This window comes from Gallinula chloropus (genome assembly GCF_964237585.1).
Source record: "Gallinula chloropus genome assembly, chromosome: 2".
NCBI lineage: Eukaryota > Metazoa > Chordata > Aves > Gruiformes > Rallidae > Gallinula > Gallinula chloropus.
Genome location: NC_140086.1, coordinates 90,224,693 through 90,340,239, shown reverse-complemented (window position 1 = coordinate 90,340,239; position 115,547 = coordinate 90,224,693). Strand labels below are relative to the sequence as shown.

The window sequence follows — 115,547 nt, the reverse complement described above, 5'->3', positions numbered from 1 at the left end:
TGGCCCTTTGGCAGGTTTTCAACCTGGATCTGGGGTATTTTTCATGGAGATTTTGGATACATTCAGATCCACAATGGAGCAAGGCTCTAGGACAGGGACTGCAGATTACAGTTGAAAAGGCTTGGCGTGACTACCTGTGCGTTGATCTTGATGCCCAACCCGGTACAAATGAGAGCCATGTTGCTTTGTAATGGATCTACATAGAACTATATCTCATTATATTGTTTGTTCGCTTCTTATTTTATCTAGCTGAAGAGGAGAGCATAATATTCAGTGAAAGATTAAATTTGCACCCAAGTTTCTCCAAGTAACAGTGATGTGAGTAAAGTCATGTCCAGTCTCTAACTGAAATTAATTTTACAGGTTTATTGTCTTTAAAAAAGACCAAACAAGTTTATTAGTACAAAATCACCAAATAACCAGCATTTTTTCCTTCTGGGATTTTTGGTTACATGATTGATTAAAGTTCATTTTTTTTCTCTTTGTTAATGAAGCCACCATTAAATGTGAATGCAAAAAAGAGAATATTAGAGTTGAGATTCCTGGTTGTCTCATTTTTAATTTCTTCCATTTTCATATTCTTCACATAAAAGTCAGTCCCTGATTTAGATTATGACAAGATATATTGACAGACACCCACAGCAAACTATTAATACAGATTTTTTTTCGCTTGTGGCTCTTTCTCACTCGTGCTTTCTTAAAATAGGGGGAGAAAGTAATAACTTAGCATGAATTAGTATCTGTGGCATAAGGATCTAGTAGAAGATTTTTATCTCTAGACGCTGTGTAGAGACAAGGAAGGAAGTGGGATATCAAGTGAGAAGCTCCAGAATCGTATCCATTTACAAGTCTAAATATGAATTTCAGTGTTTGTCTGAATCTTTCTTTCATCACTAACATGAGATAAAAGGCGGAACTGGAATTATGGGTGAAAGAATTCATATTGTGTAATGTGCATCCCATGAATTGCAGCTACGACATTTGCCCTTCAGAACCATGATCCAAAGAAAAGAATATTGGTTGCACTACTTCAGTGTAAACAAAAGATGTCACTATCAGACCCAAAAAGCATTGAGCTAATTAAAGATTGTTCTGAAACTATTCAGACCATACCATTATGATATAACAGTGATTATTTTTAGTTTCTCTCTTTCTGCAAAGGGAAATCACTGAATACACTCTGTGAAACTACTTCATCTGGAAAAACAAAAATCAAAAAAACAAACAAAAAAAACCCAAACAAAAAACCCAACCCAAATTCTGATTTAGGATAGGAATGTTTATAGAAATGCTTCCAGGTTCCTGTAAATGCCCCCATGCTTCACACATCCTATCATGTGAAGCTGTTCTCGACCCTAAAGAAGATGTGGGTGAATCATTAAGCCAAAATGAAAGAAGAAGAATCTGGAGAATAGAAAGTTTGTGAATTGTCAAGACAGAACATTGCTTAGAGTGGAACAAAAGAGGAAGTTTTGAAGATATTGGAAAATCACACCTAAGAAAGAGATTATCTCCTGCCGTCATCCATGTTTTGGTGGGGTTAAACTGAATGCACTAGAGCAGCATGGATCTCCATTTTCCTGATCTCATTGAGGTCAAACTCCTATTCCTTTGGACAGGAGAGAAGACAATGGGAAAAGGCACAAAGCTGCACCAGGGCACATTCAGATTAGATGTTAGGAAAGAATTTTTCACTGAAAGAGCTGTTGGGGCCTGGAACAGGCTGCCCAGGGAGGGGATTGAGTCACTGACCCTGGATGTGTTTAAAAAAAAGGTAGATATGGTTTAGCACAGGACAGGAACGGTTGGACATGATGATCTTAAAGGTCTTTTCCAACCTTGTGATTCTTCTAGAAGTAGGACTTGATTCATGTGTTGCAGTCAGGCTAAGCAGCATGGCAGCATTTTCACAAAAGGAGCATCATATGAGGAACGTGATCCTCAGGTTTTCTTCAGTCTTTCTTTTTTTGTGGTCAAGCTCCCAGAAGCTTGGACTATTTTCTCAAAACAAGTATTTGGAAGAAATGCCCTATGTGCACACATGATACTCGTTATCCCTGCTTCCACTTCTGTCGAGGCATTCTCTGCTGTCATGATTCTTGTACATATTTCATTTTGCACTTTTTTCTTTTCCTCTGAGGTATGAACACAAGGTTCAGAGAGGAGGTAGTTCAAGGGCCAAAATTAATTGTCTCTCAGTTAGTCCCTTGGAGAATCTTTTAAATGCTCAGTACAACTGGAGACTTACATTCATTTCTCCGTGAGTTCTGTTTGCTCTGGGGAACTTCCCCATTTAGGGGGAAATCCATGTTGAGCCACAACAGGGGGAGTCCCAGGCAGCTGGACAAGAGGAGAGAGGGGTGTAAAGGACCTAGAAATTGCTTCAGAGAAACAAAGGCATTTGTGTAGCAATCTCTAGGGCACACCAGTATATACAACCGAAGTTGTAAGACCTGTAGTCTTGAAAACTAAGCCTACTAGTTGTTCCGTGATGAAACAAGCTGGTGACTGGTGCCACTGCCTGGAAATAGTGAGTTTGGGAAGTTGGTGAAAGCCAGTTGTGGGAACCCAATCTTTCAATACTTATTTTCAGGTCAGATTTTGATTACTGGCATTATGCATTGATCTAACACATCACTAGGTCAACTTAACTGTGGAAGTCATCCTATGCTGCGTTTAAGTAGCTTGTTCTGTGAGAACAAGTCAGAAGAAGAAGCCTTTTTGAACCTCAGTTCTGAACCTATCGAAACCAATGGAAGTTTTTCTATTTCTTACACAGGATCTTTAGACCAGAATATAATCTGAATGATAGTGGGAGTGTGAGTGGTTTGATCTTAATATAGATGAAGGATTAGAAAGAGTACAGTGCTGGTTTTCTCCCTTCTTATGAAAAACTCTAAGACAGGGGACAGCAGAAGATGTATTTAAAAATATTCGAATGTTGATAAAAGTGTCGATCCATTTTGGATCCCCTAAGAACTTCCCTGGAAGGGGAAAAGCACAGGATTCTTTTGTTTTCCTTAACGTTGCATCTCCTCAAACAAATCGAGTATGTCACTCTGTGAGAGAGTGTAGTGTTACATTAATTATAGCATGCCACACAGCATTTAATGAGAGCAAACTCATTCATTTGAATTCAGAAAAAAAAATCTAAAAGTCAAATGACTTCTGCTTCTTTAGAAGTTTGTATAATATGTAGAATTTTTATTTCTTAAGCTATTTCTATCATTGGCACCTTCTCCTACATTTTTTGCGCGTGTCTCTGTATAGTAAGTGGTTACACAGTGTATTTATAGATGCTATGGGTTGCCAATTCAAAATTTATTTTCTAGCAGTTTTGGGATATTGCTCTGTGGCTGTACTTCCCAGTTACAGTGTTGTAAATCTTATATGTAGATCAATAATCTGCACTGGCTAAGTAAATCTCTGTATGTAAAAAGCCTTTATTTGGGGTCATGCAGCAGCATAATCCCCTCACCTGGCACTGACATATTGTAGTAGTGGCTTATGTAGCTGTACCTCTGTGATGCACTGGATGATGATTTACAAATAAACTTTTTTTTTTTTTTTAAAACCTGCTCAGTTATAAGTGTTAGGGAGTTCATCAGGTCTTTTCTTTTGTACTGTCTTTATTTATTGATTTCCAAGGCTGTCCAAGACTGAAAAAATATGTTGTATGGTGGTGTGCCTGGAAATCAGAGTAAAGCTCATTTGCAGTAGGCTTTGTGCAACACCTTGCCACTGTAGCAGACTCTTCAGAGTATACTTGTTCTACTGATGCATCTAATCTAGCAGATGAGCGTGGTTAAACAGTAACATTTGGTGTTCAGTCGTCTGAGTTACAGAGGCATTTACAAACCTCACCCACAATATTTTAGAAGCAAATTTTATTTGGAAAGTGTGCAATTTACAGGACTGTTATAGTGCTTGGGATTACTTTAGGGCACCATAGCATTAATACAAGGACTACATATTAATTATTATTTTTTAAATTAATTTGCATATATTCCCATTGAAATTAATTTTTTACTCAGGTATTGCAAAACCCATTGCTGTCAAGATTGTTCTCTCCTTGTAGATATATTCCCATTGATATTAATTTTTTACTCAGGTATTGCAAAACCCATTGCTGTCAAGATTGTTCTCTCCTTGTAGAGTTTATAATCTAAGAGTAACTCAAAAAAGTAGAAGAACACAGTCTGGTAAGGAGAATGGAACTTACATTGATCTCACTACAGGATAAGTTTTTAGGACTTGTGGTGAAAGTGCATTTTAAAGGGAAATGTGAAGGTGCACATCAGTAGGATAGAAGAAAATACAAAGGTGCAGATCTCAAAATTTGATAGGTGTCCGTATCACAAGCTGTTTGGAAGGACCCTCTCATACTCAAGATTTAAATTGCAAGCAACACAGAAAGCAGATTAGACAGTCTAGACTGTGACAGGTCCTACAAGCAGATAGCTAGTGGGGTTACACTTAATATGATAGAAAAGTGAGAACAAGAGGTGTCTCAAGAAAGGGGATTAGATCAAAGTGCCAAGGTAGAACAATCACCTTTGCTGAAGCGTTTGCATGGTGCAAGACTGTGTTGCCAAAGCTAGGAAAAGAAACTACTAGGGGGAGAGTGATTAACTGTATTAAGCTTACACTGATAATTACACATCTACAGTGAGCTGTCAGAAAGACAGACTGAGTTGTTAGCTTTGCTGAAATGATTCATGCCTAGAATGGAAATGTGGATTTGTAAGTGATGAGCGTGAAGCTGTTAAGCGCGCTGGGGGAGTGGCTATTTAGACATAAGGGGCAGAAGAAAAGAAAGGAACCCAAACCCAGAGTTTGACAGAATACCCCATCCCCCTTGGAGAGCCAGAGTGGAATGAAGGTAACGCCAAACAGCTTTGTGAGCTGTTATGGAGGGTGTAGGAGAATTAGGAGAGAATGGAAACCCTGAAGCCAATGAACATCAAAATCTTCAGAAATTATGTTGTAGTTGTGTAAAGAACAACTAGCAGACCAACAACGAGTGGCCTGCAGCACTAGAACTGCCAACTTCAGTTAAAGAGTCACTAGAGACTATGGTCAAAATAGTTCAGTTGAATTCAACTGCAAGGAACCAAACTGGAGGAGGCCTAAGATGTAATTAAAAAAAGAACTCTAGACAGTGCTTGTAGGTACCATGTTCAACAACCCTGGAGTACCTGAAATCATTAGTTTGGTTTACTTGCTAAGTGAGACTACATGGTTCAGAATCTTAAAGTGAAGAGCTCTTCCATGTTGGAAGTACAAAGCCTGCAGGAAAGAGGTGTAGCTAGCTGAGGGAGACCCTGGTGGTACAGGATTAATTAGTCGAAAGAAATGAAAATGAGTGTAAAGAATAAAAACCTGAGTAACTGGTTTGGTTGAAAAAAACCCCAGAAACCCCACCAGTGCAAGGCAAATTAGTCAACAAAATCCCAAAACCAATAAATATAAATGGGTACAAAAGGAATAAAGTAACACAGATATTGGAAATTAACAACTAGAAATAATTGTTAGAGTTCAGAAAAATATACTTTAAAATCAACAGGAAGAGCTGTGTCAACATTGCTCTGATTTTGAGGAGACGAATTTGCGGCTTATATTTGTATTGATTTCTACTACATGAATATTAGTCATAATTTTAGGTATTTTGCCTCATTAATAAAGAAGATATTTACCTGCTCCCTAATGAATCTTATTCAACAAAGGTGAGAGAGAAAAGAGCTGTAGAAGTATCAGACATAAGGATAAAATCTAAGCAAGGTTATTTGTATTGGGAGGAGAAACAGATGGACAGGAAAAAAAGGTTAAGAAAAAGGGATAGGGAGTGATGCAGAAAAGTGCAAAATAGACCAGAAGATGGAGTAGGGAAGGATCGTGATGGCAGGAGAAGGTGTTAAATGAGGAGAGCAGATAAAAACTTCTACTTGTGAGGTGGAAAGAAGGAGGAAGCTAAAGGAAAGGCATGAGCAACAGAAAGCAAGCTAAAATGAGGAGGAAAATCACAGCATACATAATCAGTTATCACTTGAAAGAAATTGATGGCTTCTGGTATGATTTAGCACATGTTCTGTAAAATCCTTGGAGTCCTCAACCAGAAAGGAGATCCATTCTTTCAGACACTAGATAGCTTAGATAGCTGTAAGGACTCAACGCTTCTGCCCTGCTGGGCTTTTTTGAATGAAAACAACCTCTTTCCACAAGTACCTTCTTTTTGATCATAAATTCTAGCTCTAAGTTTACATTATATTTTTAATCTTTTAATGAAGACTAATTTTTTTTTTTTGCTTGAGAAAGACAGTTTAAATTTAGAGTTTACTTTGTTCTGGATTATTTGCTCACTCTCCAACATCTCACTTTATGGACCCACCCTCTTATATTAAAACATTCTGCTGATCATTACTGGCATGAGTGATTGTTGTACATGGAGACACAGGAAAGCTATCTTTCCTCTTTTCCTTCTAAATAGACAAGAAACTGCTGTCAGTACGGATTCAGTCTGCTTCAGTCCTTTAAATTTTGTCTCTGTTGCCTGTGGTAGAAGATCTTATTTTTTTCTTCCTTATTCAGACTACAAGTCTTTTGGAAATCACCAGAAGATTTGCTTGAATGTGGTCTGTCTTAGATACAGAGGTAAAATTTTAGAGCTAACTTCAGGATGGAAGACTAAAGGCATAGATCTGAATGATGAAATGAAATGTGGAAGTATTTGGAACACCACAAGACAGCAAACCATAATAAAATATTTGAAGTTCTAATTGGAATGCACCCAAAACGAGCAAAATGTTTCAGTCAGGAGCAAAGGGTGAGAAAACCTTTGGGAAGTTCCAGTAAAAGCTGAGATTTGATTAAGGCTAATCTTGAAGTTCCCCCACCCACACATGTCACCTGATATTCAAAACTACGCGCAGAAAACAGAAACTGTATGGAAGAATTTAGTTTCGGCTGCATTTCCAGGCCTTACTTGCAGGACCAAGACGAAATGACAAAAGTTAATCTCTTAGAAAGTAGGAACCTTTACTGAAAGGCTGCAGCATAAAGAAAAATGCCTTTCTTAAGAGACCTCCTTTTAAAGGGGAAGCAATAAAATAAGAGGTGTTGGTGTGTTTCTTAATTTCTGTTTAAAACCCTACAGTCATTGGAAGGAGTGGATGTGCAGCTCCGCTTTGCAAAGCTATGTTCCTGGTTGCAAAGATCTCAATGTCAGCATAAGCACGTGAAGAAGGTAAGAGGGAGAAAATAGCATGATGCCCATTTTCCTGAGGTGAAGTTCTTAGCAGAGCCTTCGGATGTGTTTGCCCTTTAGACTTCAACAGGTAAATAGATACCAAAGGTAGCTCGAAATAAAGGATCCTACTCTCACAGTATAAATTAGACATTTCAAAGACTTCAGCTGAACTACTGCTGTCTGAACTAATTCATATGAAGCTCTGCACTTACTGACATGCGGGAAACAGTTTTCTGAATCTGAAATCCAGTACCTTTGCTACCACCCTTCCTGTCATCCAATAATAAAGACACGAGGGAGAACTGGGAGGAAAGCTAGGATCATGGAAGTAGTCTGAATTTTTAGCTTATTTGGCTTAGCAGAAATTTTTTTTTTTTAATTAACTGAGGAGATGAGTTCTTTGAACAAAAGAAAAAATAAGGTTAAGGAAAAAGCTGCAATATTCTAGAATATCTTAAGTGAGTCAACAAGGACTGCAGAAAAAAAAATACAGAAATTGATGTATAGAAGTATATATAACACCAAATATCAAACTCAGGTCTATGGATCCCAACCTTAGGTCCCCGGTGACTGAAAGGAAGGGATGAGTGTAATAGATCTGATGTACAAAGAGAGCGCAATGTTTAGATACAGCTGGAGAGTGTGGGTTTACAGAGCCAGGTGAGTAAATGACGGCACAAAGCAGTTAGGCTGAGCTGAAGATGTTTGTGTTGTCATAATGACTGAGATTATGGAGAAGGTTTTTAGGAGGAAGGGTTAAAGTTCTGTCTGTGTTGTCTTTAAAGCTGATGTCTAGGCAGGAGGAGAACACAACCACCAAAACAAGGTATTTGTTAGGAGGCCAGGGACAAAACTGAGAAAGGCCAAGGCCAGCGGCCTAAGCTACAATAGCTGCACTTTTATGGGAGATCCCTTCACAGCAAGTGATATAAGCAGAATCATTGAGTCCAAGACTAATTCATATTGGAAGGGATCTCTGGAGGTCACTTAGTCCAATCTCCTGCTCAAAACAGGGGGCATGTCAGAGTCAGATCAGGTTGCTCAGGCCTTGCCCAGTTGGGTTTTGTTACACACGGTCTCTCTGGGCACCTGTTCGAGTACTTAACCACCCTCCCTGTGACCAAGCATGAAACTTTAGAGGACCGTGTTGGATGTTGGAGAATGGTACAATCATTTTATTTTATAAGGATGATTTCAGCACTAGGGTGGAGTGCCAGAAGTGCTTGGTGAATGAGGTTTCAGGGCTGGCAGGTCAAGACCAATTTTATATAAGCCCTTGAAGTATGGCACAGAAAGAATCGAGACTTCTATAAAAAAACCCTGTGAAGTCTAGAGATACAAGAACTAATATTTGATTTACATCAGTAGATAGACTCTTAATTCTTATGTGATTCTGCAGATGTTATCTCTTACAGTGGCTGACCTGCCCATATTTCTAACCCAGGTTTATGTCCCCCACATCTGAAATGTTCATGGTCAGATACCTTCTCTAACGTTTACAATATTCTGGGGAATGAGAGCCAGAATTAAAAAGGATTTAATTCATTCAGAATGCCTTCAAGAGTGGATCTTCTGTTTAGAGGTTCTTTTTGGCTTTCAAAATACAAGGGGGATGCCTCCTACTGTGCAAGCATCACCTAAACGAAAGCCAATAAAAATGCTGTTGATTTTGGTGGAAGCAGTTTGATACTTTGCGGTTTTGAAAATTCTACCTATAGATGACAATTGAAACTACTCATAATACTAGCTGTGATGGAAAAAAATGCATCTCATATTTGGGACTGTGAGTTCCATTTCACAACCTAGTAATGCGGTGTACTTGTGTAGGTGCCACACCAGCTCCGTTTTCTCAGCTCTGTGCCACACGCAGAGTGACACCCTGCCTGAGGCAAGGCAGAACCACTTTGTTATCAAAGAGTGTCTCAGGGGGGCACGAAATAATGAAACAATAGCCTGAATCTCACAAGCATGCAATGCACACAGCAAATTTCCGGCTAAACAGCAACCTGGATCTTTATTCAGCTGGTAAGTAAAATTTATACTAGGCATAGTACATCTCAGGTTCTAGGGAGAGACTTGTACCTTGTGGAAGTTCTAGATTATTTGCTGGAATGCGCTGCAGTTGCCCACAGGTTTGTGCATCTAGGCTTCACTGCTGGTGTGAGATAGGAGTAGCTCTGTTTTGAGGCCAACCTCTAGCCAAGCTAGTGTTAGGATGCAGCTAAGGTGGATAGTTCCTGGTCTCAGGAACTGGATAGTTTTCTTCTGTTTCTTAATAGAGAGGTAGCTTCAAGGTCTAAATCCCCTTTACACGAAGGGTCATGCTTGTGACTTTGCTGCTGCCAACAGAAATGTCACCATTTCTCTTGCTTTTTTGCCATGATACTAACATCAGGATAGGGCGACTGAAGGCTTACTAAAGAGAGATCTACATCTTAAAGCCAAGAAGAGCTAAAGGCCACATTAAACGTGACTGTTCTCAAGTCCTCACCATGGAAGAATTCTACTTTCTATAGGAACTGCTGACATCATGTACATTGGTAACCAGTAAAGGGGGTTTCCCCTAATTTTCTCTCTATCCATCTTGTAGTGATGACTCGCTGAAGGAGGTGATTCAGTTTCATTGTGAAAAAGTTCAGTCTTTTGCAGCATGGGCTTCCACAGCTTGACTCAATGTATACAGGAGCACTTCCTTCGTTTCACTTTATACTCCAGTCACCCTGAAACCAGTGAGTGTTCATGGAAAATATTAAGGGATATAATATGATGTTCTGGAGGAAAAAAAAATATCAAGATGGAAAGAAGGCATCATGAGCTCTAAGGATCAGGTTGGTTTTACGCTATCACGTTATACATGTAAATAAGGACATTTATGATGGGAAAAACTGAAGACAGAGCAGAACTGCCCTTGAGATGTTAAATCTGGTTGAATTCATAAAACCCAACAATGCCATTGGTGACCTCAGGGAGCAGTAGATACTGCTGTATATAAAAGATCCTTATTTTGAGCCGAAGTTGAAGAACAAAAGACCAGTTGTGCCTAGTCAGACAGAAGGTCCTTTTAGTCCTTTTCCAGTGGTGTCTGATACCAGATGCCTGGGGGGGGAATTAAAATGTCAGGTGAGGATGGAGTGAAATTTTTCTAGAATCTTCTTCTGGCCTTCAATGACGCATAGCTCATGGACTTCCATTGCCAAGGGCTTTCCTATTCAGTGATCCTTTATGGATTTTCCCAGTCGCTTAGTGAGCTCATAGGGCATCTTTGTGCACGCAGGCTCTTGCAGCAGGGATTTCCGCAGTTGCGCTCAATGTATAGAGGACCACTTCCTTGGCTCCAGCCTGCTCTGTGCAAGTCGTATCTGATGCCCCTTAGATCCTGTTCACTTTCCTTATGGCACCTACTTTAATAGATGTCTAAATACATCCTTCATCAGTCACCACTTTTCCAGGACGGAGTCTTCTGAGCCTGTATCTTACAGAGCAGCATATTCCAACTTGTGCAGGTAACACATATATCTGTGAGTTAGCCTCAAGTTCCAAAGCTTCCAGATGAACAGGTAGTTTGGAAGGAAGGCTTGCTGACTTGAGATGTGTTTTACCCATAGGAAATTTTGACTAATTTAAAATAATATGTTATTTTCATGAAAATTACTGATTTAGTGATAAAAGCATGAAAGTTTTGGCCATACTCATTCTCATCTCTCTTCATCTCATTTCTTCCCATAAGATGGTTTAGAAAGTAGGTATTTTGGTTTACTTGAAAGCCCAGTTTTACTTTTATACTGGAAACCAGTTTAGCCAGAAAAATCCAGCCATTTCTCTGGAAAAAAAGGTCCCAAATCAAACTCCTCTGCATGGTTGTTTTCATTCTCAGTGGCTGAAGCCCACATTTTTGGAGGGCAGAAGGGAAGGTAAAAGGCAGACTCTCTTAAAAAGGGAGGCAAGCAGTCAGTTATAACTAGTGTTTGACCGATTTACCTTTCAGGTATTATTCTTCTACATTTGGGTCTCTAGAGAATGATAGCGAAGCTTGGACCTGTGATTTGGGAGCAAGAAGGTTACTTGGAGGATCGGTGAGGTAAATAATGGACAAAGATTGTGGGGCAGGATAAAAGGAGAGTTGGGAAAAATGTACTGCAGAAACAGTGCGATCTTTCTTCCACACATGCAGAAAACCTGTGCTTTGGCTTTTAGATTGAGTAATGATCCATCACTGCAACAGAACAAAGAAAACAAATGTATGTTTTCTTCCTCATTCTGAATTTGCCACATGGAGAGAGGGAAACAGCTTCTTGATTTTAATATTTAGCATCAAAGTTTTCAGTAGAGAACTGAGTATGCATTGAAGGTGCCAGACTAATAGCACAGAGACTGAAATCCTGTGTAACCACAGAAAGGCTCGCAGAGGGAGCAGCAATGTAGACTTCTCAAATATCACAGAATAATAGAATTACAGAATCTCCTGGGTTGGAAGGGACCCATAAGGATCGTCGAGTCCAACTCCTGGCTCCACACAGGACTAGCCAAGTCTGAGCATGTGACCGAGTGCATTCTCCAGATGTTTCTTGAACTCAGCCAAGCTCAGGGCTGTGACCACTTCCCTGGGGAGCCAGTTCCAGTGCCCAACCACCCTCTCAGTGAAGAACCTCTTCCTAATATCCAACATAAACCTCCCCTGGCTCAGCTTCATGCCGTTCCCTTGGGATCAATCACTGGTCACCGAAGAGAGGAGATCGGCACCTGCTCCTTCGCTACCCCTTGTCAGGAAGCCATAGATTGGGATGAGGTCTCCTCTCAGCTTCCTTTTGTCCAGGCTGAACAAACCAAGGGACTTCAGCCTCTCCTCTATGACTTTCCCTCCAGACCCGTCACCATCCTTGCTGCCCTCCTCTGGACACTCTCCAATAGTTTTGTGTCCCTCCTATACTGTGGCACCCAAACCTGCACACAGGACTTGAGGTGAGGCTGCACCAGCACTGTGTAGAGTGGGAAAATCACCTCCCTGGACTGGCTTGCAATGTGGCACTTGATGAACCCCAGGATGTGGTTGGCCTTCCTGGCTGCCTGGGCACACTGCTGGCTCATGTTTAACTTGCAGTTGACCAAGACCCCCAAATCCCTCTCAGTGTGGCTGGCGGCCAGTGTCTGACTGGGAGTCTGTATGTGTAGCCAAGGTTGTCCCTTCCCAGGTGCAGAATCTGGCACTTGCCCTTGTTAAACTTCATGCTCTCCAATCTGTCCAAGTCTCTGTGCAAGGCTTCTCCGCCCTCAATGGAGTCAACAGATCCTCCCAATTTGGTGTGACCTGCAAAATTACTTAAGATGCCTTCTTGTCTTGAGTCCAGGTTGTTCATGAAAATGTTCAAAAAAACTGAGCCTAAAATGGAGTCCTGGGGAACCCCATTAGTGACTGGCTGCCAGCCAGATGTAACCCCATTTACTATCACCCTCTGGGCCTGACCCTTCAGGCAACTGCCCACCCAACACGTTATGGCTTTGTCTAGTTGTATGCTGGACATTGTGTACAACAAGATACATAATCAACATACAGAGATCTTATTTTGAGGGAAGAACTTCTTTCCTTCCCTTCTTCCTTTTCCCTTTCTCTTTCCCTTTCCTTTCATGCTAGAGATGGATGTCTGACCTCTTTGATGCCAGCAACTTGACAGAAAACTTTCACTCTTAGGGACAAGGGATACAGCTCTCTTGACTTTGGGGAACGTTGCACTTGATGGACTGGACTTCCTGGATGTCACATTTTGGTTTCCAACAGAAGATAAACTACGATGGGAAGTTTTGAAGACACAGACATTCAGTAGTTTGATTTGACTCAGCAAAACCAACCCCTTTCAAAAGGTCTATTTCAAACATTTTTAGGGGCAGGGAGGCACCGAATGTGCTGTATGGACAGGATGTCACGGCTCCCGTCCTTGAGAGTCGGTGCTTTGCCATGTTCTGTTTCCTGACTGAGCTGCAGAAAACATTATTTCCTGTCACTTCTGTTCAAAAATAATCTCCAATGTCAGGGTAAATAAACCAAAAGAGGTCTGCATGTCTCACACTGCATTCTGCTGCTACATAGATTGTTCACTAAAACATCAAATGAAAATACTTCTCTTCTATATGATCACTTCTATGGTGTTTATGTATCATCAGCTACATCTAAATGGAGGAGGCTTCAGCAAGGAGAGGACATAGCTGCTATCTCTGTTTGCTGTGTGAACCTTTTTTCCCCTGGCAGCTTCTTGAGATTGGTATTTCAACCAGCATAAGCTATTGCCACCTGGACTAGCACCAGCCCCGCTGCTCAGCTGTGAGCTGTGGCAACAGACGTAGCAGCAACATGTCTTGGGAAAGCCACAGCAGCAACTACCCACCCTGGGGATCGTATCCCAGTGCCTGCAACTTCCAGTAGCCCTCCTTCTTCCTACCTACTTACTACTGAAGGTTCTTCTTTCAGGAAAGACAGTATGTAAACATTGATTTACTGATCTCTTTATGTTGCTTCTCTGTTTCTTGTATCGAAGGGGCCAACATATTTGATTAATATGGGTGCTAGACCTTTGCAAATACATCTGTCCTAACCCTGCTCAGCCCCAGGTGTGCAATGAAGGTGAATCTGGTTAAGGTGTTTAAATTCATGCATTGGGTTCATGAAGTTCTTCAGGTCTATCAAATCTGCAGTTGTTTTTTAGCTCTGCCTTTTTTATGCACGTTTTGGGGCACTGAATCTCTGGAACCACCTCCAGGAAAAGGGATCTTGTCACCTAGCTTCCCCAGCTGATCTTTGAAAGCAGTTTTGTTCTAGTAGCTTTTGTTATCTCTTTCCTACTGTGATATTTTATGTTCAGCCCTGCAGACAACCTGGTGCCATTAAGCCACATCCATCCTATTGTTTTGTGGTGCTTCCAATTTGCATGGAAAACTATTCATGTTAATAACTCTCCATTGTTCATGCCTTATCTTCCTAAGTCATGTCAGAGAGCTACACAATACAAGTCCTGCTGTCAAAAGGCTTCAGTACACTTTAAGGCATGCAGTGATTTGCCTTCAGTGAATTCAAATGAATTCAAGGCTTTTAGGGACTTGTGTAAAATCAGGCAGAATTCTGAAGATTCTCTTAAATTCCTCTCAGGTCACGTTGTCCACCTTTGCCTCTGATAGCAGTCTGTGACCCAAATACTTCAGTGCTACTGCTGAGCTGTGTGTTTCAGAGGAAGGCTGCTTGTCATCCTGCGTGGTGACCAAGGCATTCAGCTTGCAGTGCAAGGGAAAGGTGCTTTCTCAGCTGAGCTCGAGTTAGGAGATTGATTTGGGTTATCACCTGAATCCAGCAAACTCTGTTTGGCCCACCCTTACCCTGGCTGCAAAGGGGTTTGTCTGTTCCTGCAAACTGACGGGCTAATTGCTGGTCGTGTGAAGATACTGAGGCTTTTAGGTTCGCTGCCATTTTCCCCCATTTGTACAGGTAAGATAATGCTCTTGGAAAAAAGAAACAAAGGTGAGTCCATGAATATGCGTTCATAGACTTCAAAAACTGCTGACCAGCTCATATTACCAGAAAAAAAAGTTACTATTTGATGGGTATGATCCGAACTACAGAAGTAGCACTAATAGAAGATGCGGTGTCTTGTAATGTTTTTTTCAGAGTGTAAGGGAGTGCTTTAAAAAACATCAAAGCACCTTTTCAGTTGCTGTTTAAAACCACTCGTGTTTCTCAGTTTTTAAGCACTATCACTCAGCACTGGTTTTGCTTCCTAATGTTGATTTGCTTTCAGCTGAGCTTTTGTTTCACAAACTTTGTGAAACACACCTGCTTAAACACTTTGGCAATATGGAGCAAATCTGAAAATGGCTCAGTATCTATTATTTCATAACTGAAACCCAGTCAGGTTTCTTTTGTATTTTAGTATTATATTGTAAGCCGCAAAGGAAACCTACCTTCATTTCTATAGTGACTTATTTTCGAATATTTGGTCAGATATTATCAACTATATAATATATTAAAATTACTCAGTGTTGGCACCACTCCTAAATGCAAGCCTGTCTACTTGCATTATAGCTCTATTTGGATATTAAAAGAGTATAAAATGAGTTTCATTTTCTGCCAGACAACAAATAAAGTCACCATCACAGAAGGTGAAATAATAATCGAATGAAAAAACACACTGAAATTTCCTGAAATGTCTTCTTTCTTCATTTGCTGAAAGATTAGGTCAAGTGAATCTTTTATGACAAATGAAATCAATCACAACATCACTGGCAGCATAAGCTGTTCCTGTTAGGCAGTAAAAAATACAAGCCCTGACTGTGCCTTCCTCGACTTCAGCGTAAATCTGCATTAACCCTACTCAAGTCTAAGTACAGTTTGACCACAGCATTCCCTCCAGGTGGCTGTACTCCTTCTGAACAGGGTCCTGCTGTTCACTATGAAGAGGCCAAGTATTCCTGTGTACAGAGCCAGGTTCAAAGACATGAGTTTATGAAACAAAACTTAGTAAGTCTGCTGATAAGCAGAACACTCAGCCTGTCTTGTCAGCATTGCCACATGGATTTAAGTGGAAATATACTGCTTTTTCACAGGCAGTGCTCTGGCAGACTACACAGTTTTCTCAGGTTAAGGCAAAGTTTAGACATAAGGAAAACTAAAATTTTTCTCGTCTCAAAGACAAATACATCTCCTTGCTCCCCACCCTTTTCCCCACTCCAATTTCCCCAGCATTTGTATAATGGTATTTTTCAGAAAACTTCTCACAGGATTCCCCAAACCCCAAAAGGCTCATTAAAAACCCTGAGTTTGAAGGACGGTCCTTTTGTGGGTTAGTAACTGGTTAGAGGATGAAAAGCAAAGGTGGGAGCTACTGATCATCTTTCACAATTAAAGGAAGTTGCAAGAGGAAGGCAGTGGAAGGAGCCCGTGCCAGGCCCTGCATTGTTCGACACATTCACAAACGGCCTGGAAGAGATGGTGGATAGCCAAGGTGGCTGATGATACAAAGCTGTTTCCAACAGCCAAAAGCAAGAGCTGCCTGAGAAAGGAGCACAGGGATCTTGCATTATCAACTGACTGGGTAATAAAATGGCAGAGAAAATACAATACTGGTAGACACAAAACAGAGCATATTGGAAAATACAGCCCTGATGAAATTCAGAGAGTTCTGAATGAGCAGTTGTCACTTGAGAAAGAGATCTTGGAGTCACTGTAAATATTAACATAAAAACACCAGCTTAACATTCAGACCAGGGACTGGGTGTGCCCTTGGCTCAAAAAACTGACCTGCCGTTTGCCAGAAACTGGAAGATAGAAAAGGGGAAGGAACCCTCTGTACTCACCCTGTTTCTCATAGGCGTCCACTGCTTGTCACTGCTGAGAGAAGATGCGGAGCTATATGGATCTTTGCTCTGACCTGGAACAGCTGCTCTTATATCCTTCTGTAAAATGAACCATTCAAGAGAGTAGATCTGACCTGGAGTCACAAAGGAAAGTGAAACTACAGAGAAATATACAACTTAAGAACCAGCGTCTCAAGTTGTGCGTGTAATCAAGTCCCAGATGAAAGACCAAAGGATCAGAACAAACAAAAAAGCCTCAGAAAAGACCACAAGCAGACCCTGACTTAATCCTCAACAGGTTAGAAGCTTGCTGGGTGTTGCTGTTACTTTAGCACAGGGGATGACCGAGACTCCAAAATACCACAATAAAAGATCGCAGAAATGCTTTGAAGAGCTCAGAGGCAGATGTGAGCAATACATCCTGGAACTGCAAGGTATCCGGTAGATGCAGAGACAGGCACCAGCTTACCCAACAGAGTGTACACGGCAAAGGCAGTTCCAGTAGTTCTTCCCTTGGAAGTAGACACTGGTTGGAAAGAAGACCAGTGAGCCATCAACCCGAAAGCAAAAGGAACCCATGCTAGACTAGCAGTTCTCATCTTCTGTGACATAACTTTACTGATGACTGTGCATGTTGTGCTGAACAAGGCATATGGGATACTGTAATGTCTGAAAGTGTCTTTAGTTTAATGACCCTGAATTTACACCCTGTAGAGGGGAGTACAGGTATAGGTATCAACATTGGATGTTAACCTGTACTTAACTGGGCCATATCAGTGGGATACAGTTCGTCAGCAGTTGATACTTTGCTCAGCAGACACTGCAGTGCTCAGCGGGAGGTGATGTTGGAAGAATGTAGGATTTGCAGAAGTACAGGGAGACAGCTACAGAGGCAAATGGCAGAATTTGAAGGCCTGGCATTGTTACTGCTTCCTGAGCTTGATGTAATTCACATCCCCAAAGGTACTAAACAGTTGCTGAGAGTGGTTGCAATCATATTGATCCAGAGTGTTATCAAGCTGTGTTTCAGGTGGCCACACACTTAGGGAGAAAACATTTCTTTTAGTAATTTACAGAAAGGAGGCAGGCAAAGGGCAGTGAGCCTGATGAGAACATCTCTGAGGTTTACTCTTACCCACCCAAAGAGGCGTGCTTCTTGGCTGTGAGCGTGCTCTGTGCTCTGCCTCCCACTCACCTCCTGTTCCCAGCTGCCCACAGGCCACTCACAAAGTGTTCCCGACATGCAGTCCCGGGTACGCTGCAGACACACTGCCAGACTTTCCAGGTAACCAGGTAGCCTGGAGGCAGCTCTATAGGGCCTCTGCTGTCATGGTCCGATAGGTAATTACAGCAGGCCAAAATAACCTGGGAAAACTCTGCATGGAAAATCAAGTAACTGACTCCTGACCTCTTTCTACTCTGAAGAGTTCCCACGGATGGAAGTCCAATGAGTCCTTTCCATGAGGGAAGTCCAATGGATATCATGGCCTACTGGCTTCCTGCAGAGAGGTGTCGTGAAGGCCGAGTTCCCCTAGGACTACCTGCACATTGACTGGAAGCAGAGATTAGGTTATTACTAAGGTTATTTTGCTGTGAGGATACTTTTGACACGTGCCCAGAGAAACAAATACATACCTGTCTTATCAAGGGAACACATTTGGATACTTTCCTTCTCACTCAGCAGTGGGCTATTCTTAGTAACTAATAAGGCACACGTGCTTTGCAGTATGCTTTTTGATAGCCTTGTTTCTATCCTTTAGGGATCTAATACTTTACTGTATCTCCAAAGAATCCGGGATTAAAAGAAGATGTTTTACTACTGTTACAGCACGGCAGTTTCTTGCACTGAAAAATAAACAGAGCTGCTGCTAGGACCAATTTATCTCTTGAATATGCATCGGAGGCAAAGGTGGCAGCTTGGCCTGGTAATCATGTGGAAGTCAAAGAAGCAGCATAAATTAAGGGTTACAACTGCTAAAGAAATGTTAAAGAAGCTATGCATTTTTTTTCACCCCTTGGTAAACACAGGATTTTCAAGGCCTATTATTTTCTCTACCTATATTATCTAAATGTTTAAACCAAGCACCCCACAGCAACCGCAGTATCTGCACTTCATTTGCAATCTGTCATGAGTTTGAAGGTGAATTAATTATTTTAAAAGCTTGAAGTACATGCAAACAAAAGTAGCTGCTGGCAGGTTGAGAGACACAGAAGTGCAGTAATTTGGTACATGGTTGCCATGGCAGCTAACCTACATCTAAATTATCCTGTATGCTTTTCCCAGCTATTCTCTAGTGTTATTCCTTCTGTCTGAATTGTCGTTCCTTTTTCTTTTTTGGGGGGACCTGCCTTCTGCAATGCCCTCCGTGTGCCACTTTGGCCTCATCTGCTGGTTCAGCCCTTTCATCCTGGGGTACTCCACATTCTGCTGGTATCATCCATTAATGGAAGGGGAAGCAAGAGGAACATGAGGCAGGAGATGACCATCATACAGCTACTCTGCCTGTTGAGAGCAGCTTCTTGAAAGATGATTTTTTCTGAAGTAAACCACAGCGGTAACTCCCTTCAGTTTCAGGACTTAAAGCTTGCTGCAACATCACCGATTACGAGGCAGTTACTTCAGATTCACAGTGACATAATAAAAGCCAAATTTGGCCTTAAGACAGTGAATTTATCAAATGATGAATGAATTCTGTTCTGTGGATACACGACAGTATATCAGGGTGCTACCCCTCCTATCCAGAAGACAGGCTTTGAACTACTTTAGCAATGTTTATTGCCAAGTAGAAATACTAAAAGAGAAGGCGGTGAGTCCTCCCAGCTCTTTCACTTCCATGGACCTCCCTCTCGGCACAGTTAGAAAGCAGCTCAGTGCTATTTATGAATTTAAAAGTTTCGTTATTTATTTCCAGTGAAGCGGTTCCTTTCTGTCAAATCGCTCTATTTCAGAGGAAAACCATTCCACTGGCTATTTCTGACCAATCATCCTTTTTATCTCCCTCTTTGCCACCTCTGAGAACTAAGTTTTGACATGGCTTCAAGGGAACCCAGCCCAGGTCTTATCAGTTCCTGGCAGATCATGGATAGCCGACATGCCTTCTGCCTATAGCTGAATATGAGCTCAGGGTTTACAGAAAGCGAGATCAGAAGATAAGGAGATAAAGAGTATTTACTTGCTTATTTTTAACATAGTAAGCTCAGCGTACTGTCAAAGCAGAAGTTTTGCCTAACTTTTTGAAGAAGGTTCAGTTTCGATATCAGTTTGGCTGGTTGGTAGTTTTCAGGCAGTTGCCTAGAAGACAATCGCTGCTGCTGGGAGGCTTGGCCTTGCCAGATACGTCTGCGTGCAGAGCCAAGGAGCCCAGATTGGTCAATTTATCATCCTCCTCTCACAAGGATATAGAAAAAATCCCTGGATTTGTAGGATTACAGGCCACGTTAAGGCGCCATCTCTTTTCGGGATAGGGAAAGCTGGGAGGGTTTTTTGCTCTTATTTTCTGAGTTCATTTATTCAGACCAGCCAGCTCGGGGTAGCTTGCTTTTTAAAATGGGCTTTCAAAATATGAAAACCAGTGCAGAAACTAGGCACAAGGAATAAGATCTTGAGAGGTGACAATTACTGAACACTTTATAGCACTTTAGGCTTGCTGAAGACCTCTCCCCCATAAATGCATTACACGGAAGTTTATTAAACAAGAGCCGAAGAACTGAAATAATCAGGTTTTGGAGTAACTATCAAGAGAGACAGCTCTGGCAAGAGCATCAGGATTCCCCTTCCAGACCTGCGGGAAGGAAAAGGAGATGCTATATATCACGGTAAATGTTTGAGGGAGAAGTTTCCTCCCACGGCTTTTTAATCTTGGTATGTTACAACCTCCCACTCTAATTTTTGCTCTTTCGCTGTAGAAAGCTGCACGTATGCAATAAAACCCTAGTAAGGGAAAGCACTGCAGGCTGAAGTAGGCATCCTGAAGGGAGTCATGAAACTTGAAAATAAAACAGAGAATCACACTTCCCATTCAGGAGGACGGGAATGCATGACACGTCCCATTCAGAAAAATGTCAGACAGGAAGTTAGATAAACATATATTCCATCTGTATTGCCTAATATAACGATTTCATAGGAGTTGCCAATGCAAAGTCCTTTTCAGAACTCTCTGCAAAGGTCAGAAATACTGTTATTTGCATTTTTATAGATAGGGAAACTGAGTTCTGTGGAAGTGACTCTGAACCTACCGACTGCAAGGCTTTCCAGTTATCATGGCGCACAACAGAGATCCCTGCAGTTATCGGGGATATGATTTATCCATTTGTCTCACAAAAAAAACCCTACTCACCAGAGTTGCTGACAAGGAATTCTTTCACTTTGGGGGCACAGTGTGTTTAGCAGCTATTATGGCGAGCTGTGATTCATACCGTGTGGATCTCAGGCGCATTTTGCACAGCATGAGAATGAAGTAAATTACATTCTGGAGAGCTTTGCCAATGAAATATTAAAGCCAATTTCAGTGATAAAGCTCACTGCTATGCTTTTCAGCAGTACTGAGGGGGAAGGGAGAAGCGCAGTGCATTAAGCTACCCTTCACAGCCTTGCAGAGAGACCCCTCTGATCTTTCGGGGGCTGATGATGACGTGATATAGCCCCCAAACTCTGTGAAGCCCCATGGTGAGAGATATTTAGGAATGGTTCAAAACCAAAATGAATGTCTCACTGGTGTTCCCTGTTCCTCTGTGAGCTAAGGCATGGCCAGGGAAACTGCTAGTTCCAAGAGGCTAGGGGTGGGGTAGTCTTCAAGTGAAGCTGAAGTCCTGATCCCAAACCATCCAGATTGAACCATTCTTTGGCTTCCTTCCTTCTGCCATGCTGTCACAGTTCTTTGGGGAAGACCCAGGGATGCATAAAGCAGCAGGGGCTGGCTCATACAAAACCTCCTCAACCTGGGTCAAGGTGTAGCTTGGCACCACTCCCAAGGCCACCCAATTCAGACAGAGCAGGAGTGGCCTAGCTGCAGCAGTCTGCGCTGCTTGCTTTCTTCTTACAATCCCAGGATAAGATCACCCAGGAAACCTCTTGCTAGCAGCCTGTCGTGGAAGCTGGCACTATCCTGCCCACTAGCTACAGACCACTCCAGAGCCAGTCCTGCCTCAGCTACCCTGGGCACTGCTCCCCCAGCAGCGCTGCTCTCCAGTGTCATCCCTTCCCCTGAAACGTAAACAACTGTGGTGATGATATGGCTGTTTCAAGGCAAGAGTTTTCCAGTTTGGGGGCAGTTAAACTGATGGCTTGGCTTCTGTTTGCTTTCAAGCACGTAATTGTCTTCTGTAGAAGCAGCACCAGTGTTTGAAGACATGGCAATCAGATGACAAGCCAGTGCAGAGGCAGGTGGTCCTGCTCCTGGCCAAACTGTGCACTGGTCTGACCTCGCAGGGAGCAGGCTATCACCCCCCCCAGCCTTCCACGGGGTTAGTTCTCTGAAGGAGTTCGATGCTGGATCAGGGTTGCTTAGGAAAGGGGCAGAGCTGTACTGTTGAGGGTAGCGTGGAGGATGTGCAACCGCCTCTTTGGCAATTGCGAGCATTTGATTGCAGCTGGAGGTTGTGAAATCATCCTCTCAGAAGTGTGCTTGTACTGGCAACCCAAAACTCATCTACCCAGCATTTCCGAGCTCATCCATCAATTATTTGATACGTGGCTTTGCTGCCTGTAAGCTTTACCCTGTTCTCCATCTTTCACCTCTCTACCAGCTACCTTGGGCGGCAGATGCCCCTGACCTGCCCAGTCCTGCTGAGGTGTGCCCAACTGATGACATCTAGACATAACAGATCTTCAAGTCACAGGTGACACATGAATAATTGCATAAATGTTTTGTTGATTTTTGTGGGGTTTTTTTGTATTACAGTATTCGTGTAGCAACACCTGCTCAGAATAAAGATGTTATTGTCAACAGAAGGATATTTTTTTCTATAAAATATTATACGTGTACAGGAAAGACATACAGCTCTTGGAGTGAGTCCAGAGGAGGGTCATGAAGATGATTAAGGGGCTGGAGCGTTTCTCCTATGAAGAAAGGGTGAGAGAGTTGGCTTGTTCAGTCTGGTGAAGAGAATGCTCTGGAGTAATGTAATTGCAACCTACCACTACTTAAAGGGATCATACAGAAAAGTGGGAGAGGGACTGTTCACCAGGGAGCGCAGTGATAGGACAAGGGGCAATGGCTTCAAGCTGAAAGAGGGCAGGTTTAGGTTAGACCTCAGGAAGAAATTCTTTACTATGGGGGCGGTGAGGCCCTGGCACAGGCTGCCCAGAGAGGCTGTGGAAATCCCATCCCTGGAGGCGTCCAAGGCCAGGTTAGATGGGGCTTTGGGCAACCTGGCCTAGTGAGGGTGTCCCTGCCCATTGCAGGGGGGATGGAACTAGCTGATTTTTGAGGTCCTTGCCAACCCAAAGCGGTCTATGATTCTGTGTATAAATGCATGGGAACCCTGAAGGTGGCTGCAGGGCAGCATCTGTCTTGTCCTTGTCTTGCATATGAGCCACTAAGGATTCCATGGTTTTGGGGGCGTTATTGGGCTGGCTAATGGAAGACATCTTATCTCGTAATGTCCTGTCCCCACATCTTTAAATCGTGGGTATCCCTTAAGTCCTCCTTGACTAAGCACCAAATCCCCATCACCACGCCTCCCAAAACAGAGTCCTGTGGCTAGCAGGATACAGCCCTATTAGACCCCATTTAACTGCATGTTAGGGAGCGAAAAAGCATGGGTTTGGCAGGACTGAGCATGGCTTTGCCCCACGCCTGCCACGACTCTGTGGCAAGCATCCTTCCTGGGCCAGGTAGTGTCCCCAAGTCCCTTCTCACTTCACCCAGTCTGATCCTGCGGTGTTTGCTTCTCACTGTTTGCTCTCCCCTCTGTTCGCCCCAGTTAAGGGCAGGATCACCCTTCAGGGACTCGCCAGCCCACCGCGCCCGCAGCGTGGCCGAGACCAAGAGCCCAGCTCTCCGCGCAGTCCGGCCTCACGCCCGCGCCAGGCGCCTCTCTCCGCCACAACACCTGGGCACCGGCACGCCGGAGGGGTGCAGGCTGGCGAGCGGGGGCCTGCGGCGGCAGCCCCGGCGCCCAAGGCCTGGCGCCCCCCGCCAGGCAGGCTACCGCGCCGGCCGCGGCACAGCCGAGGTCGGAACGCAGCCGGGTGTCGGTGCCGCGGGGGCGGGCGGGCAGGCAGGCAGCCACCTGCCCGCTCCGCCGCCGCAGCCCTGCCTTCCCCGCTGCACCGGCAGCCGGCGGTTCGCGCCGAGAAAACCGCGGCTCAGCTCCGCGAAGCTGCACCCACGGGAAGCAAATCCCGACCCCGCCGCCGGCGATTACTCATCCCCTTAGGAATGGGGCGAGGCCGGGCCGCTCGGAGCGCCCGCTGGGTGCCGCCGACCGCTACAGGTGGGGCAGGTCGGCGGCGCGAGGGGCGCTGGGAGATGTAGTCCCGGCGGGCGGGCGGCGGCGGGGCGGCGCGGCGGCGGGGACTACAAGCCCCGAGGCATCCCGCGGCCGCCGCGCCGGGGCTTTAACCGCACGTGGGGGCGGTGGCGGGAGGCAGTTCCTGGTGGCGCGGCCCTACGGCTCGCAGCTCCCGGGGGTGGCCGAGCGGAAACCCGCCTCCTCCAGCCGCCCGGCAGCTAAGAGAAAACCCCGGCCCGGGCGGGGGGGAGATGCGCCTCGCCCTTCCCAACAACGGCTAGCCGCGGCCGATCCTTAATTAACAATTAGCTCGTCCCCAGTCATCCCCGGCAAGCACTGTCCCATGCACGCTGACCCGCCGCCGGCAGCTCTCTAGCCGGCAGCCGACGGCTCCTCCCGCGGTGCTGGCGTGCGGGTCGCTTAAGCCATGGGGAATGGGATGAACAAGGTAACGCCGCTCGTCGTTGTTCCTGTCCGTGAGTGCATGTGCGCGGGCGAGGCGCAGCGCCGGCCGGGGGTGGCGGTCCCTCCCCGCGGGCTGCCGCGGCGCCCCCTCCTTTGTCTCGCCCCGGGCAGCGGGCACCGCCGGGGCAGTCTGCGGGCGCCCGCTTAGAAACACAGAAACCAGGGCAGGAGAGGCCTTTTCCTTTCAACTTTGCGGGTCCCCCGCCCCGGGGAGACGGGAGGTGTCGGGGGGGGGGAGGGAAGAAGACCGTGGCTGCGCCGCTCCCTCGGGGCGCGCCTCCTTCCCAGCCGCAGCGCGGGCAGGGAGGAGGCGGGCGGGCAGGCAGGAGGGGGGCCCCGGTTTCGGTGATGCTCGCCCGGGCTTCCCCTCCCCGGGAGAAGCGAGCCCGCGGGGCTGGGGGCGGCCCCGCGCCCCCAACGGTCGCTAACGGCCGCCGTGCCCCCCGGCCCTGCGCTTCTGTCAGCCGCAGCGCCGGGCCCTTGCCCGCCGCGGCCCGGGGCCGGTTCTCCCCTCGCCGGGGGGCTGCCCCCCCCCCCCCCCGCTAGGGCGGGGGTAAGCTTGAGGCAGAACCAGTACCCCCCGTTGACTTGCGGCAGGATCCGGCGTGGTGTCGGGCTGTCAGCCCGGTGGAGGCAGCGAGTGTGGGATAAACCCCTTTAATTTCTCCATCCCTTGCTCCCCCCGCCCCGCTCCCTCGAACAGGATTGCGGGCGCCGTCCCTCGCCCCCTCAGGGGGTCCGAGGGCGCGGAGCAGCCGGCGGATACGGGCTGTCGCGGGAGGGCTGGCCCCGGTGCCGGTGGGACAGGAAAGTGCTTGGCCCCAGTGGAGATCGTAGCGAGGAAGGAAGATGGATCTGTTTTGCGAAGGGTGTTGGCTTTTTGGCAGTGGGGGCTTATTGTAAGCACCCTGGCATGTGGTGGCTATCAAGGGACAACTGTGATTTATTTTTTTTTTATTCTTTTTTTTTTCTTCTCTCATATCTCCACCTCTATTTTAAACCCAGGATTGAAAGCGTGGTACTAACTAGCCTTTTATATATAGCTTACTATGAGGAACAGCAGTTGAGTCATCTCTTCTGTCTTAACGCCCTGCTTTGAGCAGCTTTGCTGTGCGCGTGGCCTCTTACAAAGCAGAGGTGAGCAGCTGGCTCTAGCTATTCCCAAACTGTTCGTATCTGACAGCCTTGCCCCTGGAAGTCAAGCTGGTGAACATCCAGAGTGTTTAGCCAAAGCTCCTACCTGGGAGGTGAAGTCTTTATGTCCTATGGATAGAGGCACTGGAATAGAAGCTTTAGGCAGGTGAAAGATCTGGCCAGTTAGCCAAACTGAGTTAGTGGATGGGAGGTAAAGCCCCCCTTGGTCCTTCTTTACGTTTTTGGCAATAATGATAGGCAGCCTCTCCTTGGAGGTACCTGCCAGTAGTGGACAGTTAGGAAGAAACACAGCTGGAGAGGTTTCTTGTAGACTTCTGCTATGTTTGCAGTATTTTTTCTGGGAATGTTTGAAATTGTCCAAACATTCAGAGTGACAGGATATGGGATGCTAAAGTTGCAATCAGGGGCGGGAGGGAAAGGACGATTGTCAACCCTTTGAAGCTTAGCACTCTTGTCTGCATTACATCTTGCTCCATATGAGTGTGGACAGGAATTGGGAATCTGTAACCCCAGGCAATCTGGTCATTTTAATTCTGTGACACATACCAACTGGAGCTTTGGGGACAAGCATAGCACCTTTGATTTCTTTTTTTTTTTTTTTCCTCCTCCTCCCTTCCTATGGCTGTATCTAGCAGGATGAAAAGTTCAGCAGTTTGGAAGGAGCCGTCTCCTTTAAGGAGGCTACAACCACTTTGGGTACTGGCCATCAGGGTTTATTTTTGTAGGGGTCCCGTGTGCAGGTCTGGTACTTGCCACCTTCAGAATGTGCCCCTGGATCATCTGTTCCTTTTGATCTTGTGAGTCAGCGAAAGCTGGAGGAGCAAGGGGAGGTACGGAGTCATCCACGCAAATGTTGGGGGGAAGTTTGCTTGACTCAGTGTAGTCTTATCCATACGGATTGCCTTAGTTTCCAACTGAAGTGTGTTGGGTTTTGGTGTTTGGTTTTTGTGTTCTTTTTGTGGTAGAGATATATGCAACACAGTAGGAGAAAATAAGCAGCTTATCCGATGGTGGATTATTTCATTTAGGGAATCTCTTTGTACTGATGCCAGAGGAAGAGGATTAGTGGTGACCTGTAATGGGTATGGTTAGGAAAAACTCCAGAGATTGCTACAGCTGCCGTTTGCTGCTCTTGGATGCTGAGCCTTTCCCAGTGGCATGGTGCCCTCTGGTTTTTCTGTCACATGCTATATTTTATAGCAAAAAGCAGTTGTATCTGACTTCTTAGCCATTAGTGCTGGTCAAGGGCTGGAGGCCTTGTCTTCTTTTTAGGTGGAGTTTGTGTTTTGTTTCTAGTTTTCTCTGTAAAATTAGCTGTGTTTAGTTGTTTTCCTTATGCCCACCCAACACCCACCTCCTGGCTTTTCCAAATTAAAGCCAAAGCATTAGCTCATAAATACCCTTCTTATATTGGTCAGTGAAGGAGAATTGGCTAGTGACTGTGCATTGACCTAGCCTCTATTAATCTCAAGTGCTTTACTCTTTTTCAGTGTCTTTTAAGTGCTAGATGAGTAATGGGTTCTGACTTAGGAAATTGTTTGGGTGGCCTGATTTCTCTTTGTGCTTAATGCCGAACTTGGACTTGTATTAAAAGTTCAAGTTGAAGTTTGTGGTTGAACATTACAAAGATGTTTTCCAGGAGCTCAAGTCTGGCAGCTGAGATGGTGACAAGAGATTGCAGTACTTAGATTTGATCATCTGTGAACAGGATATGCTTTGTGAAGAGGTTTTTTCTTGGGCTTTAGTCCTTGTAACAGTTAACTGCCCGCTATTCACACAGGCTCTTCCGAAGGGGTGAGTTGAGTGTTACCTCTACCAAGAGACTTGATTTGTAAGACATGTAAATCAGCGTGGATAGTTACAGCTGATGCAACCGGTTCTATGGAAGCCAGTGAAGCTGTGCTAGTTCACATGGGTGGTGTCGAACCGCTCTCCCTGATCCGTGCCCCTCTCCTGTACTGCTGGATGAGGTGGGCTTGCCTGCACCTTCTGTGGTGCCTGGCCATCTTACAGAACCCCCCACGAGCATCTCCAGACTGCCTGTCAGTACTAGCACATCTAGAAGCAGCGTCGGGCAAGGAGTTAGGTGCTTTGTGTAGTAAATGGGGAAAGTAGCCCTTTGAGCCACGTTTCAGAGAGGACTGATGGGAAGCATTAGCAACTGGAGTGACTGTTCCCCAACACACAGCTCTGTCGTTGTGTGAGGTGAGGAATGTGAGCTGTTTACATGTGAGGTAGGAATGAAGATGGGCTGGTGTTCTTGTCACTTTGTTGTGCACTCTTCTACATCTGTTGTTTAGTCCGTGGCCATTCTGTCAATGTTTCGGATGATATAAAGAGGCTACTGTTTTTATTCATAAAGCAGTGGTTGAAAAGTTCACAAAAACAACCACCTTATTTTTCTTCTCTTCTGACTCCCACCCCTTCTCACACGCCCCTAGCAGCCATCAGCCTTCATTTTGTGCGGCCTGGAGTTGCAGTTACTGAAGGCAGTGTGAGATGACACAGCTGAAAGTTCCCAGCCATAGTCTAGTGCTGAAGTATTAGTCAGCACGACACGAAGATTCACTTCTTTCCAGGTAGCTTTCACCCATAGTAATGTTTCTTGCTTCTAGAATGAGTAGGACAACAGGGGAAACATCTGTCCTTGGTTGTGTCCTAGTTTCCTACCCAGCATACAGCGTTGCTTCGTGATGCACAAATGCAAACGTCTGGATTTTTCCTCCTTTGCCAACACCACTTTAGGAAGCCTTATTTTTGCAACACTCCAGTGCTTCTCGGTATCTTTAATTTATAATGTCTAGCCTTAATGATTGTGACTGGAATTTAAGCTTTTATCCTCTCTTGAGAGCACCCATTTGATGCAGAAGTAATGTCCTGGAGTCTAAAATGTGATAGTCTGCAGTAGTGGTGGTGTGATTTGAGATTTCTGCTGCAGATAAGAAGTACAAGGCATCTATTTAAAAGCATAAAAAACCTGCTTTAATTTTTTCTATTTCAATTTTTTTTTTAAGTTTGAGGGAGATGACTGGCGTGATCTGGTTGTTGAAATTAATTCATAACTTGACTCTCTTTTGCTTTAGAGCATATTTTTTGTTTGTAGAATTTGGCCCTTAGTAATGGCCCGTGGGTACTCTTCTCTCTGGAGCAGCTATGGGCTGCTGATACAGGCTGGTACAGGGGTCTTTGAGCTGCACTTCCAGCAGAGTCATGAAGTGTACTTAAAATAATGAATCAAACCATGAAACTTTGAGTCTTTTGCATGTGGAAAGGGACAGCAGAAGTTGTAAGGGTGCCTTTTCCCTACTTGGTAGCCTGGCATTAGAAACTGCTCCACTCTTAGTTTTTTTCTTTCCCTGCCTTTGGATGAATGTACAAATGAAAGCTGAAGAGGCAAGGAAAGGGGAGAAAGATGTCTGAGTTTATCTGTGCAAAACTGGCAGGTGCATGTTCTTACCAGGCTAAAGAAATGTTTTCTTATCTGGCTGGTGTTGTCATATGGCCCTTAATTTGTAAGCGGTTCGGGGTACAGCAGGGGTCCCAGAGAAGCCCTCTTTCCACATCGGTGGCAGAAATGAGCCTGGTGGTAGGGCTGGTATGACACAGATGACAAGGAGAGAGAGAGGGATCACCCAGCAAAGCTAAGAGGGAGGAATGTTTGCAGAAACCAAAGTTGCAGGGAGTGGGAGAAGTCCTGCAGCCTTTTGGTTTTCTGCAGGGCTAGATAAATAACATCGAATAGGGCGTTTTTATGGGATGAAAGCCCTGGAGTTAAGGCAGATCAGGAGCTATTTTGCAGGCCCTTCTGCCAGCCTGCTAACCTTTCCATGGTAAGCTGGGTCGCCTTTCAGCAGGAAGGTTTCAGTGAAGTAGAGGCTGGGGTGATAATCCCTGGTGAAAAGTCCTTCATGACTGTTGGAACTTCGCGACTGCTGGACCAAGGAAAATGGGTGGAGTTTTCCCTTTAAATAGCTGCTCCCGGGTGACTGTTGCCGCTGTTGTGGTGACACTTGGGTGTTGCTAAGGCTTTAGGAAGTCAGTGCTGACATATCTGTATTGGTGGTATGCTCTGCATGCACCAAAGAAAAATGGATCGTATGGTCTCACCACCACGGTTCTGCTCTCTTCAAAGGATGTGGGCATGAGTCAGGAACTTCAGGTGGCAGAAAATGAAATTCTTTGCCAGAAAAAGTGTGTTTGGGTGCACTTTGGGGTTTTTTCATGCCCTTACTGCTTTTTTCAAGTTGGGAGGATTGTGAGAGCGTGAGAAGGGTGGCACTGCAGTGTTACCCGCCTCTCTGTGTGTGTGCTTGCACGTGTCCTCACATTTGACAGGCGAGTCCTCGGGCTGACCTTGAAACTCCCCAGTAAAGAAAGTCCTGTAACTGAGACCTGTGCAGGCTTCTGGGAGTGGGTAGGTCTGGGAGAGAAACATGCAACTCAAGGACTTTCATCAGTTCTCTATGTGAATACATGACTTGCTGCTTGCAGCGATTTCCTCTATTGAAGAGCCCCGACTTCCATGGCTTTGCACTTGAAAGGGCTCGAAGGATGTCGTTTTGCAGTGTTGTGTCCAGCTTGCATAGCAGCTTTAGGCAAATCACCTTTTATGTATGAAGTTTCATCATTAGTTAAATGAGGGTAACTCTTACCCTGCCTGGGGGGAGGAGGGGGGGAGGGGAAGGAGTGTGTCAGGAGGCCCACTGTGTATTCATAAACCACTTTTGCTAGCCTTGGAGAGCCTCCATTATGTGAGAGTCTGCATGATTAACAACTCCAGGCTGTCAACGAAAGTTCTCAAAGCATGGCATATCTACAGCTATGTAGTTTGAGAAGGTTGCAATAAGACACAAAATGCAGTCAGCGCTTTTAAGACTGCATTTCACAATAGTCTGCTAAAGTAGTATGTTCCATCCTGTATGCAAATTGAACTTTGTCAAATTGTCTTACCACAAGATATCTATATTTGATACTATATTTCTTTCTCACAGATTCTGCCTGGCTTGTACATTGGCAACTTTAAAGGTAAGATTAGTTTTATCATTATCTTTAGGATTACTTAGCAGGGGTCTTAAGGTGTTGTTTCACAGGCCTACAGAATTCTTCGACATCTCTGCAGTTTCTTTAACCCCATCTTGCTTCATTTCTGGATTCACCCGGTATCACTTGAAGAAGAACTTGCTTGCTCTCATCCGTGTGCTGTGCTGCAAGCTCTTTAAGAAAAGAAAAATGAACACTGTCTCCTTGGAGCATGCTTCAGCTGGAATTCCTAAACATTGGCCTGCCTTAAACCATTCCTGTGCTTGGCAGGCAAGCCTGTGAGCCGGGCAGATTCTTCGTAAAGCTTATTTCAAGTCCTCCTTATAAGTAAAGGTTTAGTATGCCTCACGCTTGTTGCTTTCGTTATTTTGGTTATATATAACAACTGCTAAAGAGTTTGGTTATCACTGCTTGCGAGACCAATAGGTCTGCAGATTCCCATCTGATCACTGATACTCATGCCGTCTGTGTTGTGGATATAAGATTCTCTGGATTTTTTTTTTCCCTTTTTCCGTGAGGTTTATTTTTTGTGTACAGAAAGACAGAACCAGATTTAGAAAATACATGAAACTTTATGTAGACATCCAAATAAATGACCTGTTTGCAAAGCACTCTGTTAGCAGTGGTTCCAGCTGACTGTTCCTACTCAGAGTAAACCAGTTGTGCCTGTACAGTCATCTTGATACATCTAGACCATGTATTTCCTATGCTTGGGTACAACAGCAAAGCAGGACTCAAGGACCACTGCAATATCCTGTCCTTCCTGCTCTGTCAGATATCACAGCTGCTCTGTTAAGACTGGATGGTGCCTGCATTGGGTTTAGATGATGCTGTGCCTCAGCTCTACCTCGTGCCCATCCTTTCTCTCCATCCCAAAACTTGTTAGTTCAGTGGGTTTTGCTTCATCACACTAAGAGACAGCCCAGAGGCACATGTGAAGTTAAAAGCTGCCTTTTGCCACACTGGGATACAAACACAACGGCTGGTGTGTGAGTTAATCGTGCTGTGGTAAGGAGAGTGAGAGGATGGAGGCAAGTTTACACTGGTGTAGGTAGGTAATGAGAGGAAAAAAGGAAAATAAGGGCAAGAGGATCATTTTGAAAATGCTTTGGACAGAAGACTGCATGGGCTAGTGACAAAGCTATCTATCTTGGTCACAGCCATGTTGCTTCCTCTTTTTGTTTTTCTTTTTTTTCCTTTCCTCTCAAGCAGTATAGGAGGGGGCGGGATGGAAGGATGTTTGATAGTGGCGTCCGTTAGATTTCAAATTCTCCGGCAGGATGGGCCAAGGGTATGTAGCTCTCTGCTGGTAAGCCCTTGACGGTCTTCCCAGGGGAGCAAAGCTCAGCCGGAGCATCCGCTTCTTGGTACGGTTCTGTTTTCAGCTGATGAACAGTTTGACCTGTTGAGGGGAGTTGGCCAAGGTTGTGGAGTGAGTCAGCATCTCTGCCGATGTCAGGGCCTGCAACCCTCTCGCTCCTGCTGCTCTGGCCACTCCGCCGTCCGCTCTGCAAATGGTCCTTATGCGGCACGTCAGGTCACTTCAACGCGTAGAGTAGGGGCGTGAACGTGGAGGTGGTGTGAGTGGGCAGTGTTTCTCTGCGGCAAAGAAGCAGAGGCTGAAATGCTTCAGCTCCATCCATATAAGAGAAGAAGTATGTGCTGGCTTTAATCCCAGTTTTTGTGTTATGGAATTGTTTTTTTAACACAAAATATTTGTTTGTTTATTGCTATGATCTTTGCTCACATTGGATGTAATAGTTATGTTCTACTCTCATGAGTATCTGTTGTTACAATCTTAAATTAACTACTGTACTGGGAGAGGACGAGAGAAAATGTGTGTTACAGTACGTCACTTACACAACAGCAAACTCTTATAATTTTGTCTTTTCTGCATCCCCTGTCCCTCGATAACCCCCTGCCTCACTGGTTAAGAGCAATTGCAGCGAGCTGTCTGTGCAGTGAAGTCACCCCGCTTAGGAACAGCCTGTTGGTTAATCACCACTGTGTTTTTCTGAAGGAGTTTGATTACTGTGTTCTCAGGGCATGGTCTGATTTGTGGCACTTTTTCAAAAAGTGACTAATGAATATTGAGATTGCCATAAAGGGGATGATTGACTGAGAAATACTCCGCAGCACAAGCAGTTGGGATTGGTTAGAGTACCCAGATTTGGGCAGCTGAGATGACTAGATGGTTTAAAGACATAACATTTATAAAATTAATGCCTGTATTGTGCTTTTGAGCAGTCTCCTACTTTCTCCAGCGTGAATTAAATAAAGCTGCATCTGGTCAAGTGAGAGGAGTAACGCTGAAACCCTGGCGTTGTGCGTCTCGCCCTGATGCAGGGCTGAGGCATCATGGCACCCTTCAGATCAGTCTGCGTGGAGTGGAGAGGGGGGAGCATCTCCAGAAGGTGGGGTTGGGGGAAATCTCTGAATCGCTCTGATCTGCCCTCTGGAGGATCGCCTCCCCTCCTTTCTCCTGTGACTCCGGGGAGCTCCGGTGGGCAGGATTTCCATAGCTGGGAAGTGGAAAAACCCTTCTAGGCCTGCTCCTCACTGCTGTGTGGGAGGCCTCCGGGGACACTGACAGGGCAGGAAGAGGCATGGTTGTTCCAGCTGGGTGCCTTCCTGCTGAGTGATAGCAGGGTGTTAAACCATGTTAAACGCTGTAATCACGGAGGACTGTTACCTGGAAAAGGCATTCAGATTGGGAAATTATTATTCAACATTCAGCAGTCTTTCTACTTTATGTGTAGGGTTTCTTACTGTCGTTTAAAAGCAATCCCTGACAGAGGAAGTGCAAATGTCTCTGCATTTGAGAGATAAACCAAGGCCCAAGGAAAAAACCAACTTGTTAAACAAATCCGTTGCAGGAATGGGATTTGAACTCGCTACTACTGGTTGGTGTGCTGCTGTACAGACCTTTAGGGACACGGAATTAGAGGGGGCTTTGCTAGAAAGTTAAAAAAGAAATATGTAGGTAGAAAGTAATTTTAGTTCTGATTATGGAAAGCACTGAAGTACTGCTTGAAATCCTGCTAAGCCCATGGGACTTGAGTATACCTCTGGAAAACTTTCCTGAAAAAGCATGGATCTAGGCATGTACTTAAGTGCTTGTTATCTTATAAGATCTGTAAGTGTGATTCTACTCATCAGTAGCACATTAAAGCTGTGGTATGTTCCCGAGTGTATTTGAGATTGCACAGCTAGAGGGCAGAAAAATTCAAGAAGAACCACAGGTGTCCATACAGAATACCAAGACCAAGTTTGGTCTGAAAGCCCATAAGGAAACAGCTCTAGGGCTTCTTCAGTGAAAGTTAATGAGGAGTTATTTCTTTGCAGGCTGAAGGGTGGGAGGCTAGGAGAGTAAAATGAGGGAAGGGAAAGAGGAAGTTAACTCTTCTTCCCACCTCTAATTTGGGGAAGGGGGGGGATATTTTGGCTTGTGTCAGTTGTACCGTAAAGATGAAATTCAGTCCTCTGAAAAGACAAAGAATATTGTGAGATTGTATGCCCACACATCTTTTGCACTGGAAACCTGATGTCCTTTGAAAGGCAACTGTGCTTTGTTCGCTGAGACTGATACAAAGGGGCTTTCGAGCCTTTGCACAAATAGAAAAAAAATCCATTTCTTCTGTTACGGGGTTCTAAATTAATTTTTGTTTGGTACTGAAAAGTGTAGCAATAGGGAGCACAAGAAATTCAAGATTGCTTCTGTCTTGAATATTAAAGAGTTTGTGCCCTTCCTTGCTTTTTATCATATTTGGAAGATTAAAATTTTTCCAGTGGAATATTTGGGAGGTTTTTGATTTGAAGGGGAATGCTACAGTATAAGGTCTGATTCCCCCCAAAGAGTCCAGTGGTGCTGTGGATGAGCTGGTGAGTCTTGGGAAAGTTTCTGCCCTTCCCATTACTAAGTGTACAACAAGGCTCTACTCCCACTGAGTAGTTCTGCTGTTTATGCAGTTCTGCTCCAATTAATTCCTGTTATCAGCTGCTTTATTTATTTATTTTTTTAAAGTTTCCTTTTCTAAGGCTTTATTCCAGGTATTCCCATTAAACAGAGTACCGGACCCTTTTCTCTAACTTTCTCACTCCTCAGAAAGGTCCTTCTGAGAACCTGGGACAAAACACATATCAGAACAGTGTGTGAAGTGGGGACAGGAGATGTGGAGGTTTTGTTCGCTTAGTTTCTCTCTGTGTGTCTTCAAGTGTGGATCATTGGACTCTGGAACAAAGCTCTCCTGGTGGGAAACGATTCTCAGTAATAGCTTAGTGGTCTGAAACTCTGGAGAGGAGGGTCTTCGTTAGATGTCTGTCTCCAATTCTCTCCAAAGCAGAAAATAAAAAGTGTAGACAAAATGTTGCTTTATTTAAAAAAAAAATCTGGTGATGATGAAACTCTAGGCTCCATACATCTGCAGATTGAGACTTAGTACTGTTGTATGTATTAGGCTGACTTGCCTTCTGTATTTACCTTGTTCCTGCATTCATAACCTGAAATATCATACTGAACACTTAATACTTACTGACTTACTGTGTCATAGGAGCATGTCTGTCTCTTCAGATTAACAACTAAGTCAGAAATGTGGGCTTTGGAGGTAGAAGAAGAGAGGATGTCTTTAGTTTGAGATAGCTGGCTAATGGGAGGAAAGGTGACAAAATGAAATTAAATCTCACTTATTTTGTGAAGACATTTCATCTTCAAAATTCACAGGTGAGTTGCAGGTAAATGTTGCAGATCCAGGCCCGTTTCACTGTAATGCTTTTCACCCCTCTCCATTCCTGGCAGGATGTTTTTGTATTTTGTTGTTAGTGGAGGTGGAAAAGTATCTACAGCTCTTTCTTCCTATCTGACTCCACAAAAGGAGAAATCCTTATTCCTCACCTTGAATGTCTAGTGAAATTCTGAAATACTAAAGTAAGAGAGAACAGTACATTTGGGAATTCATCACCCTGGTGTGGCAATCCTTCAGTTACTGATGTGTCTTCGTCAGTAGTCTCCCTCTTGCATACGGGGGACAAGGGACGGAGGCACAGTATGCTGGAGGATTTGCCCCCAGTCACACAGTAAGGCTTCCCAGAGCTACAGGGAAACAAATTCCACGCTCCCCCTAACCCACCCCCCTCAACCATACAGATATATATATCGGGCCCATTTTGATGACTCTGCCATTGCTTTTGCACTTAAGTGTTTGCAGCTCTCTGCCTGAGTAGAGGTTAAGCTAGGAGTCACAGGATGACACTGAGGAAGAAGTAGCTAAATATGAGTGTGGAGGGGACAGAAGATTTCCTCACTGTGGATTGTGTCCTTTTGTGTGAGAAGAAAGATTCCTGAAGACTTTACTCAAGTCTCTATCGGCTGAGAAATGTTTCACTGTATTAGGTAACCTACTGTGAGGAATAATACCACATTTGAAGGACCCTTTAGGGGTGAACAAGATGGTCTCTGATAGGCTTCTTTCATCTTTAAATTTAGAAACAAGGTGTTGCATGCTGTGACTTCAAAATGTGAGCCTGCATGTGATTATAAAGCATGGTGCTACAGTAAAGAAGTTAGAATTGCTGTGGCAATGGTGATTCTTCTGGCTCTTGCTGGTGGTCCTTCATGTAACCCCTTAATTTTATTTTTTTTTAAATTTATGGTATGAGACATACCATACGAGCGACAGGAGATCTCATTTGTACTGCTGTTTAAATAGCTTTCCCTTTGTCAGCTGTGTAGATCCAGATAGCAGTCACTGGCTGGGAGGCTTTTTCTCATCTGCTTTGTGATTTGAATTGTTGTTTCCTAAACATATTGATGACCTGCCGGCTACCCTAGGATATTGGGCTGGGACAGCAATTTCTAGCAAATTTCTAGGAATTTCTAGCTAATTTCTAGGAATAGCTGAAATCTTGCTGCCTTACTGTAGAGTTTTGATTTGTTGAAATTCCTTTGGCCTAAGTCCTTGGTTGACGGAGGAGGCAAAGTCTTTCAGTCCTTTTGAGTTGAACTGTGCCCGTTAGGCCTTTCTGACTGGTTTGAAACAGCCAACATTTAATTTGGATCATACCTCCTTTTAAAGCTGTTTGCCCTGTATGGCATGCCATTTCTCTACCATGTGGCTTGTACTGATAATTAGAGGGTGGGGTCTCGTTGTCCTAGGTGTGCATTAACACCGTGAGTGCCAGCCAGGAGGCTCCAAAATACACCCTTAGCCTTTAGACAACAGAAAGCAGTGGTTTAGTTTGTAGAGGCACTTAGTCTGGCTTCTGGGCTTCCAAACCCTGTTTGGGTATTCTCTGAGGAATTGATGCTGCCCTATAAACTGTTAATAAATCTGAAGGTCAGGTGGATTAGAAGAACTCTCCTGGCAAACATTAGTGTCTCTTCTTTGAAATGCTCACTGTGAGATTTTTAGGAAATGTTAATTGTTCTGTGAAGCTAGACCTTAGTCCTGTTTCATTGGAACTTGTGTAAATTCTTTCCTGAAGGATTAGGCATCTGTGCTGAGTGTGCAGGCTTTTGACCAGCATCAAGTGAAATCCATGCAGTTTTGACTCTCCTCTCCATTTTATTTTATTAGCCTTAAAGAAACTTTGATTTGGATTAGGTTTAAATTTTATTGCCTGCTCACGTGGATCTTGTCTATGAGGCAGTATAATTAAATGTCCAGTTCCTTTTTGTGAATTAGAAAAGCCGTCAGAACATTATAGGAGTGGAATAAGATGAAGCAAGAGATGCTAATTGAGCTTTTGTGCTACGTAAAGAATGTACAGGTGATGCTATTGTTATTTTTGTACTTAGAGCTTGAAACCTTTGTGGTCAGTGCTCTTTTTTTTGTGTGCACAACCAGGCTAATGTGAACAGATTGTATGGGCAGATTTGGAAGGCAGGTGTTCGCATCACAAAACCACTGCTGCCATTGCCACGGTGTGCTGTGCCGTTCTCAAGCGAAAAGGTCAAAAGTAAATGGACACAAACTAACTTTTACCTGTGTTAGTGGTTCTCTGAGGTCATTTTCTGGCATGTTCATGGTTTAGTAGGGGGAAAGTTGCTCACTGATGACAGATAATCTCTTTTGCCTTCTTTCTCATAGAAACAAACCTATGCTTTCGCAACATCTAGCTGCACATTTTCAGTCGCCCCAGTTTGCTTTCCAGTTTTGAATGTTTGAAACCCCTTGGTTACAGGTCTAGGAACCACCTTTTCGCATCTGCACTCCCTTGCTGTAGCGCTTTGCTTTTTCGTACGTTCGGTACCTTTATCATCTCTCTCTCCAGACTTAAAATTACGGTATATGTATTGGGTAAACACACACTTTTCCCCAATATTCCACAGGAGCTAAGAGTCTAGTTCTCATTAACGGCTTGCCCATTAGTACCTCAATTGAGCTGATAGGTTGGCTTCACTTCTCAGATGGGGATATCACAAGGTCTACCTCCCAAATGAAAATACAGCCCCCGAAGGTGGATTTGTGGGTTGAGAGGAGGTAAGCTATTTCTTGTACAGCTCTGACTGCTTGTTCAGATGGCCATCACCTGCACGCTGGCATACAGAGACTTAAATTGCAGATGCAAAATACATGAAACCTCTGACTTAAGAACATATTCCTGAGTCACTTAAGCTTGTTCTTTATATAGTATATAATTTGTTTTGGAGTTAGAAGTGTGTTTTCCCGTTACTTGCCCCGGTGGTGTTCTAGAACAGCTGCATTTGGGGTTTTGCTTTACTTCATGAAGCTTCAAAAAGAAATATACCCATGATAAGTGGTTTTCAACATGCACAGTGGAAAGGGGAGTGGGCTATTTCAAGAGATTAAAGAAATTCTCTTTGTTTTTCCTTTATGGCAGATGCCCGAGATGTAGAGCAGCTAAGTAAGAATAACATTACGCACATCCTTTCAATCCACGACAGTGCCCGCCCGATGCTTGAGGTAAGAGGTGTGGGGGACTCCATGGCAAATCCTTACTTTGCAGTTGACTGCTAGTCACCTTGGGGTTAATTCCTTGTCCTGTACAATTGCTTTTTTGAGACTGGCTTTCTTGGGGTAGTTTGACAGCTGTAGCTTCGGGATCCAGTTGCAGGTTTGTGTTGTTACTGCTGTTACAAGAAGAAGAAATCCAACCGATAAAGGAAGAGACAATTAGTGTCAATCAATATAACACAACAATGGGATTGTGGTATTAATTTAATAGTAAAGGTAAGTTTCCTTCTGTGTGGAGTTCAAGCATCACATAAGCAACAATGTTCCTTCTCCCTTTTCCCCCACTACCAACCCTCCTTTCTATTTGAGCCCCTTTCTTGAATCCTTATAGCAGGTGGCTGTGTGTAAGAGGGTTTCAAACCTGTTCTGTGTAATGTAGCCTTATTTAGGCTTGGGCTGCGGGAGGAGCCAGTGTTCCCTCATAATACATCTAATATAAGCAGAGCATCTGTAAGTCTCCAACACTAGCATGGAGCATTATTCCCCATTTTACTGAAGGGAAGCTCATCAAAATAGCTGGCTGTAGGATTCCAGTGTGGGACTGTCATGCTTTCTTCTTTAAGGCAGCTTACCTTGGAAGGAGGGAAATTTTACTGGGCTTTGCTACACTTTAAAATTCTGCTGTTTGACTTGCGTCTGGAACTGTTGTCCCCTTAAATTTGTTTGCTCTTCCCTGCATTCCACTTTTCATGAATAGTGGGCAAGGCAGTTGCTGGTGGTGTCCCTCCAATGCGGCTGTGAATCTCTGCTTTTCATTCTCTTCATGTAAAAAAAAATCTCAAGTGAATTCAGTCCTTAAACTACAAAATTCCCACCTCTCCCAGTCAATATGAGCTGTATGAAAGGTGTCCCTAATATGTAGCCATTAAAACCAAAAATCAAGTTAATGGGGAATTCAGGGTTGACCTTGAACTGAGGAGTGTGCTGAAGCAGAGCTTTAGCTGTTAACTTCATTGTGCTGCCCATCTGAGTTCTGCTGTGCCTAACGCTTGCTAAGTCTGAAACGTACTGGATTTCAAGCTTGCCCTTAGTTGGAGAGAAACACTTGTACCAAGTAAGGGAGATGTGATGCTTCCTCTGGGGTGCTCTTCTCCAAAACGAGTAGAGGCTTGCTTTGTTTTAGCATCATGGTTAGAAAAGTAGGAAGACTAATTATGGCACAGATCAGCTGCAGCCTCAGGCCAGTGTTCCTTGTGGTAGTGGCAGTTTTGGCAGCCCACATGCCACCATCTCGCTTGTGGTGGTGCATCTGTTTGTGGGGCTGCATGGTAAATAGATCTGTGAGCTTTTGTGGGCTAAATATAACCAAGGCACCATTTCCTCCTCTAGCTGCCCCCACAAAAGACATAAAAGACTATATTTATGCAGATCTGTTCCCAGTCTGGTTTGCAGTAGTGTCTCAAAAGTTACAGTGGAATAGGGACAAGTAGTGGCTGGTCGAGGATGGACTTACTTTATTCACCCCTGCATCTAACAAAATTGTAATTTCTCCAACTGTGCCTTCTAGTTTCTCAGTACCCAGTATACTCCTCTGGGATGTGCTGGTGTTTCTGGGAAACAGCCGTTAAAACTTTTCTCCAGTTCCTAAAGTAGTGGGGCGATTGCGAGTTCAGTTGTTTGGGAGCTGAGCTGATTATGAATTACTTTGTCATTCATGGTCTTACTGCATTGCTTGTTTGCAAATAAATGCTTCTGTTTAGGAACCAGGGCCTAGAAAACATCTGTTAAGTTATGTTACTTCCTTTGTTATTTACTTCTTTGCCAGGTTGTAGGTAGATTTGTTTACAGCATGTGTATCCACGCTGTGCTTGGGGCTTGTTCTCAAGTCCGCTGGAGTAAAACAGGAATGCTTTCCCTGTGTGTCTCCCCCCAGATTTCATTGCTGGAAAATGAGGGCTTACATTCATCTTCAGACAACTGTCTGGTGTTATTCAGACCTTTAAAGCAGTGGTATGCAATTCCCTCCCCACCCCGCAATGACATTCCCTGTTTTCTGGGTGTGTACATGAACGTTGGTCAGTGGTAAAAAGTTGCCTTTTCTTGGACCGTGGTGGTTGCATTTGTCTCTTACTAACAATATTTTGTCTCAGGGATTTCTGAGACAACTTATAGGAAATACTACAAATATTTAATAAAATAAAGCTTTCAGTGCAAGGCATGGAAGGTAAGTGGTTTTAGAAACTGAAAACCCAATAGTGTTATCAACCAACATGTTGTCAAAGAGAATTTGGCATTTTTTTTGGCTGTCTGTGGACCAGACTAATATGGATGCATGTAGTAGTTTTCAGAGGTGACAAATGACACACAACACATCTTGTCAGATTTTGAGGTTTGTCATGACTGGTTCAATGCTATAATATTTCTGATACAGTACTTAAAGCTGGCATTGACAGAGAATAAAAACTATGAGTTTGGTTTCATTGTTCATACTCAGGAATGCAGTACTTTAGAAAGGCAAACATCAGTGTACCTGGTGAACACTAACTTGGTCCAGATGGTAAAATTGTTTTTCACTTTAGTAACTTAACAGCATTGCCCCTCTGTGTTGTTACAGACCAATTTTTCTTGATTGTGTTTAAAAGATTCACAGTAACTTAAAAAAAGTGTACTTTCCTCTGTGGTTTATATGCTGCAGTACTTGGAGATACGTTGCATTAGTTCCTCATAGATTATCAACTAGAAAATGACTGAAGAGTTTCACAAAAAATATGTGTATTGGTTTAGGTTTCATAGTGTGTGCCTGTTCAGAAGTAACTTAGGAAACGTTTTCTTTTTTCTTTTTCTTTTTTTTTTTTACTGAAATTTGGTTTCAGACATTATCTCAGTAATGACTTGCAAACTATCATGATAGTATCTGATGTACGGGTGGCTCACAAAGTCTGACCTTAGGAAGTTATTGCATACTTTCATGCTGCAATAACTGGGAAAAGTAGGTTTAGAAATCAGTTGGATTATAAGACTTTTTATACCTTTAGACATTGGCAGCCTGCACTAAGTACAAGACATAGAATTGTTTTGTAAGACTACAAGTGGTTTAGACTGGAAGGAATTTGCCAAAATCTGGAAATCTGGCCTGAACTACATTGCAATATTGGCCCTTAGGTTTTTTTGTATAAACTGTTTCAAGGAATCTTGTTCTCGTAAAACCAAGTCTGAAATGAATTTATATTTAGAGCATCCTAAGGCCATTATTCCAGTCAAGTACACCATTGTTATAGAAGATCTCAACCACTTAGGTAAATGTTTTGTAGTTTCAAGGTGCAGAAAAAACTGTAGGTAACTGGTGGTGTGTCCAAGAGAAAGGACTGCATGCCATGTGGAAAAAGGTCTGTTACTCAGATGCACAGAAATCACCCCCTGTGTCAGAGTGGTGTCCAGAAAGCATCATGTGTGTTTCCACAGTGGCAGTGGCCCTGATGAATCAAGTTGACTCCTTCAGAGCATTTTGGATGGCTGCCCATGGAGCACTCATGGTTGTTTTATAAATCCACACAGAAAACATGTACGGGGGAGAATAATTTGGTTTCTTACCATGTGCTTTCTAATCTATTTCTCAGTTCAGGTTTTGACATCCCTTTTCAGAACATGAGAGACGCCAAAAGGTGGATGAGCAAACAGGTACCTTGGAGTGTGCTTTAAATAATAGTATATCTGGTAGAACTCCCTTTCTAAAGCTAGGACAAGTAGCTGTATGGGTTGGATACCAGCAGGTCTGAAGGTTGTGATGATAACCATGTGTCCTGACCAACTGGTGCAGTCAGTCAGAACCCACGGGGAATGTAGAAGCACTTTAATCCTGAGCAGTTCCTCCCCCATCACTTCAGAGGGTGCCAGCTAGGTATTACTCTGCTGCAGTAGACCTGGAGTCGTAACAAATTTTGTGCCAGTCGATCTCAGCAAAGGAGGTAAAAGCAAATCTTGTTAACCTTGCGTGAAAGAATCTGATTGCAGGTCCATTGGAGCTAAGAGTGTTTCTGTGTGGATTTCCTGGATGTTTGACCCTGTTCTGGGGGATGTTACATGGAGATCATCAACATGGGCCCAGACCTGATAGTATGTTAGTGTGGACTGAGCAGCTGTTTTCAAGCAGCTGCATCCCATTCTAGAAAGCGTGTGCTGTGGTGGACAGTTAAGTCCAGCATCCTTAATCATCACTCTTAGCCTTCCCTCCCTGCCCCCCCAACCAAACACATACACACACATGCTTAAATACTGGCAAAAGCAAGAGAGCTTCCTCCAGTGCATTGGGCAGCAATTGCCGTGTGTAAGGCAGGAAGGAGTACAGCATGAGTCCTGGGAGTGGAAAGGGTGCCAGAAGGTCTTCTCATCAGACAGTCATCTGAGCCCTGTCTCAGAGAGGTATTATCCACAGAGAGAGGCAGGGATGGTCTGATAGGCAGTCTGTGGGTCCCTGCGCAGAGAACCCACCTTAGGGAACACTGTGATGCATGTGGCTAACAAATGATGTCAGATTCAAACTGGAAGCAAGGCCTTAATCTTGAAGGTAAGTAATTCCTGAAATATGTTGCCAAAAGTAACAGTGGATTTTCTCACATGCTCTTTTTGTGTGGCAGTTGATGCACCCAGTCACACACTCTGACTTGTCTGGCCCTGTGTGGAGCCACAAGTTGGACTTGATGATCTTTATGGGTCCCTTCCAACTCAGGAGATTCTATGATCCCAGTAAGGCTGCGTTACGGAGGTCTCTGAGCTTCACACTCACCAGAAACGTTTCACAGTCCTTTGAGGTGCCAGTTGTAGCTGTTGTGTGCATTGTAGGCACGTGCCCGTCAATCAGGAAATGGACTCAAATGACCAGCCCCTTCCACATGGTCTGCCACACATTTGTCAGTTGCCAGCAATTTTTATGTTGCTCTTGACCTGCACCAGAGGTTTGACCTGGTAAAAGTATGCATCCCGTTACCAGTCGCCCGTGGCTGTGGAGTCCTGTGCGTGGATGTATTTATAGCATTGTCGTTATCACACCGACCACTTCTGCATCGTAGGAAGCTCTGTGTGCTGCACTCATCCTGGAGACATCATCATGGTCCCGTTAGTGGAGATCTTAAACCAACAAGAGTTTACCTGGGCATTCCTGTGGCATTTTCTGCCACAAAAGCTTTCAGTTGTTCTGTCTGTGGGTGACAAATCACATTGGGTAAGCTTTTGCATACGTGCTGCTGCTTTATGCTCATCAGTTTTCTTTCTTTGTTTTCTGTTGCTAGAGGATATTTGGGGGTTTTGGTGTGTTTGGTTTTTTCAGGTGAGGAAAGGGCATATGTGATAGTTTCAATTAAAGTATTTTGGACTTCAAGTAAGTAAATGAAATCCCGACAAAACACACGCAGTATTTTGGGATGAGAGGTTTTGTCATCTCTCTCTGCCCACTACCAAAGCTGCCACTAATTGTAGGGACATCCATGTCCTGAACAGCTGGTCTGTGTCCCTCTCAGATCTTTTTGTCTGTGTGATTTCTTCTCCAAACAGGTAGAGTGATCTTAAAGCACCGTATGGAATTTTTTTTGAATGTTGCAGCAATGTCTTCTGGTTGCTGAGAACATACTTTGCCTGTGAAACATTCAGTCGACTTTTGCTCTAAATTTCTTAAAATATTAGCCTATAGGTTATGGGTTTTCCCCCCTCATTCTGCATAGTTAACCAGAGCACCTGCAGAGGAGTTATTTGTTCTTTTTTCTTTTTATTCTGATGCCATTAATACCATCATCTTAATTTGGTACATGCTGTCTCCAGAGCAGTGGTTTTCCTCCCCTTTTTCCTGAATTGATGACTACCTAAGTAAGTGTTGGCATACCCACCAGGTGGGTGGAGTGGTGGGGGAGGCAGAGAAGAGCTAATTGCTGACTGAACTAGGCATCTTTTTTTGTCCAGTCTGTTAGCTTGTGCAGCCAGCATAACTTAAAAGAACGGTATCTCTGAAAATAAACTTCACAGGCCAGGTCATCTTATGAAGATTTTTAGATAATTTTTTTTTCCTTGCAAATTTTAAAATTTCAGTCACAGTAAAAATAGGTTTTAAATACTCAGTATCTAGGAAGCTAAACTGAGAAGTAAGAGCACAGCTGAAAAAAAAAACCAAACCAATGAACCTGTGCTGGTCATACAGATCAACATTTCATACTCCCTAAGTAAAGGCAAATGCATTAATATAACACAGGCAATGAAGATACTGTAACTGAAGCAGAACCAGAACGTGTGAGGAGTAGAAGTTGTAGAAAAATAAGGATGCTGTGGAGAAGTGTGGAACTTTTTCTGCTGAATGCTGTGGTATACCTGTTTTATAAGGTGTTAAAGATGAGAAGGTTGTGGCTGGGAAAGTCACAAGAGGAAGTGCAGGATCACGTTTTTTAATTAAAAAAAGAAATAGAAGTATGAGTGGCTGGTGAATTCAGACACTTGGAGGAAACTGAAGAGCTAAATGACTGTATACCTGTCTGAGAAATGTTTCGAAGATCAAATGGTCGCAGCCTGCAGACCTAATATAGATAACATGATCATATCAGCTCGTGTTCAGATCTGGAATATTGTTTCATGTTTTTTAAGCCTGGCTGGATGTTGTAAAACTTAATGCTGCTTTAGCTGCGTATGATAGCCCTGCGTGTTTGCAGATGGCCTTTAGGCTCTACATCTGCAGTTATTCAGAAGAGGAAAGCAAACTAAGCTGCAGAGGAACTGATCTGGCCGCTCTGGCACAAAGCATGTAATCTGCTTAGCATAGTTTGTGTGTAATATTTTTGTGGCTATTTTGGTTTTTGCTATAGAAACCTATCTGCTGTTAGCACCTAATGTGATGAGGCTATTTTAGACAAGCTTTTGCTGAAGCTTTGAAGTGGAATGTATCCAATTCATGGTTCCCTGGTATAAAAAAGACAGAGATCTCCTGGACAGAGTCCAGTGGAGGGCCACAAAGATGATTGAGGGCCTGGAGCATCTCCCCTGCGAAGAAAGCCTGAATGAACTGGGGCTGTTCAGCCTAGAGAAGAGATGACTGAGGGGATCTGATTAATGTTTATAAATCTCTCGAGTGTGGGAGACAGAAGGAAATAGCCAGCCTCTTTTCAGTTGTCTGTGGGGACAGGACAAGGGGCAGTGGCTGCAAGTTGGAGCACAGGAAGTTCCGCACCAACATGTGGAAGAACTTTTTCGCAGTGAGGGTGACAGAGCCCTGGGACAGGCTGCCCAGGGGGGTGGTGGAGTCTCCTTTTCTGGAGATATTCAAGTCCTGTCTGGACGCCTACCTGTGCATCTGCCCTAGAGAACCTGCTTTGGCAGGGGGTTTGGACCCGATGATCTCTTGAGGTCCCTTCCAACCCCTACAGTTCTGTGGTTCTGTGAATAACCTCATCTCCCTTTTAGTTTTCCAACTCTTTCTTTCCATCAGTTTGTTGAAACTTTTTTTTTTTTTTCCTCTCACAAGTGTATATTCTGGAGAGTGACTTCATTTTTTGTGTCTGTGTTACAACAGGGGTGACCCTGTGTTAAAAGAAAAGAAAAAATCCTGTGTTGTGTCCTTGTTCCCACAGCTGGTAACTCCAGAAGTGCTGAAAGCTGCCTTGGTGCTTTCTTCTTTGCTTCTCTAATCTGAAGGAATATCATCACACAGACACCAGTCCAGGAGAGATTTGCCTGGACTCAAAAGCATATTGCTGCTCAACCCGAAATAACGAAATAGGGAAATATTGGGAAATTAATCTGCCCTACTTTTTTTTTTTTTTTAAAGCATATGCTAATTCTGGACAGATGCTGCTCAGCAAGTGAGAATCACCAGTCTATTAAAACTGTGTCACAATGTTGGATAGGGTTACAAAAATGTGGAGCTGTGGGAGGCCGTTCATATAGGAAAATTGCATCTTGCTGACAAGTCCCTGCTGGGTATGGCTGGGCAACATGTTCTCTGCTCAGACACTGCTGTATTTGGTATCTGGCCTAAAGTTTTATGGGAACTGTTACAGAGGGGAATGGCAAGACCACCTTCAAAATCAGAGTTGCTAATGTCATATCATGTGGCCATTGCTTTTGTGTAAAGATCAGCTCTGCAAATTTCTAATTTAGTCAAGTCAGACTGTTGCTTAACATCATCATGCATCCATAACACTAAGCTCTTGTATCACCAGTGTTGGAAGCTGTCAAGTTTCAGCCTTTATGTTACCATCAAGAGGAAGTGTACAAGCGCTTCTTTTGATAAAACTTAACTTTCTTCTGTGATGTTTCACTGCCTTTTCATGGTAAGGGTTTCCCCTCATGAGATGTTTCAGAAGACCATGCTGAGCAAAATAGCTACCATTTTTCTTTCAGGTGTAGCAACACCAGAAGATTCTCTCTAGTTTGAAGTAGTGCCCTCCGTGTCTGGCACTGGGTCTGCCTGTGAAGTTGGGATCTCTGACTAATTTCTCAAAAAATTACTTTGGTAGCCCACAAAGAAGCCTCCAAGAGACTTCCACAAAGTGGCTTTTAAAGTGTGTCAGGCCAGGCCCTCATCAGGGGGTACTCTTGGCAGAGGCTACTGTGGTGATGCACTAAATCAGTTAATTGTTTGAATTGCCACATTGGGTGGGGCTTTGGGCAACCTGGACTAGTGGAGAGTGGCCCTGCCCATGGCAGGGGGGGTTGGAGCTAGGTGGTCTTTGAGGTCCCTTCCATCCCAAACCATTCTGTGATTCTACTTGCCCAGCATGTGCTAGCTATGTCAAGGAAACCATGTTGCTGTAGTGGCAGACAGCAGGGAGGAGGAGGTGAGGACTGTTGGAAGCTTTTGGTGGCTGTCTGCATGACAAGTGTTCAGACCAGTAAGTAAATGCCTGGTATTTCTCATTGCTTGGGTACAGTGTTGACCAGAACAGAGCAAATGGTCTGACCCATTCTGTGCAGAGGAAACGATGTGCAGAGCGTGCAAATCCATGTTTGTAATCTGAGTGCATTTCAGAGCTATAGTGATCATGCTCCAGCATTCCCTGAAAGAAAGAGGAAGGTGGGTTATATTGTTTTATTGTAGTACTAGAAGATCCCTGAGGGTTCAGGGACCGAGTGTGATGGGTAGTGCTCAGGTGTTGGATATGCCCTGACATGCCTTGAGTGCATTATCTAGTCAAGGCAGACTAACAAGGTCCTCCCTCTCAGCTGAAGCATGTAGTCTTATAAGTATTCTTGTCCTAAAGGAGATGAACCACAGTTTAGTATTAACTCTTTAGTGTTCTCTCCCACTCTGCATTCCTTTAGATGAGCCAGGTTAGAATTGGAATTCAGGGTTAGAATTGGAATTGAGGATTAGAATTAGAAATAATATGTGCATCTCTTTCTGCAAGTAAAGTAAAATCCTTAACTCTTCTATATTCCCCTTTGCAGTTGCAGAAAGGGTGACCCAGAGGAGAGGCGGGGAGGGAGGGCTTTAACAGTACACTTAACATTTGTGATTGGCACATTCCAGCTTTAATTATATGGACTTTTGAAAAGTGCCACTGAGACTCCTTCCTAAGAAAACCAGGAGCAAGTGTTGCAGAAGAAGAACCCACGACTTGTAAAAACTATTGCACTACTCAAGATAACACAAACCGAACTTCGAAGACCTTTTGCAGGAGCATCCCGCTTTCTGTTGTTTGTGTTCTTCATGTAATTTCGATTTCATTTGTATTTTTCAAAAGCAGACCTGAGTGTGGTGTTCACTAAAGTCAATTAGTGGTTGTTTTTTGCTGAAACACAAATGTATTTTCTATGAGTCATTAATAAAATCGGCACCAATGGTGATTGCTACAGAAAGTAACTGAAAGGACAAACAAACGGTTGAACGGTTTTCAGTTTAGCAGGTTCAGTTTGGTGCATTACTGGACAAAACCCTTGACAGACTCTTGCTGGTTTGGCTTGAGGAAGCTTTGTGCCGGCTGTTTCCCACTTTAGCCTTTTTGCTGAAATGCCCCTAACCAAAAATAAGTCGTCCTGCCCTCATCTGTTGATGTGACGACTCAAATTAACACATAGTTTTTGACTAACCTGAAAGAACTCGCCAGGTGCTGGAGGTTTTCTATTTGCATCTCGGTTCACTAATTTAAGTTTAGGGGTTTAGGTTTTAAAAAAAAATTTCTTGGAAGTCATTGATGGTATCTTTACATAAATTTAAATAGGTTTAATGCCAAAAATACAATCCCGCTCTTTTTAATTTATTTTTTCTTTTCTTACAAGCCCCCTCCCCCACCTCCTGCCCTTGGACAACAGATATTTTGTAATTTGAAGGGGCTTTTTCCCCTCTCTTTGCCTTTTAATGTTTGAGATTCTAGATTCATGCTTCCAGTGTTAACTAAACCCTCAAATGATGTATATGCACTAGCGGTGGGAACAGGGTTCTCCGGAGCATCTGTAAAAGCCATTACTTGGAAAACACACTAAACATGAAATAATGAGTAGCATTTTTAGCCCTTCCTCTTATTCACACGCACGCTGTTTTGCTAGCACATTCAGTTTTACACAAAAATCGTTGGGACAGCGTTCCATCCCAGATAAAACTGTTATCTTAGGGTATAATCAAACTGAGCATCATTCTTAATGACTTCAGAATGCTTTTGATCATTACAAAGGAGTGAACATCCCTACAGGTGCTGCATTTGTGTCACAGAACCGTTCTTTGCACCTTACCCTCTTGGGACTAAAAATTATTGTTAGTATTGTGCAATTGACTTTGTGCATGCTCTTTAGAGATCTTGTTCTCAGTCACTGGCCCTGTTATCTGACACGCAGCTCTAGCAGATGTGTCATTTTGCCACTGTGACATTCTACATGTTCTACTAAAAAACCCCAAGTGCCAGTTTTCAGAAGTTTAGTTAAAAAGAAGCTGGAGTCTTTTAAAATAGATTATAGGTAGGTAGAATAGTAGCAGTGTTCCTTAAGAAACTGGACTACTGCACTTCCTGAGCCTTTATGAAATACTAGATTTAATAACAAAGATAATTTTATCTTTTTTAGAACCCAATTACATATTAGGAAGATGGTCTTCTATAGTCATACTAACTTTTCCAAATTTTATTTACTGTTTAGTTTCCAATCTTAGCAGATTAACCTCTAAAATTATTAGAAATTTGAGAATTACTGCAATTCCACTAATAACTTACCAACTGTAGTGTAAACCCTCTGCATTTATATGTGTGCACCTAAACCTTTTTGCTTTTAATCCCTGGATTATTCACTGCAGGAGAACTGACTTAGTTCTAGGTTCTGTGATGAAATTGTGCAAGTCTTGTCGTTGTTTCTCAAATAACAGTGGATTTTAGAAATTTTTACTTAACTCTCGCTTGTTTCAACTTTGACAATCTTGAAATCAGAATACTTGCTCTAGTTTTGTTAGCTCTCACTGTATCGGTTTAACTGTAGCATTTAGTTTCAGGGCATAAGGGGGACAGAAATCTAGTTTTGGTGGTTACTCTGCTGAAACAGAAAACAGAAAATTAAATTATATTTTATTTTACTGGTTTTTTTTTGGGGGGTAATCTTATCAGGTTTAGTACATCAAAAGAAAGGGGAGTGCTGCTTTTATTTGATGAGGGCATTGGTTAAGATCATTATGTGAGTAATAAGGAAAAAGTTGAGAGAAATGTGTGTTGGAGGGTAGGGGTTCTTGGTGGTAAAGGTGCTTGATTGGCGAAAGTAAAGTGAGCAATGATTTAAAAGTAATGAGAGGAAAGTAGTGAATCGAGATGAACAGGAGAAAGCTGTGTTCAGCATCTCGCTGACTGAGCAGCTTGGGTTTGAACATATTCCGTACGTATGGAATGGTTTATTACCTGAGAACATAAGTAACTTCTGCTTAATTACAAAGGTTGGAAATATTTATATATTCACAGTGGGTAATCTGGGAAAAAGCTTGTTTGGAGAAATATGACATGACTGACCCAGCTTTCAGCTGAAGAAATGTTTGATTAACGGTATATTAGCAGCAGTAGCCAATAAATAAAGTGGCTGTATTGCTTCATGCAGGACTGAAAATAATATTTCTCTTTCTTTACTTTTCTCATTGCTTTGAACAAATGCCATGTTTGGGATGAGGTAGCTATTTGGTGGCACCTAATGTGGTGTGTAAGCAAAGCGATACAATACCTGTTCTGAGTTGGTCTGTCTTTGCTCCACTGAATAATTTTTAGAGAACTGTCATTCCTAGGGAACAAAACAGAGTTAATTTTAAAATATCTTAATAAAGATTTCTGTACAGTTGACATCATATTTGTATTTTGTCTTCCTGTCTTTATTAATGTGCAATTTTGTTTCCATTTTGGATACAGCATTTGCAACCAGAGTCAAGTTTATTAAGGAAACTGCAGACTAGGCACTGATTTGGAGCTTGTGGAATTTTTCACCAGGAGCTGGTCTGCTTGACTCTTCAACAGTGTTTTGATTTAGCTCACTCTCTGTTAGTCACTGTTTCAGTGATTGTTGCCTTCTTGCATATTATGCTTTGCAGTTTCAGACTGGCAAACAAACAGCTAGGTAATAAACCAGCCATAGCTTCATCTCTTCTGCATGCTGGTACCCCATCTAAAATGTTGTAGGTATTTCCTTGTTTGGTTGGCGTAAACTAGTGTGCTTTGAAAGGTCCCTTTGGGACAGTTCTTAGATGTTGTTATCTGCAGGGTATGTGCACAGGAAGGACAGCAGTGCCTTGGGGCACAAATAAACAAATAATACTAAGATCCTGGAGAGTGGTTTTTTTTTTAAATACGTCAGAGACAGCAGGGTTCAGTAATTAAGTATCTTCCTATTGTCAATATGTTTAAAAAGGGCTATCCAGCATAGGTGAGGAAAAGCAAATTCTAGCAATCAGTAGTAGCCTCACAGAAAATCCCTTGAAGCATCATTTATAAACCTGCCCTATGCAGTCTTGTGTTGTCGCTGTATTTCAGGTATCCACTTACAAAGAATGATATTTGATCCTATTATTATCAGTGTTGTTGAAGCAGAACGTGATGGTAGGGTGGGATCCTCGGAAGTTACTGACTCTGGCCAAACTGCATTTGGGTCGAAGTCACTGAGAGTTTCACTGTTGATTTTTGTGGGAGCCAGGTTAGGTCACTGCACAATACTTTTGAAATCCCACCTGTAGCTATTTCTGAGTTGAGTGTGTGATTATTTCCTCACAGGGAGGAGTCCATCACCACAGCCTTCCAAAAACACCATATGAGTGACATGCTTCAGTCAAAATACCAAATCCCAGTAACTTTAACCATTTATTGCCTGAGAAGCTATATTGATAATAGGCTGATGCTGAGTGTTGGCAAGCATCTAGTGAGAAGACTCCTGTGGGCTTCACTGGAAGTTGCAAGTGCTGAAGGCCTCCAGGATCAGGCTCTGGATGAGCCATTCAGGACCATGTGTGGTCCTGGTAGGCTAGTTTCATCATGTTCCCACTACTGCAAGCTAGCCAGCTGTGACTAAAGAACATTGTGGGTCTTAAACTTGTGCGGGTGCTACTTCTGCTTTTAAAGTGAACATGATCTGAAAGCCCCTCTGCACTCAGCCTGTGAAAAGCACTCAGCATGTGCCATGGCTTCTGAAATCTGTGGCACAACTTGCATCAGTGCACACAGGAGGAGCAAACCTTGTGGCATATAGTGATCTCTGGAGTTAACCCATCTCCTTCCTTTGCTCATCTCTCTGCTTTTTCCCTTGGTGATGCAGAGTTAGTGGCATGGAGTTGTCTAGAGGTGTGTATGTGTGGGGAGAATAGCCTGTAAATTTACTTTCAGGTCACAGGCCCTCATTCTACTGGAGCTGATTCACTTGAAGTGATACTAGTGTCTGAGAAACCTCTCAGATGCATCATACAAAATGCTTATTGTCATAATTAATCTGTCACAATGTAATTGCTGTGCTTGGCTCAGCAGCTTATCAATTACTGCTACATCATCTTTCTAAATTAATGTATCTGCAGAAGCTGTTGTGGATTGCATGGCTGCAAGTTGGAGCACAGGAAGTTCCGCACCAACATGCGGAAGAACTTTCTCACAGTGAGGGTGACAGAGCCCTGGGACAGGCTGCCCAGGGGGATGGTGGAGTCTCCTTCTCTGGAGATAGTCAAGACCTGTCTGGATGCTTACCTGTGCAATATGAGCTAGAGAACCTGCTTTGGCAGGGGGGTTGGACCCAATGATCTCTGGAGGCCCCTTCCAACCACTATTATTCCGTGATCTGCTTATGGCTGTGGAGCCACCCTGGTGTCTCACTGCAGGCATCCCTTCTCCTGATACAAGGCTGGAAGGACTGTTACCTGTGGATGTCATTCCCTCCAGCAACAAGTTTGGTTTGCAAACTGTCCTCATTCTCTCTCCCCTCAGCTACATTTTGCCACGTGGCTCTTGTGCAAAACACCACAAGCTGTCACTGGCTTGGTGTTGGCCTGATGGAGCCTTCTCCCTTGTCAGTCACTGCCACGTCTCCACTTCCACACTTAGGAGTCTTCCCCACTCTGGCTCTGCCTTCCCCAAACCAGAAGGCCACAGTCAGTAGCAACTCTGATCTGGTCATGGCACGCTGAGGATGGTCTGTCAGAGTGAGGAAGTCTGGTAAAGCATGTAGGGGACAGAGTGGGCTCTCAAATCTGTGTGTCTGTCAAGACACTGGCTTAAGGGGATCTGGTGGGTTGAGAAAATGTCTGGTGCCAAGTGAAGATGTAGGGGTGAGGTATCACCACATCATTTCTGTCATAGCAATGAAGTGCCCGTGTCTTGCTGAGGATTAGCCTGATGGTATCAGAACCTCTTATAAAAGGGATTGCCCTTTGGTGTAAGGTGGCAAGTGAAGTAACAAAGTGTGAGTAGGGGAGATTAGAGGGGTTTCTGAGCCAGCAAAGCAGAGGTGGTGTTGGAGAAGATGTTGCTTCAGGTAGCTATCACAGCTTAGCAATGAAAATTCCCCAAAATTCCCCTACCCCACCCCCACCCAGCAAATGAAATGCCTGGTAGATGCATGCTATGTTCCACCTTGTTGGCAAAGGATCTCTTAGAGACACTTGTGTGACTTTTCACGTGCTGCTGAACGTAGGGGATTCTTACAGAGTCTTGCATTGTTACGGAAGGCTAAATAAGGTAGATTTTATGGTGTACTTTTTGCTGTGAATCCCTGTCTTTGCAAGTCCATCTGAAAAAAATCATAACTCTGCATCTGAGATAAGTGGAAAGGCTTCCAGTGAATGATTTAGTTTTGGTCTGTCTCAGCTACAACCTATGTTCTTGGAAGTCTTGTTTGAGTAGTTGGCTAAATATGCCCTCCTAAGTTGCCTTTTGCTTTGCAGTCATAGTACCAAAACAAGCTTTGGAAATAAAACGACAGTTAAAATGAGCGTTGACAATGCAAAACAGCAGCGTGCGATTATAGTGTTGTTTTAAATATACTCAGTAACATTTTTAATGCATCAGAAATGGTTATCTGACTTCCCTAACTGATCTGGTAACTTATTACAATAGCTGACTAAGAAAGTGAGGCTAACTGTGGAAAAAAAATTCTGAGTTTTACAGTTGTCCTTCTTGAAGCCTCCAAAAAATAAAAACCAAAGCGCATGTCACAAACCAAGCAAAATGCCTTTCAGAGAATAAACGTGCTTGTCGACCAGGGAAAGAAAAATCATTGCACGGGGTCAAAAGAAATTGCTCATCACAGTTTTAGGCTCTAGCATCATCTGTTCAGTGAAGAGGAAGGGCAGGAGAAGAAGATAAGACTTGGTTTTACTAGAAATATAAGAAGAATGAGATTTTGAGGGGTTTACACCTCTTTAATACAGATGCTTCTGTTTTTTTAAGAAGCTTGCTATTAGACCTTGGGATAAGCATGACTAAGCTATGTGTTGATGTCTTAGCAACAAAGCAGATGTGAAAGCAGTGTTTTAAAATCTGCATGCACAGAGGTGATCTGAATAATGGTGTGCCTTCCTCAAAGTCAATAAAGCCACACCAATCTAGAGCAGGATGTTGTAGATAAATGTATTTAACCTGGATGCTTTCTTCTCATTCCTTTTTGCTTCTTTACACAGGGAGTGAAGTATCTCTGTATTCCTGCTGCTGACTCACCCTCGCAGAACTTGTAAGTTTTCTTTAAAAACAAATCCCAACAATACCTCAGTACAGTGATGCCAGTTTTACAATGAACTGCAAGATGTGGTTCTGATCTCAAGATCTTCAGTATTACACAAACGTGGCTTTTAATCAGTTAAGAAAACACAGTAACACTTTATTCCAGTCACTTTGATTCAGAATGTGGGTTTTTTTGTGTAATGGTTTGTAGGAGAGTCAGTATGTAAACACTCTTCACTCGTGGCCTTAAACTTCAGAAATTCATCAGTGGGTCTGCTCCTAATTTAGTCCCAGTTTATTCTAGCTGTTGCTTTTGTAAATCTTTTTGCTTGGCTGTTCTTATTTTTTTTTTTTTTTTTTTTTTTTTTTGTTATTGTTGTTAGCAGTATCTCCAGCCATTACCAAGAAGAAAATATTGGCTGGTGCTTCGAGACTCAAAATAAATTCTTCAAGATAAGTCCCAATGTGCAAACTACCCCTGCACCTATCTGCTCTGGACTTCTTAAATCTGCCTTAAAGCCCCTGCTGCTCTTAGTAGTACACTGGCATGGCAGAGAGTACCCCGTAGTGGCTTTTGCCTGGAGGGGGACATATGTACTGAAACTAGGGTGTCCCAGCCTCACTATTTCTCATCTCTGCTAACGTTCACGAAACGCTAATTGACTTGCCCTTGGTTTTAGTGCTTTGAACCATTGAGCAAAGCCAGTCTTGATTCCAAAGAGAAATCAAAACAGGTTTTGTAAGGCAACTTGGATGGTGACCAACTCTTTCTTCTAGAGCTCACTGTTTATGTTGGGGAGAGGTGAGGGGGGTTTCAGCCACATCCTGCTATCAAGCTTTGTAGAGAAACAAGTAGTTGAAAGAGGCCTGGTAAGTACGGAAGGAAATGCAGCACTGCTTTTCTCTCACGTCACAGCAATATTCCGGCTCGTGCTTTCGGGGCATATTTTTAGAGTACGTGTTTCTCGTACCCTAGAAAGATTCCCACGTGGCATTTGATGTGTGGTGATTTGCCTTTTCATTCTGCATTTCTGTTGTGATTTTAGGGGAAGGGGAAAAAAGCCCCACCAAAAAACGCACACAACCCCTCCCAACCTACGACGAAACCCACTCCAAACACCTACATCTCAGGCCAGGTCTGTAATGAGAAGGCAGACAGCTCACTGCCTTTGTCATGGACCACTTTTGTGGCCTTAATATTTAAAATATGCACAAATAAATTATTTTTTAAAAATCTTTTTTTGGAAGGGAAAAAATAGAGGGGAACATGAACGTGTTGCCCTATTAATTGTTGGTATGTTGAGATCTGTGTAGCATTTCTGAAAATGTTTTGCAAACCTCCTTCTTTTGGTAGTAGAGATCTGTATCAGTTAGGCATGGATATAGATAGGACAGCATTTGTGATGAACGTTAACCGCTGTAAAATTCATTCCTTCCCTCACTGTTAAATATGAAGGAGTTATAGTGAAAAACCACCTCTAGCACTTGAACTGTCTGGTGCAGTACCACAGCTCTTAGGGCTTCAGTAAGAAGACACAATATTTGCATGAGTATTGTTTCTGTTATGCTGCAGGCATCTAAAATACTTGCTTTGGTATCAGGTGGTTGCAAGCAAACGTCATTACTTCTAATACTGATACACTTTATCACTTAAAATAAAACTTGATGAGTAACCGATTTGGTTTTCTTGCTTTATACTGGCTGGATCTTCAAGTAAATCAGTGTCACGATACTCACAAATAGCAGTGCTGGTTGCTTTGCACATACAGCCTTCTGAAAGGGACAGGAAGCTGTCTGTGTGCAGTCTGTGAGGATTTGTCAATCTTATCTAGACCTGCCTGTGTTCTCTGCAGGGGGATGGATAGCTGGGGAACAGGAAAGGGAATTGGTCTCCCTGTAACATCCTTGTGTATCTGCCCTCTTCTTTCAAAGGAGAGACTCTGATGGTGTCAGGACAAAACAGAAATCAATAGCAGCATCCTGCATTGTATGCCCTTGTGACTTGGCAGATTGATAAGGTCCAATTGAATTTTGTGACTGTGAGCTCTTAATTCACTTCTGCTCAGTTTTTGAGGGAAACTTCTCTTTTCTTAACGTGTGCAATGCACGTTACTCCTAGTAAGATTGTGCAGTAGAGCTCTCTTCCTCTAAGAGATAAATTGCCAGGGAAATACTGCAGGGATTCCCCTGTTAATGTGTGTGTTCACTAAAGCGGCTCAAAAGCTGCCTTCTGCTGAGCATAAGAATCAAGCAGTTGCTTTTGAGACGTGGGGTGCTTCCTCAGTGTTAAGTGGACCATGAGAATTTTATCTTGGGCTATTGACTTCTCCAGAAATGTCATCTCCTATAGAACCTGTGGCTAAAAAATGAATTCTGTAGAAATCAAATCTTCCCTTCCTGTCCTGTTCCAGCTAATAGTCTTAGGCTATGTGTTTCTAAGGAACTAACCTCCAATGGCTAGGCTGTTACTGGTGGTAATAAAGAAGCCAGATAACCTATTAAGAAATTTAGGTGGATCTTAGTTGCATTTACACTGCCAAAGGGAAGAATCATCAAGATGCTGATTTGGATGCTTTCTTTTTAACCTTTATAATATTCATAGAAGTCTGACTAGCAACAAATGAATATGTAGATCTGGTATCACAGCTCTGCCCTCACCCTAGTTTTGGATTATCCAGTTTGCTAAGTTTAGAGAACTTGAGCAACGTGCTGGCAGGGGCATTGGGCTGGTTCTTCCTGCGGTGTTTTCCCACTGTGAAGATGATGCAGTTCAGGACCCAGCTTTAAGCTGGGAGATAGAAAAGCCAGATACCATGTGATAAATTGTCTTGAAGTAACTGTTTAGTCCAACAAATAGGCTGCAAATCAACACATTTGTCAAGTGTTTTCCTGCTACAGATGATAATCAACTGGTTTGTGGTTAATATAAGATCTGCCATTTTCCTTTGTGTCTGGTGCTTGCCACCACAGCTCAGTCCTAAGTCCTCAGGCTTAGTTTTCATGTAAATATGGTTTGTACCATAACTCTGAAAAGGAGTTTGAATAACAGCATCTGCTGGAGCCAGGGGAGACCCAAGTACCAAAGGGTTGCGGAGGAATACATTTCTCCTTTTCTCTGACTCAGGGTGAGGATGGGACATGGTTCTGCACAGCAGTGCTAATTCTAAGCTTGGCTATTGCTTTTCTCGTTTTTGTGAATGCCTCTAAACACACTTGACACTGTTTCAGCAAACTGAGTGTCAGCAATAAGGAAGGGCAAATAAAATCGAGTGAGTGGAGTTCACTTCTAGCTATATTTAGAAATTTGCAAAGGTGTTATGCTCATTCACAGATATTTTTCAAACCAAAGCATTGAAGTGTTTAACCAAAACTTGTGCTAAGATCATTGGTGCTTGGAGCTGCACTGTTGGCCAGATTTCTCTAGAGAGAAAAGACGGGTGTATGAGAAGATCGGGATGATGTCGGTCCAGCGCTAACCAAGTTTGATCTGTCTGAATCAGTTCAATCTCAGACAAGTGCTCTTTCATTGTGCAATAGCAACATTTCTTGCAGACACTGCCCAATATTTGTTTCCTGACTTCATTTATGTGAAGGTACTTGTGCCCACCAGGCAGTCCTGAGTGCCATGATTTGTTAGGACTCAGACAGTGAGAATATTCTGGAACGGCAGTCTGAGTAGAAATTAATTTGTGAGGATTCATCCCTCTCCTTCACTCATTCCACATACTTGATCAGCTTCTTGAGAAGCATGCAATCCTGAGTTGACATTCTGTCCTAAAACTTGGGATTGCCAAATAAGGCACTCAAGCTTTCTTCATATTGTACCCAGTGATACAAGAACTGCCTTTGAGAGGGAGTCCTGGGCTTTGGGATCCCTCTTTTTGGTATTTCAGCTTGGACATCATTGCCTTTGCAAGATCCACAGCCACTGTCACTCTGTTGCATCACTGTCCTCCTCCGGGTCTTGAGTGTTTATAGTATCAGCAGCTGCACTGTTGAGCAGGAAGGGAAGCTTCCTTTTATGTGGGTATTCCTGATTTTTGTGTGGCTGCTGGTGCAGGGCTGAGGTTTTTTTTTTTTCCTTTTAAGTTTGTGGTATGATATTCACCCTGAGAGAGGAAACATCTTGCATACAGGACGTTGTGCTTCATGGGTGTTGAACGCAGTGTGCTTTCGGGTTCGTCTTTGCCCATAGCCCTCATACTGACTGCCCCTGAAGAAGGTCTTTCCTATGTGTTGCTCAGACTTCTACCTCTTCTGAGCTTAAATTGCAAGAGCACCCAAAGGCCACAGTGAACTCCATCTCTGAACTAAGAGATGCCACTTGCATCTGAGGTCAATTGGAGGCAGCTCCAAAGGTTTTGCAGTCTATAAGGGAGAGGCAGGGTGAGCAACTTGGGACTGGGATGCAAAGAGGTGATGCTGTAGACCTTCTGAGATAATGACAGCTGCCCAGTAACTTTCTTTCAGACTTGCCCCGTGTAAGGTGAAGGAGCATGTGTAAAGGATAATGAGAGCTCAAACATTAAAGCTTGTAAATTGAGTCTTTATCTTGTCCACATTTTGTTCTGCATGCCCTTAAAAAAGGTATGCTCTAGGCAGAGGTTGGCTGACACCCTGAATAAGGGCAGGCAGAAGGGGCCCTGCAGTCTAAGGGGAGAAGACTGGAAGGCACTGAAGAAGCCAGGGCTTGAACTGAGAATTTTTTCATAGCAGGGACAAAAGAGAGAGGTTTTGTGTTGTAAAGAAATTCAACATATCAACATTGGATGTGTCGTAGTATGTGGTTTAAAGGAGGAGGTAAAGCCTAAGTTTGTGTAGCAGGTCTTGAATATCTCTGTGTTTGAGAGAGTACACCTTGAGAGCTGTTTCGTGTAGCTCTGCTGAGTTTCATCTGACATCTGAGCACGTACAAGGGCATGCAAGATCAAATTACTAGTTTAAAAAGGAATAAACCGAACTGAAACACAGAATTGACGGTCATCAGAGTGAAGTATTTGTTAATGTTTATCACACTGGTGCCTAAGGTACCCCCTTCTTCAGGTGAAGCAGAGGAAGATCTGTGCCTTTGAGCTCTGCACTTCGTTGGCACACACTAACTTTTACCTCGCACAGACCTGTATTCGGTTCTGGATTCTAGAAACAGTGTTAATGAGCTTTCGGATACATTTCTCTCTTTCTAAGTAGTGATTTTACTAAATAGAGCACTTTCTTTATTCCCCTTCTGCTTCTGTTTTCAGGGCAAGGCATTTCAGAGAGAGCATCAAATTTATCCACGAGTGCCGGCTTACGGGTGAAGGCTGCCTGGTTCATTGGTACGTATACCATTTGTTTAAAAAAACCCACCCAACCCAACAACAAAACTTTGTAAGGGTTTCTAGGGTTTTTTTACCTTGATTTGGATGCTCATCATTTTAATGTTGAGTTAGTGTTCATCTCCATTTCCTAGCAAAATCTTCTTGAACTGAAATGGCCCCTTTATGTGAAGAGCCCCAGAGGACGTGTGAATGTTTGTAAAGCCTCGTGTTAGGACTTTTGAGTCAGAGGTGGACAGGTCTCTGGAAATAAAAGAAACCCAAGAAATTCTTCTTGGCCTTCTCTTATCAAACTTTTCTGTTGGATTGATTTGACTAGAAACATATTTATTTCCCATTATTTTAGTCACTGTAATTCTAAATATGTTTTCCATATTCCTAACAATCTGATTAGTTTCTTTAACAGCTAGTTTGATAATTTCAAAGCTGTTTTTTGTTTGGTTTTTTTTTTTCCTCTAAACAGAGATTGATTTCCCCCTCTGCCTCCCCACACCCCCACACCCCCCACTGCAACCTACTGAAGCATTCAAATGTTGCATTTGTTAATAGCAAGTCTCTGATTGGAGAGATGCTCCTGGGGCTGTAGAGATTATAAAAGAAAATACTGCCCTGGGTTTTTTCTTGCTCTCTGCTATTGGTTGTGATCTTTGTGCTGTATGTCCAAGTGATGTATCTGAAGCTGTATCTGGAATCAGTCATCTCATGATTTGAACACTGGGCTTATACACACACCCTGTGCTTAGATCCGTGGTTGGGTGCCGACGCATGATAGGCCTGCACGTGGGTCATTTGGTCAGTCTTCATGTATGTAAAACAGGGATAATTAGTCTGAATCCTGATAAGAATTAAAAAAGCCCACCCCAAGCTATTTTTAAACTTGAAGCATTTCAAAAGCATAAAATATTCTTAAAATGCCAGTGAAAGAGTGTGGTACAATTGGAGTTCAGACACATTCTTTATACTTGCAACAGTAATAGTTGGGAATTTTTTGTCCAGAGCTGTCAAACCCGTAATAGCAAACGATTCTTGTTTTATCCCAGCATTTGCATGGGGAAACTGGAGTCCTGAGAGTTGTGTGTAGTGCATGGATACATGAAAAAGGAAAAAAACCCTCAAGCAACCAAACACATCTAATTCTACAGTTCATTTTTGTACTTTCTAAAGTACGTTTTTGCTCCATCAGTTCGAAGCCTTTATTCATGGTGGAGAGCAACCAGTCTTACTTCACTGCTCTGATCTATATAAACAAAAGAAAGTGGGTGACTTATTTCTAGATTATTAAAAATCAAATCAAACTTTGGGTGTGTGCAATGTACCCTGCTTTTGCGAAGGCTCAATACTTGTTTCTTCCTTTCCAGTCTCATACGAATTACCACTGAGAACCCACTTTCTCGATCTTGTCATACATTTGTTCTGATACATTTGAAAAAGCAGCAGCAAACCCCCTTGACTCAAACACTGTAATGTTTTTTCCTCGTGGCACGGGACACAGCAGCCCACTGTGATGTTAGGAAGTGATACCGTTAACTGGGAGATGAAATACAACACTACTTCAATTTTATTGTGCTTCCTTTTTCATGCAGCCTTGCAGGTGTCTCCAGGAGTGTAACACTGGTGGTTGCCTACATCATGACCATCACAGACTTTGGCTGGGAGGACTCGCTGTCTGTTGTCCGCGCAGCGAGATCCTGTGCCAATCCTAACATGGGCTTCCAGAGGCAGCTACAGGACTTTGAAAAACATGATGTCGAGCAGGTAAATGAGCTAGAAACAAATGGGCTGTGAAAAACAACCCCAAGTCAGGTCGTGGGCTGCTTCTCATTGTTTTGTGGCCTGGGTGGTTTATCTGACACCTGATTTGTTTTGAGGCGGTGGCTTCTTGGCCAAGCCTGCTCCACTGGGGAGGCATGGATAGAAATGAAGGGAAATGCTGGATGGGAGAAGAGGTGAAGCATAACAGCTGAACGCCTCCTGCCAGCTGGGCTCTCAATCCAGTGATTGCTTCCTGTGTGCTAAGGTACAATACAAGACTGACACCTTTAGAGGGGCCAAAACCAGAGAGCGCGTTGCTTAGAGCACAGCAGAAAGACCAACCTGTGAGTACCAGTTGCAGAAAAATAGTGGGTTTCACTGCAACACATTCATTTGGAATAGTAAGCAGGAAAGAAATCATCATCCGAAATCTTTGCTATCCAGGAGTTAGAACAGGTTCTCATGACTTAGGTGGTGTGTTCCCTCCACCTCACGTGGCTGAGACTTAATAAATTTTCTGATGTGTAGAACAGTCTCTACTCTGACCTTTTGAAGGCTTTGTAGGACTAGGAGAACTGAGGAGACAGTAAGACTGCAAAGTGGTTTTCATAAGATAAAAATTAGTTTCTTACCTCTAAAAAGAACCATCCCACACAAAATACCTTCTCCCCGTGGGTGATTTGTGAACTTCCACTTATGTTAACAGCCTATTCTGGCCGTCCCCTCTGTTTTCCATTGCTCAGCGTGTTTATTAAAAATCAACAACAACAGAGGCAAACCAAAATCAGAAAGCAAAATACATGAGGGTATTGGGGTTTTTTTTATTCCATCCCTGTCGTTCTGCAGCAGAAGACTCAGAGTTTAGAAATTACCATTTGTTTTGCATGATGCAGTTTGCAACTGTAAATATTTGCGTTTTTTAATATTTAACTGAATGTTTCCTGGATCGTTTGGAACGGGTGTAAATGGTAGAGTAACTGATTTTTAAGAGACACAAGTCAGAGGGGGGACTTTCCAGACTTGTCTCCTTCCTCCCTTACAGTCATTTCTACTCTAATTGGCCTGGGCTAACAGCAATGACAATTAGGGTTATATGCAAATAGCCTGATAAAGACAGTAACGTCTCTCTTTTTTCATCCACCATGGATGGCACATTCTGCCTTTTTTTTTTTCTTTTTTTTTTTTTTTTTAACTGAGGGGGAGGCAGTAGGTTGCAAAAAAGAAATATCCACCTGTAGTCACGGGCTGGGCTGTAGTTTCCTACTGTCTCTTAAACAGCAACCACATCCTTAGCAGGTGTCTGTTTACACACCTGATTTCAGTGGAATAATGCCATCTGCCCAGGGCGTGAACTTCTTTCTCATTTCAGCAGCATGGGTGTTTTGCTGTGCCACTATAGGGTGGTATCCCGTAGGGTTCCTGGAATTGGGGTCCTTTAGATATTGGTCTTACTGGAAGGGGGTTAGTTACTGAGGTCACAATGTGGTTTACACCTATTCCAAACTTCCATGTGGTAGCCTGAGGCTTTGGATTTAACTCAGATCCTTAAGATCTTTTGGGAATGAGAGGGAGTAACTATCTTGAGGTTTTGTGTCTCAGTGGCTCTGTAAAGGGTCTTAGGGATAAAGCTGCCTGTGAGCCCCAAACAGGACCGAGCAGTGAAAGTTAAGGCTTGAAAAGTGATCGCAAGAATATTATCCCTACTGAGACAAAACAGTTGGGGGCTGCATCTCCTTGCTGCTTCTGCAGGAATGAGCAACAAGACTGTCAGGAGTGACTAAGTGGACTCAAATTCTTCAGCTGGCAAAGAAGTGACAGAGAAGGATGTGATAAAGGTCTGTGAAGTTGTGTGGAATAGAGAAAGTGATGAGCAGGTGTGATTCCCACTCTTCCCTGTAAAGCGAGGAGGAGTTATCAATTGGCAGGTCTCAATCAAAGAGAAGGAGAGGGTTTTTATAGAATATGTACTTATGGAGCTGTTAGCATCTATATATCTTGTGGTAGAAATTTATGCATGCAGAAAATGATCCCATGGCAGAAAAACTGATTTGTTGCTACCAGACACAGAGATACTTCCCCAGCCTCTGAAAGTACCCGGGCTGAAAATCGCTGGAAGCTACAGAAATGAGCAAGGAAAAGGTCCTGGCATTATTGCCCTGCCATTGCCCAGTTCTTTCTTTGGCATTTACATCTGGCTGATCTCATAGCAGGACACAGAGCTGGACTGGCCTTCAACTGGGCCTGGTACATCTGTTGCCATGTACCATATTCAGTCATCTGTGTCAGTAACGTGCAGGGTCCTGTTCTATAGCTCTTAAAGCTCCTGGGCTTTTTCTTCCTAGAAGACGCCTTTCTTGATACCTGTGGTGCAGTTTTTACTACCAGTGTTTGTGGGCTCAGGATGAAAAACGCGTATGAGTGGTTCACTTTCTGATCTCTAACCTTCTTGTGGCTTGTTATGACTTGGGGAAGTTGGCTGATCATATTGGCTTCCATACTTATTCATCTTATTGTATATGCAACAGGAGGAGGGTGCTTTTAAGTCCAGTACATCCTGGCCTGATGGGTGCTCCTTACTCCACATTGCTTCAGTCAGCCAAGCTGTTATGCAAAGGTGTGATTTTAGGGGATGAAAGGTGTCTCAGCTATTTCAAATGCGTGTTTCTGGGCCTGTGTGTTCTGTGCTGCCGTTGAAGGACGTGCAGTATTTGGCTTGCTTTTCTTTAAACTGCTTGTGTTCTTCAAGGGCCTTGAAGTTTTGTAGGACAGGAGAGTGATTCCTTCTGCATCAGTCTCGTGTTATTGTTCCATCATATTTGTATATGTATGTTCCGTTTCTGCAGTTCAGGCAGTGGCTGAGAGAAGAATATGGGGAAAACTCTTCTCAGGACCTGCAAGAAGCCAAAAATCTTCTGAGCAAATACAAAGAGCAGGCAGAGTTGCAGCAGAGTACTGGAGGAAGACAGTGGAATAACAACTTCTCATCTGTGCCATCCCTCTCGTACAGCAACTATACAACAGAGACCTAATCGTAGGAGGTTGATACTTTTTTTTTTCTCCTTTCTACTTTTGAAAAACATCTTGCCATAATTTCCATCTCATCTTCAAGACACTCAGCAGTAATCATGCAAACAGTTGATTTGTAGAAAGCTTCTGGATGAAAGTACTCGGTTACGTGTGCGCGTATGAGTGTGTGTGACACCGTTCTATCGTTCGGGCAGGATCGAGCTCTCTGTGTGCCCAGAGACGTGATCCGCTTGCTGTGGCTGAGCCAGCGTGTCAGCCAGCCACAGCCACTACCCCTTCTGCCCACATTGCCTGGCATTTGCTGTGAGGTTTAGCTCAACTCCTTTCGTCGTAGGCTAGCAAAGGGCTCCGAGAGATGAAGTCTGGTGGCTGAGGCTGTGGCAGTTTGACATCTCTGCGGTGCCACTGTGGCAGAGATGTTACTGCACCCAAAGTCTGCATCTCCGCTGCTCCTGTTCGCAGTCCTTTGGCAAGCCATACCGTGGAGGTGGGCTTGGACTTGAATGCTAGGCTGCAAACTGGAGCAGGTGAGATGTGGGTACTTGTACCTTCCTACCAACAGTAGCATTTAGGAGAGAAGTGGGACAGACAGCTCTGAGTAATAACATCTTCAACTGCCACAGTTGTACTTGCTTCAGTGCACGTGAGACAGAGCTGCCGGTAGAACTGCCGCAGACCAAAAGCACCGAGACTGTTACCACAGCTCAGCTGATGTGCAGTGATTTAAGCCGTGGTCCCTTGATTCTGCATCTGGTCTCCCAACATCAGCTTCTCTGGAGAACAGCTTATCAGGTCTCCAGTGCTGCTGAACGTCATTCCCCGCGGAACACGTGCCTCTTCAACACATGCCCCTGCGCACATGATAACGCGTCTCCAAAGAGTGGGCTCGGTGTGAGTGCGAGCACCTGCTTCTCTGCTTGTGCTGTGGTTTGCTCTTTGACTTCAGCTACCTCAAAAATGCTGTTCTTGTCATTGTGGTTGTAAATGCAACCTTGAAAATTGCCTTGTGTAATCCTAATCTGACACTGAGTGAAGTAATTGGGGGGGGGTGTGTGTGCGTGCGCGTGAGAGTGCGTGCGTGCATGTGTATTCCATGGCGCCTGTACTTGAGAAGTTTATTGTCTTCTTGCCCATATTGCTCACCAATTTAAAAAAATTGAGTTGTTTGAACACAACTTCCTGCCACTTTAAAACCACTATATGTTTTGCTGTGCTCAGTTTTGTAGGAATGCATTTGTAAAATACATTTTACACGAGGTTAATGCCAGGGGCCGTGCTCTGCTGCTCTTGGTGATGTTGCGTGTTTCTGGAATGGAGCCCTCACCTGACTCCAGTGTATTCAGAGAGTGTCACTTCAAGTATGTCACTGGGGAGGCTGGGCAGTGTATCGATTTCTGATTGTCTAATGGTGGGTGGCACCAATGCCAAGATCATGGTTTCTTGGCTTTGACTCAGAGGATGAAAGGCTTGTTTTTCTTGAAGATCCAGAAAATTAAAAAAAAAAAAAACAAACTTCCCAAACAATCAGGATATTTAAAAGCAAGAAACAAAACCATACCCCTCATTTGTTTAAATGTGGTGTGTATCATGCTAAAAGCTGAGTGAGAGGCAGTCAGCATACTGAATACACTGTCTTCTCTCTCCATTTCTCTGATACTCTGATCTCCCATTCCTTCACAGAGTTCCCCTTCATGTGATTTCCTCTTTGCTTTGGGGGCAAGGAATTCTCTGGATGGGAACAAGGCTTTTGGGGTCAAGTAAGCTCTGGCTGTTAAATATCTGCTGTTTAATATCTTCAAAAATACCTGTCATGGTTTGGGAGAGGTGGATCTTGCACATGAGTAGTTGCCAAAAAAAGGAGGAAAGGGAATGGGGTGGAGCTGGCCTGACCGTTTTCACCTGAGTCCAAGCCTGCATCACGGTTCTCATTGCACCAAGTGGTATAAGTGTGATGGGGATGGTGGAAGCAGGATAATCATGTCTGTGTTGCTGTAAGGGATGCTGTTGGATGAGGGAAAGGTGCTGGAATTTACTTTGTTTCCAAGCTTGTAGCTAAATGAACCACTACCTATTTGGGCTATGCAGTGATCACTCTGTCTGGTAACAGAAGTATTTGTCTTTCCTGAAAGATGTTGCTCTGCAAGTAATTGGCTGTTTAGGAATCCCAGCCCAGTGGTGCCCACGTTGGCAGGCCCCTCCACTCTGAGCATGGACGTGCTAATTGGAAAACACTTCCTTTGGTAACAGGGTCTGACATGCTGGTCCCTTCGTTCAGCCCTCTGCTCACAGCAGGATACACAGTGCAGCTTCAGCCCCTGCAAAGGGCTGTCAGAAGCATTCCAGCCACACTCTTGCAGGTCTCCAGCCAGTCCCTCCTGCAGCTGGCTGCCAACTGTATGTAAGCCATAACCACACTCTCATCCTCGCAGGAGTCACCCCATGAGTGCTGGTAAATTGCTAATTGTTGGGGTTTTTTTCTATTCTGACAAGTACAAGGCAGAATTTGGAGCATCAGTTAATGCTCTTGTGCCCAAGATTATTCTGTACTGGATTCTTTAATAGCTGGGTTGTCCCTAAGAAGTCAGTGCCACAAATAGCATTTTTTTTATTTTTTTATTTTTTTTTTTAGAACTGAATTTGGCTTTAGGGCCATCCATCCACATCCTGTGTTGTGCTGCAACTGGAAAGCAGGTAACAGGGTAAATCAGGAAGACAGGAGGAGTGCCATACTGTCAGCAAGTGGAGGTGCTTCTCCCTTTTAAAAAGCCAAAGAGGTATTTTCTGTACTGTCTCGCTTCCACGTGTGATTTCGTGGGCCATATGTAGTGCATACTGCATTAAGAGTGGTAGAGGAGCAACAGCAGTCTAAGAAAACTTGAATTTGGTTTATCCATGTAGGGAGCAGAATGAGAGCATTTACTCTTTTATGACTACAAGGTGCACAAGAGAGAGTAGCTACAGTTCTCACCTTTGGCCTTCTAGAAAGGGAGACGACCTCACACAGACTGAGAAGGTGACATGACTTGTCTTCCAGACAGCCTTTCAGGGGCAGTTTGTAGGACTTTCCAGCTTTCTGGAACACAACTAGAGCCCAGTCCACCTCTCAGTAGTTGGACTTTATAGTGTAGATGATGCATTCAGTTATTTTGTTTCTGTACTTCAAAGTATTGTCCTTGGTTTGATGTTCACTGGAAAATGTATAAAGTTTATAACACCCTATTGGATATCCAGATTTGAAATGTATAATCGACTTTGGGGGGGTAGGGGGGGGAACTTGATATCCATGTGTGATTATAAGCAAATGTTTAGTGTTATACAATGTAGGTAAAGGATAAATGCGTAAGTATTTATTACTCTGATTTTTAACCTGGAAAGAGTCGCTTCCTTACATTTTGTGGTTGAGTGGGAAGATATGGCAAATCATATCTCTGTTTTTTTAAAAGGACAGTAATAACACTGGTTGCTATAATGGCCACTGCCTATAAAGAAGTCAGTGAAAAATTATAGTAATTACTTCAGCTAGTTTAAAGGCTCTAAACCTGGTAAGCTTCTTGATTCTCTGTCTTCCTTTTCCTGGGCATCTTAGCGAAGCCTTGATTGCTTTTTCCAAATGTTTGTATTTAATACGTTCTACAGTTTTTTTATAAATAAAAGTAAATGTTAACACCTGATCTGCTTGTGTATGTCTTGAAATCAGTAACAGTGGCTGAAGGCTTTCACTCCTGCAGGTACAGTAAGGGCACAGGACTAGCTCACTGTGGTGTTCAGATTACTTTTTTCCTCCTGCACAGAGACATCTTGAGACTTTCCCTCCATTCACCAAGTTCTTCAGGTGAGTTCAAGTATCTGCAGCACAAGCATCTCTTGATGAGATGCTGCACGAGAGGATGTTTCTCTTTTCACTTACTGTTGCTGTGTCATTGCCACAGGGTGCGGGGTGAATCCAAATCTGTTATTCTTTGGAAGCACCTTCTTTTCCATAGGACACTGGTTTAGGTGCAATTAGCTGTAAAGCTTAAGCTGATTTACACACTGCCAAGGCTTGAGGCTCTCAGAGGTTCATCAGAGGAAGAGACGATTTGGGGTTGGAGGGTGGGGGTGGGGGTGATAAAAAAAACTTAGAGTGTAAATGGGGGGGGAAAGCCCCATTTAAATTCCCAAAGATAACACGCCAAATTTCTGGTTTGAGGCTGGCTCTGCTGAGAGGGTAATTCTCGTATTCGAACAATAGAGAGGAAAAAAAAAACCAACCAGAAAAACCCCGAAACCCCACCAATTTGAAAGTGTGATCAGCCATGCCTACGTGGCCAGAGCTCATGGCCACTTCAGTCACTGCTGGAGGCTGAGCTACGTCCTTGCAGAGGGACTCCCTCATCGTGAAGGTGAAGTTGGATGCTGAGGCAAATGGGGTTTGGGTCTTCCCACCCTCCTCTCCTCCCTCTCCTAGCACTTGTTAGCTCACAGACTGCTGGGAATGTGTGGGTGTTTCCTAAGGGATCTCGGGGATGCAACTAATTAGTAATGTCCTCCGCTAGAATAAAGTTGCCGTGTCTGTAGATAGCTTTGGTGTGCTGGATGCTCTTTGTTCACAATGCTTTTCACAGAATCACAGAATTGTGGGGGTTGGAAGGGACCTCCGGAGATCATTGAGTCCAACCCCCCTGCCAAAGCAGGTTCCTTGGGACAGATCACACAGGTAGGCATCCAGATGGGTAGCATTTCAGTTCATCTTCAGTGTAAGTGGGATGGCTCTGGTTTTAGTGGGTGTTTCAGCTGTGAAGCTTGAATTAGTAGTGTAATTGCCTCCTTTCTCCCATCTTTTATCCACAGGTAGTGTCTTAGGTATCTGCTCTAGCACTGATGTGCCAGAAAACATGTTCATTATCTTGTGGATTATGAAAATCTCTTGTGTTTTAGAGCAGGCTTCCCCCTACCCCCAAAGGAAAACATGCACATCCAAATGAAAAACGCACTGCTGGCTTTGCCTTCCCTCCCACAGCTCAGTGCTGCTCAGGGGCACTTTTGAAACAAACTGTGTGTGAAAACAGTGCTGCAGCCAGGGTGCCATGCTGCTGGTCCCCACTATCTGTCTCCTTTGATTCGATGTCACACGAAACAGCTGTGGGTTCTAGAAAATGGCAGTTCTGATTTGATTCATGTAGCCCAGCCCCACCACACAGGGGACAGAGGGGACGAGAGGACAGACCCGCACGTCCTTAGATGTGCTTGTCACCTGGCAAGGCCTTTGGGCTTTGCCAGCAAAGTCCTTCCACCCCCTCAAGAAGATTCTGTGGGTGAAAGGAAAACTGCAAAGGTTCTCTAGAAAATACTAGACAGCGTGAGGAAGGTGATCTTGCATTCTGCAGTGTTTCTGTAGAAACCCCTGGAGACACAAAGCATGCAACAGAAACAGCTCTTTTCACACTTGGCTCTCAGCAGAGCTTTAAATGTGGCTCTTTGTTTTCCATGTGCCCCAGCTCCTGCCTGCTTAACTGTTTCATTGCTACAGTTAGTCGCCGTCCAGAGTTACTCAGTGGTCTTCATACGTGTTTGAATGTGTGTAAGCTTAGGTTCCCCTTTGCTCTGGTGAACTGTGCAAACTGCAGGTTGCCAAAAGTGAGTAGCTTGTGAGTAGCAAGATGACTCCCTGTAGTTTCCATGTCGTGTCTAGTGTCAATTACTTAGGAGTGGGCATCTAATGAAGCGTGAGCAGGAGGTGCCTGTTTGCAGCCCAACTACTGTGTGCCTGAGTCCTTGTAGGAGACTTGATTCTGCTCGTGTGAGCTGTGAACACATCTGCAGTAAACTGGGAATAAAGTTAGTTTGCAAGCAGTCTAAAAAAAAAACCAAACCCAAACCCAGTGGGATTTTCAGCCAGACTTGTGCCCAGTTTCCATTTTAGTTGAGGCAGTTGTGCATGTGCAGGTTTGTGCCCTTCATTATTCTCTGAACTATGAGTAGAGAGATCAGAACAGAGGCATCCAAGCTTTGTGAGGTGCTGGCTCACTTGATCATACAGGCATGAACAAAGCACATCTTTAAGTCTGGACAGGTCCCTTTACAAATAAAGGCTGGGCTCTGATTCCTCTTCTTCCCTTCTCTCTCTGAAAGCAAGCGAGTTTTTCATTTGTCAGATACAGGTGATGGAATTTTTGCTACAATTTATGTAATTTATTTTGGTGCTTATTCTGGTATTTATCCCAGAACTCTTGAACTGGGATGAGTGCTCATGTGTGGCTTGCAAACAATTTATTTCCTGTAAATGTGTATTAATAAAAAAGAGCTTATATTAGGCAGTTGCTGAGTTAACTGATTGTGCATCTGTCTGGTGGTGGTGGTTTGCCAAGCCTGCCCTGGCTTGTGTGGATGCTGTCATCCTCTGTGTCAGTCTGGCTGCTGTACAGCACTAGATGTTTTGGAAAAGTAACACTGGTCCATGAGGGCATCAAACCTGACATCTGAAACTTGGAAGAGGGGTATTTAACTTTGCCTTTTGACCTACGTACATGTTCATTGGTGGACCAGCAGGTTACTGATTAAAAACAGCATTTTGCTTGATTCTCTGTGTTCTTCCCTTTTTGAAGGACGGTGGGACTTGGTTCAAAGCTTGGAATCAGGGGAAAGCTCTGCCCCGTGTTTCATGGAAGTGTGTGCTGACGATGTCAGGATGACAGCTGCGTTCCCGTGTGCTCACCGCATGTTTTCACAAGAATTCCATTTTGGAAATCTTTGCAAGTGAGTCCACAGCGTGTACCTCCCTGGCAAAACTTCTTCTGTAGTGCTGGAGTGTCTCAAAAGAAGAAAAGAAAAACAACCCAACCCCCAAAACCCAACCCAGCCCTCAGTGCTGTGCAAACTTTGGTCAAATCCTCAGATTTTGGACATTAGACTCTTGCGTTCGTAGGTAGCTTATTCACTTGACAACGTCTGGTGTGCAGGGAGGTTCATATCAGACATGATGAAGTTCTCCATTCCTCTGGAAGGAACACCATACAACAGCTTGTGTCATCCTAAGCCTCATTTTTGCAGAAGTCTGCAGCCTGGTCCCATTTGCAAGATACAGAAGCTGCCTCTGTTGCACACAAGTGAACTGGTTGGGCTTTTACTGCCTGGTGCTACCATTTACCCCAGGGAAAAAAAAAATGACAGTTCTATTTGAGAATATTGAAAAGCATTTGCATTTCTGCAAAGCTTGGAGGCTGTGCAAGTGCAACTCTGACGTTTCTCGGCTGGGTAAGGCTGTATGGCTGTTAGCCATCAGTTTGGGGGAGGAATGGGAAAAGATTTGTCACGATATAAAACCTTCCAGAGTTGTTACAGTAATGTACTAATTCACTGCAAGCACACTCTGGGTTTTGCTGGCACTGGAAGGATCCTAAATGCTTCATCTCCTCCTCAAACCACATTTTCCTTTCAAGGGAGTGAGATAAGGGTCCTGACATGTTTACAGTTAACCTTCATTTCCCCGGGGTGCTCACCCTACCTCAAACTGATTGCACCTGAGGAAACTTTTGCCTTGTGAGATCTCCCATGCTTCTAGCCAGGCTTTTCTGCCTTAGAATCACGCTTCCCCAGTATGTACATACATTTCCAGTGTGGTGTAGAAAGGGTTACAAGAGGGCCTGAGATGCAGTAGGGCAGGCTGGGAAGTTCAATAGGCCTTTTTGGCTCAAAAGTCTTGTGGTTTTGGCTTATCGAGAAGGCACATGGAGAGGCAGCCACCTTTGTCCAATCCGCAAAATGCTGGGCTGAGGAGCAGTTGGAATTCTGTTCCCGAACCTCCAACAATCTGTGATGTGATGAGGTGAGTTGCTTCAGTTCAAGCTGCCTTAATTTCCCCAGTAAAGTGGGGACGAAACGAGTGCTACTGCTCTCCCTGGTTTGACTCTGCAAAGCCCCCAGTGAAAAGCACTGCCTCAGTAACGGTTGTGTATCGCTGAATTGGGGTATCCTCTCCCCGTCTGAGGGGTGTTAAATTACCTAGGTGACAGAGATTCTGAAGCAGGGCAAGGACCTGTGATGGCTTCTTGCTTACTTGTAACACCTCAGTCCACCTGCTTAGGAAGAAGCGCTATGCTGCCCAGGGTGCTGGTGGGAATTGGGCAGAAACCAAGCTTGGATTCCCCAGGTACTGGTGCTGTATTTCCATGTGAATTACATAAACTGCAGCTGTCATCATTTCTGGGTGAAAAAGAAGATGGAGTGAAGTGGAAGATGTCCACAGCAGTTCTGGTTATGATTGTCTTCATCCCACAGTTGCCTCTGTTGAATGTAAAATCTCAGGTAAAAATTAAATGGTAGGAACATGTAACATGCCTGTGATGTCAAGAATGATGAAGGGAGGAGGAATAACATATGGAAAAAACTAAAGCACTGGAATACCTAAAGGTAGCGTGGTAAGGTCCCATGATGCATATGTTGAGATGCTCCGTGTGCTTCAGGAGAAAGTCTGCAGGCAAGAGAAGGGAGGAAAAAAAAGGGAATCTCCACTATTTCCTATACTTTGGATGTGTGGTTACGATGCTATAAAAATACGATGTGCTGATTTTCCCCTAGGCTTGTTCTGGAAAGAAAGTGCATATGGAGAATATATCTAATAAAAGTTGTTCTGTCAAATGAGAACTGGAGGAGGAACAAAATTAATGCATCCTTGACCAAGCTGCTGCTGCTGCTAGTTTTAGGACTGTTTCATGGAAGACATGAATTTGATTCATTTCCAAAGACAGCTTGGAAACTCCAGGCAGCAGAGGAAGGGGACTCCCCCTTGACTTAGCTCTTTTTCTCTGAATGCATTTCACTTGTTTGAAAAGCAGTCAGACCTGCTTCTCAGGGAGGGTGGGTGCATGGAGACTGACCCTCTGCTCCTCAGCTTGGGTGATCTTCGAGCCTCGGTGCCTTGAACTGCACTGAACTTCAGGCAGGGGTGGGGAACTTGCAGAGCCCACTGTGAGCACCTCAGTTAAAAAGAAATACTCCCATTTTAACTTCAAACCAGAGTAGTTCCAGACTGTGTACTGGAGAAGCCTTTGTCTGGCCAAGGTCTCCGAGATCTCCCTCTGGCTGCCTCCAGGACTAAGCTGGGTGATTAGGACTGGTTTAGTCCCACCAGGCTTCCTCCCCTTTGAGACCAAATGAAGATGGTTGCCAAACTCTGCGGTGTTCGTTTGCTCAACGAAGTCAAACAGTTTTACCCGTTTTTAATTTGAAGCACATATATTCGGGTGGTTGGAAAGGAACAGGGGATTTGCCTAGCTGAGAGGAACCCCTGCGGGGGCTGGGCTGCAGAAACAGCAGAGGTACGAGTGGGGGGAGCATGGTTTGAGTGCTCTGAGGGTAATTTGCCAGCTCTGATGGGAAACAATAATGGGGAGGAAGAGACAGTAATCAGTGAATCAATCCGCACAGCTCGTTTAAAAATACCTCCTTTTTTGTGGCTTTGGTTACAAGAATGCTTTGTGGGTCCCAGACCAAAGGCATTAGTAGCTGATTTAGACAAGCCATATTCTAATTGCATGTTTCATAAAGTCCTGTGAACCTCTGACCAAGAGAATTTCCACCTGTTGGGGAGAGAGGGAGGGCAAATGAGCATAGCTTAAGTGACCGATGGCAATTAAAGCATGCAGAAGCTTCTGTAAGTGGTGATAGACCACGGTTAAGAAGCATGTTTGAGAAAGGACAGTCAGACACTAGAAGCCCTGTTTCAGGAGAAGTTACCAAGGTGGTGCCTTAAGGAAGTATCTGACACTGTAGCATGTAGCAGCCATCTTCTCCTGGGAAATGGTAATGAACAGAGTCTGTCTCCACTCCACCTAGAGTAAAACCTGTCCAGTGAGGAGGATTGCCTGCCTGAGCATCCCAACTGGCTCTGTGCATGACAAAGGGCATGACCTGGCTTCCCAGAGGGCTCCTGAGCTTGGGGACAGCCCTGTCCTAACGGCTAGGCCCGTGACCCTTCCCAGATCAGGCCGAGCTGAGCACAGACCCATGCCACCATGGTTTACCGATGAGCTGGATAAACCATACTCCAGGCAACTGAGAGCTGATTGTGCATTGGTGTCATGGCTTTACGCTGGCTGAGAGCTGAGATCCATGCAGCTGCCTGCTCCTTAAAGGAAAAGAGCAGGGGAAGAGGGAAGGGGAGGGTGAGAGGCAAGGGAAGGGAAAAGGAAGGGGCAAATAACCCCAAACCCAAGAAACTAAAAGGCCCGTGGGTTGGGATAAGGGTAGTTTACTAAGATAACAGAAAGATAAAATATAACAATACTAACAGGACTTTAGAGCAAGAAATATATGAAGCTGTTGATACACAATGCAGTTTCTCACCAAACCCACAACTCAGGCCGTGCCACCCAGAGCCATCCCGGAACCCGACCGTCCCCCAAGAACCGCGTGTCCCGGAGCCACCCCTGCTCTTCCTCCCGTCAGCCCCCTGATATCCTGGGCAGGATGTAATTGGCATGGAATACTCTCTTTGGTCAGTTGGGTCACCTGTCCTGGCTTCACCCCTCCTTTCTCATGAATAGAGAAATACAAAGAGCTGAGAAAGTCCTTGACTGTCTGACAGCAACTAAAAACATCAGGGTGTTACCAGCACTGCTTTCGTTTTAACTCCCAAACACAGCATTCCATCTGCTGCTACAAATGAAGTTAACTCCATCCTGACCAAAACCAGGACAATTGGTAATACTGAACATGTTCTGTTTGGGAGAGGATTAGTCTGGAGGCCTGGAGGGGAAGCTTTAGACATTGAGTGCAATCCCAAGATAAGCCTTTACTATGCATTTTCAGAAGTCAAGGATGCCTTGGGCAGTTTTGCTTTTCAGTCACCCTCCAAAGGGTGGGGGGGGGGGAAAGGGGGATGATCAGTAGTCATAGTCTGTCACATGTGGTTGCAGCCTTAGGAAACAGGAGCTTTGTGTTTCAGGGAGGATTTTCCTCAGGCCCCGCAGACACAAATTCATTCCTGGAGGGAAGTCATAGCAGAAAAAGGAAGGCCTTTGTTATGATATACCTTCCCTTCCACCTGTCAATAACAATTAGGCATGGGAAGATTTTATGATTATTGCATTCTAGCAAGAGGTAATTAATTTATTTAAACAAGACTACTGGTGGAGTGGGGCCTGTTCTTAAGGTTTCAAACTTCCAGCAAGGTGGTGTGTATAAAATCCTCCCGGCATCTGACAGCTTGAACAATAAACATGGTAGTTTTTTGATTTATGCAGATGTCTGCTGTGATTGTCTTTGAAACTATCACATAAAATGTAATGGAAAAAGAAAAGCTCACAGTCATCGTATGACTTGGGGTTGCCATCAGATTTCTCTCTTTTCCTACCACCTTCTAGAGCTTCGGGCCAACGATTCTCAGTTTCTATCACTGTCGGTGTGTTGGACAGTCATGGAGCATGCTTGTTAAGACCCTGGAGGTGAACAGTCATAACAGATAACCTCATCTGACTGGGGCTTGTGGTGGCCTGGCTCAGTGAAGGCAAGAGCAAAGCGTAACGAAGTCTTTAGTGGAAAGCCAAGCAAGGCTTTGATTTGCGTCTGTTGGTTTCCTGCCGCCTTATCACGAGGGGAGAGCTTGACAAGCAAATAGCGGCACCTGTGGGACTTGGAAGGAAAACTTGGAGGAACTTTCAGGAACTACACGGGTTTCCCAAGAAAGATGCAGCGAGGTAGAGTTAAGGTTTTGGTCTGAATGTTCTGAGAAAGCCGAGAAGACAGTTAATACTGTGTGTAAACAGAAAGGCGAAAGGAAAAGATCTTTGACTTCTGCAAGGATTACGTTGACTATTGCATCTCAGTGCACCAAAAACCAGTAATGAAAACACAGTTACTAGACAAACTGATGGCTGTAGTCCAGAGGATACAGCCAAACTGGCTGCTAGGGGCCCTGTGCTCGGAAGTTCAGTGGTGACAGCACCGTCCTAATAATTCTAGTGATGAGTGGGAATACGAGGAGAGAGCGTGAAACACAGGAAGAGAAGATTTAGGGCTTTCAGTCTTAGACCATGTGAGCCCATGCTGACATCTGACTCTCCTGAGCAGTGGGAAGCTAGCCCCAGCTTAAGTTCTGCTCCCTTAAGTTCTGAGGAGCTCAATTAAAGCGTGCGCTAAATTGCATGATTTTTTTGGCATTCTGCAGGTATGACAAGGTTCTTTTTTTTTCCCTGATGTTTAGTGGCACCAACAGTTATCCTCATCCTGGGGCACCACAGGCACCTACACTTGTCGGTCCTGCGCACCGTATCTGCATCGTGCACTCTGAAGACGGAGGCAACTCTGTTGTTTCTATGCCACTCTGTATCACTTCTCTGTGCCAGAACAACCCTGTTCTGCCTTTTGGGCCTTCCTTGAATGGTCTCTGTGCTCCAGAACTGTCAGTTTAATATCTTAAAATGTGGATTTATAGATTGGGAGTTTCCAAAAGAATCCTTTCTCTGGTGAGTGTCAAAATTACAAGGACTTGGTTCAAGGGGACCTTTGAGGGAAGAGGAGAGAATTGGTCCCAGGCAAAGCTGGAGCAGCCTCTGTGAAATGGGTTCCCAAATGAGCCTCAGGCAGCAACAATGATGCTAAGTTCCCTGTCAGGCACTTCTTGTTTTGGGTTTCTTTTTTTTTTTTTTCCTGATGAGGACAGCTTGCACAACTGCTTCTCCAACAAGATAGTATGATCCTCATCAGCTTTACAGACTCCTAGTCCTTAGCAGGGAGGACTTTCTCTGACTGTCTGCTGTGAAAACACATGTCTCTCCCAGGCACGGGATTGCTCTAACATATGGAGAGACTCTGCACATTAAGTGGTTGTCACTCTAGGTTTCAGGCTGGAGTTTAGACAGGTGGGGAACAACATCACTGAAACTGTGTCCTGGGACTGCTGTGAGTAACACGGTGCTGGGAGGCTTGGAAGTAGCTGGGCCGGTAAAGCCCTCACCCGGCTGATGCCTCAGATGCCCCCGTACACATGTGGCACTGTACAGGGAGCATTAACCATTCCTCCAGAAGCCGGGTGCCAACAGAGTGCTGTCTACATCCCTTTAAATGCTGCAGCCTGTCCTTTTAAAGGAGGCTTTTAAAAAGTCATTGCCTTACAGCGGCTTGGGCAGTGTGGCAGTGGGCAGCCCGTTGTTCTGGCGGGGCTGGCACTGTCTGTCTGTCTGCAACAGGCAGCTCTTGGCCCAGGCACTTTGCCCCCAGTGGAAGCGGTGGGGAATTTCCTCCCCAGCTCAGCAACAGCAGGATCTGGCTTTGGGTGTTTTGCCTAAACAGTTTAAGGCTACCAAGTGGCCATTTCTTCTTTCCTTTTCCTTTTTTTTTTTCTCCTTTTCTCCCCTCAAGGCAGCCAGCGGAGTGGAGAGGCTAATGTGGTAATAGGTGTAACAGATTTTGCTTTACACAAGGTGAAATCACACTGCTTCCCTACTTCTCATACCACAGCACTGTCACAAATAAATCCACCCATCCATGAGGACAAAATGCCTGTGAAAGGAAAGGGTTAGAGAAGCTTTACCCACCTAGCAGCTTGGGTAAGACGTCTTTGCAGCAGCCGCTGGCAGCCAATTGTCTGCATCTCAAGCAGTAAGAGCTGGGGATTTGGGGAGGCCTTTGTAAGTCTTGTAGGTCTGAATACCCACAGATGATAATAAGGAGGGACAGATTGTCCCTCGATGGACCTGAGGTGTTTTGGAAAACCAGGGGCAACTCACCCATGCCAGCCTCTCATTCTGACCAGCAGCCTGTGGTGCCCTTCCACTTGGCCACAGCCAGAGTTGCACCAGCTATGAGCAAGCACAGCAGGCAGGTTTTTCAACAGGCATTGTATTTGTTGACTCAATCGACAAGAAAATTATGTAACAAAATGAGTAATGCTAAGTGGGTGAGGGAATTTCTTGGTGCTCTCTAGCGCACAGCACCTTTGGTTGCAGGGTGTATGGCCAAGCTTGCATCACTGACAGTGTGAAAAACTTTATTTTACTTCAACAGGGAAGCATTAGCCCATGCTAGTAAGTCACCCTTCAGAATATCCTTCCTGCTCATGCTAGCCACGGCTAGCCATGCGTGCAGAGATACCTCTCTTCTTTTTTGGGGGTTTGGTTGGGTTTTTTTTCCCTTCACCATTAGAAAAGAGCAACCTGGTGCAAAGTTAATGCAATAGGTCATCCAGGCCGTGTCAGCTGCCAACAGTTGCTGCAGCTGTTAACTCCTCAGAAGGTAGCGTGGGCCAGCATCAACCGTCGGGTGACGTTCAGAGACTACTCAGAATTTAGCCTTGAGAAGGGGAGGCTGAGGGGAAACCTTATCACCACCTACAACTACCTGAAGGGAGGTTGTAGAGAGGTGGGCGATGGTCTATTCAGCCAGGTGACAGGAGACAGGACAAGGGGAACTGGCACAAAGCTGCACCAGGGCAGGGTCAGATTAGATGTTAGGGAAATATTTTTCACAGAAAGAGCTGTCAGGGCCTGGAACAGGCTGCCCAGGGAGGGGGTTGAGTCAGCAACCCTGCATGTGTTTAAAAAAAGGGTAGATGAGGTACTTAGGGAGATGGTTTAGCAGAGGACAACAACGGTTGGACTTGGTGATCTTAAAGGTCTTTTCTAACCTTGTGATTCTGTGATTCTGTAATTTTCTGGAGGTAAAGTGAAACAAAGGAAGGTGGACAATGCATTTGAAAAGGGGAGCTCTTCCCATGTCACTGACAGGAAAGCAGCACCCCACTGCCACCAAAAATATCCCTCCCTAACGCTGCAAATCTCCCCTGGGTGGTCAGTGCTTTGCTTTCACCATGGTGAAGCGAGTAAGTATAAAACCAGCTACTGCCCATAGGAAACCCTCCCGACCTGTGCACCCGCTCTCGCTTGTGCTGGGCCTGTCCGGTTCTCCCCACCAGCACCTGTGCAGCCTGGAACCTGGTGTCAGGTTTTCTTCTGCCTAAACTTCACCCAGATATTGTTCTCCTGACCAGACCGTTGTGGATTGCTGCGCTAGAACTGCCAACTTCCTTGTGCAACAACACCGAAAGCGGCTGTGACATGGAGTGGAGAAAGGTGGGAGGAGATGTAGTAAGGTATTGTTGTTATAAAGGCCCATATTCACTGTTTAGGGAGACCTATCGAAAGGCAGCCAGGCCTCTTTTTGTCCAAAGTGACATTTCAGCTCTTGTGTATCTTCCTTCCCTTGTAGTAGTTTTATCCTCCGCCACCCAGCTGTTTGCTTGCTGTCTGCAGATTATGGTAGGCTCTCTGCATCTTTGGAAGTAAGGCTTTATAAGCACTGTGCTTCCTCTCCAAGGAAGTAGAAGCACCCCTGATCCTCCCATCATCAGGCTTTGCAAGCCATAGGGGAGAAACGTGCCTGGTGCTCAGCTGAGGGGCAATGGAGCCAGCGCTCTCCCCCCAGCCCCTGGCAGTATCCTGCTCTTTGGAGAGCACCTGCACATCCAGCTTGCACCCCTTCCCCAGCAGGTCTGCAGGTGACCGGCTCCTGCGTGGGACATGATGCTCCACCTCCTACATGGGGACCAGGTACAGGTGGAGCAAAGAAGCCCACTTATGCTGCCCCGTCCACCCCGCTCCATGGTATGGAAAATCCACATCAAAGCTCCCCTAGGCAAGGAAGATGCTGCCATGCCAGGAGCGATGGTTTAGCTCAAGCAGCTTATTCAAACTTTGTAGTGGCTGGCACTCTCCAGGCACCCATTCCCTCTCATTTATAAAGGCATCTGACAAGGAGGGCTGTAAGACAAATGTCCCAATTGTCACAGGGATGCAGAAGGACAGTTTTCCCCCAGTAAGATTTGCACCAAAGCCTCCACCTAGGGCAGTGAGCCCATGTGGGGGTGTACGCTGCCCCACCATCCGAGTGCTGGAGCTGAACCTGCTGAGGATCCAGTGGTTCATCTGGCACTGTGACATGAAGTGATGTTTGCTTCGGTGTTGCAGCTAATGAAGGTGTTTCATGGTTTTGAAAACTTTCAGAAAACCTTCACTGGTTTATGTACATGTGAGACTGATCACTGAGAGCAGCTGACATTCTGACTGGATGGAGGCACTCGCTATCCCCCATTCTCGCACAGCACCGAAATCCTTGTTTACAAAGACTTGTTTCCTTTTAAATCATCCTTCTGCACCCTTGATAGGGCTGCACCGCTTCTTTTCAAAGTGAAATACCACTGTGCATTCATTCAGGGCTTGCAGTCACTTCCTTCAGCATATGGCTGAACTTACCATGCGCTGCTGTGAATGGCAAGTCAGGCCTCTCTCCAACAGGAAAACACAGCCAGGTTACTTTTGTTGCTGCCTAAGGGAGGACTATTAGTAAGTGATTTATTTTTTTTCTTTAAATAATTTAGATACTAGCTCTCCTTGCTCACTCAGTATTTTTCCTTTTGGGGCCCCGAGTTCCTCTTTTGTCTATCAAAAAGAAGAAGGTAACACAAACTGCTAGACCATCGCCACCAACCTCCTTCTCACAACCATCTGCATCTCATCACCATCTGCTCAGCAAGTCCAGGCTGAGGATTTACCCCTCACTAATCAAGATAGGATGAAACCAAATCATGTTTGAAATTGTATGCTTTGAAAGAGCTTTACCTATATAGGGTCTCTAAAAAACCATCTCCTGCTAAAGGGATGCATGTGCCACCAGGTGTTTCCAGGCTACAGTGGGCACAGGCAGAGAGGAGACACTGTCAGTGTAGAGCAGGAAAATCTCAGCAGCAGGCACATCTATGGTTTTTTTGAAACTTCCCCTAGCTCCCTCCCTTCTGAATCCTTTCCTCGAGCATCTGAATTCCTGTTTTGTGTTGCTTCTCACAGAGACTCTCAAACTCAAAAGGTCAGAAAACCCAGATGGGTCTATATCTGATGGGAGAGCTGTGGTAGGTAGTGGGAACAGGATGGGCAATATGCACATGTTATAGATCTGGTGTTTTGGGGTTTTTTTTAAAAAATGTTTAGTTTTCAATGGCTTTTCTTGCTGTGTCACCCTAACCCCTTCTGTCTCCATGTCTTTCTGATTTAACTTGGCTCCTTGCAGCTCCGTGTCTTTGAAGTGGGACCTCAACCCCAAAATATACAAAAGCCAAGTTGCTCTTTTGAACACAGGAAATGGGGCAGGATTGAACTGAGATACTAATGAACCCAGTGACAGGGTTTAGGATATACTGGTATGAAAGCCACCAAAGATCACTTAAAGCAAAAATACTTGCAAAAATGTTTGCAACCCCAGCATCCTTTCCTACAGGCAGGAGGCCCTCACAACGGCCCAGGATGTCCAACACTTAGGGTGTCATCCAGCTGCAGACACTTGACAAGCTCAAAATGTGCCAGGAATCAACCATCATGTCAGGCAGTGCTCACTACTCCCCAGATCCCTGGAAATTTGCTTCTTCCTTGCTGGAGGAAAGGACTCAAGTGTAATCCCAGGGCATCCCACCCCAGCCCACACACCCAGATGGCAGCATCCCCCCCCATCACCAGCTGAATCCTTGTCCTCTTCCTGCAACAGCTGGGCTGGCCGCCTCCCTATGTGTACCCCAGTCTGGAAATGCACTCCAAAACGGGAGTTTTACCAAGGGCACGGATCCAGCTTTACTCTTCTTCCTCGCTCTAATAAGTGATACTTAAATCACCGGGTACCTGGAGTGGTCCTGCTTCTGCATTCTGCTGGTCACCATCTCCAGTTCAGTGTTACCTTCTGCTGTGATTGAGATGCAGTAAGTGGTTTGTGTCAGCGCTGGTGACGTTTGGGCTGTGTTTGGGTGCAGTGCACAGACTGCATTTATGGGAAGTGCTCTGAGGATACAACAGGGCTGAAGAAATTTGGCTGTGTGGGCTGATGGGCTGAAATGTAACCCTCTGTCCACCCTGGTTTTTCACTCCAAATAAAGAAGGTTGACTATGAGGGGAGTAGATTTAAATAATTCCTATTAATTTGACTTTATGCCCTCATCTAGATGAAGGGTTGGGTGAATTCCCATGTGAGAGAGAAATGGACACATTACTCCAGAAAGAGTGGGATGTGGGGCAGCATGGCTGGCAAAGGCCCAAGGTTTCCTTCCCTTGGTACCAGTAGTCTCTGACAGTCCTTGATAGCCACCCTACAGAGATGCAAGTCTCATATTATTTGAGTTAAGGGAGAGGTGGTTCTCAGCACCTCTTGGTAGCACAGGAACATGAGGCAGAGATGACCTATTTATTTGAGGTCATTGGAAAATAAATTTTTGCATTTAAAACCAAATAACACAGGAAGCACCAAAATAACAACCAGTAAAAGATTTCGTCAAGGGTAAGCAAATACAAACAAGTAAATTTTTAAAGCCTCAAAAGCAGAACTCAATAGATTTTTTTTGGTTTGTTTTTTATGTGAAAACTGATTTTTTCAAAATGTTCTCTATTCTTCTTTAAAAAGTCTGAAAAAATGATTTTGCTTTTTTCTTGGTCTGCTTGCACAACAGAGTTTTTCCCTTGCTGTAATCTTTAAATTCTTGCAGTAGTACATCATGTTCACCTTGGTGTTTGTTATATTTTAAAAATGCCAGAGCCCTCCCTGGACTCCATCGGGACAGGTTCTCACTCCAGAGCATTTGTGCTGGGGGTGGTCCTTTACAAACCAGGGACTGGCACTGGTGCTCACCATCATTTTATACAATGGGTTTTAAAGAATGGAAGTGGTGACTAGTAAAAATCTGAGGTTTTTTTAAAAAAATGAGTGTTTCCCCTTTCCACAAAACTGGAAGCTTTCTGGTTTCTCAACCAAATGCCAACAAGCAAAGAAACAAGAAAGTGAAAATAGACAGAATCACAGAAGGGTAGGGGTTGGAAGGGACCTCTGGAGATCACCTGGTCCAAACACTCTTGCCAGAGCAGGATCACCTAGAGCAGGTTGCACAGGACAGCATCCAGGTGGGGTTTTGGATATCTTAAGTTGGAGACTCCACAGCCTCTCTGGGCAACCTGTCCCTGTGCCCTGCCACCCTCACATAAAGAAATTCTTCCTCATGTTTAGGTGGAGCTTCCTATATTCAAGTTTGTGCCCGTTGCCTCTTGTCCTGTCACGGGGCACCACTGAAGACAGACCCCATCCTCCTGACAGCTGCACCTCAATTCGCTGATGACATCAAGCCGAGTGGTGAAGTTAAGTTAATGTGCCAGAGGGATGAGATGCCATCCAGAGGGACCTGGACAGGCTGGAGAAGTGTGTCCAGGTGAACCTCATGAAGTTCAACAAGGCAAGTGCAGGGTCCTGCACCTGGGTCAAGACAATCCCTGTTACCCATACAGGGTAGGAGATGATGTACTTGAAAGCAGCCCTGAAGAAAAGGACTTGGGAGCACTCATGGATGAGAAGCTGGACATGAGCCACCAATGTGCACCAAAAGAAGTGTGGCCAGCAGATTGGGAGAGGTGATTCTTCCCCCCCTACTCTGCTCTGGTGAGACCTCACCTGGAGTACTGCATCCAGCTTTGGAGCCCTCAACACAAGAAGGACACGGACCTGTTGAAGCGTGTCCAGAGGAGGGCCACAAAAATGATCATAGGGCTGGAGCACCTCTGCCATGAAGCCAGGCTGAGAGAGTTGGACTTGTTCAGCTTGGAGAAGAGAAGGCTCTGGGGAGACCTTATAGTGGCCTTCCAGCACCTGAGATGTGCCTGTAAGAAAGCCAGGGAAGAACTGATCATGAAAGCATGTAGCAATAGGATGAGGGGTAATGGTTTTGAACTTGAAAAGGAGAGATTTAGGTTGGATATTAGAAAAAAGTTCTTCAGTATGAGGGTGGTGGATCACTGGAACAGGTTGCCCAGAAACACAGTGGAGGCCCCATCCCTAGAGATACTCAAGGTCAGGCTTGATGAAGCTCTGAGCAATCTGATCTAGTTAAAGGTGTCCCTGCTTACTGCAGGGGGGGTGGACTAGATGACCTCTAAAGGTCCCATCCAAGCTTACACATTCTATGATTCTAAGTATTTATAAGCATTGGTAAGATCCCACATTGATAAGAGCCCAGAACTGCATGCAATACTCCAGATGAGGGCTCATCAGGGCAGAACAGAGGGGGAAGAGAAACAAGTGTGGCCTGCTGGCCACACTTTTCTTGATACACCCCACAATGCCACTGGATTTCTTGGTCATGAGGGCTGACTGGTCTGTAGTTTCCTGCGTCATGTTGCTCTTTTTGAAGACTAGAGTGATACTGTCTCTCCTTCAATCTTCAGGCACCTCACCTGCTATCCAGGACCTTTCAAAGATGTTGGAGAGTTGCTCAGCAATGACTTCTGCCAGCTCCCTCAGCACTCATGGGTGCATCCCTTCAGGACACACGGACTTGTGGATATCCAGTTTACGTAACTGGTCTCAAACTAGATCTTCCTCAACCAAGGGAACATCTTCCTCCAGACTTTCTCTGTTATCTCCAAAGTCTGTGACTTCCAAGGGCTGTTCTAGGCAGTAAAGACTGATCAAAGAAGGCATTCAGTAACTCTGCCTTCTGTGCATCCTTCGTCACCACGACACCAGACTCACTCAACAGCAGGCCCACATTTTCCCTAGTTTTCCTTTTGCCACCAATATACTGGAACAGACGGGGGCAGAGATTTCCTTCCAGCACCAGGTGAGCAATTGGTCTTTGTGCTGCTCATCCCCCTGAGGAGATGATTCCCTGCCTCACCTGAACTCCTCGGAGACAGCTGGAAGAGAGGCGAAGACCACCATGTCAGCTGCTCAGGAAGCGACTGTGAGTAATGAATATGCAATGACTGCCTGGGAATTGGGGGGGGCTTGGACTCAATGATCTCTTGAGGTCCCTTCCAACCCCTTATGATTCTGTGACTCTGGATTAAATGCTTTATTTCAACACTATCTCAAGGCATAGAAAAGTCTTTGCCAACACCTTTATATACCTGTTCTGAAATTTTCAGTGACAGTAACCATGCTTTCCTTATTTTTTTAATTTGTGAATTACTTAAAATTCCCCCCCACACCCCATTTTTCAGTTTGATTTTAGATGCATAACTGCTGCTTGGTGATCAACGTAGCTAGTGGGCTAGCAGAGCTTGAGCTGTTTTAAGGAGAGGGAGAAGGAGGATGACAGAAACAGAGCTAAAGCAGAGAAGGAGCACAGGAAAAGGACGCTGCTCTGAGGTCAGCTGCTGCACTTGGCAGCTGACCTTATTGTAGTGGCATCCAATAAGCCAAATCTCTTGCTCATAAAGCAACAAACTCTCAATATTGGTTTTATTCATGGTGTTGGTGAGCTGATTCGCCGTGCGACTCACTCACGTTTTCATTTCCTCCGCTTGGTGGAATCATCAGATCGGCGTCTCCAGCACAGACATGACTCCAGGTTGTTTGTTGCTCTTTTGAAGGTCCACCTGTCATGCCTGGAGTGACAACAAGCAGGCAGTGATACAGAGCTGCCCTGTGGCTTGTCAAGGAGTGCAGAATGAGTTTTAAAAAATAGTTTTTGGCAAAACTGGTGTTGTCACTGGCACCCTGTGAAACACAGGCACGTGAGCTTGTGTGCAGACACACAAAATCCAAAGGTTTTTCTCCCTTACAGTATCAATAAAACCTCAAGCACCTCAAGAGTAAAGCCAACTCATCCTGTTAAATTTTAGACTGGAATTAGCTTATGGTTTGTGGTTCCAGGTGGCTACAACAAACAGTTTGGACACTGGAGCAATATCCAGCTTCTGCCCTTCATACCCCTCAGGCTTCCCAAAGGAAAAATCCCTTCTACGATGTTCAGTTTCCCTGCACTAGCTCAGGGCACTTGGCATTTTCCTCAGACAGTAGTGGCATTTTTTTTTACCTCTTGTACCTGCCACAGAAACAAATCCACGTTAGCAAACCCTCCAGCAGCTTTCTGCCCTCAAGGGTGGGCAATCTTAGACCAGTTATTTCCATACCATGTGGCTTTTCACACATTCCTGGATACTGGAGGAAACAGTCCGCCAACCTGAGTATGAGTTACTCCTTATTTCAGAAACCTGCTCCTAAGATACACTCTCCTTTCCCTGCAGCATGGGAAGGGTTGGAAAGCACCAGGAAGCAGGGCATGAAGGAGCGGTTTGGCATGAAGGGGCTGTTTGGCCATGAAAGGGGCTGGTCAGTTGTTACCCCTCCAGATCCTACCGCAGCATTTGGGAAAATGGAAATGTTATTGAGGTACTGGTGGGAAGTGGGTTAATAATCACAGAATCACAGAATCACGAGGTTGGAAATACCTTTAAGATCATCAAGTCCAACCATTCCTGTCTTACACTAAACCATATCCCTAAGTACCTCATCTACCCTTTTTTTAAACGCATCCAGGGAAGGTGACTCAGCTCCCTCTCTGGGCAGCCTGTTCCAGGCCCCAACAACTCTTTCAGTAAATCTTTTTTTCCTAACATCTAATCTGAACCTAATGATCCAAGGATCACCAGCAATCTCTGAAAACACGTGGAAAGGGTAAATAAGAGGGTGGGGAAAAAAAAAAGAGATGATGGAAATACCTCTTATTTCCACAAAAAAATAGATTAATGCTTAAAAGTGTCATTAGATGCAAATGTATTGATTATATTATTATCAAAGCTGTCTTCAGCACCCAGCAAACAGCACTGCTCTTGATGGACCTCTCACTTCTGGTAGTATAATGTCAATGGTATGACCTTTCCTTCAGGTGCCTTATAGGACCTGAGCCCTTAGGTGCGGAAGCTTTTCACTGCCCCTGTTCCAGCAACACAACCCTCCAGTGCCTGCTTTATAAAGAAAACACCATCTGCCCAAAGCTTGCTGCCCAAGCAGTCTGCTGCTCTTCCAGGAGTCCCCGAGGAGCGGGAAATCTGTCAAAATTTTGCTGTTAAATTTGCAGGGGTGAAGGTGTCAACCCAAGGTTTCCAGCTCCTGGCACGCTGACCCGGCAATGGGAAGGTCTCCTTGCCAGCTGTGTGCTGCAGTGGTGGGACGCACACACCGACCTCTTCAAAGGGATATCTCAGGTGTTGGGGCGTGAGGTGAAAGGTTGGTCCAGTCCCGGGCACAGGCTGCAGCGCAGGGGTGTGGAGGCAGCCGAATGAAAAGCGGTTTGAAATATTCTTGGCGACAAAGTGGAGGGGAAGTACATGAAAAGAAAACAAAACGTGCACTGAAGCCACCTGAAATAACTGCAGCCCTAAGACTCCTCTGCTTTAAAAGTACAGAGGTACGGCCACACTTGCTGGTTTGCTTTATTTCTAACAGCTTCAAATGACTATGTAATTAGTAATATGGAAGATATATGATAGCTTAATACTGTTTCAGAAGTCACTATTTTAAATGGAGGAACTGCCCAAAAATGAAAAGGGAGTGCTTATGATACCAGAAGTTACCACAACAGAGGATGCTTAAAAATCACCAACTGTGACTCGTGCTAAGACTGCTCATAGAGCAGGTGCTTTGCTGGAATAAATCAAAGGAATTTGGAATCTACCCCAAATTTCCAGATGCCTCTGAATTCCATCGATGGCACCCACGAAGGTCTTTCTGCTGTGTCACTTGTGAACTGTGTGAACTGAAGCGTGGGGCTGTGAGGCTTCATTAGTGCCCCTTCCTGGGTTCTGAATTGCGACGCTGCTTTCAGCAGCGGAGGGCATCCTCTCACAGAGACTTGCAAGCAGGGATTTGCAAGGAATTCTGTGGGAAGAAGACACCCAGTGGTAATGCATGCCAACAGCAAGGCATTGGTTGGGCTCTTCAAATGCTTCCATCTCAGAAGAGGGGTTTTGGGGCAGCTACAGATGCAGACAGGCAGCTGCAGGCTTTTCAAAACCACTTTTAAGGGGTTAATCCACTTCCAAAAATGCATTTGCCAGTGTCATTTGTCAAGGGCTTCAGTAGAAGCTTTGCTGCGTTGCTGAAGAACCGGGTCAGGGCCTTCACCCAAGACTGAAGCTGGACCACTGGGGAAGGAGCTGGCTCTCTGGTGTGCCCCTGCTCGCCATCAGGTCTGTACTGGCTGCGAGCTCAGCCTGCAAGCTCCCCACTCCCTGTGCCTGGCCTGTGGTGAGTGTGCAGGGGCTGGACCTTTCCTGCCCACTGGCACCAGCTGTCACAAGCACATTCCCACCAGAGCCAGACGTGCAGTGCAACCAGCACAGCCCCTCTCAGCCCAGGTGGGAGCAAGGCGAGGGAGCGGGTTCCACTTCTGCACAGAGGAACTCCCCCTGCACTGGTGCCCGAGGGGATTTCGTGGTCTTCAGCACGGGGAGAGCCCCTGATGAACGAGTGGCAAAACCTCAGAGGGCCTCTGCTGCCAGACATGCTGCCTCCGGAATATTTCCAACAGGTCCCTGTGGGTTACAGACTCGGTTCACTGCTGGGGTTTTTTTAGGGAGGCAGGGCAGTCTTTGAGCCCAGCAGAGCAAAGGCAGCCTCTCTGATCGAAGGAAAAATGTGGTCAGGCAAGAGCCCTTTGGCTCAGCACTGCACCTTCCACCTTAGGGTCCCACTGCAGAGACCCCCCAGCAGCCCATCTGAGCTGGTGACGCTCTTTGCTCTTCTTGCCTTGGGTGCAATTCCCAGGTGAGTCAGCTGGGACTTCAGAGGGGTTTGGTGAAAGCAGAAGCCAGCTTTCTATGTGCTGAGGGCTTGAAAGTGACTGTTGAGAAGAAACAGTCACTTTTCCTGGCATGTCTTTAGTCAGTGTGACCTTAAGAGTGTGAAAAAACAGGGGCCTGGTGGCGACGGCCGTGGTTGAGCTGCATGCTCACAGGAGGGCTGCAGCACGGTCACTGACACAGAAAACTTCCACGAAGGCAACTGGGCTTTTGGGTAAGGTTTGAAGGGTCAGGCACTCACGGCGGTGTGGAAATCACTCGAAAAAAAGATGAAGGGGCTTGAGGAGCTGGAAGTGTTCAGGTCATCAGCGAGGCTGGTTAGGGAGGAATCGCCTCTGCACGTAAGCAAAAAGCAGTTTACCGGCACGCTGCCGCAGCATTTAATGCAGACACCACAGTTGTGTTATTCATCACAGTTTTCTACTTCACAGACTGAAACGGTGGTCCTAAATTCTTTTTCCCCCTGTCTTAAATGAAGTGGCTGATGTCCAGAGACTGAGTAATCGAGTCCACAAAGCTAATGTGATTAGCGTGTCTTACTCATGAGAAGACTTGTTTGCAGAGGCTGAGTGTGCATGTAGAGGTCTGGCTTTAAGCGCCCCCTCTAAAGCTGAAGCAACTGAAGATCGTTTTCTAATAGGGTTCTTCTTGCACAAAGACAGTGACTGGCCACCCAGCCGGGTATTTTCCTACATAGATGCAGTCTGGGGTTTTTACAATTAATTTTGTCTTCTCTTAAAGATTTCCAAATGTGAAACTCATCTACCTCTCTATCCACACGTGGATGTCTTTGGGCAAGCCCAACCATTACTTTCAAAATACTCCCCAACATTTGAGAAAGAGTATTTATTCCCCCACCCCCTGACGGGTTTGGACTAATGCATATCCAACCTGCATATTCCACACTGGGCCAGAACTTGCTGTCTTAAAAGCTGCAAAAGCAAGAAGGCATTAGGAGCGATCATTTTATAGTCACATATTTCAAGATGGCTTTAGACTTTGTGAAATTACAGAATTGCAGTTGGAACCCTGAGTACCCCACAGTCTTTCCCCTCGGAACTGAAACTGGATTTTTTTTAGGAAGCTTTTTAGATGCCTTTTGGTAAAGCTGGGGTTGCTCATCTTGATGCATGGTGACAGCCACTTCCCATCTCAAAGACGTATTTTAATGTTTTGAAGGTGCCTTAACTTGGGACTGAAAAGATTTCGGATGGGCGCTGCCAATTCTTTTTTTAGGGGATGGATGGTGTGTTACAAACCCAGTACCTAAAAATGCCGGCGCGCCTCACTTCTCCCTCAAAACGTGGCGATAATTACATTTAAATTTCAGAAGATGGCGTTGAAGATTTGCAATTAATATCCTAAACTCCCCCTGTACCCTCAGCACGCTCGGCCTGCCAGCGCCGCGCGCGATGACTGGTTTTTTGATCTGATACGTTACAGCAGAAAGGATGTGGATGCATGTTGGAGACGTTAGAACAGAACAACAACAAGAGTCAGTGCCGTGGCATGAAACACGTGTTTGAAACCCGAAAGGCGGTAAGAAAGACTTTCATGCAACTCCGGACCACGCTCCTTTGCCCACCCACCGCCTCCCTCCCGGCTCCCACCACGTTAGAGCAGGGGACTTCGCAGGCAAGCGAGGGAGTGGGCTACCGGCTCCGCTGCCGGTACTTAAGACGGGCTTTCCCGACGCAGCATCCCCTCAGCTCAGAGGAGCCGGAGCTGCTCCCGGCCGGGGCTGCCGGCTGACCCCGGCTCCGGCCGCCGCCGCCCCGCCGGGGCTCGCTGCCCGCGGGACTCCCGCGCAGCTGCCGCCCCCCAACTTGTCCCCCCATTTCACACCTCACTTCAGAAGCACGGCGCAGGCTCGCCGGGGGAAGACCCGGACCCCCAAGCCTCGCTTCTGGGGGGGGGGGGGTAAAGTTCTCATCCCACTCGGCATCCCGGGTAAAGCCCGGTTGGGTGGCGGGGGGTGCGGGCAGGTGGTACCGGCCCCGCGCGCAGCGGGGGTGGCTGGGTGGGCGGCCGCCCTCACAGTCTCCCCGCGGCGCTCGGGGACCCGGCCGGCGCCGTCTAGCACGTTTCTGGTGGGTGTATCTAAGCGGGTCTTATTACAGTAAAAGCCGCCTGGCTACCATAGGTAGGAGTTTCCCCGCGCTATTTATGTCTGTGTGCCTGTCTGTATAGATTTAAAAAAAAAAAAAAACCCAACGCGGACGCAGAGTGAGCCGGCTGCTCAGCCGCCCCCCCCCGCGCAGCGAGTGTTTACCAGCAGTGGGCATGTATCACTAACTCAGATGTTTTCCAGTTCGCGAAGTCCCCGCTCTCCTTTGCCGGCTCCACCTCCGGGCCGGGGCCCGCCTCTCCCCCCGCCCGGGTACGACGCCCTCCATCATATAAAGAAACTTCCCGGTGCCGCCGGCCCAGTCGCGGTCCGCCCCGTCTCAGCAGACGCCCCAGGGAGCCGGCGGCCCCTGCCCGCTCCCAGCACCGCAACAGAGGTAAGCGGCGGCGGAGCCCCGCCGGGCTGCCGCAGCGCTCCGCTGGTACCCCGGGCAGAGCGGCCCCGCCGCGGGACCCGACGGGCGGGGAGGGAGGTAGGGTGGGCAGGGAGGGCACCTCGGCTTTCCCTCGTCTGGGCTCGTCCTGGTGCTGTTGGCACCTGAGCGAGACGTTTGGCTTTTTTCTTTTTAATTTTTTTTTTCTTCCCTTTTCTGTTTTTTTTTTCCCCCCAAAATTTAAAGAAAAAGAAATAATACCCGGCCCGTTATCTGCTCCCGGAGGTGAGGGCGCGCACCGGACCCCGGTGCTGCCAGTTCCCTCTGCCCTAGGCAGTGTCGCGGGAACGGGTAGGGACGGTCCGCTCCGTGCTCCGTCTAAGCGGGGAAGGGGGAGAGACTTTTTGGGGGTCTTTTCAGGGGTATCCGTGGGCCACGCGCGAAGGAGCCGCTTCCCCGATCCTCGCCCCCCAAGCACATCGTGCACAGGGGAGAAGCTGGGGGACCGGGTTTTAGTGTCTGGGGAGGGGGGGATGCTGCTGCCTGAGGAGAGGTGTAAGGGGTGCAGAGCTGCCTGCCTGACCGCAGTAGCGTGCACCTGTTTGGCAAGGGTTTCCAAAAGTCTCCTGGTGTATAGAGGTGAAGACTGTGAGTGAGGAATCAGGTTTTTACCAGATGCAGGGGGGGAGTGTGTGTGCCTCTGTGTGTGTCTGTGTGTGTATGTGTAAAACCCACCCACCCAAGCTTTGGGGCATTCAAGCACTTATTCAGACCAGGGAGATAAGCCTGGTGCCAGGTCCCCATCACCAGTGTCAGTGTCCTCATGTTGGGACCTTTGAAGCGGATGCCGCGCTGCTCCCAGTGCACACGTGTAGCTCGGTCTCAGTGCGGCTGGCTGCGCGCTCCCGCGTCCCTGGGGATTGTGCCCTTGTGCCAGGCTCCGTAGGTTGCCGCCTTCCCACTCCTAGGTATTTGCAAGGTATAGCTTTGAGTGTTACTATATATGCCCGTCGGGAGCAGTTGGAGGGGCAGAGATATGTATAGGACATCATGTGTTCAGCTGCGTCTTCAGTGAGCTTGCGGGAACTACTTGGATGTTATAGTTAGATGCTGCATAAATCATAACTGCATGTGCAGCCCTCCACATTGTGTGCATGTGTGTAGCATTACATCTGTGTGCTCTCATATGAAAATACAACTTTAGGCAATTTAAAAAATTATTCCCCCCCCGCCTGCTTTTTGGTTGTTGTTTGTAAAGGTAAAAACCCGGTTGAACTCTGCCCAGGACAAGGGGTTTGCGGCTTAAGTCACTTGCAATGAAAATTTCGACAACCTGTGTATGTTCATGCAAAACAGTGTCGGGACAGGGGGAAGTCTGTCAAAGTCTGTAGCACGAGTGGTGCCTGGGGAGGGCTGTGGGGGGCTGTGCCTGGTTTCCTGAGGCTCTGTACCGTGTTTCCCGGCACCCCCCCGGGGCCCCCCTGCATGCCGTAGCTGCTGTTTGTCGTGATATGTGTGGCACTGGAGACTGGGGACCGCTGGTGGGGCACTACATGGGGACTTCAGCCAGTGCCTGACCTGTGGGTTTTCCTCTCCCTCCATCCTGCCCCCGCTCCCCCTCCTCCACAGCCCTGCAGAGAGCTGGTGCTTGGACGTGTGCAGAGAGGTGGGCTCAGTGAGGCACCCCACAACCCCCCCACCCGATCCCCGACACAAGTGGTATGAACTTGGAGCCGGGCGAGTGCGGGATGAACTCGGTGAGCTGTGGCAACGGGAAACTCCGCCAGTGGCTGATCGACCAGATAGACAGCGGCAAGTACCCGGGGCTGGTGTGGGAGAACGATGAGAAGAGCATCTTCCGCATCCCCTGGAAGCACGCTGGCAAGCAGGACTACAACCGGGAGGAGGATGCTGCTCTCTTCAAGGTAGGGCTCAGCCCAGGGTCGGGGTTGCGGGACGCAGCTGGGGCAGGAGGGATGCCTGGAGGCTGTTGGGGTGGCCCCTCACCACCCCGGCCTCTCTGCCCGCTTCTGCAGGCTGGCTCTGCTGGGTGCCCACTGCCGCCAGCTGCCTGGTGGCCCCTGTGCTTGCCGGATGAGACACGCTGCCCTTTTGCGCTTCTCTGTGTGGAGCTAAATGCTTGTGGGGCTGCAGCGCATCTACTTCCACAGCCAGCTTAGATCATTTTCTCCCTTTCTCTGTGCCCGCTGAACTGTTTTTCCTGTCTTACCGTGCTGCTTTTTTTCTCAGCCTAAACCTGTAGAGAGTAAATTCAAGCACACACATATATGCTGCTTCAAGCACTGCAGACTTGTGCCTTGTAGTTGATTTTTCTTTTTCTTCTTTTTTTTTTTTCTTCTTTTTTTCCTCCTTCACCTTGTTCCTTTGATTATCCGAAACGTTTCCAGGCCTGGGCTCTTTTTAAAGGGAAGTTCAGAGAGGGCATTGATAAACCAGATCCCCCTACCTGGAAGACAAGATTAAGGTGTGCTTTGAACAAGAGCAATGACTTTGAAGAACTGGTGGAGAGAAGCCAGCTGGACATCTCAGATCCCTATAAAGTGTACAGAATAGTGCCAGAAGGAGCTAAAAAAGGTAAAGTGTCTCACATTCCCTGCGTAACGGCGTGTGAATATGGCTCATTGTGAGCATATGAGGGCTGAAGCGTGTTTTTCTGCAGTGGCCCTGCAGTCTTTTAAAGTCTTTTAAGGAGCCAAAACGCGGGGCTGGAGTGCAGTTTGCTCTAATGACTTAAGAGGCTGCGTCTGCGGGAGGACTGCTGGCGCTTGTGTCCCAGCGTTGAAAGGGAGCCCTTGCAGAAGATGCAGACAGGCGCCCTGCGCGTCGCTGGAGGAATTGCTCTTTTAGCTGGAGCCTCCCTGCCAGTTCTGTGTAGAGGGAGCCAAGCAAGCAGCTCAAGGGACAGGCACACACACAAAAAGCCAAACAAAATTGCTTGCTGGATCTTGGTTTTGAATTCAGGGAAGAGCAGAAGTGTTCTGAGCCGGACAGTGGGTAGCTGCTGCAGGAGGAAGGGCTGGGAGGGAGGGAGGGAGAGCTGCCCAGCCTGCAGCCTCCTGGGCAGAGGCTGGGGGCAGTGCTCGCTCTCCGGGAAGTCCCTGGTGCTAGGCAGGGCTTGCAGGAGCCAGAAGCTTGTCAGGGCCTGGCATGGGTGTCAAGGCACGCTGGGCAGTGGTTTTCTGTGGGGTGCTGGGCAGCCCAACAGGACAGCCTGCTTCCTGAAGTTGGCTGCCAAGGAAGGCTAGAAATCCTGTTCCAAACAGGTGCCATAGGGCATTTAAGTCCCCTGCTTGTTCAAAGGCAGGTTGTATGGGTTTTTCTTTGCTGTGCCAATTTCAGATTTCCTTAAGATGTGCTTGACATCATTTATTTTCATCCCTCTGGTGAACATTAGGTGCAAAGCAGATGAGCATGGAGGAGCAACCATTAATGATGAACCATCCCTTTCAGATAACATCTCCTTACACTTCACTACCATCTCAGGTATGACATCAGTTACGGCTTTCGCTTGGTGCTTGTGTGTTGAACAGCATCATTTCTGCACTGTGTGCTGTGTCTGTCTTTGCTGGCACAGCTCTCTAGTTCTCTCTGGGAAGAAGCTTTATTATGAAAACTGAGAAACCAAGAAGCAACTTTTCTAATGTCACACAAGGCCACAGGGCAGCTGATTTCCCTTGGTGTTGTTTATCCCCAAGTAATAGCTCTTCACTGTCAGACACTCTGATAGACATTCATGTTGTGCCATTCTCTTGATGCCAGGATGCAAGCACCCGGCGAAGCCTCGCCTTTCCAAGCAGACATTAACCAGCAATGCTTTGACTGCCTTTTGTTATTTTGTTATTTACACCAGTGGTGAGAAGTTCACTTGAAAGCCTCATTGGTGGCGGTGGCCAAGTGCCACTGGTGTAGCCTGGGCAATGCTTAGACCTCCGTGGGCTTTGGCAGAGCAAATCAAAGGGCTGAAGCATGGAAACCTTGGTGGAGCACAAAACATTAGTTTTGACAGCTGCCAATTAAAAGAGTATCTCATTAAATCAAATAGGTACCAAACTACATGATGCCCCATGAAAGGAACTGGAGGGACTTTGCTCCAGAGCAGCCGCATCCTGACATCACCTACCAGTGCACCAGTGTCCCCTTCGCAGCTCGCAGTCACCACTGGCAGGGACCTGGCTGTGAAAATGGTAAGTCACTCCCATTCAGGTTTGCTGGCTGAGGTTGGTCACGTAGAAGGACTACAGAGTTCTTAATTGTGGCTTTGATTAGAATTAACAGAAGTGGCCGGGGAGGAGTACTGGACTCCCTTCAAGGAGAGCCACAGTGTCTGTCAGTGGCAAGGGCTTTTGTCCTGGCTCTTCCTTTCCCCACCACCTTATGTGGGGCATGTGGGCTATGCAGTCCTCTGAGTTGATGCAAGTGAACCCTCAAAAGTCCTTGGCTGTCTCAAAAGCCCTGAGCAATAAGAAGGTAACCAACCCCCTAAAAAAAAAAAAACCAAACCCAAAAGGGAACATGTGCTCTTTAGCTTTGCTTTCTGATTTTGGATGTTTTGGGGCACACATCAGTGAAGTTTTCCCTCCAGCCTTGTGGGTTAGAATGGCGTGACTCTCCCGATAGAGAAGCTGAAATTATTGCTTTATCTTAGTGCTGTGGCAATGGGACAACTTGTCATGGATTGAGCCTCTCTTGGGGCTGGTACAGCAGAAGGAGAATAAAGGGACGCTCCCTTCCCCAAAGATCTTGCAGTACCAGAGCCTAAAATAATCACGGCTTCCCAAGCTCTGCATCCTTAGGAAAAAGCCTGAGTTGTGAAAATTGGTAGCGCTGCAGGGGATAAAACATGAGAGAAAAGGAACTGTGTGCAGAGACCCTTGCAGGATAACTCACCTGAGGACACAGGCCTTTTGCTTCATGAGGAGAAGCTGCTGGTTCAGAAGGGCAGAAAGGATGGGGAGCAAGGAAGGACTCTTAGAACAGATGCTACATTGTCGGAGAGGACAGTTCTCTAGAGGTCTTGGTGAAGAGAAATGAACTTCTGTTTCTTTGGGTCTGCTAAAAAGCGAATGCGCGGTGCACTGCAACTTTCGCTGGCAGTGTATTGAGATTCTTAGGCAGAACCCTTTGCTTTTAGTCGAGCTGCTTCCCAATAAAGAATCTAGGTAGCAAGCTGAATGAGCTCTGCCCTGAAGTATGTCCTCTGCAGTGGTTAAACACATGTCCGGACTCTTTGCTGGGTTTGAAGGCAGTTGGTAGTGGCTGGTATTGGGTTTCTCACTGGGCTCTAAGGCTTCTCCAGGAGATGCGGGTGTTTTGTATCCCCGTTGCTCCAGCTCCTGATCGTGGTGGCTTCATCTGCTGGGAAAGGCAGCATGCACCGGTCTGCAAGTCACTTGCATCATCCTCCAGAGACTTTCATTGACATTAAGAAGCGGAGGAAAGCATGAGTTACTTGTGTTGTAACCCACTTGCTGCTGGTAGGCGTCTCTTGGAACAGTCTAGTAGTAGCCCTGGTAATGAAACCCTGATAATCTCCTGACACACAATTTTATTTACCTACTTTTTAAACACCCTTAATTCCAGCTTTGTTATTATTATTAAAATACCCATCTCCAGTAAAATTCCTTATAAAAAAATGGATTGGCTTATGCAAGCAACTTTTAAGAACACTGTAGTCTACTTAAAAATTGTAATTTATTTCTATAATAGGATAGCATGTTAGCTAAGGATAACGAACTAGGCTGAATACTGAAATGCTAAGGGAGTATTTTATGCAGACCCTAGTAAAAATACAGTCCCAAGTAGCATCTAGAGAGTTTTGTAGACTTGGCATACCTGGAAAAAATTGGGAAATAACACCTTTATAAGAAGAAGGAGGGAATAGAGAGAGAGAGTTCCTGGTGAGGCCCAGAAAAAAACTTGCTTTTGCATCGCTGTGAGCTCTGCCCGAGCTTTTCTTTTAGGATTTGGGCAGCTGTCACTGACTTTTGTTTGTGAAAACAGGTTGTCAGGTGACAGGAACCTTTTATGCTTGTGCCCCTCCTGAGTCCCAGACTCCTGGCATCCCGATTGAGCCAAGCATAAGGTCTGGTGAAGCCCTCGCCTTGTCAGGTAAGGTCCGTAACTCCCCGGGCTTTCTGGGGAGCTTGACAAGGGACTCCCACTTCTGAACTGCCCCAGCACCATCTCTCCTTTCTGATGAAAAAAAAAAAAAAAAAGAAGGGGAAAAAACCCAGCCCTCTTTAATGAATGAAATCAGTGTATGGGCTGAAGCCTCTTAAGCACTTGTAGCCCCAGCTCAGAGGGATCGAGGGACTCCAGTTAAAGTTAATGGAAGTGCTTTGCTGGCTCATGGTATTAGTGTTGGGTTGCCTTGCTGAGCCACCAAATCAGGCATTCCCAGGGGAGTTTGGAAATTTTGGGGACTCAGCGGCTTTTAGCTCAGTTTTTTATTTGGGAGGTGCCCCCCCCGGCCCCCTCTTCCCCCACACACACTGGTATTACCTGGGTATGTTGCTGTGCTCCTGCTGGTGCCATCTGGCTTTGCTCTGCTTTATTCCTGGTGGGAAAAAAAGGATTTGGGAAAGAAAAGGGAAGTTATTTCAGCCACATTTGCAGACACCCGGATGCCAGGAGGGGGCTTTCTGAATAACTCTGGGAAAAAGCACAGGAATGCGCTTCTCACAGAAATAATGGATAAGCCTATAACATGATGCTCAGCAGGGTTCTTGGGCAGGGTTTTTCTCCTGAATCAGGGTCTCTATGCATGTATATATACGTGTGGGTTTGCCTATGTGTATATATAAAAGCATATATTGTACATACACGCCTGCATTTTTTAAATCTGTCTCTATATCCAGTGCTGGGTGAGTCCTTAGGGGTCAGCCAGGCTGCCTTGAATGGCCATTTGGAAGTACAGCTGGGGACTTTGGGTGCTAGCTGTCGGAGCTAGAGCCAGAAGTCACTTCAGTCAGCTGGGTGCAAGTTTTTAGATCCCTAGCGCAGAGGCTTTTATGCAAAGTCTGGGGAGAAACACAGCTACTTCCTGATTAAATCTGAGGAAGTGTTCTGAGCCGGTGGGTTTGATTGTGACGTGAACTTGGAAAATGTGACCAACGATAACTTTTTGTGTTGCAGACTTTTCCTTTTAAATGAAAATGTGAAGTCTGTGGGATGTTAGTTCCTACCAAATTCTCACATCAGTAGCCCTTTTAATAAAATGCAAGAAGGTTAATGCTGCTGTGCCCCAAAACCTTCAGTACTTACATACTTTGGCTGATTATTTTGCTAATGTGAGCCTGTTTTCTGGGTGGTGCTGACCACAAGGCTCAAATCTCATGCAGGCTGGGCTCTCTTGGGCTTAGCAGAGGTCTGCAAAGTAACACATTCATACTGATATATTCACAGACATTCTTTTTCTTTTTTCTTTTCTTTTCTTTTTTTTTTCTCCCCCTTCTCCTTGTAGATTGTCGGCTCCACATCTGCTTATATTACCGTGAAATACTGGTAAAGGAGGTGACAACTTCTAGTGCTGAAGGTTGTAGGATATCCCACGGCCAAAGTTACGATGGCAGCAACCTGGAGCAAGTTATCTTCCCTTACCCAGAGGATAACGGCCAGAGGAAGAACATAGAAAAACTACTGAACCACCTGGAACGTGGAGTAATACTGTGGATGGCACCTGACGGCCTCTACGCTAAGAGACTTTGCCAAAGCAGGATCTACTGGGATGGACCTCTGGCACTCTGCAGTGACCGACCCAACAAGCTGGAGCGGGACCAAACATGCAAGCTCTTTGATACTCAGCAGTTTTTAGCAGGTAATTCCCACTATGGCTTTGATACCGTTTCTGGAAGCGTCACCTGGTCAGTCTCCACACCAGCTTTCTGGGAGTGCTCTTTTCGTGTTACCAGTTACCCCTCACTTCTTGTGGGCAAGCACAGTCAAGGGGTAGTTGACTCCTGAATAATCCTGCAGGTTCTGCTCTCTGTGCATGTTCAATGTCTCTGCACAAACTGGCGGGACAGAAATGATGCTCAGCTGGTAACACCCCAAATACCACCTCTCTTTGAGAAGTGTAAGGAGGAACCTAACAAAATAGTCTTTCCACATATGGGGTGGCAGAGGAAAAAGGATCCGGATCTTGGATCTGCTAGTGTAAGACCTGGGTAGGTTTGTTGTCTGCACTCATGCTGGTCACAACCTGACCCAGAGTGAGCTTGAGATCTTGCTTAGAGTATAAAAATACCAGCATGAATTTCAGTAGAAAGCCTTCATTTCAGTCTGTGCCAGTGTTTAAAAGGTAACTGAAGCGTGAAAGGGGTTTCACGAGCTCTGGAGTTTCCAGATTGCTCTGGAGAGGTAATGCACCTCCTTGCTTAGAGCAATGTAGGAAGGTCTTGTTTTGCATGGGGCAGTTGGAAGCATCAGCACAGAGAGGGCAAGGGCTTTCAGAATGGGTCCTTTTCCTTCCAGCTCATGGAGGAGAGGGACAGAGCCTCAACCCCACTTCCCAGCCCTTTTGAGCAGCTCAAGGGAGGAGAGGGCTCTGACCAGAGGAACTGGAGGGACCTGGTTGTTGCAGGAGACAATTCGGGCAGCAGGAATATGTTGCCCGTCTTTGAAATGTGTGGCACTGCTGCAGGCAAACCAAGTATCTATAGTTTGGTGTGTTTTTCCCATTAAAACAGGACAGCAGCACTAGTCTCTAAGGAGAGTAAGACCTTGCAAAATTAAAAAAGCCCTAAACTCAAACCAACAGCTTTAGTCTACTTAATATTCCAAGTTGGATGCACCATCAAGTAAGAAGTGCATTGAAAGAGAGAAATTCTCTCATATGGATGTGAGAATTGACAGTTAGAAAGGGGAATTTGAGGTCAGGGTATTGGCTTGGGCTTCAATCACATGCTAATTTAAAGATGTATAATTCTGCCTCTGATGATGGGTTTGGAAATCCCTTTTCCTTCTCTCAGGTGGTTTTTTAGATGTACTCTGGGTTCTTCCAAGTGGTTGAGAGGACATCTCTTTTTAGACACTCAACCCCAAAGATAAGCTCAAGCAATAGTTCTTTCTTCCCCCTCCTAAATTACTTATGCACCAGTGCCATTGCAACCCAGGCATGTGGTTGAAGTCGTGACCTGTGGCGTGTGCAAAATGAGTTTTTGCAAGTGCTGATGCTCAGTGAGGTTTGTAAGTGACTTGCCACGGGCGAATCATCTCTGCATGTTAATTGAATGCAGTGGGGCCCCAGGCTGCAGGCAAGCATGGGGCTTCCCCCTTTAGGAAACGGCCTTCCTTTGGAAGAGAGGCAGGGGATCACTAGCAGGGGAGGAAGTCTTGAACAGCAGAGGCAGGAGCAGGTGCAGAACTGCTGTGGACCATGGCTGCTGGGACTCTTTTGAGGAGTTGGACCTTGACATGCAAACTGCACCAGAGCCTCAAGGACTGTGCTGAGCAGCCTGTATGGTTGAGAAGCCTGAAATGGCAATAAATCAGGAACCAGGCGGGGGGTCTCTGGGGAGTGCTGCGCAGCAAGTGCAGTGATGGGGCTGGGTGGAGAGCGGGAGGATGGGGGAAGAGACTTCACGGCTGTGAGGGTGGCAGCCAGAGGAGGGTTGGCGAGGCAGACGGAGGGGCAGCTAGAGCCAGAGCAGCTGGAGATGGGGAAAGTTTGAGGAGAGGCACATGGGGAGCCCTGTGGTGTTGAAGGAGGTACTTGGGCCTGGAAAGAGAGACAAAGTGTGTGGAGAGTTTTGGGGCTGACTTCAAGGCCCGGTGGGAAAGAAAGGGCTTTCTTCTTCAGGTCTATGCCACAGGCCACTGTGTGGCTCTCCCACAGGTATTCAGGATTTGGAGAGTTGCTGAGGACAAATATAACTGGAGGAAAAGGAAACAAAAAGAAGAACAGGGTTTGAGGGAGACGCTGGGGAGAACTATGCGTTCTTCTGTGTTTTAAGTGAGCTGACCATTGTTTTACTCTTATGACTGACTCTCCCAGTAAGACCAGTCATCCCAAGCCAGGGTTGGGACACTGTTCTGGTAGCTACTGAATTCACACTTTGTTCTGAAAAACATGTGGTTAGAGCAGAAATGGCAAGGGTGTATTTTGGGAAAGGGTGCATTTGTCATGCCAAGTTTGAAGGCTCTCTTTTCCCTGCATAGCGGGGGGTGCTTCATTACCAGACATTGATTTTAATATTAATTTCAACTTTTTCCATCAAGCAGAGAGGGTTATTAGTGAGAATGAAATCTTTACCGATTCACTGTGTAGAAGTGCTTTGTGTAACACAGATTTTCATGAAGGCATTGCATTTTCTTCTGCAAGGAAACTGTCTAAAACACACCATAGCGATTTTGGTTTGAGTTGAAGTCTCTTATAAAGGCCTCCTCAACTATCTTTCACAGTCTGACTGTCTGACTAATATTATAATTTAACCTTTTCATGTAAGAGCGTGGATTCATGAAGGGAGTAGAGGAGTGCAGCAAACACAGGCTCTTTTGCTGGCTCAGTGCATCCTTCACCTTTCCATGCCTTCCTGTCTCCCACTGGGCACCAGTATGACAGCATCTCCATGACTCTGTCTAGCTGAGGCTGAATTCAGTGTCTGGCAGTACTTCTGAGTCTCTGGTTCTACTAAGCCATTGGTTTCAGTGCTGCTGTTGGGCATCTGCTTGAGTGGGTGCTGGCTACTGCCAGTGTCTGCTCCAGGGGCTTCTGCTGTCAAGGCCCAGTAGAAATGCTGATTGGAATACCGCCCGGTTTGTGCACATGAGGAAAGGCAAATGTAAAAACTGCAGTGTTTTAACTAGCTGATATGTGGGAAGGTGTCCAAACTCATTGTCTTTTCCTTACCTCTTGTCTCTTTCCTGACCTCTCTCATCCTCCCCTGGAGTTACTTCATCTTCTGCCACTGTGCTCCAGGGTCCTCCATGTGTTGCACAGCCATCCATACTGTCGTTCTTACCAGCCTGTGCTGCTTTTGGCTGGGATAGCATTAATTCTCTTCATAGCAGCCCACGAGGTGCTATGGTCTGGATCTGTGATCAAAACAGCGCTGAGACCACAGGGATGTTTAAGTGCTTGTGCAGCATCAGGGCTTTCTCTGTTTCTCACTCTGCCCCCACAGCGGGTGGGCTGGGGGTGGACAAGAGGTTGTGAGAGGGCACAGCCAGGACAGCTGACCTCAACTGACCAAAGGGATATTCCATACCATATGAGCTTGTGATCAGCAGTAAAACTGTGGGGTGTGGCGGGAGAGGGGCTCGACAGCGGTTGCTGTTGCCTGGGGACTGGATGAGCATTGGTTGGCTGGTGGTGAGTGGTTGTTTCTTCCATCACTTGCTTTGTTTTGTTTTATACAAATTTTCTCACTTTTGCCCTTCCAACTTTCTCTCCCATCCCAGCAGTGGTGGTGCTTGCCTGCCTGCCAGGGTTAACCCACATCATGTCCCTTTCTCTCTTCCCAGAGCTGCAAGCCTTTGCTCACCATGGACGTCCGCTGCCGAGATTCCAGGTCGCTCTGTGCTTTGGGGAGGAATTTCCAGATCCGCAGAGGCAGAGGAAACTAATTACAGCCCATGTAAGTAGGACTTTTGCCTTACCTAAAAGAAATATATTCCTTGGAGTAAATGAATCTGCCCGTCGGGCTTTCCTACCTTGTGTGGGCTGTGAAAGAGGAAATAAATGCTTTAAAATACAGTGCCATCCAGACCAGGGTTGAATCCCCAGGACTGGCTGGTAGCCCTCAGGAGGGCAGAGCAGCTGATTCCCCTCTCTGTAGATTGTGTGTCATCCGTGATCTCTTGCAAATCCCTTTGACAACTAAAGCTAAAAGGTACTCTGGAAGAGCTGGGCTATGTTGTTATCACCCACCCAGTCATGCAGCTCCTTGGGCTGCCAGGCCGGTGCAGGATGTGGTGTTTTCACAACCATGGCACCTGAAGGTGCTCCAGAATCCCAGCCTGCAGCTTAAGGACCTCAGCCCTTCAAGGGACCCAGGGGCTGCCTGTGCAGCTTCAGAGCTAAGGGAGCTGACAAATTCATGGGCTGACTGACCACAGTTCGCGCACACTCAAAGCTAGTGTTTCGGGATGCTATCTGAGAGAGGGTGATGACGGAGACTGAGACCAGGTACTTTCTAAATTGGCTGTATTGGACCATAAAACCACAAAGAGGTGATAATACACACGTTAGTTGTGGGGCTTAGCTTACTGCATCCTTGTGAGGAAAACTAGCGACTCCTATTTTTAAAAAAGCCCCTTCGTTAGCTTTAGTCAGACTTTTGTCATAAGCCGTGGCCTCCACCTTAGCTGAGTAGCTTTCGTACTGCTACACTGCTGCTTAGAGAGTCTCTGAGATGGAAGGTGGGAAAGCTCACAAATCCATCCTAAACCATGCAGTGGTTGGATAGAGGTAGTTCTCCATCCATCACCATCTCTGCTTCAACTCTTTTCCACCTCCATTTTGGGTTTCCAGCTTTCCATCCCTCCTTCCTAGCCCTGCTGCCTTCCCGTCTCCCATGGCTGCATGGGAGGTGCTCAGCTGCCTCTGAATGCCAACAACAGGAAGGGAAAGGGAATTGGTGGGGCTGCTCCAAGGCATCAATCTCTTCCGTCTCTCTCCCTTCCCAGAGGTGGGACCCACAGACAGGGTGCTTTTAATCCAAAATGGTCCCCATGTCTTAGCATGGAGGGGTTGGCTGACCAGCAGAAGAGGGTTGTGGAGAATAGTTGTCCAGCCTGTCCATCCCCCAAGCGTAAGGAGAGCTTCAGGTGTTTGTTCTCAGGGCACAACCTAAATATTTGCAGTCAGAGCCCAAAGCCCTGAGGGGGAATGGTGGTTTCTGAAGAGACAGAAGTGAAGGCAGCATGAAACCATACAGATCCCTCTTAGTGGTTGAACAGATTCTTTTTCAGAGCTTGAATGAACAGAAACAAGAGTAACCTTAGCGTTAGGCTGAAGTCTAATTTCAAACACGGTTGTTTGGTGACGTATCTCAGTCTGCCCAAAGGCTCCAGCATTTCAAGTTAAGCCCGCAGAGTACTTCAGAGGCTTTCAGCGCTTGGTGTGTGCATCTGAACACACCAAGTGCCCAGGGCATGTCTGACCTGAAGGCATCGGTCATTTGTGTCGCTGGTACATGCCCTTCTAGATGAAGGCCATGGAGGTAAGGACTTAGCAAGGCACACGGCAGCAGAACAGGCAAGGCCTCGCTGAAGACAGCAATTATTTTAGTGAGACCACTGAAATAATTTTGCCCTTCTGGTAAGCAGAACTGGCTTCTCCTGCCTCGCTTTAAGCTTAAAACCACCGTGAATAACTAAGATGAGGAACGTGAAATTTTGTCTCATGTCTGATTAACATTTTGTCTGTTCTTAAGGTTGAACCAATGTTTGCCAAGCAGCTGTATTACTTTGCTCAACAAAACAGTGGACATCACCTGAGAGGCTATGACTTGCCAGAACTTGTGACTAGTCCAGAAGATTATCACAGATCTATTCGTCACTCTTCTATTCAAGAATAAGATCCTCATAGAGAGTGTTTTTAAAGGCACCGTAAAGTGTGGAGAAGCAGATCTGGGTCGCAATTGGGAGATCCACATCACAGCTGGATGTGTTCAGGGGTTCAATGATAGGAAAGTGAACTAGCACAACCATATTGTATGATACAAATGACGGGTCTTCGACGTTTGGATGCTACATCTCACATAGGTTCCACTGCCGCTGAGAATAACTCAAAACTGACGAAATGATTGCCGTGTTTACGTTTGCCTAATGTCTGCCTTGGGTTTTGAGGACTGATTCTTACCGAAGATTTAAATCCAGAGTTTACACTGTTAACATTTGCAGGGCTATTTATTTTGGATTACTGATCTCAGGGAAGGTACATAAATTTGTGGTGTTCCCAATTTGAAACTGTAGCTACGATAGGCGAACATAGATAGTTTACTGAGAATAGTTCGTTATAAATTCAGATCCGTAAATGTGATGCCTATATTCTTGTATAGAATATTTCAGTGTATTTTTTAAAAACAATGCAGTTCTTCAGAGACATATTTTTTTAATGCCTGACTGACATTTGTCCTGACGATTTTGTTGCTGCCGCTGTTGTTACTGGATTAGCCCCCATAATAGCTGTTCCTAAGGTGATGCTCGTACCATGGTAAGAAAAGTGACCATTCGGCTCCTATTACCTGTGGATTAACCACTAAAATTCTAGAGTCCCAAAGAGCAAGTTTTAAAATAAATCACATTTTTCTTATAACTGAAAGCTACTATGCATTTTATATATGTATATATATGTGTGTGTATATATATATGTGCATTAGAATTAAGTTGGCAGACCTTGAAAATACCACAGAACTGGTCCTGCTAGCCCTTTTTTGATGCCACATGCATGAGCCAGGCTAAAATAACCACCATCTGCTAGCCCTTTTTTGATGCCACACACATGAGCCAGCTCTGCCCTTGCAGCTTCCTTCCAGTGGTGCTGCAATGAGTGTGAAGGGAGAGTTCAGAGAGAGCAGCATTTGCCCCCCCCCCCCACCGTATTAAGACAGTCACAGAAATACCTGCTTTAATGTTTGTTTTCAGAAACTTTGCAGAAGTAGAATTTGATGCAAGTTGCAGCTTTCAGTGATAGGGTGCCCTTATAAAGACGAAGAGAGGAGGTCTGTTGACTACGCATGCCAGTGAAGTTTCCTCACTGGCGAGCGGACCGTGAGATCTTGGTAGCTTTAACTCCAGAACACAAACCTCCCTGTGCTTAGCAGACATACTGCACTTGACTTTCTAAATGAGGAAGAAAAACCCATACTTGGTCTGGCAGCAGACCTGTGTTCTAGGGACTTTGACTTTATACATCTTAAAGATGCATACTCTTTTAGGATATATTATCCTTCTCCTTCTCCACAGTGCCAAACACGATTAATGGATCTTCTTCTTCTGTTCTTTTCCATGTTCTTTGGTACCTGACGTGTTTTTTCTGGCTTAAAGATTTTCATAGGGGCGGCCTCTTTCTCAGACATTAAGCACTGCTCTCGGTGGCCTTCAGAGCTTCTGCATATGCTTTTTTGCCTGTTGCACACATTTTACCAAATGGGTTATTTTTTGCTGAACTGGTACAGTACAAAATACTTGATGTGTTTTTAACTTTTTTTTTCTACTGATCGTTGCTTCATATGCCCATGGCTTCAGCTCACATCTTAGAATAAAGTCCTTATTCCTTACCAACTTGATTTGTACGCGTTGTTTTCAGTGGTGGGGCAAACGTCGTGCGCAGGGTTCTGCCCTGTGAACCTGGGCAGTGCTGCTGGCTAAGCGTTTGGGGAACTGTGTTCTTAAGCCAAAAGTACAGGGAAAGGTCAAAAGGTAAGGTTGTTTGTTTGCTATTTTTCTTACAAAAACGTCTGTGATACTAGCTACAGTTAGTAGAAAAAGGGAAAACGTGGAGGTTGCACTTGGCTGTTGGTTTCTTGGACCATGGATGATGCAGCAGAGCCCAGCAGCTGGGGATCTGGTGCTGCCATGCACCTGAGGGCTCTACCCCTGCCCCAGTGTGCACATCACCATGTGTATGAAACACATCCCTTCTCATCCTCACCACATTGCCCACCTCGCTCCATCTCACTTCCTTTGGGAAGAGCACTTGTTTAAATCTGGATCAGGCAGCCACACTCAGCCCAGTGGTCAGGGACCCTCTGACCCACCACTTGCCGGACTGGTGGCTGGAGCTGGAGGTCGTGGTTACATATCACTCTAGTTTCCAGAGTGCTTTCAAGTGAGAAAAGCTGGGGAAGGGTGAAAAGGAGGATGACAAGTGAACTAAAATAGCAAAGTTAAGAATAGGAGTCAAGTTCACCGGGCAGCCCGTTTACTGGAAATCAGGGTCCTGAGAAGGGTCCTTGGGTGCAGCAGCTTACAGAGTGAGCAAGGTGTGAAAAGCAGTTACGAGATTTGTGAAGTGTCTGAAGATGGGGGCGGGCATTTTCTCTGTATGTCTTTAGGTGGATGCTCCTGCTGACTTTCGAGGTGCCTTGCCGGTTTTGACGTGGGAATGAATTTTAAATTATTTTCCTTGTCAGCAACCGGGAGAGAAGACCACCACCTATGTTCTGTCCAAGCACAGCCTGCCTAGTTTGGAAGCAGAGAGATGCAAGCTACAGGCTTACTTTAACCAAGCAAAGAGGTTGAGATACTTTTCTTGGAGGGATGGAGCAGGTGGAAGAGATGTACTATAAATCATATTGCCTGTGAAGAATTTAAAGCGGCATTTGACTTGTGTGACCACCTCTTCCTGTTCAAAATAGCTGATGGGTACATAAAGTGGAAAAAAAGAAAAAAAAAAAAAGCAAACGAGAAAAAAACCTGAAAACATTTTACTCCTTTTAGTATCTTTTTTACAGTCGCTACGTGAAAGCACTTGAAGTACTTCCTACTTCTGTTAATTTCTGTTTAGACTTTCTGAGGTCTACTTCCTTCCTGTTATGATTTCGGTGGCGTTACAAATGACAGGTTTTACTCCTATCAACACCGAAGGCATAGCTGGTGTTTTTTTTCAAACGAATTTCGGTGTGCAGTTGGTGTCAGGATTGGCTTTCTCTGATTTTAACACGGCCACGCTCCCGATTGTTTCTTGAAAGGGTGTCACGCCGGAGCTCTGCAGCTGAAGTGTCTCTATTCAGAATTTGCTTCTGCCAAGTTGTTTTGTCTCCTGCCGTAGGCTGTATTAAGCTTAAAGGGATTGGAGGTTAACCAGAAACGAGGAGATACATATTTTAAGCTGCAATACGGTGTAACGGGGTTTGTGGAAAAAACACAGGATTCACGTGAAAACCCCCGTGGCCTTTTAGACAGGCATATGTATGCTGTTTACATCAGCGTTTGTCAGCAGCGTGGAGGTGGGGAAACACCATCTTCAGCAGAGAGCTTTCAGGAAAAAGTAAAACATTTTCTCTTGCACGCTCTCAGATCATTGTCTAGCTACACTCGTAGAGAGGCAGAGGGGCAGAGAAAGAAAGAGTACTTACCAAAAGGAGGAAAAAGAAAAACCAAACCCAATAAAAAAGCCGACTAGTATGAAACAATCACAATATCTCCTTTCCTAGGCAGAACAATATTTCAAGTTTAGCTGAATTCGGACTGCAAGATTTTAAAGATTGCCAGGATGGCTTGTTTTCTTTTAAATCTGCACTCCAATCTGTCTGAGAGTTATTTGCTGGCAGTCAAGTGCTTGGGAGTGAGGTTCATTCCGAAGAGAAGTCGATGGGTCCCCGTGACTCGGAGTGGTTGGGAGGTAGCTGGTGTGCAGCTCATTCAAGCATTTAGCTTTCAAGCTTGTGGCCAGGTAGCACATCCTCTTTGCATCCCAGTGGGGTGGGTACATCCACTGCACCCCACAGCCAGCTGTGCTGCTGGGCTACAGGTACTGACGGCCTGAATACCTGCAAAATGCCCAGTGCCTTGAACGTGCTGAAATGACAGCCCAGAAGGATCTGGCTTAGGTACCTCAGGCTGAGGTACAGTATGGCCAGCAGGTCAAAGGAGGTGATCCTCCCCCTCTACTCTGCACTGGTCAGGCCCCACTTGGAATATTGTATCCAGTTCAGGGCTCCCTGGTATAAAAAAGACAGGGATCTCCTGGAGAGAGTTCAGAGGAGGGCTACAAAGACGATTAAGGGCCTGGAGCATCTCCCCTATGAGGAAAGGCTGAATGAACAGGGGCTGTTCAGCCTTTGGAAAAGAAGACTGAGAGGGGATCTGATTAATGTTTATGAATACCTCAAGTGTGGGACACGGGGAAATGGCCAAACTCATTTCAGTGGTCTGTGGAGACAGAACAAGGGGCAATGGCCTCAAGTTAGAACACAGGAAGTTCCGCACCAACATGCAGAAGAACTTTTCATGGTGAGGGTGACAGAGCCCTGGGACAGGCTGCCCAGGGGGGTTGTGGAGTCTCCTTCTCTGGAGATAATCAAGACCTGTCTGGAAGCCTATCTGTGCGACCTGTCCTAGGGAACCTGCTTTGGCAGGGGGGTTGGACCCGATGATCTCTTGAGGTCCCTTCCAACCCCTATGATTCTGTGATTCTGTGATGCTCCTTGAACTACTGACACCGAATGGGGTAGGGTTGGATGGGTTGCCCTTGTCCTGCTGGCAACTGGCAAGAGAGTCAGGCAGTTGCCCGTGCTCAAGTGGGAGCTGAAAAACAGGCCAGAGCCCTTGGTTCTGGGCTTGGATTTGCTTTTCCACTTCGGACTGGCAGAGCCTGACCTGAAAGCCGATGTCTGAATGGCTCTGGGAGGGGTTGTGTTTCACAAAATGGCAGCAGTCAAGAAAGGGTAGAGCCCAGCCCATGTTTTTAGCTCATAGATAAGAGTAGCTTCATGGCCTGGGAAATGAGGTGAAACACAGGATTAATTTTGCAAATGTGGTGTTCTTGTTTGCACAGCTCTAATGCAGCACAGCTGCCTTACGTGTCTGCGGCAGCCTCCTGCCGCTCCAGTTACAGCGCTGCTGGCTGAGGCCAGACATGGGATTGTCTGCTGGGCACCTGTCTGAAATCAGCCTCCCAGTACTTCAGCTATCATTTCCAGCTCCTTTCAAATGCAAGTCATGAACCACATCCAAATTCTGCCTCTCAAGCCAAGAGGACAAGTTTAGGTGACTTCTTTTGCACAAACCACAGGTGATGTGTGTCCTCTCTGTAGACCTGGGAAGTGGTTTCATCTTTGACCCTTGGGCTTGCTCTGGTTTGGTGTAAGACAGGCTTCTGCAAAATTTCCGAAATCCAAAAATGTGTGGATGTTGGCCTGGCTGCTCAGCCCAGCTTTTAACCCCTTTCCTGGCCAGACAGAAATGATGTCCATGTAGTGTCAATGAAACCACCTGCCACAGGAAGGTCTGTGAATGTCCATGTGAACCCGCAGAGGTTAGAGCAGGTACTTGCACTTTAGCAGAAGTACGCTTGCCAAGCTCTCTCAGCTGTATCACAGTGCAGTGTGCACATCACCATGTGCATGAAACACATCCCTTCTCATCCTCGCCACATTGCCCACCTCGCTCTGTCTCACTTCCCTTGGGAAGAGCACTTGTTTAAATCTGGATCAGGCAGCCAGAGGAATGCCCTGATTTCTTCAGGTCTGCAAGATGCAGAGCCTTTCTCTGAGCCGGGGATGGTCAGTGCAGCCCAGGCAGACGTCAGACACTTTCAGGTTCAAACACTTCTGCCGTTTCTTTCCAAAACACATTAGCCTGTCACTGTCCATGGGTAAGTCCTACTCATGTCAGGGGACTTTTTATATTACGTAGTCTTATGCCTTCTCTTCCTGGTTTAATATAGGTAGCAGCCTTGGCACACATTCACTAAGAACTTCTCTTCTTTACTGGTGGTTGCAGCCATCTTGTAAAGTGCATTGCTAAAATACCTTGTTGTGGATCTATCTAACATTTTGGGCTTTCCCTTGGGTCCTCTCCTGATCTTGCTCTACACTGATATCAGGATCTAAAGGCAGGCGGTGCTTCTTGCTATTTCTGCAGTGCCAAGCACGGCAGGGCACCGCCTTTGAAGGCGAGCCTCCAGACAGCACCACAATTCCTATCACCGTGAGTAGGATGTTCTTGGGTCTTGCTAGTTGCGATTCTCACCCTAGAAACCATAAAATGCACAGCAGAATCTAACTGTGGGGCAATCATTTATGCTAGGCTTTCCCGTAGGATGCCTGTGTGCAGCTTATTTCAGCCCGAGTCACCACATTCAAATGACTTTTTCTTGAGGAGGCGATTGAATCAATCGGTTCTCACGCTCCTGTTGCAGCCATTCATAATTTTCTCATAAAAGCGAAGGCTGAGCATTTCCAGTTTCTAGCACAGAGTGCCTAGCTTCAGATAAAACTGCTTTTAGAGCTAAATGCCCTACCTTTTTCCTTTCAAACTTCTCCTGGGTTTCACAGTTTTTATATCCTCAGAAACCAAAGTTATGGGTCAGATCTAGTTACATCTCAATAACTCTTTTTCATTTCCTCTTTTCACACATGATCAAGAGGTTTAGCCCTCTTCATGACTGTCCCCTCCCACAGAAAAACCCATGCGAGGAGTAGCAAGAGAGAAAGACTTCAAAAACAGAATGAGTGACCTCATCATGTATCTACTGCAGAGACGTCAGTCTCCAAGAAATAGGAAAGGTCAGAGCTGTTGAGAGCAAGGGGTTTTTCACAACTCAGCTGAAAAACCCAGACTGTGTCTAAAGTATAAATGTTATCCTCATCCTCTGTCTCATCTTTTCCCCAAGTATCTGGAGTCCTTCCATCCAGAGGAGCCACTGCTACGTGATTTTTAACATAAGCTACCAGCCAGAAGTGCCAGTCACAGTACCATTTGCCAGGCTTGGACTTCCCAGAAGAAAATGCCAGGCATTTGCATGGGAGTAGTGCAGAACATTTTCTTCCTTTTAAACAAAAAAACACTTTTTTTTTTCCCTTTCTTTCTTCCTTCCAGAGCTTCTCCCCATCATCCCCAATACAACGGAATCCTGGCAGTTTTCATTGTGCCACATCGTTAGCAATTGTATTATTTGTGCTAATTAGCCTGGATGGCCACTGGGCTTTGTGCAGCGCGTGGGAGAGAGGCAGAGGAGCCTGCTTTGGGGTGGGGTGGCAGGAGGGTGGAGGAGCTGGGAGGTGCATCCCACGTGCCATGGGCTGGGGAGGGGTTTGCCTGGCATCCCTGGGCGTGGATGCGGGTCACCCGTGCCTGCGCGTGAGACGGCGCCAGCCTGAAGGGTGACTCTGAAGTCTCACTTTCCTTTAAAACTGTCATTCTACGAATAAAATGGCTTACCTTCTATCCCCACCGAGATACAGGCACCGTTTAAATATAGCAAATATTGATGTCTATCAGCATATTACAAAGAAACGAATAAATCGAGGCAACTTCAACCACAAAAAGGAAGTTGAATGAGCCTGGAGCTGTGATAGGTCGGTTCCTGCTGCGGGACCCTGCAGAACCTTCATCAACTACTACTACGGCGGTGACACAGCTGCCGAACTCGACCCACCCATCCCAGCTCTCTGCCGGCTCCCCGGCACGCACACCCACGTGCCGCCACTTGCCAGGGATCTGGCCCACGTCTAGTGGTCTAGACGGGTGCTGTGGGGGCACCTGAGCTCATGGAAAAGCCAGAGGTGCCCTGGGCACCCAGGATCGTTGCTGCAGGGAGGGGACGACGTGGTGTTTTCTGGAAACCGATGAGCTCATTTCTGGGAGGCGGTGGTGGGGGTGCTTCAGCACACGGAGGGGGGGCTGTGTGTGTGAAGAGGATTAATGCAGGAAGTTGGGGTGGAAAGGTTTTCTTTCTTTTTTTTTCCTCTTTTTCTTCTTCTTTTTTTTTTTTTTAATCTGAAGCATGTTTTCTATGCTGCTTGCCATCCTGCAGCCTGGCAGGGGCAGCTATTTGACAAGGTTGTTTGGCTCAGCCGCATTTTTATTACGAAGGCTGATTTATTTTTTCGCTGCGAGGCTTATGTTAAAGCCAGAATCATTAAGTAACCCATGAATGCTGTGCATGCAGTGTGTGTTTGTGTAGTTAGCGAGCTGCTTTCGCCCCTCTAAAATGACATTTTACACCTTTGGGCAGGCTCATTCCCAGGTGCGGGAGGGCAGGGTGCTAAGGTTAGAAGTTTTAGGAAAACACTGAGCTGGGGAGAGGAGAGAAAGGAAGATTGAGTGTAAATGGGCATCTGCTGCAGGTTCTCAGCATGTATTAGGCATTTCATTTCTTTAGACTCCACCTGGGAAGGAGTGTCCATCGATGTTTCATGTCATATTAAACCCTGAAGTCTGCACTGTAGGACGTGGGCAGCTGAAGGTATTGTGCCAAAACGCTGTCTTTCTGGAAAGGTCTTATGGGGAACCACATGCTCCAAGGGCCCTGATAAACCCATTTTCTCCTCCTTCCACTTGCTCGGTGCTCACAGGATGGAGGCAGTAGCTCTGGTAGGCCAACACCCTGCTCAGGCTTCCAGCTTGGGGAAAGGGCCTCGACTTCTGGCAGCAGGAGGTGAGTCCTCGTGTGTAGCCGTTCCTCCCAGCCCTGCCTTCCAACCTCCCCAGCACACGCCTGCAGATGGGCCAGCACTGAGATTAGTCTGGCAGGGCGCAACGATGATCATCATCACTCTTTGCCATCCTGGCCAAATCGTGGTTTCTCCAGGAAAACTTTCCATCTTCAGATGGGCAAGGCAGAGCAGGATGGATACAGGCACAGACCCGGGGGCTGCAAGGAGTGAGTTTGGGGTAGGCCAGAAGGCTGAGAACAGTCCCCTTGCCAGGTTTAGCTGGTGGTCCCTACAGCTATTGGATACGTGTCTTTAAGGTGAATTAGTCTCACCTTTCACAAAGGAAGGGGCAAGCAGGTTTGGCATGGAGAAGTGGGTTTTGGACAGGAGGAGAAGTCAGTTATTTCTCAGAAATAAGGCAGCATATGCAGATGTGGGGAACAGGAAAGGCATTAAAAAAAATCAATACATAAAGACAGCTCTTCCTCTCACCTTCCCTGCCACCCAAAGCTAAAACTGCGTGGAAAAAGAGGAGGGAAAGTATGAGCTGCTGCTTGAAGCTGCATGGGGAAGGTAGGGCGCTAGAGGAATGGGAACTATGATGGGGTCAGGAAGAGGTCTGCAAGGGGCAAGGGGGAGAAACCATAAGGGAGTGGGCCAGAAGCAAGCCTGTAGACCACCACAGAAGAGGACGAAGGAGAGGACAGAGAGAGAAAAGGTTCCTCAAGGGGTAGCAGTGGCCTTGGCCAAGGTGCAAGATGGCAGTGGGGCTGCTACGTGGAGATATAAACCGAGATTGAGAGAGGGTTTGGGGAATATGGTGCTTGGATTAGGGGAGAAAGCTTGAGAAATAGGTTGGAGGGAAGGAAAGGTAGGAAAAAGGCACAGCAAGGGGTGTCACAGCCACTGGTATTCTGGCCAGCAGGAGGAAGTGAGGCCAGGGAAGAGGATGGAGATGGTAAAAAATAAGGAGCTGGTTGTGCTTAGAGGTGTCAGTGCCACATGGTTAGGTCTTGAGGAGTTAGAGGAGAGAGTTACTGGAGAGCCTTGCAAAGGGGCTTTCAGCCACACTGGTAGAATGGGAGAAAGCAGATCTTGAACTGGGATAGAGCTTATCAGAATAGATCCGGTGCTAGAGGCCAGGGAAAGCAGGAGATTCAAAGCTGCTGGAGACCTCCCAAAGGAACTCAGCTGTTCAGAGGAGCAAGGGGGGGGAGGGTGAAAAAAGTAATGGAGCCACTAATAGTGATACAGCTGGGGTCATAGCAAGGCCAGGCAGAGAGACAAGAAGATGATGCAGAGAGAGAGGAGAAGGTGGCCATAGAGAAGGAACTGAGAGCCCAGAGATCAGATAAGGATCAGCATGTAGACTGAATAACGTTTTTAAGAGGAGCAAAAGTTGACAAGTGGTCCTATGTGGTGAAGCCTTAGTGAAAGTGGGGTATTAAATAATTCCTCAGTTCCTCAACAAAATCAAGTGAAGCTTCCTTGGCTTCATGTAGGTATCTCCCTGCATCCACTCACATTGCTCCTGCTCCTGCCCAGCATTGTCTCCAGCTCCATGTTCCACAGGAGAAGG

General features: G+C 45.6%; 2 protein-coding genes across 2 annotated transcripts; both read left to right on the top strand.

The window, feature by feature from the left end:
- Positions 1–24,461: 24,461 nt before the first annotated feature.
- Positions 24,462–64,821, top strand: DUSP22 (dual specificity phosphatase 22; the record flags this gene model as incomplete). The annotated part of the gene is made up of 7 exons (XM_084279944.1): positions 24,462–24,482; positions 30,646–30,679; positions 38,534–38,616; positions 54,686–54,735; positions 59,966–60,040; positions 61,624–61,795; positions 64,636–64,821. The coding sequence occupies 7 exons, from the start codon at positions 24,462–24,464 to the stop codon at positions 64,819–64,821; spliced, it is 621 nt and encodes a 206-aa protein (XP_084136070.1).
- A 26,749-nt stretch (positions 64,822–91,570) lies between these two features.
- IRF4 (interferon regulatory factor 4) lies at positions 91,571–105,439 on the top strand (the record flags this gene model as incomplete). Its single annotated transcript, XM_084279943.1, is given in 10 exon segments — positions 91,571–91,901; positions 93,536–93,574; positions 93,578–93,823; positions 94,307–94,493; positions 95,314–95,402; positions 95,962–96,103; positions 97,920–98,027; positions 99,382–99,735; positions 103,383–103,495; positions 105,296–105,439. Coding segments are annotated over 10 exon segments (1,626 nt in total). The 5' UTR covers positions 91,571–91,697.
- Positions 105,440–115,547: the final 10,108 nt, after the last annotated feature.